This window comes from Castor canadensis, chromosome 4 (genome assembly GCF_047511655.1).
Source record: "Castor canadensis chromosome 4, mCasCan1.hap1v2, whole genome shotgun sequence".
Classification (NCBI taxonomy): Eukaryota; Metazoa; Chordata; class Mammalia; order Rodentia; family Castoridae; genus Castor; species Castor canadensis.
Genome location: NC_133389.1, coordinates 124,258,131 through 124,385,209, shown reverse-complemented (window position 1 = coordinate 124,385,209; position 127,079 = coordinate 124,258,131). Strand labels below are relative to the sequence as shown.

Here is a 127,079-nt window from a genome sequence, read left to right as displayed (position 1 = left end):
ACAAATCTCAAAACGCCCCAATTCTTGTTATTCCAAATACAAGCACAACGACCACAAGGTGGCGATAGATTACAATTTCTGAGATTAAACAAGGGCCCCAAACCGAGCCTTTCTTTAAGGAAGCAAGCAGACTGTTTTCATTTCACAGTCATTCCTGCCATTTTTCACAAAGCAAGGTCTACTTAAATGCTGAGAGGTACTCAAGATGTGACCTGAAACACCCAGGTTGTCTGTCCCTTTGGCAAAAGAGGAAGGCCTCCATTTCTCTTCTACGCAGTTGCATCTGGATGGTGGCCTTAAGAATAGAACACTTCGATATTAGGCTAGAAACTGTTTCACTGCAAAGCCAGATCTGGATTGCATTTCTGAGAGGGAGTCTTAAAGATGCGCCTGTGTTTTCTGCTTTCTTATTAACAAAAACTAAGGGAAAATCAGTCCTTTCCAAAAAGGATGGGATGTGAGAAAGGGGATTTCCAAGGTATAATTGTTTTAGTGAGTTAATAAGAGTACTGGATGGCAGACTAGAGATAGTAATATTTTATCCATTTCTTTAAACTCTTTCTTCAGCTCTTTCAAATAGCAGGCATTTGGTCTCCAGTTTCAGATTTGGGGGTCTGGGATTATTGTCTGTGAGAAGGTTCTGGAGGGTTGAGTTGATACTGGAGAATCTGGGAACTTAAACTTCTAGCTCAGATCAAGTTTCTTCCCAAATCTTGGTCAGATTCTCAGGAGAGAAAAACTAGAACCTTCATGGGATTCACCACAGCTGCTCCAGTCCAGTCTCTTTTCTGTGAAGAACTTATATGAAAGAATTCCCTGGAATGTATATGAATCAGTACCATGAGTTTTTGCAATACAGTCAGGAGCTAATCCTTTGTGTCTCACTGTCATTTGGGAGACCTAAGCCTTGTTTTCTTTGACTATGATTGAGCCAGGTGTCCTTTAGCTCCATGGAACCTGAAATCTCCAGCAGCCCCAGAATATGAGAATTAACTTAGAATCATTATCTTCTTTCTGGAGTTACAGGCATATTGTCTCAATATTATAGCCAGGGATAAGTCACAGACAAGTATCAGCATGGGGAGACTTGAAACTCCTCTTTCTAGATCAGATCTTAATTTTTTTCTGTGCTGGACAAAAAACTCAGGGCCTTGGGCATGCTAGGCAAAGTCCTCTACCACTGAACTACATCCCCAGCCTCTCCCTATAATAGGACAGTATACTCCTCTCTGCCGCCCCCACTTCATGTTGGGTTTGGCCATGGAATTTGCTTTGGATACTGGAATGGAGCCGACCTGCAAACCCATGAGTTTTCAGGTGATATGTTATTACATCGATATTATGGCAATACCAGATGAATATACTCCCTTCTACCAAGAAGGTTAAGGGGGACCAAGGTGGGACTGGGGAAAAGTCCTGGCATGGGTTGAGACACGTCAGGAGGACCCAACCCTTTCTAAGGGTATTTGGCTAAGGGCTAAGATTGTTAGATAAAGTTCTTTGAGGAAAGCATTATTTTCATGTTTGCTCTTTATTGTAAGCACTCCTTAATGTTTTTTTCAGTTTTAAAAGTCCAGTATTGTAGAGGTTGTGGGCAGAAGCAACTGCTTTATCAGGGCCTCTGAGACCCTTACCCCTCCAGCAGAAAGCAACTGCAAGGAGAGCAGTTATGTGACTACCCCGATGGAGCAGAGATGGAACCACTACTGCTGTCTCCATAGTTCCCAAGTCCATCAGGACTGTGAATGATATTACTGCCACTTCTGGATACCTATGGGGGGAGTGGCAACCCCCCATGACTTCAGCTCCACCATTTTCAGGAAGGTCATCAGAGGTGTCAGCCAAGCAGCTGCCGAGATTCCTCAGGTTGTTATTATGACAGCCCCAACTGCTTTATACATCTCAAGGCTGCTCAGGGAGGCTGTGATCCCGCCAAGAATGCCCGGAGGAGACTTCAGACCAGCCGCAGATGCCCTAAGAGACTTCAGTCCACTTGTGGAACCACTATAACATTATAGCTGCTTCTGAAGGTATGGCTTCTGCTTTGGGAGCTTTTACTTCAGTCTGGGACTCTCCAGACACCCTGTAATGACATCTGGAGGCTTCACTTTGGCCATGACAGCTTTGGATGACACTCAGATGACTCCACAGCAAGTTACTCTGGATGACCCCTGAAATCCTCAATCTGGCTGGGGCAGGCAGGCCCAGTAGCCTGTGCAGACTGCCTGACTAAGCAGAAAGTTTGTGTTAGCCTAATGGAGACTCACATGGTGACTGGTTATATAAGTAGCCCTCCTTCCACTCTCCCCCCCGCCCCAAGCCTCATCCTCATGTTTTATTACCTACTTGTGGTCATTTTCACAGTAGAAGGGCTATAACATGAACAGCCAACAACTCCCAGGACTGCTAGTTCCAGGTACACCGAGCAGCAGCTAGAAGGCAGTTTAAGACTTCTAGAGAGGTGCCAGAAACAGAGACTGTGAAGAGCTGAGACTAGAAAGAAATGTGGAAGGGCTAAAAAGTGAGAGGTGAAGTGTGATGAAGAGCCAAGACTGGAGGAGCTGCAGGCCCTATTGGAAGAATTCCAGAGCGCCCTTGAGAGTTCCTTAGCTTCAGCTGTGGCAGTGCTGTAACACCAAGGGCTGAGGGTCCTGAGACCCTTAGCTTGGGGCTGTAATCCCAGCTTCTGGGTGTGGTCCAGTGGCGCTTACAGCAGAGGTATAATATTAAGAGCAAAGGGATCCTGACATCCTAAGTTTGGAGTTGTTGACACTAAGAGAGCTGCACCTTTTGCCTATTCTGGAGTTCCATCTGAATAGAGCAAAAGAACCCTCAGCCAACTGGTAACAGAGCTGCTCAAGACTGCTTACAGTGGACTATTCTGGCCAATGGTGGTGGGGGAGTGAAAGAGCTGTTTCTGTCTATGTCAGTGTCTCTCAATCTTTCTATCAACATGACAAGCAGAAATAGTTATCATATTATAGAGATAGGAAAAAAGTCTCATGGAAATTGTGTGGTGTGTTTATTCTATGAATATTCATTTAATTATCACTTGAAGTCCTCTGTTTTATAGATGAGGAAATTTAAGTCCAGAGACATTACAGAACTTCTTAGACCACAGGCTGGGTGAGAAGTGGGAGGGAAGTTCTTTCTTCTTCCTTCAGCCCAGTTCCCCATGCATTGCTCAGTGAGGCCTTTCAGTTCTGTTACATAATAACAATTTTGTCTTGGAAAAATCACTTACTCTTGGGACTTCTGTAATAAGAGGGTTAGAGTATTAAACAAAGCTAGATAAGGCTTCATTTATGTGAAATAATTTATTAATATTTTTGTGGCTCTTCTTAGAGTGTAATCTTTTCATGTTGTGAATGCTGTGGACACAAAGACCTCTTGGCGTCTTCAAGGTGGTTTTGCTGGAGGAAAAATAAAAACACTGAAATTAGTTGGGCTTGAATTTAAATCTTGATTCTACTTAGCTATCATTTAACTGCTCTAAGTTTTCTCACGGTCAAATGGGGGCCAACACCAGCCCTGTGGGCTACCTTATTTGATGTTTAGAAAACCCTTCTTAGCAAGTTCCACCATGCCTGGTTGAGGGTGTTCCATAAATGTTAATTGGTCCTGCTGTTCATCCTTCTTAGTTCAATAGTGGTTTCGCTCCATTTTAATTTTTCCTCTTTAAGCCAAGCATGATATTTATTTTGTTGACCATTTGTTTCAGCAGACCTACCAATTATAACCTGGATGGATCTTAGGGTTCTCCTTTTTAGTGACATAGAAGTTTGTTTAACTCACAGAGTTTTTATTCATGGAGGAGAAAGTTTTCTGATGGACTATTCAGACTTACCTGAGGAAAGGGTGAAAGGAAGCCATTTTTGTGATGAGGAGACATTTGCACATAATTTTGGACTTCAAGGGACTCATATTTGGATCTTCTCTCTTCCTGCCATCTTGGTTTCCCTCTGTAATCTCATCTAGTCTCATGGCTTTAAATGTTATTTGTATGATGTTGACTACAAAATATTTATGTTTTTAACTAGCATTCCTGGTTCATATATCCACTGGAATTCTCCACTTTAATTTCTGATAATAGGGACCTTAAACTTAAAGTGTCCTCAATTAAACTCTGGTTCCTTTCCACCAAATACACCCTATTACTGCCTTCTCCATCTCAGCAAGAAACAATGAGAAGCAACTCCAATCCTTCCAAATTGGCCGGGACAAAAACTTCGGAGTTCTTACTGGGTGCTCCCTTTCAATAGGTCAGTAAATTCTGTGGGATCTACAAGTTTATCAACATCTCAGTTTCTGCCCTTAGAATCTCCCATTCTCTTCTCTAACACAGAGCAAACATTAGGTCATAGTCACATCATAGCTTTTCTCTATTCAAAACTCTCTAGCTTCCTTGTCTTTGAGTCAAAGCCAAAAGCTTTATAGGCCCTAGGTGATCTTGTCTCTTAATCTCTTCTGCTCTGCACCACCCTTACTCTGCTGAAGCTGCGCGGGCTCCTTGCTGTTTCTTGAATGATAAAGGTGTGCTAATTACTAATCTTGAAAAGTTCTTCACCCAGGTATGCATAGGGCTCCTTCTTTCTCATTCTGGTCTGTGCTCAAATGTTCTTTTTTTCAATGAGGCCTTCCTTAATCCTTCTATTTAAAATTGCCATTCTCTTCTGCCATGGTACTCCCTATTCTCTTTTCCTGTCCCCCCAATGGTTTTACCACTTGACATATTGTATATTTTGCTTATTTAGTGTTTATTTCTTCTGACTAAAATATAGGCTCTATGAGGACAGAGTTTTTGTTTTTATTTTTTACCATTGTATTTCTGGAACTGCACGGTTCTTGATTCTGTAACCACTCAATGCATATTTTGTTGGTTTTCATTTTGGACAACTGAATAGACAGTATGTTCCAGAAATCTTCAAATGGGCATCTAAGTTTGAGATCAGGGATGGCAAATGGCTAATCTTTTTATATCACTTTGTTTCTTTTTTTTGGTAGCACTCGGGGTTGAACTCAGGGCCTCACACTTGCTCCTTGCTAGGCTGGCACTTTTACTGCTTGAGTCACTCCACCAGGCCCCTCAGTTTGTTTCTTTTCCACCTCTGTATTCAGATGAGGAGGCAGAGAAAGGAGAAAAGGAAGAAATAAGTCCCTCTAAACCAGCATCACCTAGGAAAGTTTAACTGATTTATTAAGGAGCAGCCAATTACACTGGTACTCAAACTATTGTCATAACAGATTATAAGGGAGCTCAACTTAGAACATTTTAGTTTGAGACAAATTTCTTAAAGTATTTTCTTAATTTCACTTAGTAATATGATTTTAGTATTTTTTCTCTTTTCTTCAATTGGTGGACTGTGAGTTAAGAGAAAGTAGCTTTAGTATGACAATGTTGTTGACTGACTTTAATATTCTGCCACTGTTTTAGTTAAGTTCTTCTGATGCCAGTAGGAAGAAACTGAATTTGGTGCCTGTTATAATGGGAGAGATTTTTCTCCTAACCCATTATCCAGTGGCAGATGAGGAACTGTGATGTGACATTTACCATCTTTACAGAATGACCATAATTGTTACTAGAGATGAAGATACACCTAGGAACCTGAGCACATGAAACGCCAAAGGCCTCGATACAGAGTAGCTGAAATATTCTAAAATATGAGGGGGAGGGAGAATCTCACAAAAGTTAACAATTAAAACATATATATATATATATATATACTTTAAAAATTTATTTTGTTCATTTATTCACATGTGCATACATTGTTTGGGTCATTTCTCCACCCTGTAGTTCACAAAAGTTAACAATTAAAGCATATATTTGTAAGTAATTCCAAAACAGGTACTACATAATTAATAAATCCTAAGAACACATAGACTTTGGGGTGGATTATTTGTGAAGGGTGGAAATCAATCTTATTTAAATTATCCTATCAGTCACAGGGTAAGCGATTTAGGAATGTATTATCAATATTCTATGAAGATCAGCAAATTTCTGTCTCAAATGACATTTCTTTTCTTAGCTTAATGACCTTTTTGTTCACAAACTATTATTTATCATCTTTAGGAGCTTCTAGCCTGGCAGAAAGGATACTAAGGCTTACAAAAATGCCTCCCATATAATAGGCACTTACAAATATTTCTTTGTCTTTTCTCTTTCTTGCACTCACTTTTCCATTACAAAGGTCAGATTTACCACCACAACTTTCTTTTAAAGTTTTTTCTTTTAAAAAATGTATATTTTTTCCTTAAAGTAATATGTGCTTATTAAAGAAAGTTTTAGATTTAGAATGATGGAAAATGTGATAACTTATCATACAAACACCACCATGATTAACATTTTCATTTTCCCCTAATTTCTCTCTACCCCATATATTGCTTAGTTTAGCAGTTTCTAGCCCATGCTTGGTTGAGAGTATTCCATAAATGTTAATTGCACCCATGTTCATAGCAGTGTTATTCACGATAACTCAAAGGTGGAAGCAGCCCAAGGGTCCACTGATGGATTAATGGATAATAAAATGTGTACACAGACAATGGATTATTATTGAGCAATAAAAAGAAATGAAATATTGATATATGCTACAACATAGAGGAATCTTGAAGATATTATGCTGAGTGAAATAAGTCAGGACATATATTGTATGATTTTGCTTACATGACCTAGAATAGTCAAAGTCGTCATAGAGACAGAGAGAATTGTGGCTGGTGGGAAGGAGGAATGAGGAGTTCTTGTCTAATGGGTACCAAGTTGCAAATGGAAAGTTTCAGCTGGATGTTTGCACATCAGTGTGAATTATTCAATGTCACTGTAGTATGCACTTTAAGTGCTTAAAATGGTAAGTTGTGTGTTATGTATACTTTACAATTAAAGTAAGCTTTTATTTAAAGCTTGGGCATGGCAGTGTGCTCCTATAGTCCCAGCTACTTTGGGAAGACTTGGGAGGCTGAGGTAAGAGGATTGCTTGTGCCTTTCTTTCTTTCAAAAAGAAAAAAAAGTAAAGATTTTAGTTTTAAGTTACATGCTCATGATAAAAAACAACTTAAGGGAATAAATTAAAGATTTAGAATGTAAAGCAAAATTCTTTTTACCTACTTCTCCTTCTCAGTTGTATAGCCCATGCATAACCATTCTAACCAGTTTCATGTTTGTACTACTTCTGCAACTGACAGAAGCATCCACCAATTCCCCTTCCTTGGCTTTGGGTAGCCAGGAACCCTTGAGGACCCGTGAGTAGGTAGCCTGAGTCAAGTGTGGCTTACTAGACTGAGGAGTGTTACTGGCATTATTGTGCTTACAGAGCTCTGGCAGATATATCAGACGCAGTTTGAGCTGCAAGGGAAAGCAAGCCTGAAACAAATGCTTTACATAGTGAGAAATTCATGGTCTTCCCTGTGATATTCAGAGCTAGGACAGGCACTAAATCAGAGCTGATTGCTGAGGACCAAGATGTCCCCTCTGCTCCACCATCCTTAGTATTGTCTTCATCATAAGACCAACTCCTAATTCTAAGATGGCTTCCAATAGCCATGAGAGCTACATTACTTCCTGTTCGCATCCAGATCCTGCTCATGTTCCATCAGCTGAAGTTGACTTAGTTTTGCTGATGCCCAGTAATAAATAGCAATAAAGGCAGTGGAGTTACCATGGTTAGCTTAGTTTGCAATCTGGGGTGCAATGGATGAAGTGGGAATCAACCACGATGTATGTTACAGATTGCTGTGGTTCAAAAGGGTACATTCTGAGCACGGCTACAGAAGCCAGTCTCATCCCCAGCATTTCACTTGCCAAGGCTCTTCAAATTCTGTACACTCCCTCTTCCCCATTGTAACTGCTGGTCCATGATAGCGGAGGGGGCGGGAGTTAGGAGAGGCAATCAGAGAGAACTTTATTGTCCTCAGTTGACCTTGGAGGCTTCATCTTACCTGCTCCTTGTGAACTCTCACTACGTCTGGAGTAGACACATGCCTATCTATACCAATCCCAATGTGGGTTTTGCCTCACATCTGACACCATCTGTCTGCTCTGGGGTTCCTTCTTGACAAACACCGACATTTCAGATACATACCAAAGTTATGTCCTGTCAATCAGGGTAGTCAAAGTAAGTTTTTTTTTTTTTTTTTTTTTGTCTTTTTTTCTTTTTTGGTGCTGGGATCGAACCCAGGGCCTCAGGCATGCTAGGCAAGCGCTGTACCACCGAGCTACATCCCAGCCCAAAGTAAGTTTTAATTAAAGTAAATGCAGGTCATCATCTTGTTTAACATATAAGGAAAACATTGAGCAATTGAAATCTACTGAAGGACCAATGCTGGAGAAGGAAGGACAGGCAGCTCTGATTCTACACTTGGCCTGCCAGGGCAGTGGTCCTTCTGCTGCACGCTAAGGTTATATCATGTGCAGTTCCCAAGGTGTTAGATACATGCCTTATAAATTACCTCCCTCTTTTCAGTCTGTTTCTCTCTATTGACCTCTAAGGGAGAAAGTTCAGAGTGAAGGACAGAAAATTAGAATGAAATAACCTGGAACTGAATCTACCTGCCAATTCCCAAGTACATCATCTTCAGAAAGTTACTTTTGACCCCTCTAGACCTATTTCTTCATGTGTAAATTGGGGAGAATAATAGGCGTGAATAGAAGGCTTAATGTAGTGTCTAGTATATAACAGGTTATCAGTTCTTTTCTCTCAGTACTGGGGTTTGAACTCAGGGCCTACACCTTGAGCCATTCCCACTCCGATGGCCCTTTTCTTGTGATAGTTTTTTTCAAAATAGAGTCTCACAAATTATTTGCTGGGTTGGCTTCGAACTGTGATCCTCTTGATCTCCTGCTTCCTATGTAGCTAGGATTACAGGCATGAGCCATTGGTGCCCAGCTCCCTTTCATTTTTTAAGAGGGATTTGCCTGTCCTAAACCTCCCAAGTGCTGGGTTACAGGCGTGAGCCACCACACTTAGCATAACAGACTATTAGTAGCTTTTCTTATTAAACATGCTCACTTTAAACAATTAAAAAATAATAGTCACATGCTGTATAAGAACATGTTGGTCAATAATGGACCACATAAACAACTGTGGTCCCATTAGATTGTAGCACCTAGTGACATCACAGTCATCTTAGTTTGTGTAAATATATGATGTTCACATAACAGTGACATTGCCTAAAGACACGTTTCTTAGAATGTGCCTTGTTGTTTAGTGACACACCAATGCACTTTTGTCTTATGTCCTCCATTGTACTCCATCCTTTTTCTTTCTTTACAAACTCCGTTTTTCTTTTTGTCACTGTCAGTGCCCTCATGTGCTCTAACGCACTGAAACATGGCTAGCCACTCAGCCTCAGCTAAGGCTTTTCCTAAGTTCACCAACCACCTCTTTGTTGCTACCTCCCATCCAAGTACTAACCAGGCCAGACCCTGCTTAGCTTCCGAGATCAGACGAGCTCGGGCGCTTTCAGGGTGGTGTGGCCGTAGACATCTTTGCTGCTACCTGATCACACTGTTTAGTTCCTATCTTGTCCTCTCGGCAGCTTTTGGCAAAGTAGATCTTTCCAGCCTCCTAGGAACTCTTTTTTTTTTGGGGGGGGGGGTTTGTGGTGGCATTCCATATCAGTGAGGATGTGTCTAGCAGCAAGTGGAAGAAGCCTCCACCCTAACTGGCTTGAACAATAGAAAGCTTGTCTCCTAACAGTCAGCTCAGAGTACTGCTCCCACGGTAGTGGATCCAGCAGGTGAACGGCTTCAGGGACCTAGGTTCTTTTTGTTTCTCCATCCTAAGATATAGGATGATCATAAATAACTGGTAGCAGTGACACTCTGCCCCAAGTCCTTTTTGTGTAATCTTGTTTTTGAGATAGGGTATCACTAACTTTGCCTATGCTGCCTTCAAACTGTGATCCTCCTGTCTCTGCCTCTTGAGTAACTGGGATTATAGAGGTATACCATCATGCCCAGCTAAAGAGAAATAGAGGAATACCTCCTCCCAGTCATGAAAGTTCCTGATCACGTGGGCCCAATGTAGGCTGAAGTCACCAGAGAAATGCTACACACTAATTGGTTGGTGGTGGAATCAGCATTCTTGATTCATGTGCTGTGTGTGTGTGTGTGTGTGTGTGTGTGTGTGTGTGTGTAATATCTGAACAGGCCTAGAGGTCTCTTACAAAGAATCATGGAAGGATGGATGCCAAACATAAAATGAAAGGTACTCACCATGCTTTTCCTGATTTTCCCTCCTGGCTATTCTTCCCATTTTCCTTTTTGTACTTCTCTTTTTTGGACTACTACATCAGTCTTCTGTTCATCCTGCACTCTCTACACTCAGATTCTTTGCTTATTACCTCTAATCTGATGACTTTTAATAAAGGTGTATCTCCAGCCCAAGAATCTCTTCTAAATTCCACACTATGAATTACAAACAAAATACTGGACACTTACCTAATACTTCCTCTGGTAAGGAATTCCCAGAAACATTGACTATGTTAATTTACAGAGTAAAGGGGAATCAATCGAGGCTAGAAATGGAATTAAGATAATGAATTAGTTGGCTTTAAAATACAGACATTATCTTGGATTATCCACATGGGCCAAATGTAGCCACAAGCATCCTTGAAGTGGGAGGGGGAGGCAGGAGAAAAAGGACAAAGAGATGGCAGCGTGAGAAGGACATTGTCAGACACTGGTGACTTTGACAAGGAATGTGCATGGGCTTTAGAAGCTGGAAAAGGCAGGGAAAAGAGTCTCTCCCAGAGGCTCCAGAGCAGCACAGCCTTGCTGACACCTTGAGACTCATTTTGGATTTAGGACTTTCAGAACTGTAGGACAATTTATGTTTAAAAAAATTTCTCCTCCTGTGCCTGTGTCATGACGCATTTCTTTATCAGGTCATCTCTTGGTGAATGGTTCTATAACTTGGCTATTGTGAATTGTGCTGTGATAAACACAAGTGTACAGGTATCCCTATAGCGTGCTTTTAGTTTTCCAGGACCCTCCATACTGATTTCCACAGTGGCTGCACTAGTTCACATTCCTACCAGTCGTGCATAAGGTTCCCTTCCCCACACATCCTCACTTGAATTTGTTGGTTTTTACTTTCTTGATGACAGCCAATCTGACAAGGGTAAGATGGAATCTCAATGCGATTTTGATTTGTATTTCCCTGATGGCTAAAGATGGTGAATATATTTTTGTGTCTTCATAGGCCATTTGTTGTTTATGCAGTGCTGGGGATCGAACCCAGGACCTTGCACATGCTTGGCAAGTGCTTTGCCACTGAGCTACAGACCATTTATAGGCCATTTGTACTACTTCTTTTGAGAAGTGTCTGTTCAGTTTTGGGTAATCTCTGGATTATTTGTTATTCTGAGTTTAATTTTTTAGTTCTTCATATAGTATGGATATTAATTTCTTAACAAATGAATAGCTAGCAAAGATTTTCTGCCATTCTGTTGGCTGCCTCTTCTGCTGGTAATTATTGACTTTTCTGTGAAGAAGCTTTTTAATTTGATATAATCCCATTTGTCAATTCTTATTATTTCCTGAGTTTACGGAGTCCTATTCAGAAAACTACCAATGCCTATATCTTGAAGTGTTTTCCTGTAATAGTATCAAATCTTACATTAAAGTTGTTGATCCATTTTGAATTGATTTTTGTGTAGGTGAGAAATAAGGATCTAGTCATGTGGACACCTAGTCTTCCCAGCACCATTTGTTGAAGAAGCTGCCCTTTTACAATGTAGGTTTTGGCATCTTTGTGGGTTTATTTCTGAATTCTGTATTCTATTCCATTGTCTGATTTTGTACTAGTACCATATGTTTGTTACTATAGCTCTAGTAAAATTTGAAATCAGGTGCCACTCTTTTTTCTCAGGATTACTTTGGCTATTTGGGGGTCTTTGTGCTTTCCTATGAATTTTAGGACTTTTTCTTCTAGCTCTGTGAAGAACATTATTGGAATTTTGATGGAGATTACCTTGAATCTGCAGATCGCTTTTCATAATATGGCCAGTTTTTACAACATAAATTCTGCTGATGCATGAACATGGGAGGTCTTTCCACCTTAGACTTTATTCTTTGATTTCTTTCTTCAGTGTTTTATAGTTTTCACTGTAGAGATCTCTCACCTCCCTAGTTTGGTTGATTTCTCAGCACTTTATTTTTTTGAGGCTATTGTGAAAGGGATTATTTTCCCTATTTCTTTCTCAGTATGTTTGTTATTGGTGTATAGAAAAATTACTGATATTTATATAATTGTACACTGCTACTTTGCTGAAAGTGTTGATCAAATCTAAGTTTTCTGGTCAAGTCTTTAGGGTCGTTTAATTATTGGATAATGTTGTCTGTAAATAGGAATAATATGACTTCTTCCTTTCATGTTTGTATCACTTTTCTTTCTCATGACTTATTATTCTGGCTAAGAATTCAACCACTATATTGAATAAGAGTGGAGAGAGAGGACATCCTTGTTTCATTCCTGACTTTAATGAAAATGCCTTCATTTTTCCCCCATTCAGGATAATGTTGGCTATAGGATTATCATATATAGCCCTTACTATGTTGAGGTATGATCCTTCTATACCTGGTTTCTTCAGGAATTTTATAAAGGGATGTTGAATTTTGTCAAAGGCTTTTTCTGCATCTGCTGGTTCTATTTATGTGCTATATTACATTTATTGATTTGCATATGTTGAAACATCCTTGCATCCCTACAAGGAACCCAACTTGATCATGGTGTGTGATCTTTTTAATGTGTTGTTGAATTTTTTTGCAAGTATTTAATTAAGGATTTTGGTGTCTATGTTCACCAATGAAATTGGCCTATAGTTTTTGTTGTTGTTGTTATGTCCTTATCCGGTTTTAGTATTAGGGTAATACTAGCTTTGAAGAATTAATTTGGAAATGCTCCTTTCCTATTTTATGGAATAGTTTGAGGAGCATTTCTGGCAATTCTTCTTTAAAGGTCTGGTAGAATTCAGCAGTGAATCCTTGTGGTTATTGACTTTTCTTTGTCAGGAGACTTTTTATTTTACTGCTTTAATCTTGCTTCTTTTTATTGATTTGTTTCAGCTGCTTATATCCCTTTGGTTTCTTTTGATTCTTGGAAATATAAAATTTCCTCCTGATTTCTTCAATGACACACTGATTGTTAAAAAGTATGTTTTACTCTCCACATGTTTGTAGAGTTTCTGTAGTGTCTTTTGGTATTGATTTCTACTTTCATTCCTTTACATTCTGATATTTCAACTTTGGAGGTACTAATATGTGATTTATGACTAAAATGTGATCTATTTTGGAGAAAGTTTCATGGGTTGCTGATAACAAACTTATCAACAACTTTTGGATGAAATATTCTGTAGATATCTATTAGGTTCATTTGATCTGTTTGCTTTTGAAGTTTGTTAATTTTTTTTTGTGTAGATGGTCCATCTATCAGTAAGAGTGGGGAATTGAAGTCACCACTATAAGTGCTTTTGGACTTATCTGTCCTTTTATGTCCAGCAGTGCTTGTTTTATGAAATTGGTGAACCAACATTCAGTGCACATATACACAATTGTTATACCTTCTTGATGGATTATTACCTTTATTAACATGTAGTGACCTTCTTTATCTCTTCTAAGTTTGGCTTGAGGTCTTCTTTGTTAGGTCTGAGTAAATGCTAGTACTACTTGTTTTCCTATTCTGTTTACTTGGAATATGATTTTTTATCATTTCACTTTTAGTCGTGCCTTTGCCAGTGAGGTTTCTTTTAGACAGCTAGTATTTGTTTTTTTTTTTTTTTAAACCATTAAGCTAGTTTATGTCTTTTAATTGGAGAGTTAAGATCATTTATACTTAGTGTTGTTATTGAATGGTATATACTAATGTATTCCATATTCATCTTAGATGTTTACTGGTTAACTGAGTTGATGTTTGATTCTGTCTTTTTAAAAAATCTATTCTAGTGAGGTTTATTCTTTCTTTAGCTCTCATGATTGTATCTTTCTTCCTCTTCTGTGTATAGTATTCCTTTACTTAGCTTCTGCAATGCTGTCTTAGTGGTCATGAATGCTACAGTTCTTGCTTATTATGAATGGGCTTTACTGCTCCTTTGATTTCAAAAGACAACTTTGGTGGATATAGTAATCTTTGTTGGCACAATTTTGTTTCATGGATTGAAATATATCAGTTGATGCTTTCCTGGCCAATAGGGGTCTGCTGAGAAGTCTCCTGTTATTCTGATAGGTTTTCTTTTTTAACTCAGTGGTTGTACATTTCTCTTGCAGATTTCAGAATTCATTTTTCTGTACCATTGACATTTAACTATAATAAGATACGGCAAAATTCTGTTCTGGCCATCCCTATTTGGTGTTCTAAATGCCTCCTATACTTGGTTGTTCATTTATTTCCCTAAATTTGAGAAAATTTCCACTATAATTTCATTGATTAGATAGTCTATGCCTTTAGTCTGTATTTTAGCTCTCTCTTCTACACTGCAGGTTGTGTCCCAGAGGTCTTGAATGTTGTGGCTATGTTAATTTTTTCTTTATTACTATTTGATTTTAACATTTCCTCAACTTTGTCTTCAATCCTTAATACTCTTTTTATTCCTATTCTAGTCTACTGAGGATGCTTTCCATTAAGTTTTAAAATTTGATTTATTAAGCTTTTCATTTCCAAGATTTCCATTTGGCTTTGTTTAATTCACAATCTTTATTTGCTGAATTTCTTATCCAAGTTGCTGAATTTCTTATTCATGTCTTGAATTCATTTCTTTACCTCATTTACATGATTGAGTCCTCTTTCATTGATCACTTTTAAAAACTAGACTTTTAAAAATTCATTGGTATTTCAACCATTGCAGAATCACTGGATTCAATTATTTCTTCAATAACTATGAACTTTTGAAGGAGTCATGTTGCCTTGAGTTTTCATATTTCTAGTTTTTCTATGTTGTGATCTGAAATTGGATGGATATCTCTTTTGGTTTTATGTGGAGGTCTTCTTATTGGGAAACCTTCCCTTGCTGGCTCAATCAGAAAGAAAACCAGCAAAGCAAACCAGATATAAAAATACAATAAAACTAATTAAAGACAACTACTGTATCACTAATAACCTTAGAAGAGAAGGGAAAAATAAAAGAGAACAAACTAAGAAGTTAAAAATTAATAATGACAAAGGAAGGGGGCAAAGAAAAGGAAAAAAGAAAGAACCAAGGTTAAAGAAAATAAGAAAAAGGAAATAAAAAAGAAATGTGAGCAAGAGGAAGGTAAAGGGCAAGAGTAAAAATCCAATTACAAAGTACATAAATAAAATTAGATAAAAGAGGAATAAAAATGTAAAAATTGTGAAAATTAAAAAACCCACTAAAAATAGTAAAATGGAAAAGAGTTAAAGAATCCAAAGGGTTGAAGCAGCTTTTTTCCAGTCTCTAATATTGAAATTTACCACATGTGTGAGTGGAAAGGGTAATGGGTCATTAAAGTCTATTGTAGTTCTTCTTTGTTCCTACCATACCAGATGGTGCCATATGTGAGCTGAGAGCTGGGCCAGTCAAGAAAGAGTATGTTGTCAGTGTCAGAGCTGCATTTGCAGGGGGCAGGGCCATTGACCTTCATGACCTCCATGCCTTCCACAACCTGAGCATGCTGCTGCTTAACCTTCACAAGTCTGTGTTAACCCTCCCTGTCTCATGGCTGTCTCCTACCTAGACATTGTAACAGAGTGTCCCCAGGCTTCCAGACTTGATATTCCTTGTCCTTGGTCCTCAGAATAGCTAAGTCGCAAACAATAGGCCCCCTCTCGAGATGGCACATGGCTGTAGCACTCCAAGACATGGGGAACCATACAATGAAATTCTTCTCCAATGCTGATCTGCCTGTCACTGTCATTCAAATCCCTACACTGGATTTAAGGCTTATAGGAAATGTAGACTTATCTTGCTGTTAGGACTGCCAGTCTGTTGTCACCAGGACTGCCTGCGCTCCTTAGGCTGACTTTGTGGTTGAAGCTTCAGGTTCTCTTGCCTGGGGGAGCTGGGGTTGCAGTTATAGACTATTTCTCACTTATTTTTGGCATAGCCTTTCCATTTCTCTGTGCTATATAGCTGTTCTGTCACCTCCTTCTTGATTCCCAATGTACTTCCTGTTTTGTCACCCTGATGCTTCCCATTCATGGAGTTGTATAGAGGAAAACTTCTACTGTCTTTCCCTGGAAGCACCTCTGTGTTGTTTCAATTTCCCACATTTGTGGTAACTTCTTACACCAGTAATATGAAACTAATATACTTCCCATACTCAACTGGCACAAGTGAACTGTCATCTTATTAGCAAGCCTGCTTTTATTTGTGTTCCTGTTTTGGGAACTAGCACCATCATATACCTAGTTATCCAGTTGGGAATCATCCTTGACCTTTACCTCTTCCCACATTTAATTATCATCACCATTTCTTGTCAATTCTCTCTAAATTAGCTCCTTTATTCTCTTGCATATTCTCGCTCTTCTCTCTTTTCAGGATATGATTTTGTACTGCTAGATGATAACAATATAGTTTTGCATCCCACTCTAGTGTATTTTCCATACTTACAGATTTCAGTTTTATTTTTTATTGATACCCATAGGAAGAAATACATTTCACATCTAAAAATAGAGGAGATGAACCAATTCTGGTTATAATACATATTTATATTGTAATGTCACAAGGAAATACCACAACTCCCTGATAGCTATCTTAAACAAAAAAATTTTTTTTATAAAATTGGAGAACAGGGCAGAACAGGTCCTGTCTTGGGGGTTGGTACCAGTGGGAGAGGGGAGAATATGGAGAAAGAGTGTGGGAGGGTGAATATGGTGCAAATACTGTATAAATGGATGTAAATGGAAAAATGAAACCCGTTGAAACTATTCCAGGAATAGGGAGGGGAGGAGAGAAAAGGGAGAATGATGGAGAGGGTGAATTCAACTATGATATATTTAGAATATTGTAAGAACCTTTGTAAATGTCACAGTACACTCCCAGTGCAAAAAAAAAAAAAAAAACCTCAGACACACACACACACTCTTGAAACTGTTACGTACCGGTGTCGAGGGTCCTTGCCTTCACAGGCCAGAGAACTGGCTCAGGAAGCAGCTGAATGATGAGTCAAAGCCTGTATATAAAGTAGGATTTATTAGCGAGAAAGGAAAGGCTACAGTTAGGGAACTGCAGTGGAGCCCGGAAGCCAGTGGCTCACTGCACAGGTGAAGGCTGGGGTTTTTATGGACGTTCTAACTCTGGGTTGGGGGTTTTTCTCATTGGCCTTGCATTTCAAGGGCTTTCTCAGGTGAACTGGTTTGGTTTGCACCTTTATTGTGGGAAGGGAACAATCTTGAGAGCATTTTGCTCATCAGCCCTGTGGCAGATCTGCATCTCTCCTTTAGGATGCAGGAATGCAGGCCTCCATCTCCTCAGGATGCAGGAATGATATTGCCCTTCATAGGGGGCATTTCATCCGCCCTCCATCTCATCTGCCTTAGGTCTCTAGACCCAACAAAACAAAAGTTTCACAAAACAGTACTTCCTATTCTCCTTTGCAATAAGCTGGCATTTTCTACTTCATGTATTTGTCATTTATTCCCTTTTTTTTTTTTTGGTGGGACTGGGATTTGAATTCAGAACTTCATGCTTGCATGAAGCTGCACCTCCAGTCCATTTTGCTCTGGTTATTTTAGAGATGGGGGTCTTCTGAACCATTTGCCTGCACTGGCCTTGAACTGTGATCCTCCCAATCTTAGCTTCCTAAATAGCTAGGACTATAGGCATGAGCCAGCAGTACCTGGCTCGTATAATTATTATCACTATTATTTTTAAAAACCAGCTATTTGTCACTCACTATGGTGATTTCATAACTGACCAATGTATCATGATCTATTTTAGAAAACATTTTTCTACTTGGCTACAAGAATGATTTTTCTAAACAACCATTATTTTCTCTTAATTGCCTCCTGCTAATCTAAGAAGACCTCCTTCACCCAGTCCTTTTTTCGCTGCAGCTTTACCTTTCTCTACTCTCTGGATCATTTTCACTTACGATCCAACCTTTCTGGACTCAGAATGTGTTTTTGGACCTTTGCAAGTTGTGTTGCCCTGCTGGGATTGTCTTCCACACACTCTGTTCTTGTAGCTAATTCTCACTTACTTTACCTTCTCATCTTAGACTTCACTTCCCTCCTGGGGATAACGAGTTAAACTGGGTTAGGTGTCCCTTGTAAAGTGCTCCTAACTTCGCATCTTGGACTTTTTCAATGGCCCTGTTTACTACCATATACTGCAACGACAACAGTGCTGTTTAGGAGCACTGTTCTCTGTGATATATCTATTAGGCTTCAGCAAATATTTGTTGAGTAAATAAATGAAATTTTTTTCGGTGGATTCCCATCTCAAGTCTACTGTGTGGGCATTCTTACACAGTCTCATATTATTGGATATTTGGGTTCCTTAACATCATTGTAACATGTTAAGAAGTTATCAAAGAAGGCACAGGTTTGGAACTGAACTGTCTATAGAGACACAGTTTGTTGGCTGATTCATTAGTTTGTAGAGTTTAGCTGTGTGTGAGGCAGCATGGAACACTGTTAGAGTCACAGGATCCCTCATGCTAGGACACACCCTTGAATTTCTAAGCTTCTGTTTCTTCACCTGACTTCAAACACTCTAGCTAATATTTCACCTTTTATGTCCCCAACCGTACAAATTTAAATTTAAAGATACTTTGTAAATTATTTTTTATTATTATTATAAATTATTTATTAGGATATATTCATTATGCACGGGGATTTGTAGTGACAATTCCAATTAGACTTATATTGTACATTATTTACATTGCCCCCATTGTCTCTCCTCCTCAGCCCCCTCTTCACCCCACTTAAGAAATTGCAAGGTTTCTTAGTTCTGTTTCATATAGGTATTTGAAGTCCACCAATCATATACTGTCACCTTAGTCTCCTTCCTTCAACATCCTCCCTCCCATTAGTAACCCCACACACACTGTGCTTATTTTTCAGTCCTGATTTTTGTTACTAATATTTGAGTTGACGTTCAAAGGGGCATCTCAGTGTATGCCCTCTGTGGGTGTGCTTTACTTTGGTCTGTTCAATCCCTTCCATTACTCTTAGATTATTCTTTATTATTGCTGTGTACTGACATACTTACCTAGTGTCAGATAATGTGAACACTTCAAGTTAAGGAGTACAAGTACTGTTCTGCATGAGCAAACCTTGCCAATTCTGAAGTTTATAACATGGTCAGTGATATTGTGGCTTTTTATTCACAGTTTCTTCCTCAGAACTACCTTGTTCCTTTAAAAGAACATTAAAATCTCTTTGTAACTTAGTCCACAATATCAGTTTTAGAGTATTTTGTGAACTTTTGGGGTGGGGGATGGCTCCATAATCAAGCAAGCAGATTGACACTAAGTGGGTTTCTATAGTGGTGGTGCAGAATAGTCAACCAAAACTGTAATGAAAATAAGCCATTTCTGAGATGTGTGTCAGGTAGACCTCTAATACTGTCTATTTATTCACCAGGCCCTGAGAATTTACTGCAAATTAAAGAAGGCTACAGGGCTGGTGGAGTGGCTCAAGTGCTAAGAGTGCCTGCCTAGCAAGTGTGAGGCCCTGAGTTCGAACCCCAGTGCTGCAAAAATAAATAAATAAATAAATAAATAAATAAATAAATAAATAAATAAATAAAAGGGCTTGTAAAGAAGGCTACACAGAGGATGCATATCTGTCTTCTTTTCTTTCTGTTGCTCCTATGAATTGATGAACAAGAATTTCTTCCTCTGAACATTAAAAGGCCACAAAATGCTTAAAAAAATAAACTGAAGGCATTTTGAATATGTCATAATACTGTGATACTGTAAAAATAAAAAGATGTTCACCCTCAAATCAAATTGGCATGTTCATAAACAAATTGTTTGTGAATATTTTCCTATTTTTAACCTCAGTTATGTCAACCTAAATTAAAAGTGGTAGAAATCTGTTAAGGAACACAGAATCAGCAAAATAATATAGATTGACATATAAGAAGTGTAAAGCCTTATAATATTTCATGAAAGAATATAAGCATTTTATTTAATCTTGGCTTCGCTTAGTTACTTGGTGCATGTATATATTCTGTTATTTGCAGACATTTGTCTAGTATCTGTGGATACAACAGTGAAAAAGACAAAGTACTGCTTCATGGAGGTTATACTCTCTGCTGGGTGGGGAAGAGATAAAAATTACAAGTATTTAAGCATTTCAGATACTAATACATGCTATAAAAGACATAAAATAAATGATATAAAAGTGCCTGATGCCATGATCTTTCATAGGGCACTGAAAGTATGGCTCTGGAGCCATCATGTCCATGAACAACTCCAGGATACAAATTAATAGGTGTATTAATGCTGGGCAAAGTATGCACCCTCTTTGCGCCTCAGTATTCTCGTCTGTAGAACGGGGCTACTAATAGTACTTACTTCATACAGTTGTGGGAGTAAATAAATTAACGTGTGTAGGGCAGTTTGAACAGTACCCTATATCTTCTTTATTTTCCTATCTGAGTAATTCACTTTGAACTAAGGCCTAAATATTAGGAAGGAGCTCAAATTAAGGATATGGATAATTTAAAAGAACTCTGTACCAAAGAAAGAACAAATAGACTAAGATGTAGCTCTCTTCTCTATATTTGTAGAGTATACTCTAATGAAAATACATGAAGCTTTAAACTGCAGCAGTGACATTCATGACCCATCTTCACATTCGTCAGAGCTCTCGTCACTGACATCCTCGCTGCTTTCTCCTTCACTCTCACTGCTACTGTCTTCTTCACTGTCCTCCTCATCTTCCTCAACATTCTGAACTTTCTCTGCCATAGAAAGGAAGAAAAATGTTTAAAATGTTTCTTAGTATTTCCATTTTTCAAAAAAGTATCATTCTCCTTGCCCCTCTCTCCATTAAAAATATTTATTTTTGGAACATAAGAATCAAGTTGAACTTGGTTAATTGTTTGTAGGGTCAAATAAGCAGAACGAGAAAGAAATATATTCTGATGGGCATGAAGATGTTTTTGGGTTTACAGTTAGTTGAAAACATAGGTCTATAGTGAAACTCTTCAATTGAATAAGGGAAATTGAGACAGGGCAATTTAGAGGGTGTTGGCTTGCTCTGAAATTGTGGGACAACCCCTTTCATATATGGAGGTGGTTAGCATGTTCTGGTTTTTGGTGCTCAGTGCCTGATAGCCAAGAAGCTTGCTTTGCTTCTATTCCATTAAGAGAAGGGGGTCATTTTTGCCAGCCACAGAGGATAAGCTAGTTCATGAAATTATGCAAGATAGCCATTTAGGTATTTCTTAACTTCTTCCTGTATATAGATTTTAAAAGATTGCTTATAGTTCTATGAGAAAGAAATTTCAATATAAAAATTTACCCTTCTGCAACATTTCTTCAATAAGTGAGGAAAACTCCTTGGCCTCAGGATTTTCTGGTTCATAGATTAGAACTGAAAATGAACAACAGACTGGTGTTATTAGTGTTCAAAGTGCTTCAACACATAGGCTCTTTAGAATGAGACTGAAACTGTCAATCAGAGCAAGTAAAAATGCACAAAGCAATAAACACCAACAATTATATCACAGATATATCTAAGTGCAAATAGAGAAACTGCTCCATTTATACTTGGTGCTTTCTAAGAGAAATGATCCTCATATTGTTTACTTCCTATCCAAAGAATACAATTTCCATCATCTCAATATGGCTTCTTTCATAGATCAGAAGCCAAAATGTTTCATGAATATAATTATTCTCCAAAGGGTAAAAATCCTGCAAAATTGGAGGCTTTGGTAATGAGCAGAGTATATACCTAGAAATCTGTTAATCCTTCATCATATCCACCCAGTGTCTCCATGCCATTCCTTACGATAGGCATCATCTAGCACAGAGAAGTTTTCTTTGTGCAGCCTCTTCCATGGTACAGGTGCCATTTTTTAAACAACATCTTTCAAATGGAGGAAAACCATTGTTCTTTCTTTTCATTCTGATAACTTTCATCTTGGTCTATACCCCAGACATTGCCTGCTTAACAATGTTCTCCCCTTTTCATTGAACCATTGTTTTCAGGAGCAGTTCTTCTTGCTGATCCTTTATATGACTGTGTCATTTTCCTTTGGATCATAGCAGTAGACTTTTTTTTAGCCTTGTTGGTATGTTATTAAGTTTGTAGAGTTTCAGAGTTACCTGCACCATTTCTTTTTTCAGATCTCTCTCTACAGTTCACTTCTTTCTACCTGCCTTGGGGAGTATTAATAATTCTTTCTACATATCCACTTAAGTTGACTCCTGTGCAGTATTTTGGTAGCCTCCTCTGAGGGGGGCACTGAAACATTATGTGTGCTCTTCATCTGGTTAAAAATAAAAGATGATTATGAATGGTTCCAGACTCCATGAATTCAGAGGACCCTACACATGGCTTTCATTGTGATACACAGTGAAACAGTTTCTTAATCCACTAACATAACTATAACAATTTATCATCAGTCTGGGTTAGCATGATTGTGTGCCTGCTCAAAAGTTGCTTTTAAGGATTCTAGGTATTTTATGTGTTATTGGACATACATGTAAGTTTTCTAATAAAAGTTTATTTTTATGTATTTTAGATTGAATTAAAATATAGTTATCATTAGTCTAAGTTGTCCTATGAGCCAAAGCCTTTTTCTGGAATAGGGTTTCTCCAATTTGCTTCTTTAGGTGCTAGTTTTTTAATACTTATTTATGAAACTAGATTAAATGATGTTAATAAGGTAAAGATTACATGAAGTCATAATCACAAGATTTTACAGAGCCGTTCATATGTTCAAAAGAATTATAAATCTTATAAAGAGTAAAATATTACTTCTGAAATTTATTTGGAAGTGAAAATGGAATCATTTTGGTAGAATACTTTTTAAGAAATTCTAAACTAAATAGCTGAATGAACTCAATGAGGATACAAATAAACAGCTAAATGAAATAAGGAAGACAATGCAAGACCGAAAGGGGAATTCAAAGAAAATATAAAAAACCTGAAATAATGTCAAACTGAATCTCTGGAAGTGAAAAGTTCCTTAAGTCAAATTTAAAAATTCACTTAAAATCTTCTCCAGAAGACTCACTCAAATAGAAGACAGAATGTCAGGGCTTCAGGACAAAGTAGACCTAATAGAAAAAATCAGATAAAGAATAAAACAATGAAGAAATACAACTGGAATATTCAAGAACTCTGTAACTCCATTAAAAGATCAAACCTGCAAATCATGTGCATTGAAGAAGAGGTGCAAGCTAAAGGAATAGGAAAGACATTAAAGAAAGAAGTAGCAGAAAACTTCCCAAATCTTGAGAAGAGATGCCCAGGAGGCCTTTAGGACTCTAAACAGACAAGACCAAAATAGAACCTCTCCACAGCACATTATAGTTAAGGCATGAAGTACAGAGAACAAGGAAAGAACATTGAAAGCTGCAAGGAAGAAACACCAAGTCACCTATAAAGGCAAGAGGGCATGGAATGATATATTTGAAGTATTGAAAGAAAATAACTGCTAACATAGGTTACTCTACCCAGCAAAGCTATTATTTATAATTGAAGAAGAAATAAAAACCTTCCATGGTAAACAAAAACTAAAGCAATTTATGACCACTAAACCAGACTGCAGTAGACACTCACAGGATCCTACACACAGAAGAGGAATGTAAATGTAGTCAAGACTATAATGTAATAAAACTAAAACTCAATAGCAAAATAAACTACAGAAAATATTTAAACACATGGAGACTGAACAACACGTGGTTGAATGACCAGTGGGTCACTGAAGGAATAAGGGGGGAAATAAAATAGAATCTAATGAAAATGAAAACACAACCTACTAGAACTTATGGGATACAGAAAAGGCAGTGCTGAGAAAAGAGTTTATAGCTATGAGAATCTATATTAAGAAACAGATCTCAAATAAATAGCCTAATGATACACCTCAAGCTCCTAGAAAAACAAGAACAAGCCAACCCCAAATTAGCAGATGGAAAAAAAAATATTAGGGCAGAAATTAATAAAAGAATACAAAGAATCAATGAAACAAAGTTGGTTCTTCTAAAAGATAAATAAGATTGGTAAACCCTTATCCAATCTGACTAAAAGGAGGAGGGAGAAGACCCAAATTAGTAAAATTGGAGGTGAAAATGGGGTTATCACAACAAATAACAATGAAACCCAGAGGATCATGAGGGAATAGAGCCTATATTCAAAAACATTGAAAAAAATTAGAAGAAGTGGATAAAATTCTAGATGCATTTGATCTACCAAACTGAATCAAGAGGATATAAATCATTTAAATAGAAATATAACAAGCAATGAGACTGAAGCAGTAATAATCTCCTAACAAAGAAAAGCCCAGGACCTGATGGACTGACCACTGAATTCTATCAGACTTTTAAAGAAGAACTAACAACAATACTCCTCAAACTTTTCCATGAAATAGAAAGGGAAAGAATATCACCAAACTCACTTTATGAAGAGAGTATTACACTCATTCCAAAACTGGACAAGGATACAACAAAAAAGAGAATTTCAGACTAACCTCTTTAGTGAACATGGGCATAAAAATTCTCACTAAAATACTTACAAACTGAATTCAACAACACATCACAAAGACCATACACCATGATCAAGCTGATTTCATTCCAGGGGATGCAAGGATGGTTCAACTTATACAAATCAATAAATGTAAAACAATGTATAAACAGAATCAAACACAAAAATCACATGATCATCTCAATTGATATAGAAAAAGCCCTTGACAAAATTCAACATCCTTTTGTGATAAAAGCTCTGAAGAAACTAAGAATTAAAGTTTCTCGACATAATAAAGGGATCATATATGACAAACCTACAACCAACATACTAAATGGGAAATAAATGAAATCAATTCTTCTAAAGTCAGGATCAAGACAAGGGTGTCCTCTCTTCTCACTCTTATTCAATATAGTTCTGGAATTCCTGGCTAGAGCAGTAAGGCAATATAAAGAAATAAAAAGGATTCAAGTAGGGAAGGAAGGAGTTAAATCATCCCTATTTGCAGATATGATATGATTCTACACTTAAAGACATTAAAGATTCCATGAAAAAAACTTCAAGATCTGACAAATGCTTTTAGCAACATAGCCTGATATAAAAATCAGTATGTAAAAAAAATCAGCAGCTTTTCTATATGCCAACAATGAACAGGCCAAGAAATAAATCAGGAAAACAATTCCATTCACAATAGGCTCAAAAAACAAAACAAACAAACAAAAACCCAAGGTGTAAACTTAATCAAGGATGTGAAAGACTTCTACAGTGAAAACTATAAAACCTTGAAGAAGTTGAAGGCATCAGAAGATGGAAAGATCTCTTATTTTTATGGATTAGCAGAATTAATATCATGAAAATAGCTACTACTGAGAGTAATCTGAAGATTCAATGCAATGCCCATCAAATCTCCAATGTCATTCTTTGCATAAGTAGAAAAATCAATCCTAAAATTCACATGGAAGCATGAAAGACCCCAAATAGCAGAAGTAATCCTGAGCCAAAGAGCAATGCACAAGGTATCACAATACTTGATTTTAAATTATACTACAGGGCCATAGTAACAAAAACAGCAAGGTATTGGGAGAAGTAACAGACTCATCAACCAATGGAATCAAACAGAGGATCCCAAAATAAACCCACAGAGCTACAGACACCTGATTTTTCAACAAAGGTGCTACAAAACAGAGAAAAAGCAGTTTTTCCAGCACTGTATGAACATGTAGAAGACGTAATTTCTCACCCCATGCAAAAATCAATTCAAGACCTAAAACTTTAAAACTGCCACAGGGAAAACACTTCAAGGTATAAGTATAGAGATGACATTCTCAATAAGACAGACTCCAATGGCTCAGGAAGTGAGAACTGACAAATGAGATTGAATTAAATTAAAAAGCTTTGCACATCAAAGAAAACAATTACCAGGATGATAAGATAGTCTCTGAATGAGAGAAAAATCTTTGCCAGCTGTTCATTTGACAAGGGATTAAGAAACAGAATATACAAAGAACTCAAAATATTAAATACTAAATAAACAAATAATCTAATCAATAAATGGGCAAATGAATTGACCAGACAGTTCTCAAAAAGTACAAATGGCCTATTTTTACATGAAAAAATTTTAACATCTTTAACCATCAAGGAGATGAAAATCAAAACTACACTGCGATTCCATCTCACCCTAATGGCTATTTTAGGTGATGACTCAAATATTCTTATTCTTTGCCAGTTAGGAGGGTTAGTAATGAGTTGAGAGAAGCTTTTAGCACAGGCAGTTTTATCCTGATGAATGTTTTCCAACCTGGGCTCCATAGGGAAGTATAGCCCAGTATGATGCCTGGAGAAGACTTCCAGATATGAATTCTGGTCTTGCCTCTGTATTTAATATCTCTGTATTTCATTCATTTGTAATAATACTATCTATGATATTGGGCTATGATATTGGTCAATAGTGAGATAATTAGATAAAGTAGTCCACCGTTGACACATGGTAAATAATGAATATGTTAGTTATTAGTTTTTCTGGAATGATTCTCAGGTTACAGAATGGTTCTGTTCAGTCAAGCATTTAGGGCCTTCTTTTGGCTGCGGGGCTGGGTTGGGGAAGCAGGAGTTCTGCTGCCTATGGGTCCATATGTTTCTCCTCTTGGGGCTATTCTTGGGCAGAGAGCACTTGTTTTGTTTACTCTTGCATTCCCCACAGTGCCTGCCACATAACAGGAGTTCCCAAACCATTAGAAAGTAGAACAAATGAATAAAAATGAGTAAGAAGTAGACCTTTTCTCTCTAGATAAACTTATTTTGTAGGCTAAAAGGAAAGGCTGATTCTTTTACTCAAAAAGATCAGAAAGCTGTACAGGACATATCTTTCCTGAAAACACATCTGTATTTGCATTAGATCTACAATGGTAAGAAGCACTTGAGCTTTAACATTTACAAGTATTATAATTGATGATGTAGGTCTTCCACTGCCTCCATCTGTGTGTGTGGTGTGGTGCAGAATCTTGGCTGCCTGTCAGCAAAACTGTGGCACCCTGAGAAGATTGGTTTAAAAGCTTCTGACTTATAGGTGAAGTGACCAGGAAATAGAAAGATTAATTGACCCAATATCTCACAATCATTCATTGGCTAAACAGAATGGGATCTTGACTTCAGTCCCATTTAAAAACTAGGTTTCCTTACTGTCCCACTGCCTGACAGGAAATGACATGGAGCAGAGATGAAATTTGTGTATGAGCCAACAGGAAAGTGGCTGAGGAAAGATTAGGATCATATAAAAACTGTGTGTGGAAGACAGATAAAATTCAACTATGTCCACAGATAAAACTTTTTGAGGGAGCCCAATACAAACAGGCAAAGAGAAAGAACCCACAGGCCCCTGGTTGCCAGGTGGGATTCCCTATGGCCCAGTGAAGATATAAATGACTATACCATGATCAAACCACAAGCAGCTACCCCAGGAACCACCACTTTATCCAAGAAAATGAATCTGTACATTTCTGAAGTGACAAGGATGCATTATTTTATAGAAATTGATTGCCTTAGATATAAAGAGAATATACCAGTTGACCACAGGAGCCATTTATAGCTTAATTTATCCAGGAAAGTATTTATTTTTCAAGTCCCTGCCTCCTTTACCAGAAAAATAAGCTTAATTAATTAAATGAGGAAATAGAACTAGAATAGGAAAATCACAGGCTTTCAAGTTAGATCTGGGATTATAATCTTACCACTGGGTAGCTGTGACCTTGTGTGACTTAGTTCTCCTTGCTTAGCTCAGTTTCCTCCTCTGTAAAGTGGAGTTAATAATATCTGCCTCACAGAATTGCTTTAAGAATTAAACACTGTGTTCAAGCACATTCCCATAGTAGGTGCTCAATTCATGCATATATAAGTATATCAATATGTAAATACATAATCCACATGTATAGACATTAGCAGTTGCACACACTCCCATATATAAATGAGTATGTGTGAGAGAGAGAAGGAAAGGGAGGGGGAGAGAGAGAGAATTATGTACTATAACTAGAAGATGGTAAAAGGGAAAGACAAGCGTATCTATCTCTAAGCATCTCTCCTCTCTCTCTCTCTAAGTCCATGCAAGATGAGAAAGATTCATTTTGTCTGTGGCTTTAGATAGAGAGGAATGCTGTGGGTAGACCTCAAGCACATGATCCTATCAACAAAGAGCAGTGCTTTTTCTCTGTGAGAACTCTCCAGTTCATCCTTGACTTGCTTGGCACTGGGGAACCTGGGCCTTCCTAACTTCATACCCTTGGTTGGGCATCTGCCTCAGAAGCAGGCAATCTTATTTGCCTCTCCCACCTCAGCATGGGCCTTTTTGCCCATGTTTTCCATCAGCACCCCTCTTCTTGGAACAATGTTTTTCCCCAGATACTTTTCTGAACCCTGGCATCTATCTGGAGCCTTCCTGTTTCCCCTTCCTGTAGCAAGAGGAAAAGGAGTTTTCGAGGCTCTAGTATTTAACATTGTCAGAAAAGAGTGACTAGTGTAAAAGGGCAAGCCAATAAGTGTAACAAACAGGGTTTTGAGCATGTGTACCTTGATTTCTGCTTTCCCTCCACCACGATGTCTGGGACAAAGTAGTTGCTCAATATGTATTTGTTGGGTGTAGTTCAGTGGTGGAGCACTCACCTTGCATGTGCAGGGCCCTGGGTGTAATCCCTAGCATGGCAGGAAGGAAGGGAGGGAGGAAGGGAGGGAGGAAAGGAGGAAGGGAGGGAGAAAAGGAAGAAGGGAGGGAGGGAGAAAGGGGGAGAGGGGAGAGAGGAGAGAGGAGAGAGGAGAGAGAGGGAGAGAGGGAGAGAGGGAGAGAGGGGGGGAGGAGAGAGAGAGAGAGAGAGAGAGAGAGAGAGAGAGAGAGAGAGAGAGAGAGAGAAAGAGAGAGAGAAAGAAAGAAAGAAAGAAAGAAAGAAAGAAAGAAAGAAAGAAAGAAAGAAAGAAAGAAAGAAAGAAAGAAAGAAAAGAAAGAAAGAAAGAAAGAGGATTGGGCATTATTTTCTCTGAGGATTTCTCCTGATTGAAATTCTATGCTGTGAGCCACCAAAACTAGTTTTGAACAATTTGATCCTTGGATGGATTAAACAAGGCAAACTGTTTACTTATGATAAAAAATAGGTAATGCTAAAGGATTGAGAAACCCATTTAAAAAATTAGCCAATTCTGTCCATAGTGGGGACTCTGAGGCAAGTGGGAGTAACCCTCGTAATCCCTGGGCTCCACTTCCACTTCAAGGATTGTGTCACAGACTGAATTTTGAGTTCTATTATTAGTAGAGTTTAATTATAGAGTTGCCATTTTCTCTTTAAAAATAACCATGACTAATATAATTAAAGGAAAAGGTTAGCAAAATAGTTGAAAAGATGGTGGATGTCAAGAGAGAGCTGGAATATTGCTAAATTATTACAAGGACATTCTAAAATTGGAAAACCCAATCTTGGAAACTAAGAACTCCTGGGATAGCCTGCGTACAGTAGAAGATAGGATACTCAAACATAAAAACAGGTCAATGGAAGATATCCAAGACATTTAAAAAACAGAGCTGAGTGAAAGTTATAGCTACGTGTAATTGGAGACCCAGGAAGAGAACAGAGAGAAAGAGAGACAGAATAGGACTGAAGTGGTATGCAAAAAGGGAATGACCAAGAAATTTCAAAGCTGATGAAGACATCAACCCACAGATTTAAGAAACTCAGCAAACCTCCCCCACTCAGAAAAGCCAAGGTCCTTCATTTGAGACCAGGTCCACGTGGTGTGCACTACCTCGCGCTCACGTTGTCTCTGACCTCATCTCCTGGCACACATTTCCTTGCTCCTTCCGCTCCAACAACACTTGCCCCAGTCAACACATATCCATCTGCACACCCGCTGTTTACCCTGCCCGCACACTTTTCCTCCTCCACACACTCATTCTCCCCACACCACGGTGTTAGTTTCCTTCACTTCTTCAGTTCTCTCTTCAAGTCTCCTAGTAAGGCCTTCCTGGACCATCCTATTGAGAACTGCTTTACCTTCTCCTGCCTTTTAGTCCTCTTCCCTACTGTTTTCCTCCATAGCACCCGTCAGTTATGACACACTAGACATAAACGTGGGATTGCTATCTATCTTGTTGACTGCTGTATTTCCAGTGTCTAGAACATTTGTGGAGTAAATGCGTGTTAAGTGAGGTTGAATGGTGCCCCCCTAACTGCTATATGAAACTAAAAGCATAAAGTTACTGACCCAGTATCATGAGGGCAAGGATGTTGACTTGTTTCCAGTGGTGGTGATTAATGTGTTTGTCTACATTGATTTATTTCATTAAAAGATACTCTAGAAGTCTAAATTCGTCTTCAAGTTAATCTATCTCATTTATTATCAAGGAATCACTGAGACATACCAACAGAGAATTCACTAGACTAGGATAATTGAGCCCTCTTACATATTATAGAATTTATTTTTAGAAACAAAGGAATGATTGGAAAATGTGAAAGTATTTTATACTTACTCATCTGACATAATTTTTTTGCTAGATGGTAGTCTTGGCTCATTTCTGCTCTCAGGAACTGGAAAACATTAAATCCTTCAGAAAGGAATTTCCAAGAGAATTTAAATGCTAATGATAAATTCCCTAGAAAATACTCCATTAATGATTAGATATTTTGCTGTTAATGTTCACATGTTTTTCCAGGAATGAGTTTGTAATCAATCAACCAAGGATCTTTAAGGACCTCTGACCACAAGGCAATGTGAGAGAAGCACAGGCCTCTGCCTTGCTGTAGCCATACAGTCCGCAAACTGAACAGTTTAAGAGCTTGACTGATTCAACTGGCACCGAGAGTGAAGACATTATCACTTTATTTTCATATTCTTTTTGTTCAGATGCAGGTTTCCTCAGTGAACATACTGTATAGTGACATGAGAGCACTTTGTTGAAAAAACTAATTTTGAGCTGGGTGTGGTGGTGCATGCCTGTAATCTAAGGCCAGCTGAGGCTACATGCCAAAATCCTATCTAAAAAAAAAAAAAAAAAAAGTAAATTATATAATTCAATACTTTCCAGCATTGCTTCTGTAGCATCCAGTTTTGCTTATACTATTTCTACTATTTTTCTTGTGATAAAATACTACATGTATTTAACATAGGAAAATTTAAAAGCTAAATAACTACATCCTATCTTTAGTTAAAAAGCATCTATATTTCTGTCATCTACAGATGCTTATTTTTAGCACTTTATATATTTCCTTTTCATTTTTCCCCATAAATGGACATATATGTAATTAGGATTATTCAGTAACTTGAATAAATAAACCACTTACTTGTGATCATTTTCTCCCTTTGGCATTAAATATTCTTTTTCTTTCGGGGGGGGATGCTGGGGATTGAAAACAGGGTCTTATGCCTGCTAAGCATGTACACTACCACTGAGTTGACTTCCTCCAGCTCAGCATTAAAATTTTTTTTTATAAGTTTTACTTACTTAGGCTACAACTTTGATAAAGTATCATTTTGTTATTAGCTATTTAGACTGCTTCCAATGAAAAAAAAGCCCATCCACTTTGATTTCGCTTGCATGTGATATATTCTGAATCACAGCAGGCTCATGAGATTTACTCTGCAAGGGGCATCACACAACATAAAGACACTTCTCACACACCTGCCAACATTGAGAAAACCCTGAGCCATGTTAAGAGATGGTTCTCTATGACTTTTCTCACTTTCTTCTCTGAGACTTTTTTTAAAAAAATACTTTTCTAAAAAGTATTTTTCTAAAGTAAACAGAACTCAGAAATTTTTCTATAAATCACTAATTTAATAAAAATTCTTATTATATATTAATATCATGTCAACTCAAGAAACAGAATTCTTCCATTTAAGCAAATCTAACCTTGGATTGGCAGTATGACGAAAGTGGTGGAGTGTCTCAGGGTGTGAGGCCCTGAGTTCAAACCCCAGTACTGCTCCCCCCCCCAAAAAAATCTCATTTTGTTTAAGGTTTTTGTTTTCATTTCTGTCTGAGTTTTTAAGTTAAGATAACTATTGGTTTTTCTGTGTGTCCTTATTTCAAATATCTAGCTCTTGTTACATTAATTTTGTTTTTAATTTGAATTATTAACTTGCTTCTTTTTCTGGTTTTATAAGTTTATTATTTTTCTAGTTCTGGCATCAATATTTAGTTCACTTTTGTCAGCCTTCCTTGAATCATCATCACCATGGAAGCATTTACAATTTTAAATTCTTTTTAAAATTTTAACATTTAGTATTGTAGGGATCACTATTTTCCAAGGAATTTGTAAATTTAGTTTTGAAATTTTAAAATTCATACCATTTAGAAGAATATCTCAGTTTTAAGTGGTTTTAATTTGCTGTAGTTATTTTTGCTATTAATGTTTACTTTCACTGATCATGGCCAGAAAATATGATCAGTAAATATGTAGCTATTTACATTTAAAAAATATTTAGCAGTTGAATTCCTATACTTGAATTCCTTCGGGTTTTCAAAAATCCTTCTCTTACTCCCTGTTCTTTCTGCTTCTTAGTCACTGAAATTGCTCTGCTCCCAGAGAAATCCACAAATACTATTACTACCATGTATTTCATTTTATCATAATGATTTCTATACATGTATATGTCTCTTATTTATCTTTATATTCAGAGCAACTAGCATGGGACTCAGTAAGTAGGAAGTATTCTTCAAACCAGTCCTTGAAGAGTTTTGTTATTTTTATTTAAAATTTTATTTTTTAATTCATTGTACATTAATAACTCGAGGGGATTTCATTGTGATAATTCCATACATGCATACAGACTACCTTGAACAAGTTTACCCCCCCCTTATCTTACCTTTCCCTCCCTACCTCTTCCCCCTGCCCCTTTTCAGTATTTAGTGGGTTTCATTATACTGTCTTCATATGTACATATGTTGTGTACTTCCATCCTCTTCACCCTAGGGTCCTTTCTTTTCCTCCTCACCCCTCCCGCTGATCCCTAGACCATTTCCCATATACATTCAAGTCCCATCATCATCATCGTCATCATTTTAGGTCTAGGTTCCACAAATGAACAAGAATATGTGATATTTGGCCTTTTGAGCTTGACTTATCTCACTCAGCATGATGATCTCCAGTTCTATCTTTCTGAAAATGACATAATTTCACTTTTATTTATGGCTGAGTAATATTCCATGGTATGTATATATATATATATATATTTTTTTTTTCTTTACCCATCCCTGAAAGGTTTTATACCAAAAATTCTCTTATTCCTGCCTCTACCCTGGTGAAAGTAGTAAGAGATGACTTGCCAGATAATCATTTCTATGTAGGCAAGTATTTAATTAACATATACTAATATGTTTAATGTACTTAATTGTAAGGCTATAGATGCCATTTAGTTACTTCAATATTTTAAAGTTTCTTAACTTACAACGTACAAGTAAAACTTACTTCTGCCATTAACTCTAATGGGGCCTGAATAGACTTTTTAGGATAACTGTCTTCATCGTCTTCATCGCTGGTATCATTGTCACCATCATCATCTGTTGATTCTGACAACTTATCATCCATATCCTGAAGGCAATATTCATTATTTTTCTCTTGCTTTGTTGCAATAACTGCATCTTTGCTCACTTTGCCTAAAATAGAATGTATATAATTAACAATGAGAATCTCAGAAGTTAAATTTTGTCAGATCCTTTAACATGAAACTGATGTAGTAATAAAAAGAATATAATCAAACAAAAATCATGGTAATCACCAGCCATTACTCCTTTGATCTTTACATATATCAACTAATTTAATTTTCTAAACATCCCAATGAGATAGGTACAGGGAGATGAAATAACATGTTCAACTTCATTGTAGTTAATTAAGTGCTAGATTTGGGGGTCATTTTGGCTCCTTAGTTCATACTATGTCCTTTGTTGTATTTTTCTAAAACACATTTTGAAATAAATATACTAGTATTAATTTAAAAATGCTTACTATGTGCCTCATAAAACCATCTCCTTGAGAAACACTTGTGAGTCTGCTGACTCCTTTGGCTTTAAGGACTCCTTCACAGTTATACCCATCCCTTTCTTGTAAGATTTTGAGTACTGGGAAGTCTTGTGCAATGCCCACTTTGACAGGAGCTGGCCATGAGTTACTATAAATGATGTGCATATATACGTATGTTAAGAAAAAAGAAAGAAATCCTGGCAAGTTCCAGAGAAAACAACGTTAGGAACACACACACACACACACACTCACTCCTGACTCTAAGCCAAAAGTGCTACCGTGATGAAGGGATGTCAACCCCTTCCAAGAGTGTGACAGCTGGGTTCTTAGCCACTCATCTACCTGCTTCTGTGCCATTAACTGTCTCCATTGTGTTACAACCACCGTAGTCTCCTAGAGTGCACCAAGCCTGTGCACCGACTCACCACACTGATGTCATCAGAACATCATAATAAGGAATTAAGGCATCCTGTGATGTCACAGGACCTTCTCATTCAATCATAGACACTATTATGAAGTTTCCTGATCCCTAGACCTCTCCCAAGGGCCATTTAATTGCAGTACCTCTCACAGCCTGAAGTGATCTTGCATGTTTGTGTCTTCTATTTTTTAAATTTTATTTTAAAGTGATGCATAAAAATTACATATATTTATGGGGTATCATATGATGTTTTGATACATGTACACGTGGTTTAATGTTTAAATCAGGTTAAATGTATCTATCTCCTTGTCATTTCTTTATTGTGAAAACTCTTTTATTCTAACTTTTTGAAAAATATAGTTTATTATTGATCTGTTTACCCTACTGTACAACAGCACAACAGAAGTTCTTACTCCTATCTATAATTTAGTACCCATTAATCAACCTTTCCCCATCCCATTCCTCCCTACTCTCCTCAAACTCTGGTAACCATGATTCTACTCTCAACTTCTATGAGATTCCACACAAGAGTGAGATCAGGTGGTTCTTGCCTTTCTGTGCCTGGCTTATTTCATTCAATGTAAAGATCTCCAAATCCATCCATGGTTGTAAATGACATTGTTTCATTCATTTTAAAAGATTGAATAGTAGTTCATTGTGTAAATGTGCCACATTTTCTGTATCTGTTTATCAGTTGATGGATATTTGCATTCTTTACTTTTGATGGTTGGCTATCTCCCAGTAAATGTGAATTTCATAAAGGTAAGGACTTTGCCAATTTTTCCAACTATTGTATCCATAGCTTCTAAACCAGTGGCTGACACTCTGGCTTTCAACCATTATTAAGTAAGTGGAACCTGTTAATGCTTTCATACGTATCTTAATCTACTGTAGGATTTAATATCCTGTATTTACTGATGGGTCCCCATGTCTGACTTCTGGTTAGTCACCCAGGACATGAATTTGAAAAACTATTGGTTCCTATGGCCTACCTTGAATCTATAGTGTTGTCAACTTTCAAAGGTCATGGAAAGGTCAAATTAGAAGTCATGTTATTCAACGTAATAAGACAAGTGCTATATATTACCTTTGCTTTCTTTAAAGAAGGAAGATGACCATAGGTCAGACTTTTGCTTTGTTAAGATATCTTTATTTTTGATACTCTTTAAAGGTGCTCTATTTTCATTTTTCTTTAAAGAGACTTTATGGCCAATCTTCTTTGAAGAGACTTTCTTCCTAAATGTTAAAGTAGATAGTGAAAACTTTCCTGTAGATCACAGTTCTACATAATGTTTTACATGTGTTTATAAACATACACATACACACAGTACATTCAGTATAAACAAACTATATAATATACCAACAATAAACCTAACTAGCTGAAATGTAGTATCTTCTTTGTGGAAAGCACTGTAAATAATTTTTGCTGATGATTAAAATTCTGTTTCTGCTTGGGATTTGTTACTGTGTAACAGTTCCTAGAATCTTTTCAGAGTTTTTAACATAAAGTATATAAGAATCAATTATACAGATATCTTTGGTACATCATTGTGACATTATGGCATAAAAACATTTAAGGAAATGAGGATTGAGTTTGTTTTTGTTTTAGGTTTGTAAGTAGATTCCTGACATTGCTAAATGATACATTTATGGAGAGTCCAAAACTAATATTAAGCCTTGGTCACAGTATAAAATAACCTTTTATTAGTAGGGTTAACATTAAATGGGTTAATGTTCTCTTTAGCTTTTAAATCTGAAGCCTTATGTCAAAAACACATTAAGACAAGGAATTCTTGTGTGATGTACTCTGCTCACAAAGGCAGGTACCCATGCTTGTGAAAAAATAACCTAAAATTTCTTTTATGAGGTCATAAGAAATTTTTAGTGTGTCTTCTTTGCAAAGTTTTAAAACATTAATTTCTAGTTTGCTTAGAAAAATATAAAAAGATGCAAAGTATTACTTTTTCTCCAAAGTTCTGATGGCTCTGTTTTTTTTTTCCCCTGTTGAAATGTGAATCCAGAGTATCAGTGGTTCAGTTAGTGGTCTTGGGCTACAATTTAACAAATAGGTCAACAAACCAACTTGTTATAGTTTTCCTAGAGGAACCTTTGCTGCAGTAGCTTTGACTAAATAAAAACCTTTCCCTAGAAATGAAAAATGCATAACAAAGATGACTTATATTTCTTCTGCCTCTGCCCCTTTATTTTCTAAATGTGTAAGAAAGCATCCAAGAAGCAACTTCACATGTAAAAAGTTGAGAAGTCATGGAAATAATAATTTTCTGGTACAGTGACATTGCTGTTATGCCAAAGGTTACTACACAAATGATTACTAGACTTTATATGCTCTAATGTCTAATCTGAGTAAAGGAGCTTTGATTCCTTTTTTTCTTCCCTGAATTGTATTTTTATTGAATCAAAGATACTATTATTTATTATAAGACATCATTGTTTTATGTATCGCCATGGAAGGAAGAACACTGCCAAATGTAAGGGTAAGATGACACCAGTAAGCTGGGTGTGGTGGTGCACATCTGTAATCCTAGCACTTGGGAGGCTGAGACAGGAGGATCACAAGTTCAAGAAGGCCAGCCTGGTTACATAGTGAGACTCTGTCTCAAAAAAAAAAAAAATTGAAATATGAAAAAAATGAATACCTAAGAATCTAGGAAATATGGTACTTACACCACAAGAGAAGAATTTGGTGAGTAAAGTTGTGGATATTTGAATAACTGGAAATGCCTTTAATAATCTTAATGAACACATGGAAGGGGCAATACTCTTTTTTTTTTTTTATTATTCATATGTGCATACAAGGCTTGGGTCATTTCTCCCCCCTGCCCCCACCCCCTCCCTTACCACCCACTCCACCACCTCCCCCTCAATACCCAGCAGAAACTATTTTGCCCTTATTTCTAATTTTGTTGTAGAGAGAGTATAAGCAATAATAGGAAGGAACAAGGGTTTTTGCTGGTTGAGATAAGGATGGCTATACAGGGAGTTGACTCACATTAATTTCCTGTGCGTGGGTGTTACCTTCTAGGTTAATTCTTTTTTTTTTTTTTCCTTTTTCTTTTATTATTCATATGTGCATACAAGGCTTGGTTCATTTCTCCCCCCTGCCCCCACCCCCTCCCTTACCACCCACTCCGCCCCCTCCCTCTCCCCCCAATACCCAGCAGAAACTATTTTGCCCTTATTTCTAATTTTGTTGTAGAGAGAGTATAAGCATTAATAGGAAGGAACAAGGGTTTTTGCTGGTTGAGATAAGGATAGCTATACAGGGAGTTGACTCACATTGATTTCCTGTGCGTGGGTGTTACCTTCTAGGTTAATTCTTTTTGATCTCACCTTTTCTCTAGTGCCTGTTCCCCTTTTCCTATTGGCCTCAGTTGCTTTTAAGGTATCTACTTTAGTTTCTCTGCATTAAGGGCAACAAATGCTAGCTAGTTTTTTAGGTGTCTTACCTATCCTCACCCCTTCCTTGTGTGCTCTTGCTTTTATCATGTGCTCATAGTCCAATCCCCTTGTTGTGTTTGCCCTTGATCTAATGTCCGCATATGAGGGAGAACATATGATTTTTGGTCTTTTGGGCCAGGCTAACCTCGCTCAGAATGATGTTCTCCAATTCCATCCATTTACCAGCTAATGATAACATTTTGTTCTTCTTCATGGCTGCATAAAATTCCATTGTGTATAGATACCACATTTTCTTAATCCATTCGTCAGTGGTGGGGCATCTTGGCTGTTTCCATAACTTGGCTATTGTGAATAGTGCTGCAATAAACATGGATGTGCAAGTGCCTCTGGAGTAACCTGTGTCACAGTCTTTTGGGTATATCCCCAAGAGTGGTATTGCTGGATCAAATGGTAGATCCATGTCTAGGTTTTTAAGTAGCCTCCAAATTTTTTTCCAGAGTGGTTGTACTAGTTTACATTCCCACCAACAGTGTAAGAGGGTTCCTTTTTCCCTGCATCCTTGCAAACACCTGTTGTTGGTGGTGTTGCTGATGATGGCTATTCTAACAGGGGTGAGGTGAATCTTAGTGTGGTTTTAATTTGCATTTCCTTTATTGCTAGAGATGGTGAGCATTTTTTCATGTGTTTTCTGGCCATTTGAATTTCTTCTTTTGAGAAAGTTCTGTTTAGTTCACTTGATTAGTTTTGGGAGAATTTAGTTTTTTAAGTTCCCTATATATTCTGGTTATCAGTCCTTTGTCTCATGTATAGTTGGCAAATATTTTCTCCCACTCTGTGGGTGTTCTCTTCAGTTTAGAGACCATTTCTTTTGATGAACAGCTTTTTAGCTTTATGAGGTCCCTTTTATCTATACTATTTCTTAGTTGCTGTGCTGCTGGGGTTTCGTTGAGAAAGTTCTTACCTATACCTACTAACTCCAGAGTATTTCCTACTCTTTCCTGTATCAACTTTAGAGTTTGTGGTCTGATATTAAGATCCTTGATCCATTTTGAGTTAATCTTGGTATAGGGTGATATACATGGATCTAGTTTCAGTTTTTTGCAGACTGCTAACCAGTTTTCCCAGCAGTTTTTGTTGAAGAGGCTGCTATTTCTCCATCATATAGTTTTAGCTCCTTTGTCAAAGACAAGTTGCTTATAGTTGTGTGGCTTCATATCTGGGTCCTCTATTCTGTTCTACTGGTCTTCATGTCTGTTTTTGTGCCAGTACCATGCTGTTTTTATTGTTATTGCTTTGTAATATAGTTTGAAGTCAGGTATTGTGATACCTCCTGCATTGTTTTTGACTGAGTATTGCCTTGGCTATTCGTGGCCTCTTGCGTTTCCATGTAAATTTCACAGTAGATTTTTCAATCTCTTTAATGAATGTCATTGGAATTTTGATGGGAATTGCATTAAACATGTAGATTACTTTGGGGAGTATCGACATTTTTACTATGTTGATTCTACCAATCCATGAGCCTGGGAGATCTCTCCATTTTCTGTAGTCCTCCTCAATCTCTTTCTTCAGAAGTGTATAGTTTTCCTTGTAGAGGTCTTTCACATCTTTTGTTAGGTTTACACCTAGGTATTTGATTTTTTTTGAGGCTATTGTAAATGGAATTTTTTCATACATTCTTTTTCAGTTTGCTCATTGTTAGTGTATAGAAATGCTAATGATTTTTCTATTTTGATTTTATATCCTGCTACCTTGCTATAGCTATTGATGATGTCTAGAAGCTTCTGAGTAGAGTTTTTTGGGTCTTTAAGGTATAGGATCATGTCGTCTGCAAATAGGGATATTTTGACAGTTTCCTTACCTATTTGTATTCCTTCTATTCCTTCTTCTTGCCTAATTGCTCTGGCTAGGAATTCCAGTACTATGTTGAATAGGAGTGGAGATAGTGGGCATCCTTGTCTGGTTCCTGATTTTAGAGGGAATGGTTTCAGTTTTTCTCCATTAAGTATAATGCTGGCTGTAGGTTTGTCATATATATCTTTTATAATGTACTTTCCTTCTATTCTTAGTTTTCAAGGGCCAATACTCTTAATGGCCTGAAGATAAACAGACTATTATTATTTGTAAGAAACAATCATGCCAAAACAAAACCAAAACCCAACTCCAAATCAAAACAAACAATGACAAACAAGCCCACAAGAAATTGACCAAATCATGATTTTGATAGTATAAATTTTTCTTCTCATTTCCTGTAGTCTTTTTTCTTAAGTTGGAATCATTTTTTAATATTTAAATACAAAAAGTGAGCATTGACTTTCTTTTTCATACACACACACACACACACACACACACACACACACACACACACACAGAGGTCTAACAGTCAAAATGTACAGAGGAAATGAGCTTCTGCTCTGTACTCCACAGTCCCCATCATCCTCTTCTGTGGCTGTAACTTCAGCCAGACTCTCTTCTCTCCAACACAGGGATTCCTGATGGCTGCTTTATAGTACTGCTGTAATGCATTTTGTCAGTTTTATATTGTGTGCGCATCCTTCCCTGCTATCTCCATTCTTTAAAAAGTTAACAGATGTGCTTTCCTCCTACTCACACTGATTTCTACCCCAGCGTGGGATAGCGAGGAGATCTTCAGTTAGGAGCAATTTACTGAAAGGAGTAGGGTGGCCAGAGCTGGAATAACCGTCTGCATGGCTGCACTCTGGTGTCACAGTGAGGACTGCATGGAGGGCATATTTACAAGTTGGGAGTCTCCTTGAGACAATGAGATCTGGAGAATTTTCCCCACCAGGTTTAGAAAGATTACTGGGCCAAAGGTGGACAAAAAAAAAAAAAAACAACCAAAAAAATAATCCAAATAACTCAATTTCAATTTCCCACCAAGGCAGCTCAAATGCTCAAATATGGCAGTAACAACTGAGATCTTTCCAGGAAGAGATGGTAAGCGGGCATTCCTGACAGCCTTATGTTAGGCCCTGTAAGTATCTGCGCTGCTGCAGTTGTTCCATTTGCAACTTTTCAGTCTCAAAGGCAACAGGAAAAACCAGGATCATAAAGGAAGTGGTCCAAATCCACAAGACTGCGCTGGAAAATCCATACATTTTTGAGCCACAAAGAGGGAGAGATTAAAAGTGGTTCCGGCTGCGGACGGGACCCTCTCCGGGACGTCTCCGTCAGGCCCCACAGTCTTTCTGACAGAATCTCCTCTAGATCCTCGTCGTTGTCCTTTTCCAGCCCAGCTCCTCCTCAGTCTTCTCAGAGTCGTCCTTCGGGAACAACTCATGGGGAGACAGGGGCTCCCAAGTGCCGGCGGCAATGGCAGCAACTGGCAGCGGCAGTGGCTGTAGGGGACACCGGAAGCGGAAGAGAGCAGGCAAGGTGCGGCCCACCCGACGGACACGGCCGCACTTCCGGCCTCCTGTACTCTGAATCATATGGTTTCAAAGAACCAGCTGCTAGAAGCTCAACCTTCGCTTCAACTAGAGGCCGTTGATTTCCATTTGAGGAAGTGAGATACTTAAGGTAATGAGGTCTCTAAGCACTTAGGAAAATGGATGACCGGTATATTCTAAAAGAACATTTTCATTGACTTACATTGTTACAATTAAGGAAAGCTTAATTTTTTAAAATTTACGTAAAAATATCCTTTGGAAATGGAAGGTGTTCAACTTAATATTTATTAAGGCTATAAAGTTACTCAGGTTAGACAGTCTACTAGAACATATTTATGAGAAAGGGTAGATAGCCTAAGTTTTAGGAATTTTTTTTCCTTAGTATACTGTCCTAAGTTTTAGGAATTTTTTTTCCTTAGTATATACAGAACATGGGCCTATTTAGAAAATGTCCCCAAATTTCTATTAGAAATAATATTTTTTTCAGAAGATTTATATTTTAAACTTTGTCTTTAATGATTCATATTGGTCAAACATGAATCAAAAAACAAAATGACTCAGAATTTACTTTTCTGAGAATGTCTTAGCTATACTCAGAGAGACTTGTGTTGGTAAGATAGGAAGTTTCGCCTGTGTCCAAAGAGGCATTGACTTAGAGTAAAAATGGGAATAAAAAATAGCTTGTCATTCATTTTAGGAAAGATCAGAAAACATGACTGTGTAACCAAAAACTCTACAGATATAATTTTTCAACTTCAGTCAGACTTGGGTGCTATGGGTTTGTTTCAGCTTTTTCCCCTGTGGTTGGAACTGTGCAGAAGAATCAGAAGATCAAGGCAAAGAACTCAACCTAGGCAGGACTTATTGGCCAACCAAATCCCCCCTTCCAGGCAGCCAGTGGAGCAGGCAGCAGGGTGGAAAGTGGAACAGAAGCTACACTGAGAAAAATCAACAGCTTTGCTGATCAACCACACTCTCCTCCAAGCAAACGTTCCCCACAATTTTCTATTTTACTACTACATTTTTTTCAAAGATTAGCCCCGTTTACCCTCAACTCTGGATGAGGTAACTTACCTGAGATGGCAAAATCACACATCCACTATGCTCACTGGCTACATTAGCCACCCCTGCTTTTCTCCACAAGTGAATTTAAGGCAACATGGGTATTTTGTCCTTGCAAAAGGTAGTTTGATAATTAAACGCAGTTATGACTGAGATCACATAATAATTAGTCAGTCTGCTTTTCTATTTTGGCTCAGATTGCATTTGATTTATCCTGGACTTTATCTACCCTAGGACATGGGTTACCACCCCCACCTTTAGTTCCACTAACACTCACCACAGTCTAGGAACATTGGGGCTAATGGACATAACAGTAACTTACTTTCTCCAATAATCTATTGTTAACTTCTATTATTATTACTGAAATTATATCTCCTATTTTCCTCAAAGACAGCTAAAGATTTCTTAGATTTTTAAAATCTATGTTTTTCAACTTTTTCAACTATATAATAAGATAACATATAATTATATATAGATTAATATACTTAACAGAGCTTTTGTTTCTGGTTGGTTATACCTTAAAGTGAAGCAAATATAAATTTTCTGTCATTGATCTGCCTTTTCTCTTTAAAAAGCCACAGTTTTAGCATATTAAAATATAAATATGTTCATATATGTTTTTATATTAAAATTAAAATATGTTCATAAAGTAGCATATTTTCCAACAAATAATATTCAGAATAGTACTTAGTACCCAGGGCCTTATCCATGCTAGGCAAGTACTCTATCACTGAACCCCCAAGACCCACATTCCCACCCCAATAATATCTGAATAGAAGAATCTAGTCATAATGGTACCTACCATTTTTTATAATCCCCATGAATGTTTTATGATCAACTTTCAAACTGTGATTCTTCATAGAAGAAGTACATTTTTTTTCAAAAGGTAGAAGATGATCATGTCAGGAAGGGCTTTAATGAATCATTAGAATCAGTGCTTTGAACAGAATTGATACCAAATATTTAGCTATTAAATTGATATTGTGCCATGATTTTTTAATACCAGTTTCTTCAACCACTTAAGGTGATTTTTTTTCTCTCTTTGTTTTTTTTTGAGACATGGTCTCACTTTGTAGTACAGGCTTGCCTCAAGCTTGCAATCCTCCTGCCTCAGCTTCCCCAGTGCTGGGATTACAGGTATGTACCACCACACCTGGCTGATTTTTTTTTCTTCTTTATTTAGAAGTTATGATTTATGCTTTAGTGAATAAAGAATGTTTAATTTTAAGGTAAGTGTTGACTTAAAGAGATATTCTAGCAGCAAATATCAAAGGGAGGACTGGTGGAGGGGCTAAAGTGGTAGAGTGCCTGCCTAGCAAGCGTGAGTGAGGCCCTGAGTTCAAGCCCTGGTACCGCTAAAAAGAAAAAAGTATCAAAGGGAAATAGGCATGAACAATGAAAATTACGCAAGCAAATTACAGAATACATGATGTTTAAGAATTAAAAAGTAAAAGTATTACCTATATCTCTACATTTTTATCAAAATTCATTTTTCATTTTAAATATCCTTCAATTTAAATAAAAATTGCCTTGACCGAAGAAAAAGCTAAAGTGCTAGTCCATACACTGTGGCTTTTCAGATATAATTAGGTGACAATGGTTGTATTATCTACTTCTAATTACTTAACATGTGATAGATCAGTGGCACAACCAAAGACCTCTACTTACTCTGACATTGCTTCCTTTGGCTCAATCATCACTTGTTCTGAAAAAGAAGAAAAAGCCTTCAGAAGTTTTTCAATAGTGATGTCCCAAATATAAATTTCTAATTGTGAAATATTTAGGAATTTTAAAAGATAGATAATACAATAAAGGATTTAATTGCTAAATCATATAATTGCATCCAACCACTCCAATATTGTTCTTAATTAACATTTGGGACAAAATCAGTCACATTTTAAGTAATAAATCACTTACCCTTTGGATCAAATGCTAGTAATCTGCCATTCTGTCTGTGTTGGTAGTGCCTAAAATAGAAGCAGAAATAAAAACAATCTATCATTAGTATTTTAGTTTTAAATATTTGAAATAATTTAAGGGCTTTTAAATAAACTTTTATCTATGCTAAAATCCAGTTTAATTTATATTAAAGCCAATTATTTACAAACCATACAAATTGATGGTAAAATAGACACAAAACATTCTAAAAGTAGTTTGTCTCACATTTGTCTTGTTGCAGATAACTTCTGGGAAAAATCAAAATATTTACTTTCTAAGTCTCTAAAAATATAAATAAATTTAAAATATAAATGAAACAAAACACAGAGCTCAGTGTGTCAGTAGGGTATTAAGCATGTATTTTGATTCTGTATTTACTAGCATTATTTCCATCCTAACTGCAAAACCTCATTCTTCTGGATTATGAAATGGGGTTAATAAATCTAGAGAAATTAACCCTTCCATCTCTCCCCATTTTGCTTACAAGCCCATGTAAACAGAGCTACAGGAATAATTTTGCATGAGAGAACTGATGTATTAAGTAAGTCTAATTCTGTTACCTTTTTGCTTCATGTAACTTGGACTCTTGATCAAGATTTGAATATAATCCAGAGGAGGCTGAGGATTCCTTTTTCCTGCTGAGCTGACCCTGGAAATCATAAATGTCTTGGCTCACATTTATATCATTTTATCCCCTACTTCAACAAAACAAAACATGATATTCAAATCAAATTTCAGTTTACTGGTGCCATGAAAAACACCTTTTTGAGTATATGTGAACCAGAAGAAGATCAAATTTTTCCATATTTCAAGATATGGTAATTTAATAAAGTTTTATTTAAACAAGAATATATACAAATTGACCTTTGATTTTTTTACCCAAAGATACATTTAAAAATGCAATTTTATCTCTTATTTATGTGTTTATTAATACAATGCTTTCTCTATGAGTTTTTGTCTAAGTTACCGAATTATAGGATTGATTTTCCTATAACTCAGCCCTTTATGTATCTGGATAAATTTGATTTTAATCATAAGGAGAAAAATTCTTAAGGTTTTTTCCAAGTATGGAAGAGATCAAACTTATTTTTTTTCATTTTTATTATACATTTGTTGTATAGGGGGATTCATTGTGACAGTTTTGAATAGGCTTACATTGTACATTGGTTAGATTGCCCCCACCATTCTCCCCATCCCACAATCCTCTCTCTGCCAAACTTAAATATTTCATAAGAATCAATCTACTTGTTCCTCCCTGTAAAACTTTGCCCCACATACCAAGGTGGACTTTTATCAATTTTTTTTTTTTTTGGTGGTGGTAACTGGGGTTTGAACTTAGGGCTTTGTGCTTACAAGGCAGGTGCTCTACCACTTAGCCATACTTCCAGCCCCCCAAGGTGGACTTTAAAAATTGTCATCATTACATACTTGGGCATTTCAGGAACATGAAATTTAGGACCAAGACTGTGGACAGTAAAAATGAGGCTTCCTTATATTGTTGTTTCTGTTTTTAAATCCATGTTCTCCTGCTGACATGTACTCCTGAATAAAGCAGAAGTATGCAAACCTTTGCCTTGGGCTTTGCTTTCTGGGGAACCCAGACATTAAATATGTTATTAATCTGATTCTCTTCTGAGAAGTTCACAGAAAGCTGAAGTCTGTCTGAAAACGCAAGATATCTTTTGGAGGAAACCAGCTGTAGAAAACCAAACTCTACAATAACTGAAATATCTTACTGATTCTCTAGGCAAAAAACGATGCAATAATGAACTAAATAGGCCTAAGACATGTATAATGACCTTTCCTGAGAGATGCTTTTGCTCCATCTGGGGATACAGGTAGGACAGGAAGAGCATCACCTTTATATTAGAACCTTCCTCCCCTTTCTAGTTCTAGGATTTTTTTTTTTAATTTCCAGATTTCTTTCTTTTTTTTCATTTTTATTAGCCTATATTCATTGTATAGGGGGGGATTCATTGTGCCAATTCCCAATAGCCTTATTTTGTACATTGGTTAGATTGCCCCCACCATCTCCCCACCCCACAACCTCCTCTCCACCCTACTTAAAGCAATTGCAAGAGGGTTCATTGTTCTATTTCATATATGTATATGAAGCCCACCAATATCCTCTTACCTTCATCTCCTTCATTCACACTCCCCCCTCCTACAAGTCCACACACCCTGAACTGCATCTATTTTACAGTCTTGTCTCATTTTTAATTCCAAAGCCAATGTTCAGTGGGGTTTCTCCATGTATCCCAGCTGTGAATGTACTTTACTATGGTCAGTTCAACAACCTCTGTTACTCTCCCTTATCCTTTTATTTCCCATCCCCCATTATTCCACAGCTTTCAGTACATATTGTTATGTCCTCTACCTGTACAGATGTAATATATTTCAATATTGTTGACTCTGTCATTCTCTTTTTCTTTTCCTTCTTCTGAGTACCACAGAGTAGTTACACTATTACATATATGTTCTACATATAAATGTGTATATGATCATGCTTGTTGTCATGTATATGTTTATCTTTTGGATCTATCTTCCACATATGAAAGAAAATATGTAGCCTTTGTCTTTCTGAACCTGACTTACTTCACTTAACATGATGTCTTCCAATTCCATCAATTTACCTTCGAATCACATGGTTTTATTCTTCCTTATGGCTGAATAAAATTCCATTATATATATATATATATAGGGGTGTGTGTGTGTGTGTGTGTGTGTGTGTATACATATATGTATATGTGTGTGTGTGTGTGTGTGTGTCACAGTTTTTTAATCCATTCATCAGTTGTAGGGCATCCGAGTTCTTTTCCATAGCTTGGCTGTTGTGAACAATGCTGTGATAAACATCGGTGTACAAGTGTCTTTATTGTGTCTGACTTACATTCCTTTGGGTATATGCCTAGGAGTGGTATTGTCTATAAATGCACATTCTGTATATTGCTATGGTTAACATTAGTATCACAACACTCATTTAATCTCCACTAAGTGCACCTTCTGGATTTTGGAGTGTGGGTTCTCTCCTGATGACTTTCAACAGTCTGTGACAATAGTAGTAACAATTATGATAGTCTCTAATTTTCATGCAAGATTTAACAGATGTTGAATTAAACACTTGTGTTGGGGCACATAGCTCAGTGGTAGAGTGTGTACTTCACATGACTGAGATCCTGGGTTCAATCCCTAGCACCACCAACAAAAGCTGAACTTACTATGTATCAGATTTGTTTGTTCTAAGCTCTATTTCATATATGTATATGGGGATACGAAGATGAAGGTTTCCTGCTTTTGAGAAGCTCAGAATTTTATGGGGGAAACAAGTTCTGACATCCTACATAAAGGATAGAGATCAAGCTTCAAAAGTACTATGCCAAATGCTTCCATGTAAGGGGCAACAGTGTAATTTTCAATACTGTCCAAACTGCAATCATGCTGAGTACCAGAAACAAATTCTTTCTTTTGGGTTCATGGACTGGAGATACCAAGGATGTCAGCAGGCAGTGGAGATAGAATTGGAAAGACAGAGGAAGACAGTCCAATTACAGAGCTGCCCCTCAACCCGTCTGTTCCTCTCTTGAGGAACTGGTCTGTTCTTCTCTGGGTTTCCTGGATTCCTTCAAGTATCATATTTTCTACAAGTATCCTTAAACAAGGTATTGTCTGTTTATAGTCCCTGCCTCTGGATTTGTACACAGATCCAGCCCACCTGACTACAAAGGAAGTACCAGTATGGTAATTCATAAGCTCTCAGAGTGAAAGGACCAAGCAGTGTACCTATGATCCAAGCTAAGTTCATCATCTTTTTCTGAGACTTTTCCAAGTAGAACTTGTTAGGAGAATATGAGTGTAGAGCACCCAGCAGCCATGGTTCTAGCCTCCAGGAAAAAGTGGCCTGTGAGCAAAGCAGAATTTTAACTAATCAGCCAGCCAAAGATGAGATGAAGAAATGTGGAAAGGGAGAGGGGAGAGAGGAAAAAAAGGAGAGGAAGGGAGGGAGGGAGGGAGGGAGAGAGAGAGAGAGAGAGAGAGAGAGAGAGAGAGAGAGAGAGAGAGAGAGAGAGAGGAGAGAGAGAGAGAAAGAGAGAGAGAGAGATTAATTGAATAACGGGAGAAAATTGTACACACACACACACACACATATACGTATCCCTAATGATGGTTGAGTCACTATGGACTCAATTTCTCATTTTTGCTGGAACAAGCTGAATTTTTTGTCACTTGAAACCAAAAGAGGCCTTGACTAACATGCATCCTACTCCTTGAAACCAAAAGTGGTTAACACACCTGATAGCATGTAATAAGAGCTAAAATAGTAGAATGAACATAGCACAGGGGCATCTAGAGTGAGAAGGGTTAATTCTACCTCCTTAGGTAGACTACATTACAAGAATCACAATCACAATCTTGTAAGGTCACAAGATTGGATAGTCCAATCTTGCTATGAGAAGCAAGACTGAGTCAAACTTCATAGTGAAGGTGACATTCAATCAAGTCAAGAACAAGCAGTCAACAGAGAATAGTATGCTTTGTGCTAGAGAATGGTGATAGAGGAAGTTTGAAATGTTTGTGGGAACAAATTATAAAAGTCACTAATTACAACTGTTATCAATTTAGAACTTTAACCAGTAGGCAATGTAAACCAAATTAAGGCTTTGAACGGGGATCATATGATTAGATCAGAAATTTAGTAGAGGGTAAACCTAAGAGAAAGTGGAGGAAGAAAGATAAGTGAAGAGGTTACTGCAATAGTCCAGAGCAGGGATAGGCAAACTACAATCCACAGCCCAAATGTGATTCACTGTCTACTTGTGTAAATGAATTTTTATTGAAATGCAGACATTTCAATAAAATTTGTATGTATCTATGTAACTACAATGACAAAGTTTAGTAGAAAGATTGTGTGACCCATGAAACCTAAGATATTTAGCATTAGAAGAAGATAGACAATATCTAATCCAGTGAAATATGAGGCACAAAGTGGGAAGGAAAAGAGAGGAAAACTGAGTCACTGGACACTGAAGGGAGAAACAGAATTTGATGGTTCGAGCTTGGATGACTAGGATGAGGGTGGCAGGGAAAGAGCACAGTAGAGGAGATAATGAGTTTGATTTTGGAAATTCTGAGTTGGAAATGTCTGTAGATCATCTGAACCCAAGTGTTCTTTCCACTGAGGAGAGATCTCCCATGCTCATGGATTGGTAGAATCAACATAGTAAAAATGTCGATACTCCCAAAAGTAATCTACATGTTTAATGCAATTCCCATCAAAATTCCAATGACATTCATTAAAGAGATTGAAAAATCTACCGTTAAATTTATATGGAAACACAAGAGGCCACGAATAGCCAAGGCAATACTCAGTCAAAAGAACAATGCAGGAGGTATCACAATACCTGACTTCAAACTATATTACAAAGCAATAACAATAAAAACAGCACGGTACTGGCACAAAAACAGACATGAAGACCAGTGGAACAGAATAGAGGACCCAGATATGAAGCCACACAACTATAAGCAACTTGTCTTTGACAAAGGAGCTAAAAATATACGATGGAGAAATAGCATCCTCTTCAACAAAAACTGCTGGGAAAGCTGGTTAGCAGTCTGCAAAAAACTGAAACTAGATCCATGTATATCACCCTATACCAATATTAACTCAAAATGGATCAAGGATCTTAATATCAGACCACAAACTCTAAAGTTGATACAGGAAAGAGTAGGAAATACTCTGGAGTTAGTAGGTATAGGTAAGAACTTTCTCAATGAAACCCCAGCAGCACAGCAATTAAGAAATAGCATAGATAAAAGGGACCTCATAAAGCTAAAAAGCTTCTGTTCATCAAAAGAAATGGTCTCTAAACTGAAGAGAACACCCACAGAGTGGGAGAAAATATTTGCCAACTATACATGAGACAAAGGACTGATAACCAGAATATATAGGGAACTTAAAAAACTAAATTCTCCCAAAACTAATGAGCCAATAAAGAAATGGGCAAGTGAACTAAACAGAACTTTCTCAAAAGAAGAAATTCAAATGGCCAGAAAACACATGAAAAAATGCTAAACATCTCTAGCAATAAAGGAAATGCAAATTAAAACCACGCTAAGATTCCACCTCACCCTGTTAGAATAGCCATCATTAGCAACACCACGAACAACAGGTGTTGGCAAGGATGCGGGGAAAAAGGAACCCTCTTACACTGTTGGTGGGAGTGTAAACTAGTACAACCACTCTGGAAAAAAATTTGGAGGCTACTTAAAAAGCTAGACATTGATCTACCATTTGATCTTGCAATACCACTCTTGGGAAAATACCCAAAAGACTGTGACACAGGTTACTCCAGAGGCACCTGCACACCCATGTTTATTGCAGCACTATTCACAATAGCCAAGTTATGGAAACAGCCAAGATGCCCCACCACTGACGAATGGATTAAGAAAATGTGGTATCCACTAAGATTCCACCTCACCCCTGTTAGAATAGCCATCATTAGCAACACTACCAACAACAGGTGTTGGTAAGGATGCGGGGGAAAAAGGAACCCTCTTACACTGTTGGTGGGAATGTAAACTAGTACAACCACTCTGGAAAAAAATTTGGAGGCTACTTAAAAAGCTAGACATTGATCTACCATTTAATCCAGCAATACCACTCTTGGGGATATACCCAAAAGACTGTGACACAGGTTACTCCAGAGGCACCTGCACACCCATGTTTATTGCAGCACTATTCACAATAGCCAAGTTATGGAAACAGCCAAGATGCCCCACCCACTGATGAATGGATCAAGAAAATGTGGTATCTATACACAATGGAATTTTATGCAGCCATGAAGAACGAAATGTTATCATTCGCTGGTAAATGGATGGAATTGGAGAACATTATTCTGAGTGAGGTTAGCCTGGCCCAAAAGACCAAAAATCGTATGTTCTCCCTCATATGTGGACATTAGATAAAGGTTAAACACGACAATGGGATTGGACTTTGAGCACATGATAAAAGTGAGAGCACACAAGGAAGGGGTGAGGATAGGTAAGACACCTAAAAAATTAGCTAGCATTTGTTGCCCTTAACGCAGAGAAACTAAAGCAGATACCTTAAAAGCAACTGAGGCCAATAGGAAAAGGGAACCAAGAACTAGAGAAAAGGTTAGATCAAAAAGAATTAACCTAGAAGGTAACACCCACACACAGGAAATTAATGTGAGTCAACTCCCTGTATAGCTATCCTTATCTCAACCAGCAAAAACCCTTGTTCCTTCCTATTATGGCTTATACTCTCTCTACAACAAAATTAGAAATAGGGGCAAAAAAATTTCTGCTGAGTATTGAGGGGGTGGGGAGAGAGGGAGGGGGCGGAGTGCGTGGTAAGGGAGGGGGTGGAGGCAGGGGGGAGAAATGACCCAAGTCTTGTATGTACATATGAATAAAAAAAAAAAGTGTTCTTTCCACTGAAAAAGAACTCAAGAGAAATGAGGATGTATAGGATAGCTGCAAAAAATGGAGAACAGGTGGCACTGCCAAGGCAATGCATACAGCAAGATGTAAATAGATAACAAGAGTGCTGGAATGACCACAACCATGATGGAAGTTTCTTGAGGGCAGAAATTGAGTCTTACACTCATGAGAGTGGTCCCACATCAGTTAAAAAGGCACCCAGATGCTGACTGGATGCACCAAACCATTGAAATGATATAAAGAAATTTGATTGGCTTACAGTGCTCTTATAATTAAAAAGGAAAGGCTGGTGCCAGTGGCTCATGCCTGTAATCCTAGTCACTCAGGAGGCAGAGATCAGGATTGTGGCTCGAAGCCAGACTGGGAAAATAGTTTGTGAGATCTTATCTTGAAAAAAAAAAAAAAAACCCTTAACAACAACAAAAGGGCTGGTGGAGTGGTTTAAGATGTAGATCCTGAGTTTAAGCTCCAGTACCACAAAAAAAAAAAGAAAAAAGAAAAAGAAAAAGAAAAAGAAAGGCCCATGGAATTGGGAAGGATGATCCTGAGAAAAGAGTTGTAGAAAAGCAGATACTTGTTTTTATAATTTGTGACCACCAAGCCAGCACTATAGAAGATACTTAGAGGACTTTTACATATAGAAGAAGAAACTAGAGTGAGACAGGAAGATTCAAGAAAGAATAAACCCTTTTGAGCAAGCAGACAAATAAACAAGGAATAAGTAAAACTAAACACCAGGGGAACAAGAATGACTGGAAACAACAAGCACCTCTCAAAATTAACACTGAATGTAAATGGCCTCATGTCCCTATCAAAAGACAGAGAATAGCAAACTGGGTTAAAAAAAAAAAAAAAAAGACCCAACTGTATGTTGCTTATAAGAGACTCATCTCACTGGAAAAAAAAAAAAATACTGGCTTAGAATCAAAGGCTAGAAAAGTTTTCCAAGCAAATGGACCCATACACAGGCAGGAGTAGCTATACTCATATATGACAAAGTAGACTTCAACCTAAAATCAATCAGAAGAGACAATGAAGGTCACCTCATATTAATGAAAGGAACACTTCATCAAGAGGAAATATCAATCCTTAACATATATGCACCAAACACAGGAGCACCCATCTATATAAAAACAAAAACAAAACTCTAGTGGCCCTAATAGCACCGATAAACACTAACACAGTGATTGTGAGAGACCTGAGCACCCCACTGTCACCAATACATAGGTCATACAGACAAAAGATCAACAAAGAAACTTCAGAGCTACTCCACACATTAGAACAAATTGACATGGTTGATATCTACAGAGTACTCCATCCAACAACTTTTTAACTAGTCAATACACATTCTTTTCTGCAGCTTATGGAACTTTCTCCAAAATAGATCATATTTTAGGACCCAAAGAAAATCTCAACAAATTCAAGAAAACTGAAATAACCACAATGGAATAGAACTAGACCTCAACAACAAAAGCAACCCCAGGAAATCTTCAAACACATGGAAAATAAGCAACATACTGCTGAAAAACCAATGGGTGGCCAAAGTAATAAGGAAAGAAATAAAAAAGTTCCTGGAACCCAATGAAAATGAAAATATAACCTACCAGAATCTGTGGGACATGGCAAAGGCCATGCTAAGGGGAAAATTTATAGCTATGAGTGCCCACATTAAAAAAACAGAGACCTCTCAAATAAACAATCTAATGATGCACCTTAAGCTCCTAGAAAAACAAGAACAAACCAAACCCCAAACCAGCAGACAGAAATAATAAAGATCAGAGCCAAGTAAATGAGATCGAAACCAAACAAACTATACAAAGAATCAATGAAACAAAAAGTTGGTTCTTTGAAAAGATTAACAAGCTTGACAAATCCTTAGCCAACATGACAAAACAGAGGAGAGAGAAGACCCAAATTAATAAAATCAGAGATGAAAAAGGGGACATAACCACAAATACCTATGAAATCCAGAGAATCATTAGAAAGTACTTTGAAAACTTACATTCAAGTAAACTGGAAAATCTAGATGAAATGGATAAATTTGTGGATGCATATAACCAACCAAAATTGAACCAAGAAGATACTAACATCTAAACAGTCCTATTACTTACAATGACATTGAAGCAGTAATAGAGTCTCCCTACAAAGAAGAGCCCAGGTCTTGATGGATTTGCAGCAGAACTTTACCAAATCTTTTAAAGAATAACTAACACCAATACTACTCAACATAGAAAGGGAACGAACACTACCAAACTCATTCTATGAAGCCAGTATTACACTCATTCAAAACCAAACAAAGATGTAACCAGAAAAGAGAATTATAAACCAATGTCTTTAATGAATATAGATGCAAAGATTCTCGACAAAATACTGGCAAACAGAATTCAACAACATGTCAAAAAGATCATACACCATGACCAAGTCAGTTTCATTCCAGGAATGTAAGGATGGTTCAACATATGTAAATCCATAAATGTAATACAGCATGTAAACAGAAGCAAAGACAAAATCACATGATACTCTCAATAGATGCAGAAAAAGCCTTTGACAAAATCCAACATCCTTTCATTATAAAAGCTCTGAAGAAATTAGGACTAGAAGGAATGTTCCTCGACACAATAAAGGCTATATACGACAAACCTAGAGCCAACATCATACTAAATGAAGAACAACTGAAACCATTCCCTTTAAAATCAGGAACAAGACAGGGCTGTCCACTTGGTCCACTCCTATTCAATATAATTTTGGAATTTCTAACCAGAGCAATAAGACAAGAGCAAGAAGTAAAAGGAATTCAAATAAGGAAGGAAGAAGTCAAATTATTCCTATTTGCAGATGACATGATCCTGTAAGAGACACCAAAAACTCTACCAAAAAACTACTAAAAGTCTTAAAATCTTTTGGCAAATTAGCAGAATACAAAATTAACATACAGAAATCAGTAGCTTTTCTATATACCAACAATACACAGACTGAGAAAGAAATCAGGAAAACAATCTTATTTACAATATCCTCAAAACCAATAAAGTACCTTGGAATAAATTTAACGAAAGAAACCAAAGACCTTTTCAGTGAAAACTATAAACCACTGAAGAGAAAAATCGAAGAAGACATCAGAAGATAGACCTGCCATGCTTATGGATTGGTAGAATCAACATTGTGAAAATGGCCATACTACCAAAAGCAATCTACATCCTCAACACAATCAAAATTCCAATGACATTCCGCACAGAAATAGAAAAATCAATCGTAAAATACATATGGAAACACAAAAGACCTCGAATAACCAAAGCAATTCTGAGCAACAGTCCAATGCTGGAGGCATCACAATACCTGATTTCAAACTGTACTACAGAGCCATAACAATAAAAACAGCATAGTATTGGCACAAAAACATACAGGAAGACCAATGGATCAGAATAGAAGATTCAGACATAAACCTATGCATCTATAGCCAACTAACTGATCTTTGACAAAAGAGCCCAAAATACATAATGGAGAAAAGACAGCCTCTTCAACAAATGCTGCTGGAAAAACTGAATATCCACATGTAGAAGACTGAAATTAGATCCCTGTCTTTTACCTTGTACCAAAATCAACTCAATGTCGATCAAAGACCTTGATATAAGGCCTGAAACTTTGAAACAACTACAAGAAGCAGTAGGAAGTACACTAGAACAGATAGTTGTAGGGAATGCCTTCCTAACGGAATTCAAAAGGCTCAGCATCTAAGAGAAACAATGAACAAATGGGACTGCATCAAACTAAAGAACCTCTGCACAGCAAAGGAAACAGTCACCAGATTCAAGAGACAGCCTACAGAATGGGAGAAAATCTTTGCCAGCTTTTCATCCCATAAGGGACTAATATCCAGAATCTACATGAAACTCAAAAAACTCAGCCCCCAAAGAATCAACACCCCAATGAAGAAATGGGCACATGAATTAAAAATGGAATTCTCAAAGGAAGAGGTACAAATGGCCAGTAAATACATAAAGAAGTGCTCAACTTCCCTGGTCATAAAAGAGATGCAAATCAAAACTATACTTGGATTTCATCTCATCCCAGTTAAAATGGTCACAATCAAGGATAATAACAACAACAAAGGCTGGCAAGGATGAGGTGAAACAGGAACCCTTATACACTGCTGGTGGGAATGCAAGTGAGTACAACCATTATGGAAAGCAGAATGGGGATTCCTCAAAAAACTAGAGACAGAATTGCCATTTGATCCAGTGATCCTGGGCATCTACCCAAAGGAACCTAAGACACCTGTACATCAACGTTCATCACAGCACTATTCACAAAAGCCAAGCTTTGGAAACAACCCAGGTGCTCTACAACTGATGATTGGATCATGAAATTGTGGTACATATACACAATGGAGTTTTACTTAGCCACAGGAATAATGATGTGGGGTTTGAAGGTAAATGGATACAACTGGAGGACATCATGCTAAGTGAAGTAAGCCAGGATCAGAAACACAAAAGATGCATGTTTTCCCTCATATAGGGAAGACAGATCCAAAGGTAAACATATACACAAAAACAAGATTATATACAAACTCAAATGTAGAACATGTTTGTAATAGTGGAACTACTCCATGGAACTTTGGGAAAGAGGGTAAGGAAAAGAGAATGATAGAGCATCAGTAATGTCACACAACATAAGATGTGAAGGAACAGGAGATGTTGAAAAATGAGGGGAGGGAGGTAAAGGGATAAGGGAAAGTAATAGAGGGGTTGAATGAAGTAAAGGACACCCACAGAAGGCATACATTGAGATAACTCTTTGAATGTCAACTCAAATATTAATAATAAAAATCAGGACTGAAAAATAGGCACAGTGTGTGTGGGAAGGGGTAGCTGGGGGTGGGGGGAGGGTGAAGGAAGGAGATTAAGGTGACGGTATATGGTTGATGGACTTCAAATACCTATATGAAACAGAACTAAATAACCTCTTGCAATTGCTTTAAGTGGGATAGGGAGGGGGCTGAGGGGGGAGATAATGGGGGCAATGTAAATAATGTACAATATAAGTCTAATAGGAATTGTCACTATGAATCCCCCCTGTATAATGAATACATCCTAATAAAGATTTATAATAATAAAAAATAAAAGGAAACTTCAAAAGTCAAAAGTCAAAAAAAGAAATATTGAGAGATTTACAGAAAGATAGGTAGTATTGATCAGATGAATGTATCTGATTAAATAAGTATGAAATGCACAGAGCAATACTGTTTATAAAGGCATAATTATGTGATTGTATATGTCTGAAAATATTCAGTGCATTATAAATAAAAATACATTTTGGGGTCAGGGTGCAAGTGGATGGAGGTCACCATGGGCTCATTTCTTTTTTTTGGTGGTATACTGGGGTTTGAACTCAGGGCCTCATGCTTGCTAGGCAGGTGCTCTACCACTTAAGGCAGGTGCTCTACCCTTTTTTGCTTTAGTTATTTTGCAGATAGGGTCTCACATTTTTACCTGGGGATGACCTCTAACTGTGATACTCCTACTTATGGCTGTCCAGTAGCCACCCCTCCATGGGGCTCATTTCTAAGAAAAAAGTTTCTTGTTTGTAGGTTATGAGAAACCATGCTCAGGTTAGATTATGCAAGAAAGAGAGAGAGAGAGAGAGAGAGAGAGAGAGAGCAAGCCCTGGCTTACACAATGAACATGTATAGAGAACAGGACACAGTGGGTACAGATGTGTTCAAGGACTTGACAGCTTTTTCCTATTTTCTCTCAGCTTCTGTCTGCGTGTGGGCCTCATTCTTCTCTCACACTGCAGGCAGATTTCCCAAACATGGTGCAAAACATGGCTCCCAAAAGTTCTTGAATTTTATGTGCTATAGTTCTAGACTATAAGGAAAAATGTACTGTTTCTTAACAACTCAAAACCCCAGTCAAACATGTAATTAGTTCAGCGAGTTTTTTATTTTTATTTTTTTGGGGTATAAAAGTCAGATAAATTCAAGTCACTTTAAGAAAAATGGAGCCAGGCATGGTGGTGCATACCTGTTATCCCAGCACTTGGGCCGCTGAGGCAGAAGAATCTTGAGTTTGAGGCCAGCCTAGGCTACATAGCAAGACTGTCTCAAAACAAGAAAAGAAAGAAAGAAAGCGAAGCAAAATGGAGGTCTCCTAGGAAGCCAAATATGGGTTTGTCAGAATCTCATTTATTCACGCCTGCCTGCATGGATGCATTCATTCTTTGCCTGCCTTCCCTACTAGACTGAGTTCCATAGTGCATGGCCTAATTCCAGGACCTAGTGCACTCCATCATATAACATGGTGCTCAATAAATGTTGAATGAATGGAACCAGAGGAAGGAAATGAGAGCAAAGGAAAAGAAAGCATAAAAACTAGAGCTCTGCTCTCAGTATGGTAGCCACTAGACACACATGGCTGTTGAGCATTTGAAATGTGACTAATTAAAACCAAGATAAAGTATTCATCCTGGATACTAAAGGCTTAGTACCCAAAAGAGTACGTGAAACATCTCATGCACCCACTTTTCTATGTGTTCACTAAACAGAGGCAACGACTCATTTATTAACTGAGTAACCAACATTAAAATTCAGACTCCAAAAACGTCTTTATTTTAGGTTTCTTTTGTAATATTGGAAGACTTGACATTTTTCCTCACCCTACTTGGGTAATTGTTTTATCTTTTTGTACTATTTGTTTTTATAAACTACTTTGTATTCTAATTGGCAAAGAATGAATGAATAAACAAGTCAGCTACAAGTTCCAGACCTGTAACTGTAGTGAAGAAGACAGTTCATTATCTTCCAGGTGCTTAGTGGGGAGGAGAGGGGGTACATGACATGACGCAGGCACACTATTTCATTGCAGAGCCTCAGATGCATATAAAGTGATCTCCATAATTATGCATCACTTACATTCGTATTTAAAAGTGACTAAATAAAAATGTGTATTTCCTCCTTTGCAGCGTAATAAAGCGCTAGAAGCACAGACTGGAGTCAGATTGTCTATGTTCAAATCACAGAAGGTTGTGTAATATTGAGCCAGCTTCTTAACCTCTCTCAGATTCAGTTCCTCAACTATAAGATGCAGATAAAAATAACCACCTACTCATTTGTAGGTTAACATAATAGCTAATAATAAATCGTGGCAGCACTTCTCTCCTACTACCATTCCATCCTCTTCCTCCTCTTACCATTGCTACCTACAGCCTAGCAAGGACAGTATGAAGGTGTAGTTCTAAGTGAAGCCAGTTCCAACTGCCCAAATGAGATTACATGGGGCAAAGAAAGAGGGGTTGGGATGGTGGGATGTAGTTTAACTGGTGGGCACGGGTAGGAAGGCCTGCAATTCTGGAGTGAGTTTAGCGTTGGAATTTAGCTCTGATAACTGTTAATGCTTAAAGAGCAGTGTTGCTGTTATTGTTTCCTGAAGATTAAAAAAAGCCCCAAGCAACATTAATTTAAAAAAATAGGAACAAATTGGATTTAGGGATCACTGCATTTGGTTTTTAGGAAGTGAAACAAACTAAAAGACATTTTAAATGTCTTTTTCACATGTATTTTTAAAAAGCAACTTCCAGGGGCCCTACTGGGTGTAAGAACGGCTTCAGCAATTCACCTATGCCAAACAACAAGTCGAAAATTATGTCATGTGTTGCTTTAAATCTACAGGGGTGCAGTGTGGAGAAGTTCTAGTAGTCAAAAGACTACAGTATGTTGACTTTGGAAGTCTTAAGTCATCCCAGTTGAACCTTAGCAGTGATCCGTTGTCCGAAACGTCGGAAAAACCAAGGAGGTCCAAATTTCACCGGTTTTTTTTTTTTTTAATGGTTTAGCAAGTGATGATGTAACTACAGCTAGCAGGTAATCGTCCCTACATGACATTAAGCTGTTTCCAAAAATAGGTAAAAGAACTGGGGGCAACACTACCTCCACTCCTATTCAACACAGTACTGGAATCCCTAGCCAGAGCAATTAGGCAAGAAGAAGGAATAAAAGGGATACACATAGGTAAAGAAACTGCCAAAATATCCCTATTTGCAGACGACATGATCCTATACCTTAAAGACCCAAAAAACTCTACTCAGAAGCTTCTAGACATCATCAATAGCTATAGCAAGGTAGCAGGATATAAAATCAACATAGAAAAATCATTAGCATTTCCATACACTAATAATGAACAAACGGAAAAAGAATGTATGAAAACAATTCCATTTACAATAGCCTCAAACAAAATCAAATACCTAGGTGTAAACCTAACAAAAGATGTGAAAGACCTCTACAAGGAAAACTATACACTTCTGAAGAAAGAGATTGAGGAAGACTCTAGAAAGTGGAGAGATCTCCCATGCTCATGGATTGGTAGAATCAACATAGTAAAAAGGTCGATACTCCCAAAAGTAATCTACATGTTTAATGCAATTCCCATCAAAAATTCCAATGACATTCATTAAAGAGATTGAAAAATCTACCGTTAAATTTATATGGAAACACAAGAGGCCATGAATAGCCAAGGCAATACTCAGTCAAAAGAACAATGCAGGAGGTATCACAATACCTGACTTCAAACTATATTACAAAGCAATAACAATAAAAACAGCACGGTACTGGCACAAAAACAGACATGAAGACCAGTGGAACAGAATAGAGGACCCAGATATGAAGCCAAACAACTATAAGCAACTTGTCTTTGACAAAGGAGCTAAAAATATACGATGGAGAAATAGCATCCTCTTCAACAAAAACTGCTGGGAAAACTGGTTAGCAGTCTGCAAAAAACTGAAACTAGATCCATGTATATCACCCTATACCAAGATTAACTCAAAATGGATCAAGGATCTTAATATCAGACCCCAAACTCTTAAGTTGATACAGGAAAGAGTAGGAAATACTCTGGAATTAGTAGGTATAGGTAAGAACTTTCTCAATGAAACCCCAGCAGCACAGCAACTAAGAGATAGCATAGATAAATGGGACTTCATAAAGCTAAAAAGCTTCTGTTCATCAAAAGAAATGGTCTCTAAACTGAAGAGAACACCCACAGAGTGGGAGAAAATATTTGCCAACTATACATGAGACAAAGGACTGATAACCAGAATATATAGGGAACTTAAAAACTAAATACTCCGAAAACGAATGAACCAATAAAGAAATGGGCAAGTGAACTAAACAGAACTTTCTCAAAAGAAGAAATTCAAATGGCCAGAAAACACATGAAAAAATGCTCACCATCTCTAGCAATAAAGGAAATGCAAATTAAAACCACGCTAAGATTCCACCTCACCCCTGTTAGAATAGCCATCATCAGCAACACCACCAACAACAGGTGTTGGCAAGGATGCGGGGAAAAAGGAACCCTCTTACACTGTTGGTGGGAATGTAGACTAGTACAACCACTCTGGAAAAAAATTTGGAGGCTACTTAAAAAGCTAGACATGGATCTACCATTTGATCCAGTAATACCACCACTCTTGGGGATATACCCAAAAGACTGTGACACAGGTTACTCCAGAGGCACCTGCACACCCATGTTTATTGCAGCACTATTCACAATAGCCAAGTTATGGAAACAGCCAAGATGCCCCACCACTGACGAATGGATTAAGAAAATGTGGTATCTATACACAATGGAATTCTATGCAGCCATGAAGAAGAACGAAATGTTATTCGCTGGTAAATGGATGGAATTGGAGAACATCATTCTGAGTGAGGTTAGCCTGGCCCAAAAGACCAAAAATCGTATGTTCTCCCTCATATGTGGACATTAGATCAAGGGCAAACACAACAAGGGGATTGGACTATGAGCACATGATAAAAGCAAGAGCACACAAGGAAGGGGTGAGGATAGGTAAGACACCTAAAAAACTAGCTAGCATTTGTTGCCCTTAACGCAGAGAAACTAAAGCAGATACCTTAAAGCAACCGAGGCCAATAGGAAAAGGGGAACAGGCACTAGAGAAAAGGTTAGATCAAAAAGAATTAACCTAGAAGGTAACACCCACGCACAGGAAATCAATGTGAGTCAATGCCCTGTATAGCTATCCTTATCTCAACCAGCAAAAACCTTTGTTCCTTCCTATTATGGCTTATACTCTCTCTACAACAAAATTAGAAATAAGGGCAAAATAGTTTCTGCTGGGTATTGAGGGGGGGAGCAGGAGGGGGTGGAGTGGGTGGTAAGGGAGGGGGTGGGGGCAGGGGGGAGAAATGAACCAAGCCTTGTATGCACATATGAATAATAAAAGAAAAAAAAAAAGAACTGGGGGCAAGGGCGAGGACTGAAGGGGGATCCGGAAGCGGAGGATGCAACAAGACTATTTTTATGGCGGGTGGAGGGGTAGAGCTGGCGCTTACAAGTGGGCAGTTCTAAGCGTAGTGGTGTAGACACTTCTGCCAGACCCAACCCGCCATGCACACTCGTGTAGACACAAACCTCTCTTCCTCAGTGTCGGGCGGCAGCCGGCACACCTGCAGCTGCGCAGTTCCCTTCCCAGGCACACCTGAACAGCCCCAACCTGCAGGGGCAGGGAAGCCTGCGGATTCAGGCGCAGGGGTGAAGGCCGGGTCCAGCTGCACGCGGGATGGGGAGAGGGCGGCCTGCGGTTGGCCTGGCGCCAACTCTTACCCGCTAAGAGTGGTGGCTCTCTCCAGCAGGAAGAGCAGACACGAAGGCCACCCGGCTGCGGCTTGCCTAGTTCCGAGCCGGTATCCAGGGACGCCGCGTCCCTATGGAAAGGAGCCCGCGGAGCAGTCTAGATGGCGGAGGAGGGGCGGGGGCGGGGCGAGCGCGGGGGCGGAGCGTAGAGTCCCGGGGCGGGGCCGGGGCGGGGCCGGGGCGGGGCAGAGCTAGCTCCGGGAGCCACACCAAGCGCGGGGCAAGTGGCCTTGCTGACCCAGGGCCAGGTGGGTTTGGTGGTCCCGCGGCAGGGTAGTTGGGTGCACAAATTCTAGGACGGATGTGCGTGTTTCCTGGTTACTTTGAGAAGGGCTGAAGAGAGGGGGATTGGACTATCGAGCTCGTACCTGATCCTGATTCTAGATGGTAGAGAGGCGGGGTGGCTTCGTTCGTATTTTAAACTTGTGGAGTAAAAGATGTCTTCGGTTGGCAGAGATGAGTGTTACTGGATGTGGAGGAACAGATGTCCCCTGAAGGTTGAGTCCGCCTATTTGAGATCGCTCAAGATGATGAGTTTCCTCCGGGTGTCGACAGAAGTCTCCCAGAAATCCGGTCCAGGTGATTAGAACCAGTGACGCGCCTCTCCCATCAGCAGGTTCCCTTTAGCGCCCTGGCTGCTACTGAAACACCTCCGCCTACCGGAGGTCTTACTGCTTCAGTAACTGCTTCGGTCACAAAAAGAGTGGGAGTTTTTCTGTTAGAAAAATCCTAATTGTCCCTGAAACTTACTTTGCTTCTAGGACAGATTTGGTGGTTTGTCTGTACATGGGATGCAGAGAACTAGTTGCTAGGCAACATGTTTTGAAGGAAGCCAGTTTGTTGGAATCAAATCTGGCTTTGAATTTCGCATAATTACACCTCAGGAATGAGATATAATTGCTGTTTAACCTCTGAGATTAGGTGTCCTCTGGGGATATGTACCTTAGTAGGTGGTTGTGAAATCCAAGTGACCAAAATATGTAAGCTTTACTATCACTTAATTGTTCTTAATTATTACTATTATTATTATAAAAATAGAACTAGCCAAACCATTCAGGAACCAAGAGTATACAGAGATTCAGTTATTTTGAAATTCTCTTGATTCATCTATCTACATTCATCTGTCACTCTAACACTCATGTGAGCCATGAATGAGAGGAAGGTGACAAAGGGAAAAAACCAGAATGGAAGTTTAAAGAACTCAATGAAGTCACAGACATATATGCCTCCTTTGATAAGGACATAGCAAGCCACTACCTCCTGTATTACAGGGACACCCTTACATAGTTAATGTCTGTAGTTTGATGGAAGACTTTTTGCTCAATTAAGGCAATGGGAAATTCATTATATTTCCGGATTAACACCTTTGGAAGCATTAGTTTTGTTGAATTTGCGTAGTATTGACAAATAGGGCATGGTTGACTGGCTAAGGACGTGTAAGAAAGAAGACATCAAATTGACTGGATTAAACTTTCTCTTCCTAACCCTCTACCCTCAACAGAAAAGCTCAAATCCACTTATAGAATGCAAGGTTTTCAGTGTTTATTGATGGTTCCTAGGAGGGCACAAATGCATTAGTGACCTTGGAGAATTAAGGTAGTCTGTCCACATGGGGGAAAGGTCACAGCTTCCACCATGGCTTTCCAGGTCTTCAAGTGTAAAGTGGGATGTGTGCACTACTTGCTCCTGTAGCTCAGAAAATGGAAAGAGAGAAAATAAGTAAAGCCCCTGACACAGGACTGGACCTTGACAACTGGTCAATAACTCATAGGTATCATTATTCAACTGTATTATGGTTGTGAGTAAAAGTACCTACTTTCAAGGTAATAGTAAGGATTAAAGGTCATTTAGGTAAAGTGCCTGTCCCAGTGCTTACTCAAACCTACAATGGTTATTTTTCTTCTCTGATAAAAACTGTTATATTTCATCTTCATTTGCATAACTTTAGAAATAATTCACCTATAACTTTTGTGCAGAATTTGTTATTGGTATACTCAAAAATAAAGCAAAGTTTAGCTTTGGCCTGTGTATTCAGACAAAGTAATTTTACTTCACTTTAAAAAATTACTTTACTTTTTAAAAATTACTAAAAGAAAAAACCCTAATGAGGGTTTGTTCTAAAAAAGCAAATGAGAAAAGTCAAGTGCTCATATATTGAATCACACCACAAAACTCCTTTTATTAAACTCCATGGTCCGGTCTTGTTTTATTGTTGTTGCTGGGTTTTTTGTTTGTTTGTTTGTTTTGTGGGTTTTTTGGTGATGGTGTTAGAGGTAGAATCCATGGCCTTGCACACACTAGGTAAACACTCCATGTGACCAGCCCCAACTCCATGATTTTGAATGGATAAATTTTTATTACAGATCTGAATGTTAGCAAGCATGATATTAAGACATTTAAATAACTTTTAGTGTTTTTCTGATTATAAAACTAATACAGGTACTGCAGGTGTAGCTCAGTGGAGTGGTAACCTAGCATGTGTGAGGTCCTTGGTTCCATCCTCAGCACTGCAAAAACAAACCAAAAACACCCCGCCCCCACTACCGACACTAGTACATGCTCACAATAGACAATTTGCAACATCAGAGAAACACTACTGAAGAAACAAAACTACTCAGAATTCCACCACCAGAATACTACCCAGTAGTAACCTCATTTACTGGTTCTATTTTTTACTTCTAGTCCTTTTTTGTGCACATATATATTTGCTTAATAACATTTGTATTTGATGGTATACACATTTCTTGCATTCCTTTTTGCTTAATAGTCTCTTTTCAATGCTTCCCCAATGTCTTTTAAGTCTTCAAAACAAATTTTGATGTTTTATATATATATACCACAATTTACCCATAGTTTATCCAACTAGTTCCTAATTTGGATATTTCCAACTTTTCTCCTATAATTAATTGTTTCAAAAATATTTATTGGGAGCACAAGATAAAGTAGGGACTCAGCTGGGTATGTGATGTAAGTGGTGAAGAGTAACTTTGAGAAATAAGGTTTTGATGAATGGCTTTGTAAATAAGTCTTTGATGGCATCTTTCATTCTTAGACTGAATTCCTGGAACTATGAAAACATAACTTCAAAAAGCATTCTTTGAGCTTCAAAGGCAAACTTAAGAAATTAAAATTCTAAACTATAAAATATTAACTTTTTGGAAAAGTACCAACAGGAGAATTAATATTTATTTTGTGCAAAGTGTGAACTTACCCAGAAGATGGTTTCTTGTTAGTTGCTGTGAAACACCAAGAGTATTTGAAGTGTATTGACCTTGGCTTTTACCTCTAATTCTTTCCAGGATTTGCTGGTTTTCTCAATAGTGTGAGATTGTTTGAAGTCTATGCAAATTGCCCTACTTCCCCTTTTCACAGCTAAAATGTTAACAACAGTATTTTATTTCCAGCTTTCCTCTTGCAAGCATATGGCTTTTCTACATTTCTCTCATTTACCATCCATGTGAAACATTTTGTGTCATCCCACTTACTAACCTGAGGAGATTTCATTCTTCTAAACCAAAGCTAAATACACGTATTCCTATAAGAGTTATAGTTAGTTTTCATCAAGAAATATGTAAATTAACTAATGTATTTGGGGAATTTCATAAGAAAGATTATTTATTGAAAGCAATAACCACTCCTTGTAAGATACATATGCATGCTTGTGTACATACCTCCACATACCCTGCTGTTCTTTGACAATTACATTTTTATTTTATTTTATTTTTATTATTTGTTTACTCACATGTGCATACATTGTTTGGGTCATTTCTCTCCCCTGCCTCCCTCCCCCACCCTCTCCCCCCTTCTTCCCGCAGTTCCAGGCAGGTCCTGTTCTGCCTTTATCACTAATTTTGTTGAAGAAAAGAGACAAGTGTAATAAGAAAGACAATGTGTTTTTGCTAGTTGAGTTGAGGATAGCTATACAGAAATATTCCTAGCATTGCTTTCTTGTACACGTGTTATGACCCATGTTGATTCATCTCTAACTGATCTTTACCCTGGTTACTGATCCCCTTCTCATGATAACCTCTGTTGCTTTAAGGTTTCTGTATTAGCTCCTCTGGAGCGGGGACATCAAACGCTTTCATGTTTTGTGTTTTCTACCTATTTCTATATTACCTGGATGTGCTCGCCCCTTGTCATGTGATCCCAGTCCAACCACATTGCTGCGTTTGCCCTAGATCTAAAGTCTGTATATGAGGGAGAACATACGATTTTTGATCTTCTGTGCTTGGTTGACCTCGCTCAGAATTTTGTTCTCTAGTTCTATCCATTTACCTGCAAATGATAAGATTTCATTCTTCTTCATGGCTGAGTAAAATTCCATTGTGTACAAGTACCACATTTTCTTGATCCATTCATCAATAGTGGGGCATCTTGGTTGTTTCCATAACTTGGCTATTGTGAATAGTGCTGCAATAAACATGGGTGTGCAGGTGCCTCTGGAGTAACCTTGTTGCATTTCTTTGGGTATATCCCCAGGAGTGGGATTGCTGGATCATATGACAGGTCTATGTTTAGATTGTTAAGAAGTCTTCAAATTTTTTTCCAGAGTGGTTGCACCAGCTTGCATTCCCACCAGCAATGGATGAGGGTTCCTTTTTCCCCACATCCTCACCAACACATATTGTTGGTGGTGTTTTTGATGATGGCTATTCTAACAGGGGTGAGGTGGAATCTTAGTGTGGTTTTAATTTGCATTTCTTTTATGGCTAGAGATGGACAATTACATTTTTAAATATTAGGTCAAACCATATGAAATTGCTATCTGTGGATAAGAAATGGCCAAATACTGTCAACTTCATATGGTTCTGTCTATACAAATACTTCATGCATCAGTTTATTTTTTTCACCTTTCTCCAAATATTGAACTTGATGATCATACTAAGGATATCCTTTATTCTTACACAAGATTATGTTTGCTTCAGCTTTCATAAATATTTGAATCTAGTCAAGAGGGAGCCATAAAGTGTTTGTTTATTATTTTGGAGACAGTAGAGGGAGCCTGTAGTCAAAACATTACTATTGTAGGCATGTAAATGATGGTTGTCTTCTACTTCTTGATGTGTGGATGCTAGTATATATGTGAAGCAACAAACTTTTAAAAAGTTGGTTGTGCTTAAATAATCACCTTAATACAATGAAGAGAAGACTGACTGCCAGTGCAATAAGGGCTCAGACTAGGATCAACCAGAATAGTGCAATTCTCAGCTCTTCTCTGAGTAATGCCAGAGACGACAGCACACTGTCACACTGTCACATTTGTGCTCCTTCCATTTCCATGGCATTAGATCATGGTTCTTTGTTTCTCTAGAATTTTAAAATGCGTTCCCATTTCTGATAATTGTGTCAGGATGTACAGTCATGTTGTTTAGCTGGTTGCTTCCTCTAGACATGTACAGAGGCCCTTTGATCTTGCTTCAGCTCACATCCTTCTACGAAGGTTTCTAATAAATTACTATTGCTTTCAGAGACTGAGAATTTTTATTAACATTAACTAAAGATGTCATCTCTTGCTGATTTGCTCCTCAGCTATCTTTATCTTTGGTCCAGTCTTTTGCTAAGTGCTACCAAACCCTGATGTTATGAAGGGGTTCCTAAGGTAATTAGTAGTGTCAGCACTATTCTTCACTATTGATAGTCTAGGGAGGACTCCAAGTTCCTAAATCTAGAGGTGGAGAAGAAAGACAAGGAGGAGGAAGTTGAGAAGGAAGAGGAGGAGAAAGAAAAATAGTAGGAGGAAGGGGAGACATCTGTGAAGACATTAAATGTACTTTCTAAAGAAAATTTGACAAGCTTTGGCATGGGTGAACTAAAGCATAGCCTTCTTCACCCTCTTTGTGGTACAAAGGGATTCCCTAGAATAAAGGCTGATTTTTAAGTTGCTAATTGTAATGCTTACATAATAAAAATTATCAACTTTTTCATTGACATATACATATGCCTATCACTATACTCAAGATAACAAAAATATCCATCGTATCTCTCATTCCTTTTAGAAAACCTTCTTCTGTCCCTCTTTTCATCCCCAAACAATCACTGATCTGTGTTCTGCCACTGTTGGTAAGTCTGACCTTTCTACAGTTTTATGTAAATGAAATAATACAGTTTTCAATCCTTTCTGCAAAGCTTCTTTTCTCAACATTGTAATTTTGGATTTATCCATGCTGTTACATGTATCAATAGTTAATTCACTTTTATTGCCAAGTAGTATTCTGTTGCATAGATATACCACAATTTACTTATCCATCTACCTGGTGATAGACATTTCTGCTATTGCCTTAAAATTTTTTCCAGGCAGAAGCTGGCATATTACGGGGTTTATTTTTTTGTTCCTGGTCTTTTACTGGTCACTTTCTTTTGTTGCAACATATCCAATGACTTGAGGACTCTCAATTCATTAAAAAAATTTTTTTTAAAGTTTTTTCAGATTAGAGGGTAAGTATTCTTTCATTACTTATCTGAGCTGGAAGCAGAATTCCTATTGCTTTCCTCTGAAACATGAATGAGCAACCAAGGATTAACAGATATTAGAGAAAATTAAAAGTGTATAACAAAAATACCAAAGATAAACTAATAGAAAACAAATGATTATACAGGAAATAGGTAATTAGAGGAATGAAAGAAAACAAGTAAACATGCTAGAAATGGACTTTAGAGAAATTTGAGAAAATGTTATATTGAATCCACAACAGGCTGACAGGATCCCATAACAAATTTGTAATCAGCCTAAGAACAAGAAAGCATTGAAAAATTATAAACACATGTTAAAGAATTTAAGTAGTAAATTTGGATATGTACAAATGGCTAACAGGTAAATGCTCATTGACACTAGGCATCAGGGAAATGTAAATCAAAACCAAAAATGATATATAAACTTACATTTGTCAGGAAGGCTCTTTTAAAAAATTAAAAATAAGTATTGGCCAGTATGTGGAGAAATTGAACTCTGCAAAATGGCGCAGTTACTATGGAAAACCGTATGGAGGTTTCTCAAAAACAAAAAACTAGAACTGCCATATGGTTCAGCAATCCCACGTCTGGATATATATCCAAAAAAATTGAAATCAAGATTCCCAAAGTGATATTTGCACTCCTATTGCAGGATTATTCACCATAGCCCATTATGGAAACAACCCAAGATTCACAGACAGATTGTGATTAAAGTGAATTTCATTCATAAACACTCTAGAATACTCCTACACCTTAAGAAAGAAGGGAATTCTACAATATGTGACAACCTGCGTGGGCTTTGAGGACCTTGTGCTAAGTGAAATAAGTCAGACACAGAGAAATACTGCATGATTCCATTTATGTGAAGTATCTAAAAGAGTCAAATTTATAAAACTGAAGACTAGAATGGTGGTGGTTACCTAGGGATGTGGAGAAGGGTAGATGGAAAGTTATTTTCTTAAAGGTGGGTAATAGGATTTAGAACATCTTCCTGATGGGAGAAGAAAAGAAAATACAGGAGAAAAGATGACAGCTAGAATGAATTAATCCAGGAAGCATAACCTATAAGCGATGTAACCTGGACAAGAACAGAGAAAAATGGAGTAAAAGTATTATTAAGGAAATCACAAAAAAAACATTTCTAAGAACTGAAAGAAGCCAGAAATCTTTAGATTTAAATGGCCCAAGAAGTGCCTAGCCTACAAATGAAAATTGCGAAACACTGCACCATGCACATGTGTGCCAACTACCAATGTCTCACCTCTCAGCTCCATAAACAATTTTCTTTGCCCTGCTTTGGATTGCTGGTGGTGAATCCTGTAAATATTTCTCCCTTTCCAGCTGTCATAAGGTTAAGTCTTGACACTGAGGATGCTGGAGGACACTGAGAGGAAGTGCTTTCCTTCCTGGTTCCCATGATCATTTTTCTTGCTTCTCTGGTTGCCAGCAGACAGCTTCCATCACAATGGTACAAAAGATATTTAGTGGTGCACTTGCCAGTCTATTTTGCCAGGATTCTAGAAGGTAGCTTCCCAGGAGTTTTGCTAGCATCCCAGCAGGTGACTTCTTATCAGCCTGAGCCTGTGCATGTCAGCAAATTTCTCTGCCACCCCGTGGACCATATAACACAGCCTATGAAATATATGAGTGCCTTCCTTTTATATTCAGTGTTGAACTGCCTGCCCTCTTGGTAATTGCACCACAAGAGTTCAGTCCCTCAGCTTTCACTTGCTCCTGTACCAGTGGTCTTCAAACTGCAGTGCTTTTCAAGAAGAAAAAACTTTAAGATAATCTGCTACCAGATTCTTAACATCTGTGTGGACTCTTTCCTAAAATTTTTCCGTCTGAGAATGCCTGAATCACATTGCAAAGCTCTTTCTCTCACTTGTCCAAAAGAAAGGCAACCTCTTCACCATCTCCAGTCTCAGAGGTGGCCCTGGGCTAAACCAGGAATTAGCCCAGGTTTGATCAAGACAGCACCAACATTTAGACTTCTGTCCCTTTCTCTGTTTTTGACATACTTCCTTTATAGTGAAACCAGCCTTAGAAATAGGGGGTTCTGACTCACACTGAAATATTTTCAAATCTGTTACATTATAGAGTGGAATGGTAGAATTGGTGACAATTTTTGTTGAAAGGCCTGATCTCCTTCATCCTTAGATTTTTGTTGAGAACTCAGCATTCTTCTGGGAGAGTCCAGAAGAACAAAGAGAGGATTGGTGAGAAATGTTAGTGAGAGTATTGATTGGTGAAATTGAATATTGGTAAGAGAAATACCTTTTCAAATGTCTTTTAACATTAACAAATCTTCTTAGCTATTCGTAATACTCATACTTTCTTAGGGCCATTTCATTAGCTAGAATGAAAAAAACTTTAAACACCAAATTTGTGCAAATTAATAGCAACGATTCTTCCAGTGTACCTGGAATGATTTCTGGGACTGCCAGTTTAAAAAATATACAATAAATATAAGCTACAGACTTCCCTTAGATTGGGTATATATTATAAATAATATGGTTAGAACCTATTTTATTAAATCATACCATGAAATATGTATTTCAATAACAATCCTTATCTTAGAAAATTTTAAATATTCAAAATGATAGCTTCAAATTAATGTTTTTTAGCTGGTTATACATTTCTACTTCATAAATAAACAGGAAAATATAAATATGCTTCAGATGTATAATGAAATTAATGGTGTCCTGATTTTATTCAAATCTTCATTAAATTATTCTAAAAGAAGCAGAATACCAGAGATCATACAAGCACAGAAACATAAATTTAATGATTTAAATTATTTAGCAATAATAATAATAGTACTATATGGGCTAGTATGCTATTATTTAACAATATTGTGTTAATAAACAATGCAATTAGAAATAGTAATAGGAATAATTAAACATGTGAGAAAATATAACAGTTTAAAACAGTTTGCTTCTTGTCCTTTGATACAGCAATTTATTTCTTTTTTGGTATTTAAATTTGATAGGTTCGATTATTGTATATTCTTAAGATGTAAATATTCATAAGATTTTAAAAAGAGAACTATTCCTAATTAAGCAGACATTACCTATATTTAATGAAAATGACAATAACATGTTTCTTTCCTCCCTATGATGTGGACTTCCAATTGTTCTGCCTCCTTCCTCAATGCATGTTGCCATTGGGATGTTCATATTTTCTTTCTTTCTTTGTTTTCAGTTTTTATTTTTGAGATAGGGCCTTGAACTCCCTTTGTAGCTCAGAACTACATAGATTGAACTTGAGATCCTCCTGCCTCTGTGGGATTACAGAACTACCACAACTAACTTCTTTTCTTTTATGTAGTAATAAAACAGCAGTCAAATGTGACTACTTTGACTTGGAGCTCTGCTATTATCAAGTCTACATTATAGAAGTTTACAGACTCAGTGAACTTTTCTAAGATTTACACTTGTACTCTCTGCCAAATATGCAGAATGATGAGCAAAGTCTATTAACTTTGAATAAAATATAACAGTATTTTGTGTTTTCTTCAGTTTCATAGAAATCAAGAAAATTGTTTGAAACCCCGTTTTTCAACTTAATGTACCTATGAGCAGGAGAGTATTATTTTGTTGCTAGTATTCAGTGCAGTATGTGGCATGACCATAAGTAAGACCTGACCTAATGAGCTCTGCAGTGTAATGGCCTCTGCTGGGTTGATCAGTGTATCCCCCAACCATTGATGTTCACCTGGAACCTGTGAATGTGACCTTATTTGAAAGTAGGTCATGTTGGATTAGAGTGGGCATGAAATTCAACAACCAGGATCCTTCCAAGGAATGCTAACAGTTACCAGAGCCACCATAAGTCAGAGGAGAGGCATGGAATAGATTCTGCCTTAGAACTTCAAAGGGAGAATGGCCCTTTCAGACTTGTGTCTTCATATTCGTGAGAGAATTAATTTCTGTTGTGTTAAGCCACCTGGTTTTTATGCTTTGTTATGGCAACCCAGCACAGGGGCCAACACATCTGTCATCAAATTTCCCCCCTTTGTCTGCCCACAGAACATTTGAGTTCCAAACTGTGAATCAGGAAATGTAACTTTGCTCAGTTCCACAGAGCAAATTGGAGAGTGGTATGCCCAAACTAATTCAGTGGCCACTAGTTGCTCAGATCCCAACTGAGCAATGGGATCTTTGGTAGATGAAACAAACCTGCTTGAAGTAGAAGTACTGCCCTGTCTAATCCCAGTCTCCATAGGTAACTTCACAATCTCGTTCTCTGCCATAGCCAATCCAAAATGATTTTCTGCACATCATGTAGTATGCTGTGCTATGGCTGTTCACATCCTTTATTCAGATGCATGTGTTCCCTCCTTCCCCATTAACAATCACAGTCATTTGGCCGTTTTTTCCAGTGATATCTGGGTTATGCTGGTGATATTGTAGTTGTTCTCCTTTTCATGATCTGAACTTCCAGAAAACATTGCCACAAGGTTCACAATGTTTAAAATTAAATTAGTAATATCTCTGTAATAAGGAGTCTGGCTCTATTGTTTGACGTTTGACTACTGACAGCTGTAAGCCCCGTCACTCTTCCTCCTCATTGGTCCCACATTTGGGCAAGCTGGTTAGAAAGCCTGGATGCCCTCTCCTTTGGTAGGGAGATTCAAACCACCTGAACTCCTGCCACATGTGGGAACCCTCACCCCATTCCTATCCCTAAGCACAATAAAAAATACAAGCCTGGGACAATTATTATTCACTCTCTAAAGCCATTCCAGAAATGTTGTGAAGACTCCCTGCTCTCCCCAGCAACAAAGCCTATGTGAGTTGTGTGTGTGTGAGTGTGTGATTGTGTGTTGTCATCAGTCTTGACATGTGAACAAGTTTTGGGTGGCAGTCCATCCTGATTCTCCAGGGTGGCCACAATAATCTTGCTATACAGAACAGTCATTAATCCATAAGACAAGTCAAACTCAGGGACCGTCAGAACCTCCTGAAGTTGCATATTTAAGTCATATCAGTTGAAGTGATACCACATGGGTGATCCATTATTGTGAACACAAATCATGGTTACCAACATCAGTGGCCAGGGAAAAATTGGAGATAGTGACTACCAAAGGCAGAAATCTATGGTGTGTCCATTTAAAAGCAAAAATAGCATGGTTTCCAGTTCCTATTTTTTGGGGGTTGGGGTGATACTATATGAGTTTTATCTTTTCTTCTTTAACTTCTACACCATCACCAAACGTCAGAACATTTCAAGTCCATGAGGACTTCTCAGGACATAGGACTTGCAGTGTTAAAGCAAGTGTTAAAGTATTTCAGGGAGAGAACTTAACTGCTCAGCTGAATCTTATCCAAATTCCTGACAGAAACATGAGTGATAATGATGAAGCACTGTTCTTTTGAGCCATTGTTTTGGGGTTGTTATGTGGCAACACTAGAGGTAGCAACTCAAGCTAGCTAAAGTGGAGCCCATGGTCTTTTCCCTCAAAACTTGTTCTTCTCAGTCTTCCCATTAGGAGACTGACAACTCTTCTTCCAATTGCTGAGGCCAAAAACTTTGTAGAGGGAGCGGGGAAGAGAGAGAACAATGGAAGGGGTAAATCCAATTAAGATATATTTTAAACACATATGTAAATATCACACTGTATCCCCTGTATAATTATTCTATGCTAATGCAATCCTAAAAAAAGCTTTGTAGAATGAGTGAGGCCCTGAGTTGAGTCCCTAGCATTACCAAAATAAAACAAAAGAAAAAGCCTTGTAGACATTCTAGACTCCACTTTCTCCCACCTTCAGTCATTCACTAATCATATTGGTTCCACCTTCAAAATATATACATATTACCTTCTTAGTGAAGCCTTTCATGTTCACTCTTATCTCAAATTTCAGCCCCTTGGCTTGATTGGTCCTAATCTCCCTCTTGCTTTATTCTTTTCTTAGCACTTTCCATTCTCCACCATGCTGTGTATTTTACACTTTTACCTTGCTTACCGTCTCCACACTGAAACAAAAGCTTCCTGCAAGGGTTTGTGTCTGTCTCATTTACTCTTTTAGCTCTAGAAAAGAGTACTCCAACACAACATTCTTTAAACAATTTATTTTGAATATTACAAAAACTTTTTATTTAAAAAGCACTATATGTTCACAGAAATTGATAAGAAACAACAAAATGAAAAGCCAAGCAAAGTACTCTCAAGATCTTCCATACTAGGACTATCACTGTTAAAATTTACAGTGGTATCCACATCCTTTCCTACAACCTATGCTATATTCCATTACAAAATTAAACTGTAACTAAACTGCAATACTGATTTTTAGCTTACTTCTCCCCATCACAATATAGAATACAATGGACTCTTAATAGACGTCTATTGTTTGATGAACAGTTACCATAGTACAGTTGTATTGATTTTTCAAATTTAGAATCAACACTCGGGAAGATAATAAAAGATAATTTAATTGCAGAACATAATGTAAGTGTTGTCATGCTTATGACAGAGGTTTGAAGTGAATGGGGGAGAAAAGGAGGAGAAGCCAGCACCTTCATCCTGCAAAGTATCCAGAGACAAATGAAATTGTCTACTGGGGGTATATTTAAATGAGCGTGTGTGTGTGTGTGCGTGTGTGTGTATGTGTGTGTGGTGTGTATCCGAACATGTTATTTCAAAAGAACTGTCTTCAAGTCCAGATATTCTTTATTCCATTAACCTAGTCTGTTGTTAAGACTTTCATTATACTTTTTTGGACTTAATAAGCTTTTCATTTCTAAGACTTCTGTTTGATTCATTTTCAAAACCTCTCTGTTGAATTTCTCATTCATATCCTGCATTGTCTTCCTAATTTTATTTAAGTTTATCTGTATCTGCCTTCCCAGTTTGCATGCCTTGATGAAGTAGTCATTTTTGAGAAGTCCATATGGTAAAGGAAGAGGTCAGTCTCCATGCAACAGCCAGCACAGAACTGAGGTCCTCCATCAAACATCTCACACAGAATTGAATTCTGACAACAACAACTTGAGTTTGGAAATGAATCTTTTACCAGTTGAGCCTTCAGATTAGACCTCATCCCTGGCTATCATCTTGGTTGCAGACTTACAAGAGCTACTGAAGCAGAGGCTGCAACTGAGTTGTGCTTGGATTTCTGATAGACTGAATCTGTGAGGTAACTAAGTGTTTATTCTTTCAAGTCTCTAAGTTTGTGGTGCTTTGTTGCAACAAAAATTACTAGTATGCTGGAGTCTTTGTCAAGACTTTCCAAGTGCTATAGGCATGGCCTTTTCAGGGAATCATATCTGTCTCTTCTGAGGCATGGTCTTTTTCCCTAGATCCATCAATCCTGTACACAGCACCCACCCGTACTACCATCACTCTTTCCCAATCTGAGTGACTGCCTTTTTCCTCTCAGCTATGGCTTATTCTACCTTCTGCTCTTGTGGCTTTTGCTTTGCCTTTGAATGGTCACTTCACATAATCTTCTGAATGAGTTTACATTTTGATAATAGCCATGAATGAGTTGGTAGGGGGATGTCTTTAAAAGCTGGAGTACTGAGAGTCTGGGAATCCAAGGAAATAGTGTTAAACATTGGGAAATAGAGATTGCTTCAGAGAAGCCATCAAACCCAGGACAACAGAAAGGGTAGAGAGAGGCAGTTAGTGGCTTTCTAGAACCACCACCATACCTCATCCAAACAGGTAACAACAGGAAGGGACTCTGCTTTTTTTTTTTTTTCTTTGATGGTGGTATTGGGGCTTGAGCTCAGGGCCTCATGCTTTCTAGGCTTTCTAGTGCTCTACTACTAGAGCCACTCCACCAGCCCAGGAAGGGACTCTGATGTTCAACCCCAAGACACTTCTTATAGATGGTGATGGGAAGGATAAACCTAACTAACTCTAACCTATAATTCAACCTATATGACCTCCTTACTATACTGAAAATACTTATCACACTACCTTATATTTACAATAATAATAGTTATTGAGAATATACTATGTGCTGGACATTACATTAGGCTCTAGTAAGCATTAGGGAGTAGACCCTGCATCTCATGCAATGTTCACACACACAAAAAGTTGGGAGCCACTGCTTCCAGTTCCTTGATAACTTCAGGTCAATCTTTTCTCTATGTCACTTTCCTGAGTCCTCTCCTGTCCTCCATCATCTTTGACCATTTCTCCTTTTTCCAGGCTGCTGGGTTTCTATTGAGCGTGCTTTGTCTTCAATGGGTCATGGGTAATGGTTCTTCATTTGACCCACCACGCACTCAGTATTTGTCTCTGTTAAATGAGAGGGTCAGCCTGGATGGTTTTAAAGATCTCCTCCAACTCCAACATGTCAAATCTGTCCAACTAGAATTTACAGTAATCAAATTTACTCAGTCTTGGAGAACTCCCTTCATCTCTCAGGGTTCCGGGGACTTTATGGAACTTTATGGAAAGTAGCAGGGAGCTACTTTCTTATCATTCACTAAGGGTCTCCCTAAAGGACCCCCAAGCAATTATGGGTGAATCATTTAGACTTGGGGGCAGAGGAAAGGATTTGTGCATTTAAGAAAAAAAAATCGTGGAGTTATTTATGTTACTAGCTTCCCTGGTATTGGTAATTCCCAGCAGCTTTCTGTAATTCCCAAGGTCAGAAACAAGCTGTTTTTCAAAGAAATTTAAACAATCATACTGAGAAACAGCCCTGAGATGAAGAAAGATTTCATAGAAAAAAAAGGCAGTAGACTAATGAGGACTGGGGTGAGTCCAGAGCAAGCAATGAGTCTGGGTTTAGCTAACTCTCTCCAACTTCATGAGTTTCTTTTGGGGCACCACAGAGAAACCTCCAGCCTCTGAAGCTCCCTTGAACAGTTTTTAAAAGCAATTGAGCAAAATAAAGGCTCCTAGTGACTGTTTCTCATTTAGAAGTGCCATCATTGCCATCATTGCACTTCTGCAGCACAGGGTGTACGTGTGCTTTTCACTCTTGGTGGTGAGTTTATATATGCCCTGTGATGTTTAGTTATTAATCATCCAGTGACACTGAGTTAGATGAGTTAGCCAAGTATTCTTTTTAAGAAAACAGATGTTGTTACAAAGTCACTGTTCTACTTTATGAGGAAAATTCCACTAGCATGTAAAATACCTGGTTTATTTTAAAAAATGAAGCAACAAAGAGAACAAAAAGGAAATATGTATAATGTGATTTATAATTAAAAATGTAAATCTTCTATTGGTATTAATTACATAAAATGACAGTTGTCTACATAACTGCACATTATGCACATAAGAATTACTCTTTGATTAGGACTGTTACTGTCTTCTCATTGGGAGTTAGATCCTAATTTTCTCAGTTAGGTGAGATATCTCAACCAAATGGCCTGCATTTTCCATTTTCCATTCCCCCATGTAACTTGTAAGAAATGGTTTAGGCTAGCATTTTCTTATTTTCCATAGACTTTCTGTCTTATGCATAGTTAAAATAAGCCATTTCCTAAACCAGTGGTTCTCAAACTTGAGTGATCATTAGAATACCCAGGAGAGTTATTAAAGCACAGATCGCCAGGCCTCCTGAGTTACTTAGAAAATCTAGGGCTGGACCCTTGGATTTGCATTTCTAATAAGTGAGCCCATGGGACTGTGGTGCTGCTGGTCTGAGGACTATACTGCTTGCAACTATCAGCTCTGTGTAAAAATTGATCCAGTTCGTGGACTGTTTTAGAGAGCAAAATACCGGTATGCTGAATAAACAGTTTATCATTGTTTCCTGAAGTAATTTCCTTTTCTTTTGTGTTTGTATGCGAATTCTGTTGTTTGCTTCAGCAGGCATTAAGCCTTGTAATATACTCATTTGTTGCATGTGTTTTACCTCCTTTAAGACATGAGCTCATTGAAGGATTATGTTCACCTTTGACTCTTCATTGTATCTTACATTTTGTAGACATCAAACAATTGTTTGGTAAATTGAATTTAGCTATCTAGGTAGGCTTTGTATTTGAGTTTGAAGCTTTCTACAGCTAAAAATTATAAACAAAAAATACTGAATTAAGTGTACAGTTCACATGTCATTAATTGAACATATCAGCTTGACTGATTTTAAGAGTGTGGGAAAAGAATATTTCCTTAAACTAGGCCAGGGTTTTAAATCTAATTATATCTACTTATTTTTTATTAAGACATAATATTTGTACATCTTTATGGAACACATTATGGTAATTCTATACATATATAATGTGAGATAATGAAATCAGGGTGATAAGCATTTCCATCTTTTTAAACATTTATCATATTTGTATTGAGAATTTCATACTCTTTTAGTCATTTTGCAATAGCCTTGATGTGCTGTAGAAAAATCAGAGCTATTTCCTCTTCTCTGTGTTTTGTTGTTTCTTATTGAACTTTCTGACTCCCTTTCCACTGCCCTTTCTAGTCTTTAGTGACCACTATTCTATTCCTTTCTCCTATGAAACTGACTTTCGAGTTTCTACAGATGAGTGAGAACCTGAGGTATTTGCTTTCTGTGTCTGGCTTATTTCACTTAACACAATGACCTTCAACTTAATCCATGTTGCTGCAAATTATAGGAGTTCATTCTTTTTATGGCATAATAGTATTCCGTTGTGCATCTATATGCCATGTTTTCTTTATCTATTTGTCCACTGCTAGGCATCCAGGTCGAGGCCATATTTTGGTTGCTGTGAATGGTGCTTCAGTAACAAGAGAATGTGAGTATCTCTTTGGTGTATGATAATGATTTCATCTCCTTTGGATATATAATTAGCAGTGGAATTGATGAATCTATGGTAGTTCTATTTTTAGTTTTTTGAGAACTCTTCATACTATTTTCCATAATGTCTGTACTAATTTATGTTCTCCCAACAGTGTATAAGAAAGAGTTCCCATTTGTACAAATCCTTGCCAATGTGATGTGTTTGATGATAGCCACCCTAACCGGGGCAAGATATCTCTGTGTGGGTTTGATCTGCATTTCCCTGCTGATTAGTAAGTCTGACCATTTTTTCATTTGTTTATTGGCTATTTGGTTATGCTTTCTTTGGAGAAGTTTCTACTTAGTTCTTTAGTCCATTTTACAATTGGATTTTTTTTTGGATGTTCAGCTTTTTTGGGTTCCTTACATATTCTGAGTATTAATCCCTTTTTAGATGAATTATCTGCAAATATTTTTTCCATCTTAAGGTTGTCTTTTAATTCTGTTGATTATTTCTTTTGCTGTGCAGAAGACTTCTTAGTTTGTCTAATCCCATTTGTCTATTTTTTACTTTGTTGTCTGTGTCTTTGAGGGTCCCACTTAACGCTCATGCCAATGTCTTGAAATGTTTCCCCCATGTTGCCTTGTAGTAATTTCATAGTTCAGATTTTACATGTAGGTCTTTGATATATTTTGAGTTGATTTTTATGTACGGTGAGAGGAAGGGATCTGTTTTCCTGCATATGTACAGCCACTTTTGTCAGCGCTCTATGTTCTTGGTACCTTTATTAAAAATCATTTGGGTGTAGGAATGTGGATTAACTTCTAGGTTCTCTATTCTGTTCCATTGGTTTATGTTTCTGCTTTTATGCCACTACCATGCTGTTTTGGCTCCTTATAGCTTTGTAGTATGTTTTTAAGTCAGCTAATGTGATGCTACCAGCTGTGTGGCTTTTTGTTTTTGCTTGGGATTGCTTTGGCTATCCTGGGTCTTTTATAGTTCAGAATGAATTTTAGGATGTTTTTCCTATTTTTTTAAGGAAAATCATTTGTATTTTGATGGAAATTGCATTGAATCTGTAGATCCCTTTAGATAGTATAATCATTTTAACAATATTATGCTTCTGATCCATGAACAAGGGATATCTTTCCTTTTTTTGGTATCCTCTATAATTTCTTTCATCAGTGTTTTATAATTTTCATTGTAGAGATCTTTTACTTCTTGGTTAAATTTATTTCTGAATATTTTTGTAGCTATTGTGAAGGTGGTTGCTTTCTTAATTTCCCTTTTTAGCAAGTTTTTATTAGTATAAAATGCTACTGGATTTTTGGCAGTAGTGGGATTTGAACTCAGGGCCTCATGCTTGCTAGGCAAGCACTCTATCATTTGAGCCACTCCATCAGCCCTTTTTTGTGCTAGGTGTTTTCTTTTTTTTTTTTTTTTTCATTTTTCTTTTATTATTCATATGTGCATACAAGGCTTGGTTCATTTCTCCCCCCTGCCCCCACCCCCTCCCTTACCACCCACTCCGCCCCCTCCCTCTCCCCCCCACCCCATCAATACCCAGCAGAAACTATTTTGCCCTTATCTCTAATTTTGTTGTAGAGAGATTATAAGCCATAATAGGAAGGAACAAGGGTTTTTGCTGGTTGAGATAAGGATAGCTATACAGGGCATTGACTCCCACAATGATTTCCTGTGCATGGGTGTTACCTTCTAGGTTAATTCTTTTTGATCTAACCTTTTCTCTAGTGCCTGTTCCCCTTTTCCTATTGGCCTCAGTTGCTTTAAGGTATCTGCTTTAGTTTCTCTGCGTTAAGGGCAACAAATGCTAGCTAGTTTTTTAGGTGTCTTACCTATCCTCACCCCTCCCTTGTGTGCTCTCGCTTTTATCATGTGCTCATAGTCCAATCCCCTTGTTGTGTTTGCCCTTGATCTAATGTCCACATATGAGGGAGAACATACGATTTTTGGTTTTTTGAGCCAGGCTAACCTCACTCAGAATGATGTTCTCCAATTCCATCCATTTACCAGCGAATGATAACATTTTGTTCTTCTTCATGGCTGCATAAAATTCCATTGTGTATAGATACCACATTTTCTTAATCCATTCGTCAGTGCTGGGGCATCTTGGCTGTTTCCATAACTTGGCTATTGTGAATAGTGCTGCAATAAACATGGGTGTGCAGGTGCCTCTAGAGTAACAGTCTTTTGGGTATATCCCCAAGAGTGGTATTGCTGGATCAAATGGTAGATCGATGTCCAGCTTTTTAAGTAGCCTCCAAATTTTTTTCCAGAGTGGTTGTACTAGTCTACATTCCCACCAACAGTGTAAGAGGGTTCCTTTTTCCCCGAATCCTTGCCAACACCTGTTGGTGGTGGTGTTGCTGATGATGGCTATTCTAACAGGGGTGAGGTGGAATCTTAGCATGGTTTTAATTTGCATTTCCTTTATTGCTAGAGATGGTGAGCATTTTTTCATGTGTTTTCTGGCCATTTGAATTTCTTCTTTTGAGAAAGTTCTGTTTAGTTCATGTGCCCATTTCTTTATTGGTTCATTAATTTTGGGAGAATTTAGTTTTTTAAGTTCCCTATATATTCTGGTTATCAGTCCTTTGATGTATAGTTGGCAAATATTTTCTCCCACTCTGTGGGTGTTCTCTCCAGTTTAGAGACCATTTCTTTTGATGAACAGAAGCTTTTTAGTTTTATGAGGTCCCATTTATCTATGCTATCTCTTAGTTGCTGTGCTGCTGGGGTTTCATTGAGAAAGTTCTTACCTATACCTAATAACTCCAGAGTATTTCCTACTCTTTCTTGTATCAACTTTAGAGTTTGGGGTCTGATATTAAGATCCTTGATCCATTTTGAGTTAATCTTGGTATAGGGTGATATACATGGATCTAGTTTCAGTTTTTTGCAGACTGCTAACCAGTTTTCCCAGCAGTTTTTGTTGAAAAGGCTGCTATTTCTCCATCGTATATTTTTAGCTCCTTTGTCAAAGATAAGTTGCTTATAGTTGTGTGGCTTCATATCTGGATCCTCTATTCTGTTCCACTGGTCTTCATGTCTGTTTTTGTGCCAGTACCATGCTGTTTTTATTGTTATTGCTTTGTAATATAGTTTGAAGTCAGGTATTGTGATACCTCCTGCATTGTTCTTTTGACTGAGTATTGTGCTAGGTGTTTTCGAGATAAGGTCTAGTGAACTATTTTGCCTAGGCTGACCTCAAACTACAATCCTCCTGATCTCTGCCTTCCAAATATCTAGGATTACAGGCATGAGCCATCAGTCTCTGGCTGATACTGTATTTTTTATGCTGATTTTTGTATCCTGCACCTACTGAATTCATTTATAAGTTCTAATAGTTTTTTGATGGAGTAATTAGGTTTTGCTGTGTATAAAATCATGTCATCTGCAAACATGGATGATTTAACTTCCTCCTTTTAATTTGGGTGCCTTTCTTCTCTTGCTGAATTGCTCCTGCTAAGACTTCCTGCCAGCAGTGTATTAAATAAGAATAATGAAGGTGGACATCCTTGTTTTGTTCCCATTTTTAGAGGAGACATGAGACACTTCCAGGTCTTCCGCATTCAGTATGGTACTGGTATGGGCTTTTCATATAAAGCCTTTGGTATTTTTGAGGTATGTTCCTTTCATACCTTATTTGCTGAGAGTTTTTTTTTTTTTAACCAAATGCTTTTTCTACATCCATTGACCATGTGGTTTTGTCCTTCATTCTGTTGATGTGTTGTATCACATTTATTGATTTTTGTATGTTAGCCATCTTTGCATGCCCAGGATAGATTCTGCTTGATCATGGTGTATAACCTTTTTGACACTCAGCTAAATTCCATTTGCTATTATTTTAGTGAGAATTTTTGCATATATGTTCTTCAGATTTGAAATTTTCTTTTTTGTATATTCATCGGTTTTGGTATCAGGGTAATGCTGGCCTCATAAAAAGTGTTTGGCAGAGTTCCTTCATTTTATTTTTTTGAATAGTTTAAAAAGAATTAGAATTTGTTCCTTAATTTTTTAAAAGACTTTAGCAGTAAAGTCATTAGGTCCTGGACTTATTTTAGATGGGAGCTGTTAAAGTACAGCTTCAATCTCATTATTTCTTGTTAGTCTGTTTTGATTTTCTGTTTCTTCTTGATTCAATTTTGATAGATTATATGTCTTCTAAAATGTATCCACTTCAAGGTTTTCCAGTTTTTTAGTTTATTATTGCTCGCAGAAGTTTCTTAAGATCCTTTTTGTGGAATCAGTTATAATGCCTCTTCTTCCATCTCTGATTTTGAGTCTTTCATTCTTGCTTAGTCTAGCTCATGGTTTGTTAATTTTGTTTATCCTTCAAAAACCAAAGTTTTTTTTACTGCTCTCTTATATTCTTTTTATTTATTTGTGCTCTAATCTTTATTTCTTTCCTTCTAATTATGGGTTTAGTTTGTTTTCTAAGTCTTTGAGCTGCATTGTGAAGTTCTTTCTGTTTTTTGATTATCATATTGCTGTAGACTTCCTTTAGTACTGCTTTGTAGAGTCTCACAGAATTTGATACATTGTTTTCATTTCACTCAGAAATGTTTTTATTTCCATTTCCATTTCAATTACCTACTGGTCATTTGGGAGCATGTTATTCAGTTTTTCATGTATCTATGTACTTTCCATTCTCACTGACTTGTAGTTTAATTCTGATGTGGTCTCAGAACATAAATGATCCAATTTGTAAAAAAAATATCAAGACTCAATTTGTGTCCTAACATATGATCTATCTTTGGAGAATGTACTGATAAGAAGAATGTATTCTGCTGCTGTTGGTTGACATTTTCTGTAAAGGCTTGTTAGGTTCATTTGCTGTACAGTATGGCTCAACCCCGATATTATTTTGTTGATTTTTCTGTCTGGATGACTTGTCTATTGAGCAAGGTAGGGTGTTGAATTTACCAACTACTGTTGTATTATAGTTTCTAACTCCCTTTAAATCTAATATTTGTATGGTTCCATGCTGGGTATATATCTATCTATCATTTATCTATCTATCATCTTTCTATCTATCTATCATCTATCATCTATCTATCTATCATCTATCATCTATCTATCATCTATCTATCTATCATCTAACTATCTTTATAATTGTTATATCTTGCTGACTTGATCCTTCTATCAATGTATAGCCCTTTTTGTATCTTTTTATAATATTTACATAAAGTCTGCTTTATGTATTATGAAAATAGCTACTCCTGCCCACTTTTAGTTTCCATTTGCATGATAAATCTTTTTTCCAACTCTTCACCATTACTTTATGGATATCTTCACCAGTTACAGAAGTCTCTCATAGGGAGTATATAGTTGGGCATTTAGTTTCTTTTTTAATCCATTCAGAATGTCGATATATTTTGACTATTGAATCTAATCCACCTATATTCAAGTTTATTATTGATAGGTGTGAACTTCTTCCTGGTGTTTTGTTATTCTGCTTATTTTGTATCTTTCTATTCCTCTTATTTAAAATTTTTTTCAGTATTGAGATTGAGCTCAGGGCTTCATGTTTGCTAAACAAGTGCTCTACCACTTGAGTCAAGCCCCAGTCCAAGAAAACTTTTTTTTTTTTTTGCAATGCTGGGGATTAAACTTATGACCTTGTATATGGTAAGCAAGCAATCTGTCACTGAACTATCCCCACCAGACTGTCCACTTTTTAAATTTATTTTGTGATTTGGTTGTTTTCTGTCATCTACGATTTGATTCTTTTCTCTTTCGTGTATCTAATTTTCTGTTGAGTTTTGTATATTCATGTGTTCTCATCATGATAATTTTCATCCTTTTGTTGCTAGTGTAGGACGCCTTTAAACATTTCTTGTAGACTAGTCTGATGGTGGTGAATTCTCTTGGCTTCTGCTTATTTGTGAAAAACTATTTCTCCTTTATTTTTGAAGAGTATAGTATTCTTAGTTAGCAGGACTTCTTTTTCTTTTAGTACTTTGACTATATCATCCCATTCTTTTCTAACCTGTAAGGTTTCTGCTGAGAGATCTTTTGTATAGTTCATGTGTATCCCTTATTCATGGCATGATGCTTTTCTCTTGCTGCTTTTAGGATTCTTTGTCTTGTACTTTTGATATTTGACTATAATATGCCTGGTGAAGGTCTAATTTGGTTGAATATTGGTGAGATCCTTTAAGATTTTTGTAACTGGATGTCCATGTCTTTGGGAATTTTGGGGTATTTTTTTGCAAAATAGGTTTTTAATGCCTTTACCCTTTTATTCACCTTCAGAAATAATGCAAATATTTGTTTGCTTAGTGATGTCTCACAAGTCTTATAGACTTTCTTCATTCTTTTTTTTTTTTTAATCTGATGGGATAGTTCAAAAGACCTGTCCTCAAGTTCAGAAAATATTATTCTGGTCTATTATGAAACCTTTTCTATTGTATTTTATATTTCATTCACTAAAGCTTTTAAGCTCCAAAATTTCTGATTGGTTCTTTTTTTGTGATTTCTATCTTTTTGGTGAATTTCTCCTTCATATCCTGAATAACTTTTCTCATTTCTTTGTATTATCTGCATTCTCTTGTATCTCGCTGAGTTTCCTCAGGCTCTTTATTTTGAATTCTGTTTTCAAATAGTTCATGGATTTCCTTCAAATTAGGAATGATTTTTTGGAAAATTGTTATCTTCCTTTGGAACTGTTTTATGTTTCTTGTGTCCCTATGTTGATGTCTATGCATCTGGTGTAACTTTTCACCTCTCCCAATTTTATGAAGTAGTTTTTGTAGGAAGTATTATTTTATTCAGATGGGATATATGATCAGTTGGGTAGGTGCTTTGGGCTTGGTTATAGGAGACCTGCAAAGTAGTCTCTGTGTGATTTGTGTTTTCATCTTTGATATCAGCAGTGTTTATGTGTGCCTCAGACTATACTCGTAGACTACAGCCATCCATGAAGGACTGACTTTTTAAGTGAACATAGACCTCCAAAGCTGTCCTCAGTCTTGAGTTGAGCACTGATGGCAGTAGGGCTTGTGGAAGCAACTGCCACAGTCTCTGTAGAATGTAGATATGGAGAGGACTGTCCCCAGGTCCCTTGGGAGCAAGCACAGGTGACACCAAGGTTTGTGATGGCAGAAGCTACAATACTTAAGACACAGGATATAAAAAAGACCTTCCCCCAACTATGAGGATGAATGCAGAAGTTACATTGGCCTGTGGTGCTAGGTGTCGCAGTTCTGGAGCCACAGGATAGGATATGACCTTCCCCGGGTCCTGCAGGATGAGCACAGGTGATGATGGGGTTTATGACGCCGGTAATCATGGATTCAAGGTTGTAGAGCACAAAGTGGACCTTCCCTAAGTCCTTTGCAGTGAATGCACTTAGTGTTGGGGTTTGTAATGCTATAACCAACTTTTGTGGAGCCGTGGATTTCAGATGATACCTTCGTCAGGTTCCAAGAGTCATGGCACCATCAGCCATGGTCTCAAGTGCATGGACATGGGAGGAGACCTTCCTTAGGTCACTCAGGGCATGTGCAGGTAACATTTAGGCTTGTGGTACTCATATCCACACTCATGGAGGTTAAGGACATGTAGGAGGATATCCTTGGGTCCCACAAGTTGAGCCTGGGTGGTCCTGGAACTTCAGGGCATGGATGGGAATGCCCCTACGTCACATGGGGGAAGCTCTAGTGGGGATGAGGCTTGTGGCATTGGTACCTAGATTGCTGGAGCTGCAGGACACATATGGGACTTTCCTCTGCTTTCCCAGGGACAAGCTTGTGTGATGCCAGGACTTTTTTTCATCAGCAGCTGTAATCTGAAGCCATGGGCTGGGAAGGAGACCTTCCCTACTTCCTGCTATGTGAACACTGGTGGTGCTAGAGATTGGTGCTTGTAGCTCTTTTCCTGGAGCTTCAGGGTCTGGCTGGGACCCTTCCCAGTTCCCAGTGTGCAGACACGAGGATGCCAGGACTTTCCATCAGTAGCTACAGTCTTGAGGCTGTGGGCTGGGAAAGAGACCTCTTTATGTCCCACCAGGCAAGTGCTTCTGGTGACAGAGATTGGGGCCACTGGTAATTACATTCCTGGAGTTGTGAGACTCAGCTGACCTTTCCCAGTTCCCAGTGACAGGTGAGGGTAAAACTGGGTCCTTGCAATAGCAGCTATAGTCCCAAGGTTGTGAGCTACAGACCAGATCTCCTAGTTCCTGTGATGTAAGCACAGGTGGGACTCAGGCTTGTGGCTACAGCAGCTACTGGTCCTGAAGATGTAAGATGTGGAGGGGCTGTCTTCCACCCAGTGAGGCATATACCAGGTCAAGGCTTCTGGTGGCATCAGGGGGATGGCTGCTGGCCCCTAAAGCAAGATGGCATCTAGCAGTGGTTGTTGTTGTAGCTTGGATTCTAGGGGTTGGGGTATGCCCAATGTAACTTTCTTCCTTGGAGCACAGCATTCATTCTTAGACAAGCTAGCCTCCCAAACTGGATTTAAAGGCTGTAAGGACCATGGGATTCTCATTCAGTTGGCATTGCCAGTCTGCTGCTATGTTTAGGGCTGCTGGCACTTTCTCACTTGTCTTTCCTGGCCCAGCCAGGATTGAAGTTATAATTTGCTTTGTTCTTTTCTCTAGGTTATGGAATTGGTTAAGGCCTGGACACACCCAGACATACATTCCTTAAATAACAAAATTCTTGAGTTGTCTTTGAGGCAAATCCTCCACATCTTCTGCTGATGATTCTTACAGTTTGGAACTGGCTTTTCAAGAATAAGAAGCAGCAGCCAATTTATCTTGTTAATGACATCACAAGCTCAAAATCCTCCAGTGCAGAACATAATTACCCCCTGAAAAGACCCATATGACCTGTGAAGAAGCATGCCATCCAATCAACTTGCTTCCCTTCTATGGCACTGCTGGCTGTCAGTGCCAGCATCATTTTGCAAAAAGAAACTGCTCTATAAACCAGATGTCTCTATGTGAGTGAAAACTAATAAGGGTGGCTGTGCCTGGAACTCTTGTGTGGTTTAGGAGCATAAGCCGCCTCTCTGGTTTAGGGGCATAAATTGTCCCTCTGGTTTTAACATTCAGGGGTGAAATGATCTCTTTGGAAGTCCTGGTATATTCAGGTCTTTGGAATCTGGCTTTAGAGGTAAAATAATATTTCTTTCATTCATGGGCTTCTTGTCAATTGTCTGGTATGGTCTGGAAGTATACTCTGGTTTAATGTAATAAATGTTTTATGTGGGTTTTTTTGTTGTTATTGTTGTTACCTATTTGTGTTTTATTACTTGGTATTTATGATAATTGTCATAATAAAAGCTAAGGAATTTGGTAGGTGGTCCAATAGTTTATTAGAAGTTTATTAGTATGAGGGTCCTTAGGACTCTGAAGAAGTAGCAAGTGCTCACTGTGGGCACCCCTATGTTACTAGGGTCTTGATGGAGGTACCATGGTAACTTACCACGACGTGAAGTGGTTTTACAGGGATCCATCTCAGAAGAACATAGTTGTTTCCTGGGTTGAAAGGAACTCAACAGCTCATCTGGGAGGTATACATTAGGAAATGTTCCCCCCAATACTTGGGCTACCCCACAACCCCTTGGTTTTGGATTTTCCAAGACACACAAAAGGTGATATCTGACTCATAGCTAGCCCACGGGTGACTCTCTGGGAAGGAATCACCATAGGCAGCATGTTATTGACCCTAAACACGTTCTGAGCATATACTCCTGTTCCAGCCACCAAATAGAAGTATGACTCTCACAGATGGGTCCTGGAGACAGCAGTAGGCAGAACTGAACTCAGACCCATCAAAGTCATCCAGTCCCAGAATTCCCAGGCAGTTTTCTCAGGGGTTCCAGTGGCTGCTCCACTGTCTGGGAAGGGCTTTTTTTATCTTGTACTTTTTATTATATAATTGAGCTCATGCTAACATCTTATGCCTTTTTCTGGTGACTTCACTTTTGGTTCTGTATACCTAATTTAATATTTTGATTGATAAGCATGCTTAAATTTTTCTTATAAATACCTATAAGATAATTCTTAAACTGAAGTTTTAGAGCGAATATGGGAAAGGTTTTAGCTCTTTAATTTCTTTTCTGTGCCTATTTTAAATCTGTTGAATATTTACTCTTGTTTGGAAGTTTATTTTAGCCATTCCTCACTAAAACACAACTATCTAAGCGTTAACTTCCTAGAGTCATTTGAGCTGGTAAAAAGGAAAATGTTTTTAAAAGAAAGGTAGTGTGCAAATTGTTTTACCTGGGGAAAAATTTTGATCCAAAGCTCACATAAGACTTGCAAATAAAAACATTATGTTTAGCTATAAGAACAGGTGCCCTTAACCTGTTTCATGTCCTTATAAATGTAATTTGGATTCAACTCTTTTTATAAACTGGCAAATTTATTTTTTTTTTCATTTTTCTTTTATTATTCATATGTGCATACAAGGCTTGGTTCATTTCTCCCCCCTGCCCCCACCCCCTCCCTTACCACCCACTCCACCCCCTCCCTCTCCCCCCCGCCTCAATACCCAGCAGAAACTATTTTGACCTTATTTCTAATTTTGTTGTAGAGAGAGTATAAGCAATAATAGGAAGGAACAAGGGTTTTTGCTGGTTGAGATAAGGATAGCTATACAGGGCATTGACTCACATTGATTTCCTGTGCGTGGGTGTTACCTTCTAGGTTAATTCTTTTTGATCTAACCTTTTCTCTAGTACCTGTTCCCCTTTTCCTATTGGCCTCAGTTGCTTTAAGGTATCTGCTTTAGTTTCTCTGCATTAAGGGCAACAAATGCTAGCTAGTTTTTTAGGTGTGTTACCTATCATCACCCCTCCCTTGTGTGCTCTCGCTTTTATCATGTGCTCATAGTCCAATCCCCTTGTTGTGTTTGCCCTTGATCTAATGTCCACATATGAGGGAGAACATACGATTTTTGGTTTTTTGAGCCAGGCTAACCTCACTCAGAATGATGTTCTCCAATTCCATCCATTTACTAGCGAATGATAACATTTCGTTCTTCTTCATGGCTGCATAAAATTCCATTGTGTATAGATACCACATTTTCTTAATCCATTCGTCAAACTGGCAAATTTATATTGCTACATTCTGTCTCATGACTGAAACAAAAGCTGTAAGATGTTTGCATATATATGTGTTTTTGTGTGTTAGCTTTATGGTATGTCTATATCATAAAATCTCCCAAGGAATTCTATTCAAATTGGCTAACAAGCCAGGCCTGGTAATACATGCCTGTAATCCCAGCACTTAGAAAGCTAAGGCGGAGCATTATGAGTTTGAGGCCAGCCTGGGCTATGTAACAAGACTCTATTTCAAAAAAAAGAATTGGCTTACAGATGGATGAGTGCTTACATAAAATAAAACTAATAAATTAACCGAAATGCCTTTTAGTTAAACATTTTTAGCGTACATTTTTATCTGGGTTTGCTGGCTTAACAAGGTTATATTTATCTCTGCTGGATATTAATTGATAGATATCAACTATTTGAGTCATTGCTAAACAAGTTAAAATACTGAACTATCAGTTGCTAAATATAAGCACTCTTGGCTTCTTAAGTTTTATAAAAAAGGATAATGTATGTGAGTCTACAAATAAATGTGTTTTCATAAATTTTTGGTATATGTTAAGCAATTCACAATTGCTGTCTTCATAGGCTTTATTAAAAATGGTTACTAAGCTGGGCACTGGTGTCTCATGCCTGTAATCATAGCTATTCAGGAGGCAGAGATCAGGAGGATTGTGGTTCAAAGCCAGCCCTGGGCAAATAGTTCATGAGACCCTATCCCCCTCAAAAAAAACCCATCACAAAAAAGGACTGGTGGAGTAGCTCAGGGTATAGGCTCTGAGTTCAAGCCCCAGTACCAGAAAACAAACAAACAAACAAACAAACAAAAAAACCCACAAAAAAAGGTTACTAAGAGTTAAATGAACATTTAATTCTATTTACAAAGGACACTAAGAAACTAAAGTGTTTTGATAAGAAACTATAAGGTACAAAATATACCTTGTTAAGAAAAAGAATCATTTTTGATGCAAAAGGATTTGTGTAATATACACAATTTGCTTCAAAATTAAATGAATGAATTGTTCCAGAATGGAAAGTAAAAAGGGCAAAACTAATGGTATAAGCAAAGAGTGTCTCTGGAAAGGCCACAGAAGGTTTATAAAAGACTAATCTTCTAAAATTTGTGTGTGATTAAGTTGGCCAGATTTAGGAAAAATTAATTTTTAAAAAAAAGTTGAAAATTAATACCTTTTTTTATAAAACCAGAATCAAATTCTCTATTTAAAGCAACAAGGATTTCTAAAAATATTGTAGATCAAGGGCAAACACAACAAGGGGATTGGACTATGAGCACATGATAAAAGCGAGAGCACACAAGGGAGGGGTGATGATAGGTAACACACCTAAAAAACTAGCTAGCATGTGTTGCCCTTAACGCAGAGAAACTAAAGCAGATACCTTAAAAGCAACTGAGGCCAATAGGAAAAGGGGAACAGGTACTAGAGAAAAGGTTAGATCAAAAAGAATTAACCTAGAAGTTAACACCCACGCACAGGAAATCAATGTGAGTCAATGCCCTGTATAGCTATCCTTATCTCAACCAGCAAAAACTCTTGTTCCTTCCTATTATTGCTTATACTCTCTCTACAACAAAATTAGAAATAAGGGCAAAATAGTTTCTGCTGGGTATTGAGGGGGTGGAGTGGGTGGTAAGGGAGGGGGTGGGGGCAGGGGGGAGAAATGAACCAAGCCTTGTATGCACATATGACTAATAAAAGAAAAAGGAAAAAAAAATAAAATAAAAATATTGACCTGTTCTCAGTAAAAATTGTAATGGTCTGATGGTCCTGCTCTAATGCTGTCAGTCAGGATTGTTATCTTAGAATGCGCTATGCAGTGAAAAGAACTAACTTTTTTGTCAGTTGCTGAAGTGTCATCAAAGTTTTAAGTATGGTCTTCTTAAGTCTCTTGTCACCCACAGTTTTGTGTCTTCTCTAAAGTATTTGCAATCAGAAGTAAGACTTTAAGATGTAATCTTACAAGTTTCCTGACAAAGCTAAACTCATTTTACAAATGAGTTCTATTTTAACAGAAGTTGGCATAACTATAATGGAAAGTTGTATTTCTTGGTTTGAAACCATTATACAAACTGGATTTGTTTGAATCTCACTGGTTTTGTTTTCTATTTTCTTTTTTGAACTTTGTAGTACCTATTGCCTGTCAAAATACTATACGATTTCTAACAAAATGGTGGTGGCCCAGGGCTTTGAGACGACACAAAACTGAACTTAACAATGGATTCCAAGTAAGCCTCTCCTGACAGCCACTTTTTCTGAACTTCTTTGTCGCTCAAATGTGACTAAAAGGATCATGTCACTGACTCCCAATCATCAACCACTTCCCTTTCAGTGGGGACCTAGTCAGACCAACAGCCAGGACAGGTTTATTCTGGCAGTGGGGTACAGTCAAAACCTCACTAACATGCTGAGAAACTAATGCAGGTACTTTAAAGTGACAGAGGCCAATAGGAGAAGAGGACCAGGAACTAGAGAAAAGGTTCGAGAAGAATTAACTTAGAAGGTAACACACATGCACAGGAAATCAATGTGAGTCAACTCCCTGTATAGCTATCCTTATCTCAACTAACAAAAACCCTTGGTCCTTCCTATTATTGCTTATACTCTCTCTACAACAAAATTAGAGATAAAGGGAGAATAGTTTCTGCCTGATAGTGAGGGGGTGGGGGAGTAAGGGAGGGGGCAGGGGGAAAGGGGGAGAAATGACCCAAACATTGTAGACATATATGAATAAAAAAAAAAAAAGCCTCACTCACAAGGCTGGCCATAATGACACGTTTATCATCCTGGTACAAAAAGTGCGAATTAGGATCACAAATTCGAGGCCAGCCTGGGCAACATAGTGAGGCCCTGTCTCAAGGAAAGCAAGCAAGCAAACAAACATCCGCTAAAAAAGGCAAAGTAAAGGATAGTTGATTAGTGATGTTTTCAGAGAACAAAAGAGGGGGAATGTGAAAGAAATTGGGAAGTTGTCAGAATCAAAACGGAGTCACCTGTGTTAACCCCACAAAAAAGTAAAGAAAGCCAGGAAATTATGAAGGAAGGGTTCTTACACACAACTGCGTGATAATAACTTTCACAAAAGACTCCATCAGACCTCGAGTTTACATAGAGCCTACCACAACTTTATGCAGAAAGTAATTCTACATCTACCCAGTAACTAACTGTTCGTTCAACCTTGGAATCATGGCACTGCTTATTTATCATGGCAGCCAATATTATTGTTCAGAATGTCTGATGGAATCCTTATTTTTGTCTTTAAAACTTTCCCTTGCCCATGCAGTTCTTGATGAACTGATACTCTTGATACACCTGCTAGCAAAGCAAGGAGGAACAGCAGTCACACCCACCACTTGCTGTACTTAATATTTTAACACCTTGGGGAAGGTAAAACCTGGCTAAGTGATCTCACATTCTAAATATTCTTATGAACTGTTAACTGATCTTATGTTACTTTTCAGGAAAATAAGAACAAAGAGGATCCTATTCTTACACCATCTTTTCTGGAAGGTCTTAACCCATTCCAACTACTAGAGCTCAACATATGATGAGTTCCAATATAAAGCTGGCATAACCTGTGGGGCCCTCATGCACTCTTTTGGCCCGTGTATCTTGGATAATGGAATTGCCTTAAGCTTCTTATTAGCCTCATCATGGGACATCTAGGCTGTAATAAATACTAGCTATTGTTCATATGTGAACACATCTCAACAGGTGGAGTTAGTGCACCCAAGATTTTAAAACTAATGAAGTTGCTAAAGAGCCCCTGGCCCCTTAAGTTGGTCCCTTTCCCCATTTTCATATATGCCTTACAATTTATAATGAGTCTTCTTATTCTAGGTAATGATTTTTTTTCTTTGGTGGTACTGAAGTTTGAACTCAAGGCCTTCTCCTTGCTAGGCTGGCACTCTACCACTTAAGTCATGTCCCCAGCTCTAACATTTATGGTTTGATTGCCCAGACACATGGTGGCCGTTCACTAATGATTGTTAGCCTACCTAGGGAACTCATTCCTCAACCCAAAACTTAGACTCCTGAAGGGGTCAGCAGGAAGCATTAAGAATGATCATTGCTTCAATCCTTCAAGATTGAGGTATCAATGATGACAATGGGAAACTGAAATTGGCTAAGCCCTGGACACAGCCAGACATACATTCCTTAAATAACCAAATTCTTAAGCTGTCTTTGAAGCAAAGCCTTCACATCTTCTGCTAATGATTCATCTCACAGTTTGAAACTGGCTTTCCAAGAATGTACAGGAGCAGAAGCAGCCAACTTGTCTGGTCATCGTAAGTTCAAAAATCCATTCCCCTCCCTTTGATCATTAACTCCGCAGCCATAACAGCCAATCAACAAGCAAGGTATCCCATTTCCCTTCCCTCAAACTCCTCTGCTACCAACTGATTGGCAGGCAGAGTTGAGGTTGTAATTTCTGGCCTCCTTGCCAATTCCATGCAATAAAGCCTTTTCTTTTTTTTGCAAACTCTCAGTGCCATAGTATTCTATGCATTTTGGGCAGCAAGCCTCTCTTATGACACTTGCTTTTGCTATTCAGGGCTCGTGCCCTTTCCTTGCTCATTTATAGGACTCTCCTTCAACATCTGGTTCTCTGGGGCACAGCTGTTTGCAGCTACCTCTTTAGGCATCTTGGCTCTGCTCTGCTAGTTATATCTACTTGTTGAAAAGTAACCTGTACTTTGCAATTCTGTCCTTTTACTGTAGAATTTCTGTAGATGCCAACAGGACTTGTGGAAGTGCATTACAGGACAGCACTGGCAATGAGTCGCACACCCAGTAGTAGTGTCTTCAAAAGACAATACCAAGATTCTGTCACAAAATTCTGGCATTATTCCATGACACTCACTGATTTATCCTAAATTACCTTTGTTTCCTTTTAATGCCTTTAATTATAAGAACATGCTGTATTTAAAAAGTACAAGACTCCAGAAATCAGAGGCGGGAGTGCTAGGATCTCAAACTACTGCATTCTTAATAGTCATCAGATTGATTTGAACTTTTTAATTTTCAGATTTTAGGTTTAAAGCATTTCAGCTTTAGGAGAGACTATAAAGATCATCCAAATACAAATGTCCTCAATCAAAGTCCACAGCGTACTCCTACTCACCTTGGTTTAGAAAACAACAACCTTGCTGGGCACCAGCAAGCCTAGCTACTCAGGAGGCAGAGGTCAGTCAGGAGGATCATGGTTCGAAGACAGCCCAGGCAAATAGTTCCGAGATCCTATCTCGAAAAAACCCTTGACAAAAAGGGCTGGTAGAGTGGGTCAAAGTGTAGGCCCTGAGATCAAACTCTAGTACCACAACAAACGAACAAAAAGCACAACAAACCCAAACCCTGAAAAGGAAGGAAGCACCTTCTTCCTCAGGGGTCCTTTCTAAATTTGAGGAAATGTTGGAACCTTGACTTTCAGCTTTCTACTAATGACCCGATTCAGCTCCTTTCAATATCCTGTCTAAACAGGGTATTCCCCTTCACCCCGGTTATCTACTCCTCTTTTCCCCACTTTTAGATTTGCCTGGTAGAGAAGCAAGAGGGCAGCTATAGCCCCACCTATTCCGACTCCTGGCTGCTCAGGACACACAAGCTTGCTACTGACACGTCTGAGTTCTGCTGATGAAGGGGTGCTTTCTCCTTAGGGAATAGCTCAGCAACCTGTACTTCAAGCCCAGGTTCAGCACAGAACTGTTATCTCAGTAACTTTCTCGGCACTTGTGTATAGCACTAGGAAGATATGACATGGGATCAGGGATCAGACGGGAGAATAAAGGCTGTGAGAAAAAAGAAGTCTCCATTAAATATAGTAACTCAATAAGAAATTGCTAGGCACTGTGGTATATAACTGTAATTATAGCACTCTGGAGGCTGAGGCAGGAGGAGCGAGAATTCAAGGCTAACCTGGGCTACATAGTGAGTTCCAGACCAGCTTAGGCTACAGAGAAAGACCCTATTTCAAAAATTACCCCTCAAATATACATATAGCTAGACATATATACATCTGTCTGTCTATATGTGTATCTATCTATCTATCTATATGTGCGTGTGGCTAAATGCTTGTAAGCCTTAGTTCTCATCTCCATTAAAACTTTAGCTCAATAAAGGGGTATGTTTATAAATTTAGGTAATCTTTTGTATAGTTTTTTCTAATTAAATCTATCCAAATAGGGATCATCTCAAACCCTAATCTTCCATCATATTAATAATTTTATTTTTTATTGTGATGTGAATATTTTTCTGTTGATATTTATAAATTCATAGGGAACATCAGCCAAGTACAATATAAATAAAATATGGCTTAAAATAGAACTGTATATTTAACTCATCCACATGTAAAATTTAGATCAAGGAATACAAATGTCTACTAATACTACAATAGATTTAGCCAGTTGTGGTGGCACAGGACTATAGTCCTGGCTACTCAGGAGGCTGAGGCAGGAGGATTGAAAGTTCAAGGCCAGCCAACTTAGTGAGAGCCTGTCTCAAAATAAAAATAAAGGGCTAGGGATGAGGCTCATTGCCTACCATACATGGTGCCTTGAGTTCAATTCCTACTAGTGGAAAAAAAAAAGAGCAAAAGATTTAGGAGACTTTTGAGTTCTGTATTACAGGGAGCCAAATCAAATTGTGCATAAATACTTTAAGAAGGACACATGACAATTAAACTTTCATACCACAGATGCGTATGGATATAGAGAAGTATGACATCCTCAAAAGATGTACAGAATGGAAAAAGCAAACAATACCTAGAGTGAGAATAAAACTTACAGAAAAAGAGAAATAAACTCTCACGGTATCTTATATAGACTTTTTGGAAACTGTTACCAAATGCTTTCAAAATAAAGGCACACTCCCCACCCAAGCATAAGCACAGAGAAGTTAGCCCCGAAACTTGCCTTGTGAATTGGATGAAATTAACCTGAGGGCCAGATGTTTCCAATCTGTGTTTTAGATTATGTTAAACATAAAATCTTTAGAAAGTACCTGTATGACTGAACAGTTTAACTTTATGTTTTAAAAAATCAGATGACATGGAGACACCACTTTAGACCTTAGACAATTTTAGTGTATTTTTGACTAGTAAGAAAAATTACATGAATAGTTTTACTATCAAACTTCCACCTCTTAATATGCAGACTCAATCTTCAGAGTGCTGAAACAACTTACTAGAAAGTGAACTGCAGATTTTCCATGTGTTATCATACTAACAACAGGATTTATTTTCCCTGGATTGAAATTTGATACTAGATAGAAAACCAAAACGTATTAATGTAGATTATTATGTGTTGTGAAGAAACTACTGCAGTTCACATACATGGACTAAATTATAAATTAAGTCAAATATCCCACTAGGAATTATGCTTTAGATAAGCACTAAAGACCTAGAAGAAAAGTGTATAGTCTATAATGGAAGTAATTAAAATGTCAGCATTAAATTATGTCAATCAGACATGTTCAAATCTTCAAGTGGCAATAAGGTGTGGTAAAATAACTGTGAGATGACAAAACAGCTGTCATGGCCCAAAACTGTTTGATTACGTCTTTGTGGGGCAAATGTCACTTATTTATAATAGGCAGGGACATTATGTAAGTTATTATACAATGTCCATTAATGAATTTGAAACATTGTTGCCTCTGGTAACAACAGATTCTTTAAAAACAATCAAGAGCAGAGCAATTGACATCGAGATATTTATGCAAAAAATGTGGAGATTTACACCAGAAAATTCACTGTTTAAATTACATGTACTGAGTGCCCCATTAATCACATTACAATGACCTAGTAATGAAACATGTCCTTTGGTGTATTAATCTAAATATATACATCATTATCAACATGCACCTAGCTAGATGTATACTTTATCTTTTCCTACTTTAATCAAATTATGTTGGCACAAAGTATTTCACATACTCTTTTAAAAAATGTCTGAGCTGTGGGCATGGCTCAAGTGGTAGAGCACTTACCAGCAAGTGCAAAGCCCTGAGTTCAAACTCCAGTGCCACCCGAAAAAGTTTCCTTCTGTCAGGCAAACCAGGAGAGTAATATTTAGTTGGGGACAGTAGCAACCTATAGTTACATTAACCATGAATCAAAGCTTGGGACTTCAAATCTGATTCCTTAACATAAAGCATTTCCTGATATGATACTGCCAATTTACCTTGTCATGTAATGTGATATGCTAATGCAAATAAAAAGTAGTTTACATTTTGAGAGTTTCACAAGAGTCATACATAGAGGTGTTGCTATGAAGTTGAAGTCATAGCTACTGCTCTAGTAACATTCTGTGAAATTCTCAATCATGCAAAATTATCCAAAATAAACAGACAATTTATTTTAAACTGATTATTTGAAACCTAAAGTATTAGGACGGAACCCAGGACAAATTAGGGTAAAAAAATCTACCTTTTCTATGATATACCATTGTTTGCGATTGGTTTCTGTATCACTCCACAAGATTAATTTTTTAATTGGTTTGTCTTATTTGACTTAAGGCCAAGTAACTTAAGACGGTATGTGTAACATAAGATTTAAACACTAGCTAAGTCTAGAAAAGATTAACATGGATGTTAGTAACATAATTGTATTTTCTTTAGCATAATTTATTTTCAGTCATTATCAGGACTACTAAAAATGAATGATCAGCTAAGGATATATTTGTACAATTTTCCCTTGAAAAAAAAGCAGAAAAGCACAATGTTAGTCAGTTCAGAAACACAATTCCAAATTAGTTAATGTGCACAAAACTCGATTTCTCTGTTTTCAAGCTCTTGACTAAAATGGTTGTTCATTTATCCATTTAGTGTAAAATTGAAAATATCACCAATTTTGAATTTTCTGAAGTAGAATACTTCCTATCTGCATGCTACCAAAAGTTGCATTAAAAAATCTACAAAGTCCAGTAACATTTGAGGCAATCATTAACATATTCAATTAATTGTGTATAATTAAATAATTAATTATATAATTCAATTTAATTTTAATTGAATTGTGTACTGTGGTCTTTAAGGAAAGCCTTGGATGAAATTGGTGGATTAAACTCACTTTTTTGATGTTGGCAAACTCCAATTAAAAATAAATTTTGTTTATATTTAATAGTAGTTTGCTTTTAAACTTCTCTTTTGAATTTTGTTAAATTTTCTAGTATAATAAATGTGCTTAATTTGTACATAAGTTATGCATATTATTCTATTGGTGTATTTTAACATCCTAAATGGTACTCTGTTTACGGTATTATGAAACAAAACATACAGCAGCACTTCAAATTTTAACAGCTGTAACTCAACACATTTCTGCCTTGTATTTTAGAGCAGTTATTGGCTCATTTTTCAGTATAATCATGAAATGCCCTCCTGCACTTTGCGAATATCATATTATAGCTTCCTGAATTCCACTCCAATAATAACAAATTTTTCTTCAATAATTGACTTCAACTGTACCAAGTTAAAGATTACTTTTACTATATTTGGAAATTGTGGGGTCAATTAAGTGCAACCATAATAAAGTTAATTTTGTCATCAAATGACTTTGCTCTGCTTTTTAAAATTACATATACCTTAATTTTGATAAATTCAATGTATTTTATCTAGTTTTCCTGTTTACTACAAAGTTAGAGAAAACTGTCTTTAACACTTCATCTGTGTCGATTTTAAATTTCACACGTTTTACCTACTTTTTTCCTGAGTGAACTTGATCTTTGACAGCTTCATCTGTTTGAATATGAAATAATCATAACTGCAAATAGCTACAGACTCATTTAAAAACTGCCACTTTTCTTTCTCTAGCAAAGACACTCTCCCACATGAGACAATCACTTCAAAAAGCCCTAGATCTTTCACTCTCAAACAAGGATTCCTCTTTCCCCATTACCTGCCAAGAACTCTTTGCTGATTCTGAAGCTGATACCAGGAAATGGTTCAGTGAGGTGTGGGAGTGTCTATAACTCATTGATTTTTTACAGACATCTTAATCTAAATCAAGATTAGATTATTAATTAGTTAGGACTGTCTTAGATTCAGAGTACACATTTAGATTCATATTAGTTACTGTTTACCAGCTTTATTACTTTAGCTCAAAAAACTGCCACACCCTTCAAAATTTAGCTTAAACTGCTTCCAAGGTGAAGAACCAGGATGATTCACATTCTAATTTGTCATTAAACAGTGCCAAGATTTTTAAAGGGAGTAAATAACCCCAAGTTATACTCCCACAAAGAATCTGATAGTCATTTACTACTTATCCCATCTTATACAGTAAAATGCTATTTCTTAGAAATATAAAAGTCATTTTCAGTCCAATTATGTTGTTAACACAAATTTCAAGAACTCTTAAGTTTCTAAGGCTGTACCCTTCAGTCTGACATTAAACAAAAAAGTAAAACAACTTGTGGGCTGTGCAATATTATCTATATATGCTTGGATCATGAAAAGATTATTCATTGAAATATGGAATTCATGAAGCTAGCTTAAAATACTAAGATAATTTAAACCTTTTTTTTTTTTTGGTAATTCTAAATCAAAAAAGATCTAACTGCCCATTGAGGTTTAAGTTTCTGGTTTAAAAACTCAAATTAGAAAACGCAGTTAGTTGAGACACTTGAAAAACACACTTGAAAACTTTTTTTTTTAATTTAGAGAAAGACAAGAAACATAGATTTAAGAAAAACATCTCGTTTCCACATTTTCAAGCTATGAATATTCCTGGCTCTTTCGTGAGAAAAGTCTGTGTACTTCAGTGATCAACAGAATAAAATCCCAAAATGCAACAAGAAATTAAACTCCCTGGCTTAACCAGAAATCTCTAGGTGGTTACCGTGAAACAAGATTTCCACAGCAAAAACAAGAGAAGAAAACAAGCAAGACGACATTGCGTATCACGACGGGGCTGAAATACACTAGTGACACCTAGGACAAGTTATCTTCTTGGTAACTCCGGGGCAAAGACTAAGCATCACAGGGCCCCAGGATCTTGTTCTCTTTTCACTTTCCCAAATCGAACCTGTGAACAGATCCTACTACCTCTCCTGACGCCAGCACAGAGGCTGCGGGAAGAAATCCTGACAGTTCCAACAAATGGAAAGCCACTGGGAAATCGCCACATAATGAACTAGTCTTGTATGGCCAGCAGGTATCAAACTTGTAACAGAAAGGCGACAGTGAAGCCCTAAAGCCGCATGAGAAACTCAAGGTGTGATTGGTAAACCTTTTACCACAAAAGTGACCTTGCACCCAACACACTTTGCTAAGAAGCCTCTGTCACAGGCAGCCCACTGGAACCACCAAATTCCTGGTGAAACCTGACCTCTTAGTAAAGCCTCCGGAAGAAAAGATCAAACGAGACCAGCTCTGCGGGGTCTTCCCGAGGGGACCCAGGAGTTAACGTATTTATTTTCACGCTGCAACTGCTGATCGCTTTACAGAGACATACCATGCTGTAGCTCTGCGTGGAGCCGAGGACAAAACGAACATTAATGTTGTAATTATTATATTCTTTAACAAAGCTATTTTTAAATAACCTGTACAAAGCCCGAACCAGCCCTAGTCAAAACTGGAGCACCGTTTCAAATCGCCCACGGTCCTTCCGCTTTTATTCAGCAGCGTATCCTATATATACAAGGCCCAGGTGGTACCCCAAACTGTAGGTCTCCTGGGCGGTGGCAATGATTCGGACTTTAGAACTACCCTGGTATAATCCAGGGCTCTCAACCATGGCCAGTGGGCCCCAGTTCCCAGCTGGGCCTCTCCTGCTCCTCCCTCTGTCCTAGGGCGGAGGAAGCAGGGAGCCAGGCCTCCACTTTGGGAGGCGGACAGTGGAAAGTCTGTTTGCTAAGTCGCCACTCTGTCAGCTGCCCAGAGGTGTCAAGTTCCCAGGACCTCCCACAGAGGTGCTGGGAAGGCAGGAGTGACCTCCAGAATGCCCCCGTGTAGGTAGCTCACAGGTCCCGCGTGTTCTCCCGCTTAACCCCGGCCTCAGCAACTTTGAGCTTCTTATTTTGGTGCGTCTTGACATGCTTGGCGAGGTGGTCGCTGCGCATGAAGCGCTTGCCACACTCGGGGCAGGCGAAGCGCTTCTCGCCCGTGTGAGTCCGCAGGTGCCGCTGCAGCTCGTCCGAGCGCGTGAAGCTCTTGCCGCAGAAGAGCCAGTTGCACACGAAGGGCCGCTCGCCCGTGTGCCAGCGCAGGTGCGCCTTCAGGTGCGACGTCTTGCCGTACACCTTGCCGCAGCCCGGCACGTGGCATACGTGTTGCTTCTTTTTGCCCGGCTCCGCCTCGGGGGCGCCGCCCGCCGCCTGGCAGTTGGGGCAGCGGCAGCGGCGGCACCTCCTGGCCGTGGCCGCCAGGGGGGCCTTGGTCTGCAGCAGCGCAGCGATCTGGCTCTGGTACTGCGCAAAGTCCGACGGGCCCAACACCAGGCCCCGTTGCAGGGCGGCAGCTGCAGCGGCAGCAGCGGCCGCAGAGGCTGGGAAGCGCGGAGTGTGGGGACCCCCAGCACAGGCGCTGGAGAGGCTGCTCCCTGGAACCCCGGAGCCCCCCGGCCCGGCTCCCGACTGTGGGATGCTCCACCACGGGAGGTCGTCGGGGGCCGGGTTGGGGGACAGCTGGCGGCAGGTGGGCGGCGGAGGCGGTGGTGGCGGAGGCGGGGGCAGCAGGTTGGAGTAGCCCGGTGGCAGCGCGGCCTGAGCGGCGTAGGGCACGTAGGCGGGCGCGCAGCTGGCAGGCAGAGCTGCCATGCTCGAGGGCAGCATCTTGACCGGCGAGAACTCGTAGGGGTAGGAGGGGTCAGCGGGGGGCGTGAGCGGCAGCTCGTGCGCAGCTCCGAAAGACGGCTGCAGGTGCGTTTTCTGCGGGGTCAGCCCCAGGCTCGGGTGCGGAGGCGGCAGCGCACCGGGCGAGTGCGCGGGCATGTCGGCTGTCCACGGGTGGAAGAGCCTGGAGGGCGAGCCCAGCGCTGGGTCGTAGGGCACCTGCAGGAAGTCCGGAGCCGCCGCCGCGCCGGGCTGGCCGATCCGGCTACAGGTGGCGGCCAACAGCGCCAGGGGCGAGTGCTTGCCCAGGTCCGGGGAGGCGCTGGGGGTGCGGTCCTGCATGGGCGGCGGCGAGGGAGGGCGGAGAAGACACAAAAGGTTAGCGCTCCAAGCGCGGACTCTGGGCTGGCCCGCCACCCCCACGCCCGCTATTATACCTCCGCCCCTCCTCCTCCTGGCCGTCCCTCCCCCGCCACCGCACACTACGCACGCACCCACGGGCCCCGCAAAACTTTTGGTGCCTGCGCTACCTGGACGCGGGGCGCGCGAGCTCTTTCCGTTAAACTACTTGGTACAAAGAGAAGCCACCCAGTCTTTAAGGAGGGCCCAAAGGGGTAGGCGGAGGAATCCGAAGGGTTGCTCCGAGAGCCAAGATCAGCAAGTCTGGAGACACCCACAGCCAGGCTGCCCAACCGCCCGCCCTTGCATCTTTTATGCTTTCTTTTCCTAGCTGCCTTCGAGCTCCTCCTCCACCCGCCCCAGGCTGAAATCAGCAAGAGGGCGCAGCAGGGTGACCGGGGGCCATTACTCGGCCACCCACGCACCTCTGAACTCCTAGATCCATGCGTGCCTCTCCCAAAGGCCACCCTCCCACAAAGGCCACATGCCCCAGGTTAGGTGTGAAGGTGGTGTGGGCACCCCTAGGTCAGACTCCAGCCACACCCGCCGGCGGGGGTCCTTGGAGATTCAGGGTGCATAAAGTACCGGGGGACATCCGGGCACAGCTCCTTCCCATCTGCTCCCGCCCCCTCCGGGCCCAGCGCTGACCTGGAGAAAGGCCTGCAGCGAGTCGTTCCGGAGGACGGCCACGGCGGCCATGGCTACAGCTTGGAGGCCGCTCGCCGCGGAGCGGGACGCCGCCGCCGAGGCATGGACACCCGAAGGCGAGGACGAACGGCCGCCCAGCGTGCCTCCCGGTCCTCCCCGCCCGCGCCCCGCTCGCTCGCCCCGCGCGCGGTCTGAGCGCTTCAGGATCACCTCCAAGAATTTGATAAGGACTTTGCTGGGCCGCCAGCCAGTCAGAGGGAAGATTTATGGCTTTGAAGTTTGCCGCTACCCAATCATCAAAGAATAGCGGCTCTTTCAGAAGCGAAAGCAAATCCTTTGAATCCACAAAGCTCCTATGGTGTGTTTGTTGGTCTGGATAAAAGAACTGATTATTAGGGGGGATGGGAAGGGAGGAGATAAAGGCGGGACAATTAATGAAGTAATCACTATGTGGGAAATGTATATACACAAATAATTGGATTTTCCTGATCAAAGGGGGCCTTGCCGCCTGGAGACTCGCGCTTGGGTTGCCGGAGACACTCGATCTCCCCGCCTCCCACTTGCAATTAAAGATTTGCAGCGAGGGAGCGCCCAAAGTGACAAAGTGTCTTTGTTATCTCTAGAAAAATCTGCCTTCAGTTTTCAGCGCGGTACTTTGAGGCTGGGATGAGGGTAACTCTTTCTGGTACCCATCCCGCACCATTACAACACACCCGCCCGCCCGTGCACACCGCGGACCCGACCAGAGCGAGTTCCCGGGGCGGGGCGGGGCGTGGGAGCGGCCTCACTTCGTCGGCCGCGTGTCCCCCCGCCCGCCGCGGTGGAGCTGTGGACAGGGCTGTGACCCCGGGCGGGGCCAGGCGGCCGCCCAGGGCGGCGGTGGGTGGCGCGCACGCTGCTGGGCCTCCGGCCCTTACGAGCGACCCGACTCTCTGGTGACTTCCCTGTTAGCAACCTGGAAGTTTTCCTCAGGCCACAACTTTTGCAGTGAACCTGGGAAAAACACCGGCGGCACGCTTATTCCCAGCGCTGAGCTTGGCAGGACCCCAGAACAACATGTAGTAAACACTCGAGGGGAAAAAATTGTGCCGTGCTGCCCTTTCTCCCCAGGAGAGCAGAGCTGGACACTGAGGGCCCCAGGAGTACCTAGCGATGCTAGTCACTTGTCTCCTTAAGCCACACCAAGCGAGTGCGCGGCCGCAAACCGGACAGAGCTACGAGAAATGACTCGGAAAAAGTAAGGCACAGTCCAGGAAGCCTTTTTTTTTTTTTTATCGTGGTTCAACAAACCATAAATCACACGGAGGCCCCTAAAGGGAAAGAAAAGTTAATACAAACCCCAGTTCCTGTCTTTGGAAAGGAACAAAAGTTCATCAGACATTGAGCGTGCCTCTTCCGAGCCACTGAAGGGCTCTCCAGGGTGTCTTCCTCCCCCTTCCCCGCATCCTTGTTGGCCACCTACATCCGGGAACAGTTGTCTCCCTTGGGATCAGGACTCAGGGTGCGTCCTATGCAGCTCTGCCGACACTGGGATCCGCTCCCCTAGGAGCGCAGGGAGGGAAGGGAGGTAGAGATTGGCTGGGCGCCACAGGGTCCTCTTCTCAGTGAGGGTCTTGGGGACCCAAAACCGCAGGAGAGGCCCCATAGCCATAGCTCTCGTAACTGCATAGCGAAGTGGGCTGCGTGAGCTTGATAATACACTGACTCTTGTCCCGTCTCAGTGGACAGGGTCTTCCTTCTCTGAGGCCACCACCCAGTCTGGAAGCGTCGAACCAGCTCAGCTCTCGCTCAGCCCCAGTGCGACCAGGACCGATATTCAAGGACCCAGTGGTCCTTGAACACAGCACTAGAGGTTTGCCAAACTCCAGGTTTCGGAGTCTAAGCTGTATATTGGTGCCCTTCTCGCTTCCATCAAGGACAGTGACAGTATGTCACCAAGGAGACCCACTATCTCCTACGCCCAGGAGCGCTAGGGAAATAGAAGCATCTTACTGAAGACTAATGGGCCACACGCGGCCCCAAAGAGAAGAATCTTCTCATCCCCCACACTCTTAGTCCCTCCTTCCCAGTGAGGTGTCACACTTGGAATGGTGAGCAGTCATCTCCCAGCTCCGCCACGCGGTCTGGCTCTTCCTAAACGTGAGGCTGGGGTGCTCTAGAAGAGGGCTTAGTGATTTGCTCTGGGGCTTGGCAGACCTGCCCTCAAGCCCGGGACTGGAGGAAACACAGCTCGCATGCAAGTCAGGCCAGAGAACCCTGGGGTGCACCCAGGCCCAGTGCATACCTGCACCCTCAGAGGCTGTCTGGTTCCTTAGCTTTTATTTCTTGTCCTGCTCCTTTGAGCTTTTGCAACCCACCTTTCCAGGGAGGGTGGTCAGGCTGGGTAAGCAAGCTCCATGGGGTTCTTTTTTGGAGCAGGAAGAGCCAATTCACATCTCCACATAGGGCTAAACTTTTTGAGCTGTCCCTATTAGCCACTTAAACCGCCATCCGTGAGTGACCAGCAGGGCTTGGTGGTTAAGAGCTTGGACTCTGAAGACAGGTGTCCCTCAGTCTACAACCCACCCCCCAAGATCGTGGTAAGCAAGTTATGCCTCAGTTTCCCCATCTGTAAAATGTGCTCCCTTTGTAGAGTACTAGTGGACTTAAAAACATTCATGTATGCAAAGTCTTCAGGACAGTCAGTGCCGGGCACACGGTAAGCCCTCTCGGGAATATTTCACAGTCTCTGCCTTTGAACATTTATGAAAACACCAGGATTCCAGCCCTCCCAGGCCCCAGCTGAAGTTTGGAAAGAGACTTGGAGGAATTGCACTTTAACCTTCCTCCCTTCGCTCTCCGAGCTCCAGAAAAACTTCTTCCTAATGAAGTAATGTTTGGAGGTCCATTAAAAATGCAATACCGGGAGATCAAAGTACAATATTTATTTTAGAAATTTGTTGCAATCACCAAGAGATACAGGTATCAAGGCCAAATGTCAGTTCCGTTACACAAAGCCAGGCGCCTGGGAAGAGCGCGTGGCTGCTCTGCCATAATGTAAAGAGACATCAAAGACCAAGCGCGGCAAAAGTGCGCAGCCGGGAGGGAGGGAGCGAGCCCGGAGCGCTGGCGCCCCAAACCGCGAGGCGCAGGGGAGGGGGGCTGCAGGGGCGGGGGTCAGTTCAAAGAGGTATCCGCTGGGGCGTAAGTACACAGGAGGGAAGATTTAATGGTCTTTCCTTTGTGCTCAGAGGACCCGCGAACTCCTATGTGGTCCCCCGCCTGGGGGCGAAGATGGGGGAGCTGTGAATTGGGAGCAACTTTCACCCCGGCGCGGGGCGGGAGCTTGAATACGCGTCTCTTCGTGGAGACCCGCACAGCTAAGCAGCAATCCACGCAGATCTCCAAGCAGCTGGGGTTCCGAGGCTGGGAAGTTTGCGTCTCAGTTTCTTCGCAGGTGGGCGTGTGGGCAGCAGGAGCCGACCAGGTGCAGTCTACGGGAAGAGGCCCGGAGGTGAACCCCTGGAGGCGTTTGCAAAGGGATCCCCAAGGGTGTTTCTATTTCCCGCCCAAGCCTGGTACCTGCCTCGGATATTTTCTTCCAGCAACTAGGGACCCTGGCCTGTGGCAGAGTCAGACATTCACCCCTCCCTAGTTGGTGTTCTAAAAATCTATACCTTGTTTAGGTCATCTCAACAAATGCTTAGCTCGTTGGCCTTCCATAGTAGTGTTGCTTTACCGGCTGGATCTGGCCCCCTTTCTGCCAAGGCTCAACTTCCAGTCACCTGCGCCTGCCTAGATAGTGCTGTACCTGTACCAGGCCTTGCCTTATCAAAGGTTCTGGGAGGAAGGGGGGAGAATTTTCCTTGTGCTAATGGGGTACTGAGCCTCAGGAAGATGCCTGTGCGTGGCTTCAGTTGTCTACAACCAAGCTTCTCAGACCAGTTCTTGGCTGCCCTTTGAAATCGTGCAAACAGCAGAATGTTGCAATTGTTCTGTTCTCAATTTGAAAGATTTTTTTTTAAATGGTGGTGGGGATAGGGGAGGGGTTGCAATCTGATACTAAGTTAATTGAGGATTTGGAGTGGATCTCCCTGTTTAAGCTGTAGACCAAATCACAGATGCCCCCACACCTGTGCCTGCCTCTGACATAGGCATCCATCCATGGTGGATGGTCAGTGGCAAGAGACGGTTATGCTGGGAAATTGACCTGGTGACCAACTTTTTCCTTGGAAATTTTCCCTTTCAAGGAAATGGGAATGTTTCCTCACCTGAAAACCTTGAGTTAACTTTAAGTTAAATTTCTGGATTGGATGGGTATTAATAAACGTAGAACTGGAAGGGATCCTTATCAAATTCAACTCCTTTATTTGATGGCTGAAGAAAGAACATTTGCATGACCTTTCATGCATGCACAGTGTTTCAAACTGCAGTAAGTGTTCAATAAACGCTCACTGATGCTGTTACAGTGGAGTTGAGTGTAGCAGTGTCATGGGGATAATGACTGGTGCCAGGGAGCACATGGCTACACAAGGAACCCAGAGGAGAGAACAGGTGGGGGAGGACTGAAGAAGGAAGGTAAGGGAAGCTTTAGCAAGGAGCTGGGCTTTGGAGGAAGAGCCCTTTAAGGACCTGTAGGATTTTAATGTGGTGACAAGAAAGGAAGGAGATGAGGGTGGAAGGAACAAGACAGGAAAGAGAAGTCCCCTCTCAGTGAGGAGCTGAACAATCATCGTAGTTTGGGCTGGTGTAGACAGGTAAGGTCAGATGACAGAAGTCAGGGAGAGGAGTTTACCCCCCATAGTCTATATACTAGGAATTTATTATAGGCTTCTGAGTAGGTGAATATCATAAATTCAATTTCATATTTGAAAGCTTCTCCCCCAGTAGGGCTGACTTGTAGAGAGCCTGGAAGGATGGAGGCAGATGCGGTTATCTAGGTGTCAAGAGGGTGGTACCTTGACTGGCACCTGGTAGTAGTAGGGAAAGGTAATTAAGCATTTTAAAGGGATAAAAATTTGGTGACAGGTTAGAATAAGGAAAATTTAGACAGGTATGGTGGTGCACTTGTATAATCCCTGCTACTCAAGAGGCAGAGACAGGCGGATTCCAAGTTTGAGGCCAGCCACAGCAAAGTTAGTGAGATCCTATCTCAAAAGCAAAAGGCACTGTAGGTGTGGCTCAAGTGATAGAGCACTGGCCTAGCATCTGTGAGGCCCTGGGTTTAATCCTAAGCAGTCAGAAAAAAAAAATAAATAAATAAAAGAAGAGAAAAGAGAAAGAGAAAAATAATATAGCTGGGCATGGTGGTTCACACCTATAATTCCAGCACTTGGAAGGCTAAGGAGGATTATGAGTTCCAGGTCAGCCTGTCTCCAAAAAAAAAAAGAAGTAGGGGGAAGGAAATAAAGAAATAAAAGATTTCTCTTTTGAACAAATGATGGCAGGACAACCAGATAGTCACATGTCAAGGAAAAAAATTGAGACTGAATGGTTAAATAAAATATGGAGTGCTATTCTGCTATAAAGAAGAATGGAAGTCTGTCCTCTGTAGTAACATGAATCAGCTTAGCGAACATTATGTTAAGTGAAATGAGACAGGCCCAGAAAGACAAATACCTCATGCTCTCATATGTAGAAACTAAAAAAATTAGTCTCACAGATGGAAAGAATAGAATAATGGTTATGAGAGGCTGGAAAGGGCAGGTGGAAGGGGGAATAGAGAGAAGTGTATTAATGCATATAAAATTAGAGTTAGTAGGAGGAATAAGTTTTGGCCATTGTCACCAGCAATTTCTTGTATATTTCAAAATGGCCATAAGAGATGACTTTGGATGTTTCAACACAAAGAAATGAGAAATATTTGAGGTGATGGATATGCTAATTACCCTTATTTGATCATTACATGCTATATACATATATCAAACTATCACATTGTGCTTCATAAACATGTACAATAAAACTTTTGTGTTTCAATGGACAACACCAAGAAAGTGAAAAGACAACCTGAAAAATGGGAGCGATAGCTTGCAAATTGTGTATAAAATAAGGGACATGTTTTCATGATACATAAAGAACTCTTTCAACTCAACGATAAAGAGACAAAAATGACCTAATTTAAATATGGACAATGGATGTAAATAGATATTTCTCTAAAGAAGACATAGGAGTGGCCGATATGCACTTGAAAAAATTCTCAGTGTCATCAGCCATCCACGAAATGCACAATGAGAACCCTATCAAACCTACTAAGAGGTATAGATTAAAAAAAAAATAGTAGCAAATATCGGATAGGATGTGGAGAAATTGGAACCCTCATGCAATGCTGGTGAGAATGTAAAATGGTATAGCCCCTTTTGAAAACAATTTGGCAGTTCCTCAAAATGTTAAAAATGTAATTATAATTTTACTCCTAGGTATATACCAATGAGAACTGAAAACAAATCTGCATAAGAACTTACACATGAGTGTTCATAGTAGCATTATTCCTAATGCCAGAAGATGGAAACAACCTAAATGTCCATAGAATTGGTGAATGGATAAAATGTGATATGCCTATGCAATGGAATATTATTTAACCATAAAAAGGAATAAATAAAGTACTGATACATGCCACAACATGAATGAACCTTGAAAACATTATGCAAAGTAAAGGCAATCTATCACAAAAGATCACATACTGTATGTTTTTACTTAAGTAAAATGTATAGAATGGAAAAATCTAGAGAGACAAAGTGCATTGGTGGTTTCTAGGGACTGGGGTGGGGGGATTAGGAAAGGGTTGATAAGTGATACAAACTTTTTGGTAGAGGTGAAAATGTTCTCAAATTGATTGTGGTAATAGCTGTACAACTCTGTGAATACGCTAATAAAACATCGAATGGTACACGTTATAGTTTGAATCCTAAATGAACCCCCTAGCTCATGTGTTGAAAGCTTAGTCCCAGTGTTGGCAGCAGTGTTCAGAGGTCGCTCTTTTGGGAAGTGATCGGATCACAAGGACTCTGACCTCATCAGTGGATTAATCCAATGATGAGTTTGTAATGTACTGGGACATTGAGAGGTCGTAGAAACTTTAGTGGGGGGCCCAGTTGGAGGAAGTAGGTCACCATTCTCTGCCCTGAGGATACACCCTGTAACCACCCCCTTACTGTCTCCTGGCTGGCATGAGGTAAGCAGCTTTGTTCTACCACACGCTGTGCCTCACCACAGCCCAGAAACAATGGAGCCAAGTGACCATGTACTGAAACCTCTGAAACTATGAGTCAAAATTAATCCTTTCCTCCTGTAAGAATGATTTTCTTAGTGGCAGAAAGCTAACACAGTATACTTTGAATGAATGAACTACATGACATATGATTATATCTCAATAAAGGGCCCTGAAGTTTTAGCCTTGAGGAAGTGAGAATAGCTCCGTTATTGGTAACAGTGGGAGGACACTGTAAGGAGACCTTTTGGTACATAGTAGAAGTACTAGCTCAGTTTGGGCTGTTGAGTCTAAGGTTCAGACTGGCTGCTCAGGAAATGCCTGCAGAAAGCTGGAACTCTGGGAAGCGGGCAGGTTTTTTGTGTGACTGCTAGGGCCAGAGGGAAGGCCTGTGAAGTTTTGGTGAGTATGGATGGCTGAAAAAGTGAGCTCAGAGGAATGTCTGAAGACCAATCACTTTTCTCACCGACAACAGCTAGAACAGAATTTGGAGGGAAACCACAAATAAAAGATGAACAGAGGAAGAGGGGCCATCAAAGCAGTCAAAGGAAGTAGAGAGGCCAGAGGAAAAGAAGTGGAGGTGGGAGAAGGAAGAAGGCCACAGGGTCAAGTTGGGGATGGGATGGAGAGGAGATGGAGGAGAAGAGGGAGGAGTGTGAGAGACAGGGAGAAGCTTGGAGAATGCACCATCAGAGCTGAGGTGGAGACAGTAGGCAGATCATGAGTTAAAGCAGCAGCAAGAATAGACAGCAGAGGAAATGAAAGGTTCTGTGCTTGTGTTCTAGGATGTGGTCAAGAGGAAACGTTAGGAAGGGGGGACAGTTGTGAATAGGAGCCTAGAAACTGGGAATCAGCAATGGAGGTGTGGGCATTTCCTTTAGTGAGGTGAATGAGGACTCTTGTGTAGGCAGTGACTTCTGACTTAGGGGATGCCAAGAGAATCTCAGGGCAAAACTTCTTCACCCTATTAGAAAGTATGAGGCATAGCCATTGCTGAGAGTAAAAGGGACGGCCACATATTAAAGGGCAGTAGGAAGCTGGTGTCAGATAGGGTGCTTACAACCACTTGTGCCAAGATTTTGTGTTTTCCTTGATCTCATTCAAGCCTCACATTAATGTCCTGCCTTGGGGCTGTGATATGGGGCAGAAGGAGGAGTCCTGGGTTAGGGGCCGCTTGCCTCCTGTGGGACAGAACTCTCCCATGTCACTCTTGGGCATGGAAAACTGCTTTCAACAGCACTGCCATGGATACTGATGGTCTTTAGGCTCAGACAAGGCCCCTTGTAAAAGGTGCATCTTAGGAAAAGATAGGACCAAAGTTCCTTTATTTAGTTCAAACATTAATATTCATGTATCAGAATGACCCTGTGCAAATACTACTTGATGTCAGAAGAAATAAGGGCACAGAGGTTATCATGGAGGAGTCTTCAAAAGCTCAAAATACAACTCGGTGAGTCTCTCTTTCCAGGAACGAGGAATCAAATCTTCACTGGGTGCAGTGCAGGTATGCCCTGGTGGGCACAGGCACAGTGCCAGGTGTGACTTGGACCTCAGAGATAAAGAGCACATGCCCACGGAGAGTATAATCCAGTGCTGAGGAAAAGAGAGGTTGAGGGAAACCACACTTTGGTCTCAGGATCAAGGGAAGGAAAGTGAAGGCTGAAGGGCCCTAGTAATTATCTTTGGTTAAAACAGCAACAACAACAAAAACCTGAAGCCCAAAGAAGTAAGATGGCTTCCTGAAATCACAGAGCACAGTGGAAGAATTGTACAATACTTTTTCTTCTATGGAACTCGTGTTCCTTATCAAGGAAGGATTCTCCACATCCCATTATCCATTTGTGGTGGCATTTATTTCCTGAAAAGAGATGAAAGGGCTAAGTCTTTTTTTGAAGCTAAGTAATACTTTTAAAGATAAAAAATTCTTGACATTCGATCTGCATGTAGTAACAAAATAAAAACATTCATTAATATGTAGGAAAATTACTTTGGATACAGGTCTGATAAAGATTTAATGAAGTACATTCTGTGTATCAAGAAAGGCAAATTCAATTTGGCTCCTCCTTTTGCAACCCTCTAAGTCTAGTGCCTCTGGGTGGAGGGGGTAAGGCTAACTTAGGTTAGAGAAAGGTATGCTGGGAGTCATGGTTTCCTCTGCTTTGTGGTATAATCTGTTGGTTGGGCTCACTTGCACCCTGTTTGGAGGGCCACCGTCCTGCTGCCAACCACAGCAATATGGGATCTCATGGAATCCTTTCATCAAGCCTGTTTTATAGACGACAAAATTGAAGCACAGAGGGATTAGGTAATTTGTCCAAGGGCCCGCTTTTTTTATTTTTTTAATGGAATTCAAATCAGGTAATGTTACTTTTTAACCAGCACAGTAGAGCTCCTCTTGGGGTGCCTGCAAATATCTATTATTGGAAAAATGATCACATGTGCACGTGGGTCTGTGGTAACATTAGTAAATAGAAGTTGGGGAAAATGTACTGGCTGCACTCTAGACTGTGTCATTTGCTTCATGGTGAAAATGTCAGTCCTGCGTGGGATGTTTGCTATCTGGGTTTACCCAAGGAGCAATATGGGCCTTGACCTCAAGGATGGTCGTCTGGACCCATGATATTTCCCTTTGTTTCTAGGGTACTCTTTTCCTACCTTCTCTCCGTCTCAAGCCACCGGGGGAGAACACAGAATCAACTGCAGCATTTATCTTGAAAGTTTTAAGGTATGAATTTTAAGGATATAGGTAAGTACTAGTTCATTATTTTTAGGGGTATAGCTGGGAATATAAACACCAGGTCTCTGTCTTTCTCCATTTCTATTTAAAAGGTCAGCTCAGTCAGGTGTGGTGGTGCATGCCTGTAATGCCAGCATTCAGGAGGCTGAGGCAGGAAGATCATGAGTTTGAGGTTAGCCTGGGCTACATAGTGAGAACCTGTCTCAAAAAATTTTAAATAAATGGTCATCTCTACTTTTTCTAAGACTGGTAAGAATCTCACCCTTTTGGCCTTTTGGTCTTAAGGAAGAAATGTTCTTTTTTGGGGGGTTCAGTCTCAAGGTTTTGTTTCAACTTGGACCTATTCTCTTTACCTGGCACCTTCCTCTACAGAATTGCTTAGATTTGCACCTAACACCCATTTCATTTGTTCTCCTTTCCCTCCCCAGTCTGCTCATGGCTTTCCCCTGAAATCTTGATCATTTGTAATTTTTCCAAGATTCTTCCAAGTGGCCCCAAGACCTACACCAGGATCCCCACTTCTCTCTTTTACTGTGCCATTAGGGTGAACAGAACCCACTCTACCCAGTTTAAACAGAAAGGGACTTATGGCAAGGTGTTCATCTTAGAGAATTATGGGAGGGCTGGAGAAACAGAGTCTTAATTGAGCTTTCAGGAATGACTGCTAAAGCCACACAATAGACCTGGGTGGACAGGACAGCCAGTGCCCCTGCAAGGATCAGGAGTCACAAAGCTGTCTGTGTACTGGAAACCTGGTGACAGCTGTCTAGCTTCAGAATCATGCCACTTCTGCTGTGATCTGCATCTTGTCTCTTGATAACTCTAAATACAGGGTGGGATTTATATACCTCTGCTACAGTCTTTATATAAAAAATCATTAGTGATTACCAGTAGGAATAGCAAAAGTACAATTCCTGCCTCAAGATTGTTTACTTCTGCCTTCTGGAGTTGGTATGTGTGTCATACTGGAATAATCTAATCATGTCTGGAACTCTAGCTGCAAGAGAATCTGGGAAATAGAGTTTTTAGCTTTCTAGGAAAAAGAAAAACCCTAGAAAGGGACTGCATAGCTACTAAATGAGCCATTTCAAAGACCTGTCACATTTGCTGGCTATTCCAATAATCCTGGTCTCATTCCTAGACCCTCACTTCTCATTTAAGGAACTGCCCTTGAACTGACTGCTCTTTCTTCTGTCATAATCATAAACCCTAATTACTGCTCAATCACTCTAATCCTAGCGTCAGTGGTGTTATGTTATTAACCAACATTTGTTGAGTTTCTACCATGTGCATTTGCTTGACTATCTCCCTTTCTCATGACTCCCAAATCTGACTTTGGCTTTAGCTAGTTTCTCTAGAGTTCAGTCTTGAATTAAGAACTATGATATGTTCTTTTTGATATGGCCTCAGGTCTGCTTATCAGCTCTTCAAAATAAGTACATGCCCAGGAAACATACTCTCTCTTCCCACTTTCCAACCCAATGTGTCTTCCCAAGATTTCTGGCTGGTATTTTTAAGTTGGTTTAGTCTCAGACTCATGTGAACTTCCTTCTTCATTCCCCCTTCCATCACTGCAAGTTCTACTTCATTGTCCAATTCTTGTTTCTCCCTTCTTTTCTCATTTCCACTTTCGTGGTTGAAGCCTTCAACATCTCTCAAATTCCATTTCATGGACTTTGTTGCAGACTGTATTTTCTAGTGATTATCACAACAATCTCTCTCATCCCACAGTCCGACTGGCCTTAGTGAGTCATTTACCACTGATAGAGTGAAGCAGAGGTGACTTTGGAAGCTAGAAAAGACCAATTGGCTTCTACCTGCTTCCCTTGGAATACTCACTCTCCAGATCATCTCCTGTGATACTCCCTCCTGGAATCCACCTAGGAGAAGCCCCAGTCCATAAGAAGCTACCTGCTGGTGCTCTGGTTAACAGTCCCAGCAGAACTCAATTTTTGAGCCATCCCTGTCCAAGCTCCAAAATGTGAGAAAAGAAGCCTTCAAGTGATTCCAGCCATCTGAGTCACTATAGCTGATGTGCCAAGCAACATGGAGCTGAGATGAGCCATCCTGTCTCTGCTGTGTACAAATTCTTGACCCAGAAAATCCTTAAGCACAATGAAATAGCTCTTCTTTTACTCTACTAAGTGCAGTTTGTTATACAGCAATTGGGAATCAAAATAGTCCTCAAAGTCATGCTGCACATTATCTGTTGAATATCTTTCCAAAACCCCAAGCAATGCATATTTTTTTTACCTTGCTTGATACCTTAAATGGTTCCCTGCTGGAATTGATTGTATGTTCTTCAAGCTTGCATTCAAGATGCCTCACGGTTTTGATCTTCCTACCTTATCTTTCACTTTAGCACACTGCTTACCTTTCCTTTCAATTTTACCAGATATTAGACTTTTACTTGGCCATGCCTAATATTTTCAAAACCACTGGCTCAAATTTTATATCCTAAAACACAGCTTCCCAGTATGGTAGCCAGCAGGCAGTATTTATTTAGCTTCTCAGTCTCACTGGCTGCATTTCAGGGCTCAGTAGCCACATCCTAGTGGACAGCTTTTTAACTTTCCCTTTTCCAATTAGTCTTCCCTCCACATCACCTTAAAACTGTATTTTGAGCAGTTTTCATCTGAATGATATGTTGAAAGTCATATAATTCAATGCCATAAAATTTTAGATGCATCTTGGCTTTCCACTCTTTTAGTGCATTGCTTGGTAAATGGTAGGTGGCTCAGACATTTGTCTACTTGACAGAAGCAATGATGAATCTCCATATTAAGGAGCTTGAGTTGAATGACTTCTTAGGATCTTTCATACTAAATATTCAGCAATATATATTCTCCTGAGAAAGCTATTTCTCAACTGACAAATAATTTGGGAGGAATATCTCATGTAGAGTTTTCTATTCTTTCTAGTAACTATTTTAGGAATTTAATTATTGTAGAGAATATCTATCTATATATATCTGTGTGTGTGTGTTTATCTTTAAGTATGCTGAGTTTTACCATCAAGGTAAGGAGTGATTTCTTTCTTACTGTTCCCTCTTCTGACCAAGGAGGACATGGGAACAACTACTGGACTGATGGAGTTCCATAAGAACAGGTTATTACCAATCTGTAAATTACCAAGCTCATACAAATAAAGCATGTAAAACTAATCTCTAAAATCATATAGGATATGTTAAGACTATTTCATCATGAATGTAGAAAGAAACAGAGAGAGAGAAAGAGGGAGGGAAAGGAGAAAGAACTAAAGAGAGAGAGAAAGAGTTGGTAATTTTAAAGTTAACCATCTAAATTTTTCCTTGGACAGTAAAATACAGTTATTAGGCATGTGAATCATAAATATAACCTTCTACAAGCCCCAAAGATATAACCTTTGATGATGTTTTTATATGACACTGTGTAGTCATGATAACAGTGTTTACTGTTATCATTTTCCTTCACTCCTGACCATGGAGTGAAACTCCTATTAAACCTGAGACATTTCCGAGGTTAATATTTACTTAATTTAAACATTCTATTTTCAATATAAAACCTGGACTCTGTACTAAAGCCCTTTCTCTGTTACTCAGTAACTTTACTCTTATATTTGACAGTAATAAATGGGAATTTATTTACCTGCTTCTGGAATAGATGCTAAACATTAGGGAACAGCTATTTGCTTTTGGATTCAATGGTGTTTGAATAGTTAGGGGACCACACTCCTAACTTAATTGACCTTTTAGATACATTTTTGTATGACTTTTTCTGGTGCTAGAGATGGAACCAGGGTCTCAAATGCCAGGCAAGTGCTCTACCCTGAGCTAAACCCCTAGCCTAGCTGCCCCTTGAGAATAGCTATTATTTTAACCACAACGGCAATATCTGGTACTTCTTTAGGTAGGGTGAGTTTTGTAAGATGCGGAAAGCATTAATTTTGCTTGATATTTTAGAATGGTGCCCAAAGGTCTAGCATTATAATAAGACACTTTAGGTAAATACCTTTGGGACTGAAGTGAAGCAAAACCTTAGCTTGGGTTATTTCAATATAGCCCAAGGCAGGCTGGTCACCTTGTCCCTCACCCATGTGCCTGCTAAGGGCAAAGACATTGTCTGTCTTTACCAGGGAGCCTCTGCCAAGAAGGCGGGGCCCTGGAGTTTCATTCTAGGACCAAGAGAGTTTTAATACCTTTCTATGTTGTTTGCCATAATGATGACATCACTCTTCAGACCCTGACAATTTAAGACTATGATAGAGTAAAAGTAAATCAAAAAGGAAGTATTACAAGTAAGGGGTGAGGATAGGTAAGACACCTAAAAAACTAGCTAGCATTTGTTGCCCTTAATGCAGAGAAACTAAAGCAGATACCTTAAAGCAAGTGAGGCCAATAGGAAAAGGGGAACAGGTACTAGAGAAAAGGTTAGATCAAAAAGAATTAACCTAGAAGGTAACACCCACGCACAGGAAATCAATGTGAGTCAATGCCCTGTATAGCTATCCTTATCTCAACCAGCAAAAACCCTTGTTCCTTCCTATTATGGCTTATACTCTCTCTACAACAAAATTAGAAATAAGGGCAAAATAGTTTCTGCTGGGTATTGAGGGGTGGGGGGAGAGGGAGGGGGCGGAGTGGGTGGTAAGGGAGGGGGTGGGGGCAGGGGGGAGAAATGAACCAAGCCTTGTATGCACATATGAATAATAAAAGAAAAAGGAAAAAAAAAAAAGGAAGTGCTACATAAAATACCTATGTGTGTTCTTCTCTACTGACCTAGTTAATAATTGACAGAAGTATATATTGTTCTTCTGTCTTGGCATAACACAAAGGGTTAACACCTATTTCCTTCCTAAGCAGGACAGGGAAGCTATGGAATTCCTTCCTTCCTTCCTTTTTTTTTGGTGCTGGGGACTGAAAACAGGGCCTGGTATACACTAAGCAGATGCTCTACCACTGACCTATACTCCCAGCTCACTTTCCTATTTTTGATTACAAAATAATAAGAAATCCAGCCCCCTGTGCAAGTACACATGCATAGCCGTATGGTCCTAGGCAAGGCTCTTAACCACTCTGGGCTTAATTTTCTTCACCTGTGAAATAAGGAACACATTTTCTGCCTGTGGTTTTTGTTTTTGTTTCTTTCTGGATTTCAATAATACAGTAACAACACTTTTGTTGGGAAGGGAGGGAGATGTTACATTAAGCTTTTTTTCTCTTTTAAAAATTAATTTTGGCAAAACACATAATGAAAGTTACCATCTCAACCATCTCAGTAATGTTAAGTGTATTCATATTGTTGTTCAACCAGTCCCCAGAACATTTTCATCTTGCAAAACTGAAACTCTCTACTCATTAAACATCTGCCTGACTTACTTTGCCCCCAGTCCCTGGCAGTCACCATTGTACTGTGTCTATGAATTTGACTACTCCAGATCCCACACATAAGTGGAATCATTCATATTTGTCCTCTTGTGTCTGGCTCATATCACTTACTATAATGTCCGCAGGGTTCATCTCTGTTGTAGCATAAGTCAGAATTTCCTTCTTTTAAGGCTGTAGTAATGACCCTTAAAAGAGAGAAGGAAGAAAGTTTTCCTCCTGAAGGAAGATAGGATCATAAAAATTTTAGGGTAGAAACAGGACTTGAAATCCTGTTATTTTCACAATGGATGTTGGAGGACCAGAGAAGATAAGTGACTCATGTTAGGCCATCCAGCAGATTACTGAGGACCCCAGGCCACCCGGGCTTTTGGGAGCACAAATGCTCTCTCCTGCAGGAGGGGAGGGGGGCTGCATTATAAGAATTCTAAGAGAAGGGTCACCAAGTTGAAACAGGAAAGATAGCGCTGGTTGTGTTAGACAACACGTGTGCCTGGAGAGTAGGGGAAGGGACTAGATAATGAGAAGGCAGGAAAGGCAGAAGAGTGGAGGGAAGGAGATGAGCCAGGTGGGGGACTTAGTAATGGTGGGGGACTCAGGCTTTGCAAAGTGCTAGTGAATAAAATATGCAAATAACTCTGCCCTACAGGAGCATCCAATGAGTTAAGTTTAGTGAAAAAAAAATAATTGAGGTGTTCTCTGTTGTCCCCCACCTGTCCACTGATGCCTAGGAGCAGGACAGAGGCTTTAAGGGTATAGAGAGAAAAGTGCAGCAGATTGATTGACACTCTGGCCCATGAAAGTATAGTCACTGCTCTCCAGCAAGTGTAAGTGATTTCATCAGAAGTTTTCTTGTAAGAGGTGGAGAGTGAGCAGAGCAAGTAGGTTGCTGGGATGGCTAAGAAGGGAGGTACGAATTCGGGAGAGAACAGAAGAGGGAAGTCCAGATGACCAACACATGTGCTGCTTTGCATGATCTTGGCCTCATGGGTCTGCAGGTGATTTGGACTTGGATACTTGATGGTAGATCTGGCCAGTACAATATGACTGTGAATCCACAGATTCACATGGTTTATGATGATTTTTTACTTTCCCAACCCGGTTAATTTCTGAACAAGCTTTGTCTCAGATGATGCGTGAAATAGCAGTGTTGGGTAACGGTTACGTAATATATGTTATAGATACCCTGAGTATTCCTGCGCACCCATGAGATGTTCTAATTTGATGTTCATTTCTTTTGAGAGACTTTGTTTTCCAAGAACTAATTCTTCAAAGATTTGCAGCAGAGAACAGAAACCATCTTTATGGTGGACACAATTTTCTTTTTTTTCCCCATGTTCCAATTCCTGGCTGGCTATAAAGCTATCAGATTCATTTCCATATCAAACAGAGGAGACAGGAAAATACTCCCAATGGACATAAAAAGGCACATTACTGGAGATTGTCTAAGAACTTGTTTTTATGCCCAAAATTAGCAAATTATTCACAGTAATAGGTGAGTCAGATGACAATGTGTTTAAGAGAACAAAGTCCTCATCAGGGCTCCGACCCCAGCACCGATCCGCCTGAGGCAGGTCTCCAGCTGCCAGAACATCTCTGTGCAGGGGCAGCCAAGAGGCTATTAAAAAGAAAAAAAAAAAAAGAAAAGGGAAAAGGGGCAGCCAGGAAGTCTGCCCCTTACCTAGCTGCAGCTACCAGAAAATGGATTCCAGGGCTTGCTCCCCAGCTGCCCAGAGGCTCCGTGGGTGGCCACTGTGTTAAAGGGGGGGAGGGGAAGCACACGTGGCTCCCATCTCACCAACGTCCCAGGGAACCTGGGGAGCTTCAGTCACCCAATAGCTATTTCCTTCCTTGATTTGAAACCCTTATAGGGATTTTGGAGCTGAAACCTGAGCTGCCAGCTGTCATGCATAAGCCGCTGATATCTCGACTTGCTCTTAATTGAAACCAATTTAATAGCCAACTTGAAAACATTAATGGACACTGGGGTGCAAGGTGTTAAAAGCATGCTTGGCACTTTTCTGTAGGAGACCTGTCCTGGGGATAGTTTATCACAGGGTAAATCAGTGTTGGCCATTTGGGACTCAGCCACACTGCCTATGTGGTAAAAGATTAAATAGACAAGCCCAGAAACTGGACCTGGTAACTGGGCCCTCAGCAAGGGAAAATGTCTTCATGCAGGACCTAGGATCCATTTGTGGCAACTGGACTCAGCATTCCAGAGGCAACAGCAGCAAAGGGCCCAACTGAGTCAGCAGGGTAGGAATTTAGGCTGCTGCCAGTTGATAACTGTCTCCGTCTTAGGACACTTCTCCCTGTAAGTAGTGGAGGTGTCTGGTGTCCAGGCCACTCAGGAACCTGTCTGCTGTCAGGTGACAGCTGGGGTTCTTAAAAACAATGTCTCAAAAGAGTGCCTCAGGGCTGGGATGTCGCTCGGTGGTACAGCGCTTGCCTAGCATGCGTGAGGACCTGGGTTCAATCCCAGCACCAAAAAAGAAAAGACAAAAAAAAAAAAAACAACAAAACTTTTCCCCAAAAGAATGCCTCAAACCTAGGATCCCAGGTGTTGGCTCAGAGGTCCTTGCTCTGAGTTCAGGTGAGAATCATGGGTAGATTTAAGCATGTTCCTTACCCAAGTCCCTTTCTGTGCTGAGGATCAAACCCAGGGTCTTGCACATGCCAGGCAAGCACTCTACCACTGAGATACACAACTATCCCTTGGTTTTTTCAAGACAGGGTCTTGATATGCTGCTCAGGCTGGGCTGAAACTCAAGATCCTCCTGCCTCCACCTCCCAAGTGCTAGGATTACATGTGTGTGTTAACACATCTGGCTAGGCACTAGTTTTAAACAGAAACCTTTCATATGGAAGAGCCGGGGTGCAGCACCGTGATAGAATACAAGCTTAGCATGTTCAAGGCCCTGGATTGATCCCAGCATCACACACGAAAGGCAAACTCTTACATTGAAATAGTTCAGATATATAGGAAGTTGCAAGAATAATACAGAGGAGTCTCATGCACCCTTCACCCAGGTTCCCCCAATGATTATCTCTCATGTAATGGAGTACAACATTAAAACCAAGAAGTTGACATTGATACAGTGTGTATGTACAGTTCTATGCTGTTTGATCAAGTTATGTAACCACCGCAGAAATCAAGAAACAGAAATACTCCTTTATTGTAAGACTTCTTCCTGGTGTCCTTTGTACCCTTCAGAAGTCATATCTATACCCCACATTCCATCACTAACCTCTGGTAACCACTCCTCTACTCATCTCTCCAATTTTGCCATTTTTGACAATGTTATATAAGTGGAATTGTACAGTATGTGACCTCTTGAAACTTTTCACCGAACACAATGTCCTTGAGAGCCATTCAAGTCTTCTGTATCAATTGTTCCTTTTTTTGGATGGTTACTGGGATTTGAACTCATGGCTTCATACTTGCAAGCAGGTGCACCATGCCTCTATGGCTTGAGCCAGACTTCTAGCCCCAATTGTTCCTTTTTTCTTGTTGTCTAGTATTCCATTGCATGGACATACCACAGTTCACCAAGTCACCCATTAAAGGACATTTTAATTCTTTCTAGATTGGGGCTATTACAAATAAATCTGCTTTAAACATTTACATACATTTGTGTGTGTATATATTTTTTCATTTTCTTTTAAAGTGCCTTAGGATTCTGATGAGATCAGGGAAACTTTGGATTGGAGGAAAATGAAAAAGTGCCTGTCAAATGTCCCAAACATTTATTAAACTCTCTGTGTGGCTGCCTGGGCTCAAATCCTGGCTCTACCACCTGATGGCTTCACCTCACTATGCCTCAGTAGGTCATCTATAAAAATGGGGAAGTAACACCAGCCTCATAGGATTGTTGTGAGCATGCAGTGAAGATAATACATGAAGAGCCTTAAATCATAACCAAATAAATTAGTGCTGATTATTACACTGGAAACAGAACTTAAGGTCATTTAGTTCCCGGCTTAGAGCTCTTCAATGATCACTACAGTGGACACCTTGGATCCTTCGCATAAGCCTTAATGCACTTAGCAAGGATGTCCTGCTGTGGATCCTTTGCACATGCTGTGGTCTGCTGGTGGGTAGCACTTCTTCCGAGAACTTTCCACTGGTTTTTGCCCTTTTGCTGTGTTGCACAACACCCTAACGTACACTTTCCTCTTCTGCTGTTCTCTCCTGGACATTGGAATTACCTGTGTTTGTGTCTCCCTCCATGTATGTACAGTGTGGGCTCCTCAAAGACAGGGACTGTGTCTTGTTGCCATTGTACCTAGCATGGTACCTAATGGTGCATGTCAGTAGGTCCTCATTATAATATGTATGTCAAATGAATAAACAAGTGAATGAACCAGGTCTCTGTTAGTGTGTGTGGCAGAAAAGAATCTGGCACCTGGCTGGTTCTTTAAGGAGCCTAGAGCTGCTACTTTATGCAAGTTGGCTGAGGCCAAGGAAGCCTCTGCCGAAGTTGCCTTCGTCAGTCACTGACATCTTCCTGCTTTGAGTTTCAAGTCCATCAGATTCATGCAGTGAGTGCTCCCAGTAAAACACAACAGACTGGGAGGACAAGAACAAAGAGCAACACAGGCATCAGGAAGTCTAAAAGAGCAGAACAAGTAAGGTTTTCAAAGCCACAAGAAGCAGTGCAAGCTGTGTGGTGTGCAGTAAACCAGGGAACATCTCAGCACCTGGGGCTGGTTATCTACAGTGTGGCAAATAATGCCCACAGCACAGATTCTGTGCTGGATTGCCTGGGTGTGAGTTCTAACTCCTGCACCTACTGCTTTGTAACTTCAGACATGAACCAGTCTGTGCCTCACTTTCTCATCTGTAAGACGAGAATAATAGCATTTCTTACTTTCTAGGGTTATGGGGATTAAAAGAATTCATGAATGTAAACGGCTTAGAATGAGGAACAGAATTAATGTCAATTACATGTTTTTAAATAAATAAATAAGTAATAAATAAATCACAAATAAATACAATGAGAATAAAGGATTGCTGTGAGAATCAACGAAAGGAAAGCACAGCCATGTTGCCTGCAAGATTCTACTAAGGTGTCTCAAAGAAGATTCTGTGTGCTATTTTAGTCTACATTTGAAATTCCATACTCGGATAAATGTTGGGAAATCTGAAGCTGTAGCCAAGAGCCGTGGGATGCCACGGAACCAATCCTCTCAGGAGGGAGCAGAAGTTGCCACCATCTGATGTCTGCCTTGTGGCTGCATGAAAGGAAGTTGGGGGTATCAGTCCAGTTCCTAGTGGACAGGTGTTTGAAACCCAGAGCCATCCTTACAGTTGGCACCCTGGGTGAGGTCTCCACAGACAGGCGAGGATTAAGTAGAGAGGAGACCAAATTGCTCTTCCACCTGGTGCTGGTAGCCCCAGCAGGACAGGGCTGAGGCTCAGTGGCAGTGATTGAACAACCAGAGTTAAAACCTTTACTGTTCTTGCTTATGCTCTGTTTTGCAGAGAAATCTCCAGTTCTGGTCCCCAGAGCAGTCAATCCAACAACTTTCATAGATACTGTCATGTTCACATTATACTTCCATCTGGCCACAACTGTTTCAAAGAATCAGATCCATCTCTTTTATTATCAAAAGAATAGGGTAATTAATGCAATGTTTTAGACCCTGAATTCTGCTGTCAGTAGTGAAATTAAAAAAAAAAAATCAGTGCCATGGATATGACCTGTTCTTTAGAATTTTTCATTTCAGCCAAAGAAAAGAGAATACCAGGAAAGAAAGGTGTTTTGAAATATTTTATTTTTGTCTTCTATTAGAAATTTTAATGTTGGATATATTGATTTTTATTAATAAAGTTTTTTAGAGCTAAATAGAGTGTTTAGGCAAAATTTGGCACACAATAAGAAAACATCTCCCTCTGGAATGGAAATGTAAGTATTTATGAAATGGTTGCATTTCTGGAAGTCTCTCGAATTACTCCAAGAAATGTTTTGCAACTATGACTGATGAGACTAGTGCAGGATGCGCAGTTATTCTAGTTGGTGGTGTTTTGTCTTCCCAAGACTTTGTTGTGAGGTTGGAGGATCACGGTGATGGAGGCAGAAATACTGGAGAGAATTTTGAAGGATGAATGAAGCATTTGTCAGTCATTGAAGTGACACTCTGATGGTCTGATGGGAGCAGTTCTGCCTCCTAGGCACAGCCCTGGGGGAGGGCAGTTCATGGAGCTGGTGCACTGGCATCCTAACTGCACAGTTTTCCTTCCAACAGATGCCCTTGGAGAGTGTGTCTGCACTGAGACGCCTGGTCCCCCTTGGGGACTGATCAGTCAGCCACAGCTAGGGGTTTGGGCTGGGCAAGCACAGTGGCAGGCCTGCAGGGCTGTTAGTACAGAGCTTCTCAGCCAATGCTTTGCTCCTCTACCTTATTGACTTCCTCCTTCCCAAACAGTCATCTGGATTAGACTTTGTTTAGACTGTCCCTTGGACAATAAATTGCAGTTCTGTTTCAGAACTCTGTCTTCCAGAAGATTAGATAGAGAGAAGATTCACTTGGTCTAAAGACCTAGCAGGCCCAGCAGAGGGGGCCTCAGGATGTGTAGGGCCGTGGATCTTGCTGGGCAGGAGCACGCCCTCCCCACTTTCCTCCCTAGAACAGCCTCTCTGTTTCACAGGCTTTCATGAGGTTTCATGGGAGGGAAAAGCTCTTGGCGTAAAACATTCTGAAAAGTATTGTGTTATAGTTATCAGTCCTCCAGAGCCGGGACACTACCTGTTAGACTGAATAAATGGAACCCTTAAGCTTGCAAGGCTTAGGCTGTACCCTTGGTAAGTGGTGACTCCACAAAGGCACAGGCCCCAATGTGCCCTGATCTAAATCTTGCTTCTCTCTTCCAACAATCCACTTCTGAATTTCATGCATCTGCTCTTTTTTGTACTTATTGAAAGTTTGAATGAAAACAGAAAAATAAACTTCAACCTGATTATTCATAATCTTATCCTGCTAGTACATCATAAATCATCTTCATATCTACTTCCTCCCACACATCCATGCTGGAAATATTGCTGAAATTATAACATATATGATATATACATCTCATTCCAATATTTTGCTTGAGTTTACCATAGACACTTCTCTATATGTCTACATAAGTAACAAAATTTTAATTTCTAACAGCTGCACAACAATCCATTTCTAAAGCTGTGCCAACATTTATTCATTGTTTGATAATGCAGTTGACAAGGCCTTTCCTCTGACTGGTGACTGGTGGTCAGTTCAGTCCTAGAACCTTTTAATAGCAAACAGAAATTTCGATATAAAACAGGACTGGAGAGTGTTAAAAAAA

At 39.3% G+C, this 127,079-nt stretch overlaps 2 protein-coding genes, 1 long non-coding RNA gene and 1 pseudogene across 4 annotated transcripts; 1 reads left to right on the top strand and 3 right to left on the bottom strand.

Moving 5' to 3' along the window:
- Positions 1-20,057: 20,057 nt before the first annotated feature.
- On the bottom strand, positions 20,058-62,546 carry Erich2 (glutamate rich 2). Of its 2 annotated transcripts, none has more exons than XM_074071073.1 (9): positions 62,416-62,546; positions 44,896-44,984; positions 44,315-44,364; positions 44,066-44,102; positions 35,596-35,744; positions 33,536-33,723; positions 30,598-30,655; positions 21,426-21,497; positions 20,058-20,862 (listed from the first exon to the last, which is right to left on the bottom strand). In XM_074071073.1, the coding sequence occupies exons 4-9, from the start codon at positions 44,092-44,094 to the stop codon at positions 20,738-20,740; spliced, it is 621 nt and encodes a 206-aa protein (XP_073927174.1). In that variant the 5' UTR covers positions 44,095-44,102; positions 44,315-44,364; positions 44,896-44,984; positions 62,416-62,546; the 3' UTR covers positions 20,058-20,737. The 2 variants fall into 2 exon arrangements, with proteins under 2 accessions (XP_073927174.1, XP_073927175.1); XM_074071074.1 differs by lacking the exon at positions 62,416-62,546 and adding an exon at positions 62,224-62,364.
- Positions 40,529-41,377, bottom strand: LOC141422422 (mitochondrial import receptor subunit TOM22 homolog; annotated as a pseudogene).
- Positions 62,547-62,628: 82 nt separating the features above from the next.
- LOC141422585 (uncharacterized) lies at positions 62,629-114,379 on the top strand. The gene is made up of 3 exons (XR_012447250.1): positions 62,629-62,693; positions 62,900-63,024; positions 114,293-114,379. It is a non-coding gene; the product is annotated as an uncharacterized lncRNA (long non-coding RNA).
- Positions 102,020-104,810, bottom strand: Sp5 (Sp5 transcription factor). The gene is made up of 2 exons (XM_020154426.2): positions 104,468-104,810; positions 102,020-103,756 (listed from the first exon to the last, which is right to left on the bottom strand). Exons 1-2 carry the CDS (start codon positions 104,516-104,518, stop codon positions 102,608-102,610), a joined length of 1,200 nt encoding a protein of 399 aa, XP_020010015.2. The 5' UTR covers positions 104,519-104,810; the 3' UTR covers positions 102,020-102,607.
- Positions 114,380-127,079: the final 12,700 nt, after the last annotated feature.

What these genes read in the sequence shown, in the direction of transcription:
- Erich2 (XM_074071073.1), bottom strand. Translation starts at nt 44,094, where the DNA reads ATGATTGAGCCAAAGGAAGCAATGTCAGA. An exon ending in CTTCTTTAAAGAAAGCAAAG is followed by an intron (nt 33,724 to 35,595) that starts GTAATATATAGC and finishes ATTCTATTTTAG; the next exon opens with GCAAAGTGAGCAAAGATGCA. An exon ending in AAAAAAATTATGTCAGATGA is followed by an intron (nt 21,498 to 30,597) that starts GTAAGTATAAAA and finishes GTTCATTTTCAG; the next exon opens with TTCTAATCTATGAACCAGAA.
- Sp5 (XM_020154426.2), bottom strand. Translation starts at nt 104,518, where the DNA reads ATGGCCGCCGTGGCCGTCCTCCGGAACGACTCGCTGCAGGCCTTTCTC. An exon ending in CGCTGCAGGCCTTTCTCCAG is followed by an intron (nt 103,757 to 104,467) that starts GTCAGCGCTGGG and finishes CCGCCCATGCAG; the next exon opens with GACCGCACCCCCAGCGCCTC.